Below are 110602 nucleotides of genomic sequence, written 5' to 3'. Positions count from 1 at the left end.
AACACCCCCAAGTCCTTCTCCTCAGGGCTGCTCTCGATCCATTCTCTGCCCATCTGATCAAGCCTGATGTCTGACCAAGATTCTGAGAACAGAACAAAGAAGACCTAGCCTCCACCAAGGAAAATCACTAGTAATTTGACTGCAGCAGTTCATTCCTTGAAGGGACTCTGTCTATATCAGATGATGCTAAGCAGCATTTAGCAATGCATCAATTCAAACATATTTTCCAACATGACTTGCTTCCTTGGAGCAGTCAATCTCTATATCTCTGCTTTGATATTACTTATTAAAGGTATTTAGGGGCAAAACCATCCCCGGGTATTACCGCCTTCCTTGTTTCCCCAACTACCATCCTGTACTAGTCATTCTCACCTAAATGCATTGGCATGCTGCTCCTCCAATTGTTCCAGTCTACATGATTGTGCAAACATGTTGGTGAACAGATCAGTGAATAAGTTAATTCAGAAAAATATACTTATTTTTCTTTCAAGTTGGATCAGTTCTCCAATCCAGCCCATAGCTGACACAAGGGAATTTGTCATGTGCTACAATATGGAGTCTGGAACAGCCCCCTGGGATGACAGTGTGGAGGAGGTAGCCATACAGCCTTAATACAGAGTGGCCTTACCTCCTCCCTGTATCCTGTCAGAGAGGTGTGCTGGAGGTGGTTCCATGACAGCCAAAGGTAATCTAAATACTAGAAGATATGCCTCTACACTCCCACCTCTCTTTGCTCACACATTCCTGTTGTTGGGGTCTCTGCTGAGCCATTTCAGCTTGCTACATCAATTGGCTTCTTCTGTATGGTTGACACTGTGAACCAGCTCAGTGCGGAGCTTACAATTGCCAGAAAAGTGCAAGAAGGGATGGAGAGAGTGGGATCATGGCAGTGGTTGTATCAGCTCTGGAGCCACTGCACCAAAATCTGAGCCCTTCCTTAAACAAAGGGCAGTGCTCTTCACCCAGCCTTAGAAACTTCAGCCATCCCTTTAATTACTCCATCTCAAATTTCTTCCTTGTTACGTATCTATCAGACAAGCATAAGACTCTCTCCAACTAATTCTGAAATATCTGGGCCCAGACACAATCCTGGTGTACCTCTTCGTTTTCTCACAAATCTGGCCCTTTCTCTCTGCTTATCTATTTTCAGCCACTCGCCAGTTAGTGTGCCAGGAACGGATGCGTCAAGACAGCATGTTAATGCTTTGGAAAGATGTTGCACAAGCTCACTTTGTCACCGACAAAAGACACCCCAAGGAACTCAGGCCCCACCTGTTCCACATTTGACACCATGTTTCACATTTGTCATGGCTGTAGTTTTGGCAATGCCCATTGTGTAACAAAGTGACCTCTATGCTTAGAGATGGCAGTGACTCCAAGCATGAAACCTAAGCCCTGCCATGTCCTAGTGAAGTCAAACACTGGGAGAGCACTGTGGAGGGTGCTGGGACCACAGCCCCAGGGCTCCCCATAGTTTTGACACTCATGAGACCCACAGGTCTCTATGTTCACTAGGAGAACATGAAGTGCAAAAGCAGAAAAGGGCACAGTTTCTCCTGCCTTCTGCGCACAAGTGGGGCTTAACTCTCTCCTTGGGTTCCTTGCTGCCTACAGAGTGCCTCAGTGACTGTGACTCCAGGGAAGCTCTCTCAATTTACACCCTCTGATAATGTGGCCAATTACGACAGTGAATACATATGCATGGGAAATGGCATATTTCAGGGCTACTCCCTAACTTTTTAATGCCCTGCTAGTGATCTTCTCATAACATACTCCTAGCCCACTTTCCTTAGGAAAAAAACATATGTGAAATAATGTTGTGTATGTGTCTGTCTAAGACTTCTATTACCCCATCACAGAATCACGGAATCACAGAGTTTCAGAGTTGGAAGGGACCTCTAGAGATCATCTAGTCCAACTCCCCTGCTAAAGCAGGATTGCCTAGAGCACATTACTCAGGACCGCATCCAGGCGGGTCTTGAAAATCTCCAGAGAAGGGGACTCCACAACCTCCCTGGGCAGCCTGTGCCAGTGCTCTGTCACCCTCACCGTAAAGAAGTGTTTCCGTGTATTTGAACTGAACTTCCTGTGTTCTAACTTGTGCCCATTGCTCCTTGTCCTGTCACTGGGAACCACTGAAAAGAGCCTGGCTCCTCCTTCAACCCACCCTTTAGATACTTGTAAGCATTAATAAGGTCTCCCCTCAGCCTTCTCTTCTCCAGGCTAAAAAGTCCCAGCTCTTTCAGCCTTTCCTCATAAGGGAGATGCTCCAATCCCTTAATCGTCCTAGTTGCCCTTCGCTGGACTTGCTCCAGCAGTTCCCTGTCCCTCTTGAACTGGGGACCCCAAAACCGGACACAGTATTCCAGTTGTGGCCTCACCAGTGCAGAGTAGAGGCGGAGAATGACCTCCTTCGACCTATTGGCCACACTCTTCCCTATGCAGTCCAGCATTCCATTGGCCTTTTTGGCAACAAGGGCACATTGCTTGCTCACGGATAATTTATTGTTTACTAGGACCCTCAGATCCTTCTCCTCAGAACTACTTCCCAGCAGGTCCACCCCTAACCTACACTGGTTTAAACCTATCTATATCTCAAACAAATCCCAGAACTACTTCAAAGCTTGCATGAAAACATTAGATTGGGCAGAGGGACAGATCTCATCCTGGTGTCACTCAGCAAAGTAAGTTTTGCTCTTCTGAAACACTGTAAAACCCATAAGGAGGGACAGGTATGGGTACATCTGCACCTCTCCTTCCAAGGTACCATTCTCAGCCATCCAACACAAATGTGTCAGAAATAACAGTTCACAGGATTAGTTTTTCAGGCTGAATGTTGTTATAACTCTTTTTGATAAATTAGTGGTGGGTTTGACTCACAGTAGTCCTGCCCCATGCAAAAAGAGTGAAGATTACAAAAGGCTGCATAAACACTATGCAGCTCTGCCTGGCACTGGGCATGCTGCAGGTGCTGAGCAGCAGGAAGAGGGCAGCCAGGGATGCCGCCAAAGAGAAGGAAGGCAAGGACACCAACTCCCTTGTCCTCATCTAGCCCTGTGGCTCATGTGTTGTCACTTTCCGATGAGTCTACAGTGCCACGTCCCACCGGCAGGGCTGGGCAGTGCCTCTGTCCTGCCCCATAGGGTTCTGTCCTGCCTTTGTGGCTGTCCCCACAACGCAGGGCTGTACCGGAGCCTGCCTCTGCCCACAGACTGAGAAGCAGCAGGCACTCAGGCTGTTTCTCCTCTGTTTCTGCAGCTCCCAGGCGGCGAAGGAGTAGGTCAGCATGCTTCTTGGGTAAGCCCTGCCTGGCAGTGCAGCCTGGGGAACCCATGCTCACGTCACAGGGGGACGCTCCAGGCGCAGCTGTACCATGTGGAACCACCACTCCTCACCTGAGAAGAGGTGCCCCCATGGCTGCGGGCAGCTCTTGCATGGGCAGAGCTGGCAGAGCTGCTTTGCCCAGCTGTGTCCAGCCAACACCTGCACAGCCCCATCCTCACTACTGCTGCTGCTCTCCACTTGGCTGCTGGGCGGTACCCAGCTGCTTTGGGGCAGCTTGGAAGTGCTCCCCAGGCTGGCAGATGAGGGAAAAGGCAGCTTGGGTCTCACACAGCTCTTTCTCTGCCCCTTCCCCGTGCACAGGCTGCCAGAAGGAGTGGAGGGAGCACAGGTGACCCAGCTGCCCTCCATCAAGCTCCTGCTTGAAGGAGCTGAGTGGCTGCAATGCTGTGAGTGTCCTTCATGTCCAACTCTGCCCCCAGAGGCTGCTCCAGCCCACCATCAGGAGCATTGCTTCTGACCTTCTCCTCTTCCCCTTGCCCAAGCAAAGACACTACATACCAGCAGCCTGGAGAATCTGGTTGAAAGACAGTTTCCTTTCCCAAAAGGCCATTTGACTCTTCCTGAAGTTAAAGCCAGCTAGCCAGCTTTTTTGTTGGTAGTAGGGACAGTGGGGAATCTGGACCTCTGGATAAAATGAAGCCCTACACCAAAATAACAGTAGACATAGCCATAATGCATGACAGTCATTGCCTGGAACAGCTTCTAGTCTAAAATAAGAGCGTGTTTGTATTTATGTGTGGAAACAAATAGTTCCTCCATGTGTCGTCTTCTTCCTCCCCATGAGATCAGGCAGTTCTAGTTTTATCACAGATTAAAATGAAGGATTAGCTAGAATGGCTTCTTGTTAAAATACCTGCAGCTGATCTCTGCCTGAGGGTAGCAGGTTTAAAATAAGGTATCAGATGGCTTATGATGAGTCACTGCAAGATCCATGGCAGATCTGTTTGTCAGAGCATCAGGATACTTAAAGAGAAGCTGCACGCACTTACGTTTATATTAGTAGGTAACTACCTGTCTCTGCAGATCTGAACTAAACACACTACTTCTGAAACACATCAGCTGTACAGAAGAAAAAGAAAAACATGTGCACTAGCTCCACATATCATGCAGGTCACAACGGGTCAATTTTGCCTTTAAATTACTGTGTTCTGCTTACAAAACACCTGGTATGCAATCTGATTTCCACACGAACAACCATCAGGATTGCTGTAAGATGTCTCTTTCTTAAAAAGTCCTCTATATTAATTCTTCTCCCTCAGGCCTGGCATATGCTGTCAGGAATAATGTGGTTAAACCAAGTAATTTTTGTTTTATCTTTGACAACAAGTTTTTAAAAGTTCCTGAAAACCACAGGATCATGTTGATAGAAGAGGCGCAAGCAGAGAGCACACGTGCAGTTATGAGGGCAGTGAAGAACAGCTGCAGGTTGGACAGCAGGTGGTAACCTTTGCAACTGACTTCAGTGCAGCCAGAAAAGCAACTGCCTGTATTGTTCTGACTGCAGCTTCGGTGACTTATTCAGAGCAACAGTGTACGCCAGTGTCTGGGTGTCAAGCTGGGAAATAGTAATATGACAATGGATGCACTAATTGTCTGATTTGCTGAAGTCCAGAACTCTTAGTCACAATCCTCACCCACCTAAACTCCGCTCATGGGTCCAATTAGACCCAGCAGTCTTCAGAATTATTACTGTGAAAATAATTTGGTTTTGAGTTGAGTGTGGAATTGAGAAAAAATAGTGTTTTGGGTTGACAAGAAACTGAAATATTTCTCTTTTCTCACCCGAAAAAAAATTTCTGTGTCAGGCCAAACAAAATGTTTTGTCTTGTTTGCAGGGTTATTTCCCTTCTTCCACTTCTTTATTGTTTATTTGTAATTAAAATTAGGTAAATTTGGTTTCAGTGTATCATTTACAAGTGCAAACAACAATGATGATGTTGTCACCAGTAGGCTAGTCAGTCTTGCAAAATCACTCTGTGGCAAAAGGACCCAAGGAAAAGCAGAGCAAAACAGGTCCTTAGGCAAAGACCCAACCTTGGGATAGGAATTCTGATCTCTCATGAGAAACCTTTGCTTTGAACCACATTTCCAAAGCAGAGTTCACTGCCTGCAGGTCAGAATGACTCACGCCCTTCAGGGCATATCCTGCACAATTCCTGTACGCTTTCACGGGTGCAGTCACAGCAGCAATCTGTTATCATTTATACAATTGGAATTTAGCAATCTGGAATTCCATCTAAAGCAACAAAACACAGCATGTGAGCCTTATGGGTAAATACATTTTAACTCATGTAAATGAAATTGGCCAGAGCTTTATCCCTATGGAGGGAATACACAGTTCTTTCTCTCTAATCCTTCTAGCTCTGGAGCCAATGCTAAATTACATTTTTAAGGGAGTGAGTGAAGCCACTCTTAGGTAGGAGTGGGAGCCTGCCTCATCACTTCTCAAACACAGTGACAGTCATGGTGGGACCCTGATTTGGCGATCCATAAACAGTATGCTAACCTAAATAGCGATATTTGGGGACGACTCCTGCATGCTTTGGCCGTGAGGATTTTATTTGGTTCTGGTTAGGGACTATCAGTACTGCTGGGGCTGAAGGGAAGGAAGGGCAGGGTTCCTGATGAAACTGCAGCAGGGGCTGCTCTGTTGTTCTTGATAAGAAGCATGACAGCTGTGCCCACAACATCTGGTTTTCATTGAACCCTAGTGAGAGTTCCTTGCTGAGTCTCTTCCACCCCATATGTGGTGGTTTAATTGATGGAGCCTGAGAAGGTTTTAGGTCCAGCATGGAATGCCGCCTTTCACTGTGATATGTGACTCCAGATACAGTAAGGGCTGGGCTGCTTAGAGTCATCTTTTAAAAGCATTTCTTCTCAATATTGAATTTTGTGTATATTGCCCTCTGTTGGCTCGAGTGCATGATAAAGCTCCTTTTCTAGGTGAAAGCTAACAAGAATCTCCTTCTGAATGAGTGGCGGGGTTTGTGGGTTTTGGAAAATGCAGGATCAAGTTAGCTGTAGCCTTCCGTGTGCATGGATGCATAGTTCATATCCCCTCATAGTTCTGCATTTAAGAATGCAGGGCACAGCTCTTTAATCAAGGAGGAAGGGGGTCTGCAGACTGGCTGTCTCAGCCATTGTGGACTGCACATAAGAAGAGAGTTTTAAGGAGTGACCAGAGGGGATAGTGGTTTGGTGAGCCAGGATAAAGAGGATGTTGCACACTCAGGAAACAGCACAAAAAGCAATACAGAAATGCCTGTGGGATAACTGGGCAAGTGCGAGATAAGTTAGTCTTAAAGTCTTTCAGCTCTGGCACACAATTGCCAGAAATGCTTTGGTAAAAAGACTCTCAAGGCTTTATTTACAATTCTAAAGCAAAAGAAAGATGGCAACCCACACCATCAAAGCTACTTCTGCACACAACACTGCCAGAAAAACATGCCTTTCCACTTCCTCTCAGTTGGACCCTTACTACCTAAGGCATATGACTGACCCATCTGCTCAGACCAAAAAGCATCCTGCCCAGTTATCTTGTCTCTGACAGCACACGGAAGCAATGCCTAAGGAAACAGTCCGAACCTGAAGTAGGAAATGTGCGTTGTCTGGTTCTTAGCACTTACACGCTGCTCCTGCACAGAGCCAGACCTGGTATTTTCCTGAACTCTTAGAAGGCCCAGGCATGAAAGCCCCCATCTTGGGCATACCAGGGCACATGCTAGTGATGTGACATGAGAGTGGTGATGCCAGTAGGGGACAGACTTTCTCTGGAGTGTGAAAATCATGACAAAACAGAACCTCCAACCTGAGGAAGTAGAGAGTGCAATTGATAACAACAGATCTGTGGAAAGAAGTGATGTGGGCAGACCATGGGTTAGAGAGATCATTTAACCTTCTGCAATATGCCTCTCTTAGAGAGGCTGAGATGTAAAGACCCAGGATTTCAGATCTGGAACTCTGTGGACCCCTCCTTGCTGTTGGCTAGGATGGCAGACATCAGACTGGCATTTCCCTGATCCAGTACAGCAGCACATTTCATAGCGGTGGTGGAGAACACCCTTTTTGTTACGGCAGTTAAAACTAGACTGGAAAACGTGTTGTTCTGTAAGCCATAGAGCAACATGACACTTAGTTTCTTCTAGATTTGTGTCTTACTGCTTCTACCTGAAATAAGCCCCACGCCTCCTCTCACTTGCCATCTATCGTGAAAGATGCACCCTGGAGAAGAAACTGCCTGTGCTGCAGCCAGCCTGGAGCTGCTACAGGACGCCTTGGCCAGCCTGTTCATCTGTGCTGTCTGTCTGGCTAGCGTGCACAGAGCAACTGACCCCTTGCTGCTGCCAAAGAGCTGAACTCTGCTTAACTCTCCCTCAGCGCAGTCCCTATCATGGGTCTCTCTCATCTACCTGGCAGCCAGAGCACGCAAACCTCTAGGAACTTAATTAACTTTCAAATTCTGTGCACTTCTTTCAACGGTGACTGCACTTGGCCAACATGTCATGAATTTATTAGAGGGAGGAAGAAGAGACCTGATGAATGCATGGATAGGTAAGGCAAGATAAAAACTAATTTCCTGAGGAAGCCAAAGGAAAACAAGCTGAAAGGAAAAAAGAAAAGTTGACTGTAGGGAACAAATCTGACAAGTGACCTTGAAAGGCCTCTTCCACGTTCAGTTTCTGAGGATGAACAGTCTGGCAGAAGCTCTGTGTGTGTGTGCGTGTCCACATCAGGGAAATTAGAGAGGATCAGGAGCTGTAAGCAGCATTTTTAGTGGATCAGTAAAAGTATCACCAATATACCATCCCCTGCATTTCAGATACAGTGTATCTGTGACATTCCTGGATTGGATAGCCTTCATCCTCAACATCTCTCTGAGTTGTCTGGAGTTTCACAATACCAGGAACTACGCAGTTAAATCCTGTGCATGCCTTGGAACATTAAACTTAAGTTTCTGGAAAACTAAGTGTTAAGTATCAAGGGGCAAGAAAACTAGATTAAGCCCAACTCCTGGACAGCATAAACACACAGGAACATGGATTGCAGAGACTATAAACACACCTCTTCTTGTGAAATACTGCTCTTACACAGAGGAGTGGCTCAAAATTTGCAAAAAACACCTTTGCTCAGAACTGAAAGTAGAAACCTAAATGATCAAGACTGGAAACTATTTGCTTTGTATGAAGACTTTTTATCTGAGCTCTCAGAGTAGAACCATTCAAAAGCCAAATGTATGTGTGTTGTTCTTTGGAACAAAAAAATAATCACGACATGAAAAGTTCGAGATGGTTAAACGTTTCCTCCAGAGGCTGGGGATTAGAAGTCTGGACAAGTAGCAAAGGAGGGGAAAAAAAAGAGTAAAATAAAAGAAGAAACTCTAAAGTGACCTGACAAGGGAAACTTAAATCTTATTTTTAAGGGGTTAGGTTGTACTAAAGCTTGAAAAATTAAATCCATAGCTGTCTCCAGAGGACTATATCTCACTAAGCAAGCTTCAAGTAAGTTTATCATGTATCCAACACCTAGACATTGGACCTTAGGGACCACTAGGATAATATTTCCTCTGGATTAGCAAGAAAGCTAGCAAGTGACATTTGTATGAGACTAAGTTTAAGGGGTTTTCTTATTACAAAATGATAAATGAAGAATGAGCATACTGGGAAGGAAAGTTCTTGCAGTTTGTAAATCTAACACATCCCCACTATTTCTTTAAAAACACACTGTTATCTCCTAAATTAGTTTTATTTGGTGACATCAGTAATTTGATGTTTTTACATCTACGATCTTCCCAGTGAGGATCAACATGTTCTTTATGAGCAATATTTTTAATCTCATAATCCCCTTTATAAGGAACGCTTTTAATTTGAGGGACCATGAGCACTGGCATCGAGACAATATAATATATATGGAAAAAATTCAAGAACAAAACTATAGGAAACACAGGATGGATCTGGCACAATTACAGTGCTTTCCTTCTTCTGGGATTCTTCACTACTAGCCAATAAAGCCCAGGATATGTTGGAATGCTATTAATTAACTCACCTCGCTATGCCTTGCCATGACAACTGATATGCCCCTGGGTTTCAGGGAAATCTTATGAATCATATGAGATGCAATACTTAGCCAGAGCTGGGTGAACTAAGGACAACTTTTAATATGTTAACTTTGAAATCTGAAATCCAACAGCGAATTGAGTTTTGTACAGAAGGCACAAAATAAAACTCAGACATCTATACAAATGCCCATGCTGGAGTTTTGTAGGATAAAGCACTTTTCATTTATGTATTTCATACTTTTTGTGTCTGTCTAAAATACACTGGTGTGAGGAACAGACCACAGGTCCCCACAGCAAAATGCCTACAGTCCGTGGATGGGCTACAGTAATCTAGCATTACCCCATGCTGCCCATAAAGCACATCAGTGACAATTGTGTTTTCCAGTTCTACGGAAAATGTGCACCTATGTGCTACTCTGTGCCTGTACAGATGCATATGTAGGAGGTGTAATGAAGAAAAGGCATACATAGCAAAATTAAATGGGGAAAGTGAAGTGAGGGGAATTACCTAAACAGCTTACAGATGGTAACTAAATTAGTTGAAAGCTGAAGGATTTTTTTTTTCAACACAGAGCTCAACAGCATTGTAAAACTTCCATTATTGTAACCCAGAAGCTCATGAGAAATAGTAATTACCAAAGCTGAACTCCTGGGCTCTCGTATTTTCTTACCCATGGGCCGGCCAGACCAGCCCCAAATCCTTCCTTCCCCCAGTGCTTTCCAGACTCCTGGAAAGTACAGCTTGGGAGGGTGAAGAAATAGTCTTCACCCCATGTTCCCTTCCACCTCTCAGGTCTCCTGTTGCCCCTCATACATCTTGTTTTGAACACCATCACCTTCCTGTTCTGACACAGTCTCTTCCAGGCACCCCGTACACTTTCCCACTGTTACTTCACTGTGTTTCACAGCCAGCAATCCCTCAGACTGTCTCTGTGCTAAGCCAGCTAGGACAGCACCTGGAATGCACGCTGCTCCAGAGCTCAGGCTGCCTGCAAGTCACATCCACTCGTCAGAAGCATTTTGGAAAGCTCCTCAGGAAAAGATATCTTGCCTGTTATCATTCCACCCAGAACTGATGGCATAGGTGGAATACGAGGTGAGGTCTAGGCAGCAAGCAAGGGCAGACTTAAGGGTCTCTTAACTGTGACGGAAACGCAGCCACAGCCCCAATGATGAGCCTTCACTCTCTGCATCCTGCTTATCATTGGCTCCCAGCTGACTGTCATATAAGTTAACATTTTTTTCTTACAACTGTGTCTGTTGTATACATTCTTCCAGTTTCCACCCCAGCCACACTGCCACAGATAGTTCTGGGAAGACCAAATAGGGTGAAGGGGCAAGTGCACTAAATCAAACTGAAGTACAGCATCTGCTCGGGTTCCTGATGAGTCTAAAGCTGACTCATCATCCTCCCTACCCAGTGGACTACTTCCTCTATTATTACCAACCACGATGTAAATAAAACAAATTAGTACAAGAACAGAACTCATGGAAGAATCCTCCACATTTTATCCCTTAGATTTAAAACCAGGAGGGACTTCCATAAGCATCTAGTTGGCCCTTTGGTATAATACACACCAAAGACCCCCATTCATTGATCCCTGCATCAAGACCAGCTTTATCACCAGTAAGCAGAAGGATTACTTCATCCCCATAAACAATATGAACTCATCCTTCTTACCTATTCAGCACTGGGAAGACTTCAGCTGAGGTACTGTACCCAGCTTTGGGCATGGCTCTTCAAGTAAAACATAGGCTGACTGAGTAGCTTTGATACAAAAACGGAATGGTTTTCTTGCAATAACAGCAATTCAGTCCTGGAATAGATTCCCCAGGAAGACGATAATGCACATCACTGAAGATATTAGTGATAGGAATAATAGGGGTACAAATTATTTGGCTTGTGGCAGGAGGATAGACTGAAAGAGGTTCCTTCAGCACAATTTGCTATGAACTTATAAGTCTGTTTAAGCTGGAGCATTTGTTTCACAAAGGCATCTACTCCTGACATAAAGACTAGTAATAATGAGGAAGCATCGAGTCATAAATCCTAAAGTAAGTGAATCAACTGGTTAAGTGCTATACCACTAAAATTTTATGCTTGATTTCAGGTCTGAGTTCATCTAGCTTAAATGCCTCTCTTTGTGCTTCCACTCTGCTATGCTTCTCATGTGCTTTGGTTAAAATTAAGTGGAAATAAATACACAAGTGCTGCTATCGACAAAAGGAGGAGTATTTGCCCTGATATGAAGAACAAGGCTAGTGTTGTCCAGGACAGTTCAAAAACTGAATGAAAAAGATTTTTGCTGTAAAGTGTTGTGCAAAATCTTCATTTTTTTCTAAGGAAATAGCCATTGTCTGAGATATTTGTAACAAATTGTTGGAAATGGAAATTTCCCTTTTGAATGTGTTTGAAATGAGTAACATCCTTTAAGTCAAATGTCACCTGAACAACACTGCTTCAGCTGAGGTACTCATTCATTAATCTCTCTTTGCTTTTTTTGACAAAAAAAACTGAAAACAAAGGGCAATTATTTTTGAGCAAAGTAAAAAGAATCTGATGATCACATGCAGAATCCTTTTCTTTTGGAGCAGAGGGATGAGGAAGAGGGGGAATTCCTGATTTATGATCAAATATAGACTCATTCAAGTGTAAAGGAGACCCCTTCTTGAAAACACTTAAGCTGGTGCTTAACTTTATTATTGTGGCAAAATTAAGCACGTGCTTGAGTGGTTGCAGAGTCAGAACCATAAAATGTCATAGTCTTTATAGCTATGAGTCTGCTTTCTGCCTGCTGCATCTCATAAACATTAAGAGGTGGAATTCTGTCCCCATTGGGGTCAATGGTAAAACTCTCATTGACTTCAGCAGAACCAGGATTTTGCACAAGAAATCTCTATCATTGTCACTGAGGCCCACAAGATGATATCATCAGAAAGAGGCCATCTGTGGACACTTCTATATTTAATCTTCCTATGTTTTCCTTACTCCAATTAAAATTAACCCGAAGGGAAAACACATCATTGGCTCTTTGGATAGGGATACTGCATTTCAGATTGTTTGTCAGAAATTAAGCAGAAATGAAATACACAAATTCTAGTGCACCATACATACTGAACATACACAGATAGAACATACCAATGCGTAGATGTGGCACTTAAGGACATGGTTTAATAGTGGACTTGGCAGTGTTAGGTTTACAGTGGGACTCAATGATCTTAAAGGTCTTTTCCAACCCAAATGATTCTATGATTCTATGAAAATACACAACATGCTGTTCTGTGCTCCTCACAGCAAAATCCCCTCTTAAAGGGCTGATCACTTAAGGAAAAAAAAGGTAACGTAGCACCATTATGGTACATTTTATATCTTCCAATGCTTCTTAGATCAGCCTTGCTTAGGACACGGGTAAACTGGTATTTTTTCCATAAGTAGCAACCCTCAAGTCTTGAGTCAGGCACTGAAAGTCTATGTAGATGGTTGCTTTGTTACATCACCAGCTGCAGCTGAGCTTGGGTACTGTATTCCTGCCTTGAGGGCTTGTGCAGGTCTGCACATGCAGATTTTATATATAACACCCCAGCTGCTGAGGAGCACTGAGGCACAAGATGGCAGAGGTCAGTTTACCACCAGCTGGATATACTCATTCAGCTAAGTGAATGAGAGTACAAGGCCATCAAACAAGATCACTTTCATGGAAGCGAGCAGTTCTGATCTGAATAAGCCAAGGGAGAAAACAGTATACCCTTTGCTCTATAACGTCTAGTTGAAAGAAAGCTCTGCTTCTCTATGAAGAGATCTGCTTCTTTTCAGATCCTTAAATTTTTCTTTCTACATCTGAAACAATGAAAACCTTCAGCTAATTTTCTTCATTGGTTTAAATGAGCCGCAAATTGATGCATTTACTTAGGTCAGTATTGAATTAGATACATTACAAAATACAAATCAAGCTCTCCACAGAGACTCCTGTTTTCATTTTTGAGAAGTCTCATGTTCAAGGATAACAAGAGCACCCAGTATTTACCAGCATGATCATGTGTCGTATTGAAAACACCCTTCTCTTGCGCAGATGTCCCTGTCACTGCTGATCAAAAAGGCATTCAAGAATCACCTTGATCTGTGTCCCAAGATTAATTTCATCCAGAAGAGTTAAGCCAGACTTTCACTTTGCATATTGGATTTTGCTTTGCTTCGTCTCACTTCTTCCTTCCAATGTAAACTTTTAAGCCCAGGGTTTATTACCTACATACCTCAATCACTTACTATGTGATGGCACATTAGAACAACATCACCTCTGTCCCCCACTGAGCAGCATAGTCCAATCACTTAAAATGTTTCTCTGAAAGTCATCCTATCAGATTGTTGAACTTGATTTTAGCTAATAAAAAGCCTTAGGGAGTTTTATACGTAGTTCGTTTTTACAAGGTCTAGGAAAATATCCCGTATACATTTTTTTTTCCCTTGAAATCCACCCATATTCTTTTTTCCTGAGAGCAAGATGCAATCCCTGATGGAGAGATTACAAAGCTCAGGGTTGCTTTGGTTTCTTGATTCCTCAAGACAGAAATTAATCTATTACATTTTAACAATTCCATTTGATATAGAAAAGCAGTGTTGGTTATTTTGTTTGAATTTTTTTCACAATGATGTAAAAAATCTGTGTAGAATTTGATGAAACTTTGAAGAAATCAAGCCCCAAGGCTTTTTCAACATGCAGTCTCGTTATATACCAAAGGCCCATATAAAGCTTATTGAAGACAACGGAAACGCCTTTTTTGACTTCAAAATCAGGCTTAGCATGGTACTTTTCAGTCATAATGAATTTGTTTTACACTAAGAGAACAAACAGGAAGAAATAAAACTAAGTTACCATGAAACAGTATGGTGGGTGTTGCTCCAACGTCACAGAGTGTATTCTGTCTATATCTGGTTAAGAACATCTGGCCACAGCTTGAGAGGAAAAAAAAAAGTAAATCTCAATTTCTTGCTTTTTCAATTACATTAAAAAGGGTTTTTACCAATGCAAGCAAAGAAAAAAATGTTGTTCATTTCTTCATCTACACTTATTCTACAAAAATGTTGTCCATTTCTTCTACACTTTACCATATATTTAACTTGAGAACACTCCACAGTTGTCTTTCCTCTTGTTCTGTCTACCCACCTGCTTTGCTTCTCTCTCACCCAACTTCTCTTCATGCAACTTCCTCTACCATTCTCTTCCTATTCTGCTTTTCTCTGCAAGTGCCATGCTCATTTCCACCCTTATTTATATTCCCTCACTAAAAAAATCCCTTCTTCTACCTGACTCTAGAATTGTATTTCTTAAAACTGCTCTAAGGGAAAGAAAAAACAAACCCCACCCAAACAAAAGAAAAAAGGAGAAACACAGAAATACCACACACTCCAGCTTCTCTTTGCAACTAGATCACCCTGCTGCCTCAAATACCACTCTTTCTCCTTGTGCATGCTTCTAACATGCAGGTGAGGGGAATCTCCAGGGTCCCACTGTAATGCCATAAACCTCATCACACTGTAACAAATGGGATACAAGAAATTGTGCAAGGAAACATCACAGCTCAGGAAAAGGCTGTAGAACTAGACCTTGGGCAGCATTTGTTTTACAATTTAATTTTAAAAGAAACTACCATGCAATACAAGGGTTTTGGTGTTTGTGCCTTGTGGTTTTCTAAACCCAGCATCAGCTGGTTATCGCTGACAGACAAAATTATCTGATCTTGGCGCTGCTTGTGGCTCGATCACTACAAAGCTGAGGTGTTTTCATTTGGACTCTGTCAGGCTGAGACAGGCTCTGCTGTCCTTTCAGGCCCTGACAAAGAGCCAGTTTTAGCCCAAACATTGTGGCACACTTAACTGCAATAAATGCTACTTTTCTCATATATTTTAGGTCTTACATTCTTTTGTATCATTCTCATCTTTTAATCTTTGATCTACTTTTTCATAGGTGTCTAAAACTATTCTCCATTTGTAGGCATATGTGACTAGATTAAAAAAATAAATTCTCAGTGAAATAGATGGAGATTGCCAGGTACTTAGTACTCAAGCAATATCAGACTGTTTATTTATATGACTTCAGACTTTAACACTTGGCTTATGCTTATGTGAAGAGCTGCTGAAACCACTAAAGAATTGTTGCTCTGATCAGGTAGTCATAAATACATTTTTCTTTATGACTGTCATTAATAGAAAATATTACTGTGATAAAAAGTAGAATAAGGATAGTAACAAGAGTGTAATGTTCTAGCGATGTTTTGTAAATTCATTGCTTTAGGGCAGCATTTTATGTTTCACAGGGTACTTTCTTTTTCCATTTTCTGTTAAAACAAAGGCAGGGCACAGTATGGAGACAGCAAAATATTTTCTGCTGCTTTCTAACAGATTATGAAAAAATAAAAATTTTAGTGTTCAGTAGGATCAGCAGACATTAAGTATTTATTCTTAGTATTTTGCCACAAAAAAAACCCTAAAAGCTTAGTTACCTATTATTTATTTCTGCATTACCCCTATGACTCTGGGTGGACAGCCATTTCAGTTCTATGTAATGGAGCTGTAGCACAGCAAAGAGCATGCCAGCAAACAACACATGCATGCATCTGCCCTGCATCTTATATTCAACTGCTGTTAGTTGCTACAGAGTGGCATTGCCCTTTTTTTCTGAAAGACAAACAACTATCCCTGCTCCTCAAACAACTTTTGAAATAAACAATCTCTGCCAATCCCACACACTTTTATTGAGTTTTACAAATATAGGCAGAAATTAAACGCCTATTTAGAGAAAGTACAGAGATAGTTCAAAAAACGAACAAGACTGCTGCCTCTAGTTCTGCATGTTAGTTTCTACCCAGATGGACAGCAGGACCTGTAAGCAGCTGGGGATGGGACTGCTTTACCTCTATCATGGATATCAGAACAAATAGCCTAGAGGAACCTCCATTCAGAACTGGATGCTGCTCTGATACAAACTTTAGTTAAACTACAGCCCATTAAGATAATTTGTGATACCTCTTGGATATGATGCTGTTTGGTTCTTCTTTAGAGTGGCCGGGAAAAAACGTAATGACAGAGGGGAGCCAGGTGCTGGCCATACAGTGTAACTTTTCCACTATGATTTTCTATTTCCAGTCACTTGCCTGAGGCTGCAGCTACAGCAGTATTGTCCCCACGCCTCCTGCATGGCTCAGCAACAGTGCTGCTGACCCAAGAGGAAGATTATGTTTCAAAACACCTTGCTAACCGAGGCTGTCTTAAGGCTGGGCTTAGCTAAAGGGTGGTGCAGAGGAAAAGTGACAGCTCAGATGGTCATAAATGGGGCGGTCCACCACAATCTTCAACTGTCCCCTAAATATTGTAAACAGGAACATGAAGTCCCCTTACTCCTGCTCACAACTTCCTAAAGGACCAGGTATGAAAGAAGTGAGATCTTTCTGTAAGGGCACAACTTTCTTGACTCCCTCAGGGCTCAAGAACCTGTGGCCATGACCCACCTGGGCCCCCGCTTTCCTCAGCACCATTAACTTTGCTGGGAGACCTGCCTCACTCAGCCCACCCTGCGCAGGGCCTGCAGGCCACCATGTCCCACTGGCCCTGCTGTGAAGAAGTGGGCAAACTCTGAGGCAGTGGGTGGGGTTGGCAATGGCCCCACCGGGGTGCCGAGGCCTGTGGGGCAGCCCCGGCCCTCGGAGGGTCAGCTACACCCCCTGATCTGTGAGGGCCCATGGCCCTGAGAGCTTACCTAGCACGGCAGGTGGAGGCCGTTGCGCGGCCATTGCACCCTGAAGGGACACTGGGGGCCTCGGCACAGCACGGCACCGCCACAGGTGCCAGCAGGGCGGGAAGGCCTCGCCGGGCGGGGAGGCCGCCTCACACCTCCTCACGCCTCGGCCTGGGCCCGGCGGGACAGCGCCTCCCCCGCGCCTGCAGGGGGCGCCCCGCCCGCCCCTCCCCGCCACGCGCGGCCGGCAACCGGGGGTGGGTGGTGGTGCAGTGCGCATGCGCGCTCAGAGCCGCGGGCTGTGGCGGCGGCGCGTGCGCGCTCAGAGCCGGCGGGGCGGAGCTCCTGCTCACCCTGGTAACAGTACCGCTGCGGGGCCGCGCCCTGCAGAGGCCTTCCCACCTCCCCTTCTCCCCCATCCTCCCCCCCCCGGCCTCTGCCGCCGCCATGCAGGGCGAGGACGCCCGGTACCTCAAGAGGTAACCGAGGAGGCTGGCCAGGGTGTGGGGTCGGCGTGGAGGCGGCTGTTGTTGTGGGGTGGAGACGCGGCAGGTTGTGGTGGGGGCTGGGCGTGGGGCTGTGAGGCACGGCAGGTTGTCCTGAGGGGTGGCGCAGCGTCGGGTGGGGCGCTGTGAGGTGTGCGAGGTTGTGGGGTGGGAGACTGAGGTGCTGCGGGCTGTTGAGGGGGGTTGGATGGGAGGTTATGGGGTGGGGGCGTTCAAGGGAGCTGAGGCTGTGGGGGCTGAGTGGGAGGTTGTGGAGTAAGGGGGCAAGAAGGGGCTGTGGGGAGATGATGGAGTGTGGGGCTGAAGTGTTGCAGATTGTGGTGGGGGCTGGCTTGGGGATGAATGGATGGGTGGGTGGGGAGATGAGAATGGAGAGCGTTTTGAGAAGGGAGATTGTGAGGTGAGTGGAGGCACTGGGTTTGAGGAGTGACTGTTTTGGGGAAATGGCTGGAGCTTGTGTGGGGAGGAAGGTGGGTGGGAGGATTTGGGGTGTGTGGTTTGGGAATAGGTTCATTTGGGGCAGGCTGAGGGGTGGTTGCCTAGCCTGGTGGACAGGACACTGGCAGGCTGGGTTAGGGATGAGTGGAGGTTATAAGGTGGGTTTAGAACAGGCTCAGAGATAGGGTGGGTGGCATGCTGGTGGTAACTGGTTGAGGGAAGGTGGCAGTTTGGAGGGACGCACTGGTTTGGGGATGGCTGTGGTGGCATTTTGTGGTGTACATTTGGGATGAAGCACTGAGGTAACAGCAAGTGGAGAGGAGAATGGATGCCATTAGGAGATGAGAGGGGAGGGTTGTGTGGGTATTAGGAGTTGGGATGGGACAGGTGGTTGCTTTGGGGAATAAGCATGCTGGGCAGGGTATATTAGACAGTAAAGGAAGGTTCTGGGTGCAACTGGAAGAGATGAGCTGATTTGGAGGAGATGTTAGAACATGGCAGATTAGGGGGGACAGGTAATGAGTTAAGACAAATGGAATGGTTTGAGAGTTGGGATGGTAAACTGAGGGTGAGAGGATGAGCATTGTGAGGAATGAGCTGTAGTATGAGTCCATGTAAAAGCAGATGAGGAGGAAGGATGGGATGAGAAGGTAGGGGATAAAAGAGTGAGATGGAGATTGCTGGAGAGGGTGTGAACAGGTTGTGTTGAGCAGTGGGAGGGTAGGTTGTGGTTGGAGAAGAGGCAGCAGAGTATGATTCGAGGCTTAAAGATGATAAGGTGACCGAATGGGTGGCAGAAATAAAAATTAGCTAGGGATGGGTTGTGGAGGGGGAGCATGGCTAGATGTTAGCAGCATGGGTAAGAAAGGATAGTGGGTGGAGAGATGATCCTGAGAAGTAACCATGATGTATAAAGTGGGTGATTTGGGTTTGATGTTAAGGATGTGATGATGAATGGTGTCTATATCTGTCGATTTGGCAGTGAGACCATTCAGCCTAAAGAATAGGGTCCGAGTAGGCAACTATTGGATCTCCATCAGTTGTTTCAGAGTAAAAGTGATAGCAATCCCAAAAGATGTCAGGCCATCTAGGCCTCTGTTAAGATTTGGTGTGTGAACAGTGTCACTTTCTCCTACCATGCAGGTGATTTTATTCATCACATCTTGAATCCTGTGGAATTCCTGGTCTCTCTTGCTCCCTTTTTTTTTTTTTATTTTATTTTTTTTTTATTTTTTCCAAGTTCCTTTCCATCTTATTAGGATTTGCAGGACTTGCTGTTTAGGCTGTCTGGGTTATGTCCCCCCTCATCCCCCATGCCACATATTAAGACCCATAGTAGGAAACAGTAGGGGAAAAAAAACCTCTTGATAATCTTTGAACACTAGTTGTGTGATATAAATATGATAACAGGTAAAAATGAAATGGCTGCCTGTAATTAAATGAATATCTGTAACTAGAGCAGTGTCTGTTTTTATCCTTGCGTGTTCTGTTTGTGCCATCTTATGTGATCTTGGAGGAATCTTCTTTATTTTGTAGTCATCCCTGCAACAAGGCTAGTTTTCTTTTTTTTTAGGGAGCACAAACCAAAAAACATCTGTGCTGTTTAACATGACTAGGCTTGTGTGCAAGTCTGGTATTCTTCTGATCCCTGTTTCCCTTTGTCATCCTCCATGAGCAGTCCCCCTCCCACGAAACCTGACTTGTTAGGATTTGTTACTGGATTTTCAGCCTTATCCATGTGCACAATTTGTGCCACTTGTAATTAGGATAGTTTGGTTTTGCTTTTTCCCCCGAAGGAATTAGTTAATAAAGGGTATTCACACACCAGCTTTGGTTATGTGAGCTCAGCTAGCACAGCTTTTATCCATAGAAAAGGCCTTCCTGTTTCAGCCCTTTAATAGAGCAGGATTCTTGCTGACAAAGCAGGCAGTGAAGTGAAAGGATGAGCTGATTTCTGTGAGAGCTCCTCAGTGCATTGCTGCTTATACCAGTTATGGAAATGTCTGTAGTTTTAAATGTTTTATGAAATGACTAGATGCTTACAAACTCAAGATTGATAGAAAATCAATAGAGTAGATGTTTGTTGATTTGGGAGGGGGAGGGGGGATTTTTCTCTCTAAATAAAGATATTTTTTTTTTTGTGATGCTGTCAATCTGAATGTGGTGGCTTACAAATGGAAAACAACTTTAGTGGCTGGGTAGTGCATTTTAGTGTAGGTCTTCAAGCAGTTCACAAAGAAAGATATTTTCAGAGAAGGAACTTGAATGTGAATTGATTTGTGACTCTTAGCTAGGAAATAGCTTAAGTCGGGAGGATGTTTATCAGTGTGACAGGGCAGAAAATCTCTGTGTCTGTAAGTTCTTTGGCTTACCCATCTGTCCCTCTTATGGAAAAAAATAAATATGGGAAATGCTAAAACTGTTTAAGCAGTCTTAGGCTGTGGATTTGCTGGTCACTAAGCTCATCAGTAGTTTACTGCTGCCAAAAGGAGGAGGTCTCACTCCTTCCTCTTATCCCCGCTCATAGATAGGAAGTGTTATTCCCTTTCTATAGAGCACTTTGATTCCGTAACACATTGAAAAACTCCCTTTGCCCAAAATGTGAAGAGTTTTCTGTTGGATTGCCGGAAGCGGCTGTGAAAGGGTTTGACAAGCCCTCATGCTGAACCAAGAGGTGACTGCCAGGAGCAGGGAAAACATGGGAAGACCTAATCCTTCTCGCAATGATGAGCTGTTAGTTCAGCTTAGTTCTTGTAAAACGATACTGAACTGCTTCAGGCCCACTTATTCTCTACTCATCCTTTTCTTTATACCTGAAAATATTACTAAGCTGTCACTTATAGGAGCTTTGACTGTCAGCTTTGAATATCACAATTTGCAGTTGGGATCTCCTGGTAGGTCTAAATATGTGGGAAATACAATTAGGGTGAGGAGTGAGAGCTGGTTTCTTTTGAAATAGATTTGACATAAGCTTTCTGCCCTGCAAGGCTGGACTTTGTGAGCACAAAGAACGGACTGTAATGAAGCATCTGCTTCAAAGTACTTTTAAAGGAACAAAACCAAGTATCTTCAAAAATCTTAAGTGATAAATGGAGTTCTGCTACAATCTCATCAAGGAAGATGTTGCTCTTTAGCAGTGAGCTATCTTTGTTTGCCCTGTAGTTTTATGTTCTTGTAGGATGGTAGTTGAACTAGGCTCTTCATTTCCCACAGCAGACCTTTCTGTGGGCTTTTTTGGGGCAACTGTATCTCAAGAAAAAGGTATTTTTTTGTAGTTGTACTCTGCCAAAGGGAAAGCAGCTGCCATAGTAGCTAGGTAGATAGAGGCACATTTTTCAAACATGTTCTGAATTTTCTGAGAGTGGTTACACTGAAGGCTGCATCAGGATTTGCTAACATTTCCAGCTCTGTGAGGCTGAAGTACTTTTCCCTGGTCTGATTGACCCAATACCATAGCTAGCTGCTATCTCATTTATGCAGCTACAACTGCTGGTGAAGCCACCTGTAAGTCTGTTTATTGACGTGATCTGTCTAAAAAAAAAAAAAAAAAAAAAAAAAAAAAAAACCCAAACAAAACCAAACCCAACACCCAAACAAACCCCCCAAACAAACAAAAAACCCCCACACGCACCAAAACCCAAGCCCACATTAGGGAGTTATTTTTAATCTGCAGTGTTTTAGCAGCCTGGAATATGGCATGACTGTACGTACTCTGTTGGCAGTACCAAGGGGAAAAGAGGCAAGCGTCAGCTTTACCACTGAAAACAGAAATGTGCAGCTGTGTTCTCTGGATGTGGTTCTGCCATCACTTGAAAACAGAAATGAGATATATTTTCATGGCCTTTTTTAAATCCATGGCCTATCCTCATGGCCCTTGTATCTCTGTGTGGACACGGAGTTGCTGGCACAAAGGAGGAGAGAGCAGGACAGGCCCTTTTGGCAGTGACATAACCAGAGTGCTTTCTTGGAGAACGCTTTTCTGAAATATCTGTAGCTGTAGTGAAGCAGGTAGATATGCTTGATTTATACCTGTTGATGGCAGCTGTTGATCTGGTAATCCTCTGAGCCTGGCAACAAACACAATGAGGTGAACAGTAGCAAAGAGGTTTTTGCTTCTGGAGAGAATAGTTAATTTGTAATTAACTCTTGGTAGAATTTTAACTCTTAAGATTTAGCCAAGAGAGTCTTTGAGGAAAAACTTCCATTTGTAAATGACCGCATTAAATTGATGCTGTCAGCAGAAGATTTCTCACTACCAGCAATGTAACAGGAAATCAACTGGGAAATTCACCATCTCTGTGAAATGCATCTTTTTCCTGATTGTAGTTCCTTAAGAGAGTTGGGAGAGTTAAAAATCTTCTTTACTTGACTTGTGTGACTAAGGCTTGACCAATGGGTTGGTTGTTTTTATATGTACTAGAGGTAATAGTCAAGAAAATGCCACTAGCACTAAGCTTTGGTATGGCTGTGTGAAATGAAATATGATGTGGAAGTAGGGCAATGGTTGGATTTAGGGTCTGAAGAGAACAGAAGACAGATCATTGTTACTGACGTATGTTCTGGTATGTTTTCTGAGCTTTTCATTTGACCTGTAATTAATTTTTTTTTCTTCATGGCAGGAAGGTAAAAGGAGGCAACATAGATGTGCATCCATCTGAGAAAGCCCTCATTGTCCACTATGAAGTGGAAGCAACGATTTTGGGAGAGCTGGGAGACCCCATGCTGGGGGAGCGCAAGGAATGTCAGAAAATGTAAGGTCATAGCAAGTTTTCATAGCTCTTTCTGTTTTTCATACAGCCATAAATTCAATAACCCAAAGTATCAACAGCCTGTTAGAATTAATATGTTCTAATCTTTACAAAACTTAGTGCTAGATTAGTGGAAGGTTTAGAAGCCAGGAAGTAACATGTGCCTTGGAAAGTTAACATCTAAAACACATGTTGTGAACTGCTTTTCATCCATGTACTTTAAGGTCTTTTGTAAAGAAAAGTGATTCTTCCCATTTTACGTGATGTGAACTTGAGGTAGAGAAAAGTAAAGTGATTGGTTCCTACTCAAATGATGATTAATGTTGGAGCAAGTAATACTATTGAACCTTATGAGTCTTATGGTCTAGCTGTTGGATCTCCTGTTGGTTGATCTGTCACCCCTGCTAGTGATTTCACTACAGTATCTGTATTTCAGTTTTGCCTGATATTTTTTCTTTAAGTGCATTAAAACATTCCACATTGGAAAAGCCCAGAGAACCATCATAACTTTAGTTTCCAAGCTGCAGGTTTGGACCTTTCCTAGGTTTGTTTTTTCTCTATACCAAATTCTTTTTGAAAATTTGAGTTGAAGTGGCTACCTGTGTGAGTGCATGCAAGAAGAATAATTGAGAAAGCAAAAGAGAATCCTTCAATTCTCTCAAATTTTTGAAGATATCAGAAACGTGCATCTGTTTTCAGATGAATCAGCATAATGTGCATCTGCAATGTGGTGGAATTCCTTTTTGATCTATTCTATTGTTAATGCCCACAGAGGTTTCTTACTGCTCATTGCTTGTGGACCTGGCTGCAGGTCTGCCAGAGTTAGGGGAGACTCCGGACACTGTATCTGCAGGCACTGCAAGAGAATCTTCCTGTATATTAAACACCCATAGCTGTTTCTCATTTTGGATTTTTTGTGTATGTGGTACTCCTTTACAGTCCTGTGTGCTTTTCTGGGTTGTATTGCAAATAAATTACTGGGAGCTGTGTCTAAGATGGTTATAAAGGATCTGTTCATACAGCTGCATTTAGTGTTGCTGCTTGTCAGCTGATGAACAGTTATGCTCTGTCAAATCTGTTTGACAGTTACATGCCATTTGGAGTTGTAGAAAGCCACTGCTTTGATGTTACCTTTGTAAGCCATGGTGGGGGTATCAGGATCACTTCTGCTTCAAGAAGTTAATGACTATGTAAACATAAATCAAAGGACTAAAGACACAAAACTGTAAAATCTGAAGAGACTTATCTGTGTTGCAGCATTCGGCTAAAGAGTCTTAATGCAAATACAGACATTGCTTCCCTGGCTCGAAAGGTGGTTGAAGAATGCAAGCTCATTCACCCCTCCAAACTTGCAGAAGTAGAACAGCTGTTGTACTATCTGCAGAACCGCAGAGATGCCTCAGCGGGAAAAGGTAAACAAAGGAATAAAGTAGCTCAGAACTGGGGTGCTTCAGCATTGAAACAGCTACTGTGTGAGGTTTTTCTAGCTGAGGTCCTAACTTGCTGGATGTACAAGTTCTCTGGAGATAATGAGAGTGGGGAAGATGTATAGTTAAATCACACTTGGAAAAAATTAGTGTCTTGGACCAAGACTGGGGGGCATTATCTTTTTAACAACCAAAGGTTTGGGGGTTTTTTGTTAGTTAAACTTAGTATTGATGCTTCTTACTGGCTGCCTTCTGATTTAGCAGGACTTGAGAGGTACAGATTCTGTTATTTAGTGCAGCCTTTTCATATTGCATCTGCACTTGTAGTGACATCAAAAGACTATATGAGGATCTTCCTAGAAAGATCTCTGTTATCACCTGTTGCAAGGGTAGGTAGTGTTCCCAGGCTGAATTTGCACTGTCTGTAAACCTGGAGCGAGGAGTTTCAGAGTCTGACAAGCTTTGGTACAGTGTAGCAGACAGTTTGGGGTAATTCTCTCGTCTTGTCGTCTTAAGTTCCTGGTGAACAAGTTACTGAGAACAATAATTCTCTGATGCCAAGGCATTTTGGCAGTCCTGTTTATATCTTAAGTTCATATTAAACTTTCTGCTCAGGGGACAATATCATATTTAATACCTGATCCTGATTCTTGCGATCATGAAACTGTAAGCTCAAGTTGGATTCTTATTTTAATGGGATGAGTTTAAAACAAAGATTAAGGGGGCGGATGACCTTATTGCTCTCTACAACTACCTGAAAGGAGGTTGTAGCAAGGTAGGGGTCAGTCTCTTCTCTCAAGTAACAGGCAATAGGACAAGAGGAAATAGCTTCAAGTTGCACCAGGGGAGGTTCAAGTTGGATATTAGGAAAAATTTCATCACTGAAAGGGTTATCAAGCATTGGAACAGTCTGCCTAGGGAAGTAGATGAGTCGCCATCCCTGGAGGTATTTAAAAGACTGCAGATGTAGTGCTGAGGGACATGGTTTAGTGGTAACTTTGCAGTGCTAGGTTAACAGTTGGACTTGGTGATCTTAAAGGTCTCTTCCAACCAAAACCATTCTACAATTAATGTTAGTTATATGCTTTGATTGTAACTGCTTTGGGTGTTTTACCCTGTTTTATTCTGTATGTGTGTCTTGGTGTATCACAGGGAAGCTTTGCCACAGTGTACAAGCATAATCAAAACTGCTGAGGTATCTCACTGTGGAAGTGAGTTTTGTCAGTCTGGGCTTGCACTAAGGTTTATTACCCTCTGTTTCCCCAGCTGACTAGACTGTAACTGATTGTTTAGACTGAGGAGTCAAAAGGCATCTGAGGGTTTATTTTGCTCCCTCTGGGCTGTTCAGCTACAGATACCTGACATACCATAGCTGTGTTAGTCTGACAGGTCAGCTGGACACAAAAGGACTTTGACCTTGATATAACCAGAATGTTTGCTATGAGAATACTGGATATGTTTTTCATCTGTGAATATGCATAACTTAACTGCAACCATGTCTTTTTCTTTACAGAAAAGAAAGAGAAATCTAGTAAGCCAAAAGATCCACCCCCATTTGAAGGAATGGAGGTAAATATTGGTGCTAGAAGAGAAATGCAAAACCCATTTACTTCTTAAGTAAGCAGTTATATAAGGGAAGGGAGGGAGAGGAAATGCTGAATTCTGGGGTTTTTTTGCTTCTTGTTTTTTAAACAAAGAACTTGGTTTGGAAATATTGCACAATGGAATAAAAATCATCTCCATAAAGGGTAAAATATTTGACTTGCATACTTCCCCCTCCAACTATAGCACACAGCAGGACAGCAAGTGAGGTCTGGAACATCGGACAGGACGCAGGGAGTCATGTCTGAGCATCCTTTGTTTTTTGTAATTAAATCTTCTCAGATTTCCTGGTGTTCATTGGCAGTGACTCTGGATGTGTTGATTTTTTTTCCTTGTATTTTATTTTTTCCTAAGATCATAATCAAAGCTGTGCGCTCTTTTGTCTTGCAATTGAATAATGTTCTGATTGATTTTCTTGAATTGACATCTCTCTCTCTCTCTCTCTCTCTCTGTGAAACCCCTGCTTATGACTGCTTTCAGATTGATGAAGTTGCCAATATCAATGACATGGATGAATATATTGAGTTACTGTATGAGGACATTCCTGACAAAGTGCGTGGCTCTGCCCTCATCCTGCAGCTGGCTAGGAATCCTGATAATTTGGAAGAGCTGCTTATCAATGGTAATTTTAAAACCCAAGTGTAACTTCTCTTAATGTTGTGCTGTTTATTTGTGGTACTTTCTTCTCAATGGAAAAGTAGTTCACCTTTAATTTGGGATTTTCTCTAGTTTACTAGGCTTTGCTTCTCGAGACATAATAAGCTGGCTGTCAAAGCCCAGTTGGATCTCTCTACAAATGTGTGCTTCTTAGACTGTTCTTAGGTGGGCCTAACACAGAAAGCTTCCTGGCCTTGATAGACTTCAGCTGTTTTTTTTTTTTTTTTTTCTGATCCTAGTTATTTTGATGCTAAAGTAACTTCAGTTGGCATTGCTGCTGGAGACAAGAGAATGTAAAGCTGTATCCTGAAGATCAGGACACTTGCTCTGAAAATGGGATTTGCAGGCTGACATAAGTGTAGATGTTCAGTTTCCAAGAGAATTAATAAATCAAATGTGGATGCATCACCAAAGTATTCCACTAGCACACCATACTCTTTTAGCTTATGGATCCATTTTGAAATCTTAATCAGAATGCATGATAGGACATTCACATTGCTGTCATTTTGTGTCTGCGCCAGGTGCATTTTGAGAGCTACATGAGTGTGGAATAGCGTGTGTTTTTAAATACATATGTGTACATATATATACATTCTCTTCTGGGTGAAAAAAGGACCTGATACTTTGTAAAGGTGTCAGACAAACAAAAGATAAGGGCAATCCAAACCAGACCTCCAAAGTAATGGTAGGTTTATGTCTTGTTAATTTAGTAATTTTTTTTTTTCCTTGCCCACCTTTGTATCTTTTACTGAGCCCTTATACCCCCACATTCCTTGAGTAACTGATGACTTCAATGTATAAGGTACCCATCCTGTAATGTCAGCAAGTAAGATTATTGTAAGAATCTGAATGGGAGGGGAATGGTAAGCCATCAAATAATGGCTTGTCCCCATGTGTTGTTGCAGATATTCTAGTGCTTGAAATTACCATAGAATCATAGAATCAGTGAGGTTGGAAGGGACCTTTAAGATCATCAAGTCCAACCATTAACCTACCCTGATAAAAACACCACCACTCCTAAACCATGTCCCTAAGCACCTCATCTACCCTTTTCTTAAACACCTCCATGGATGGTGAATCCACCACCTCTCTGGGCAGCTTATTCCAACGTTTAATAACCCTTTCAGTGAAAAAATGCTTCCTAATATCCAATCTAAACCTGCCCTGACATAACTTGAACCCGTTTCCTCTTGTCCTATCACTTGTCGCCAGGGAGAAGAGGTCAGCTCCCATCTCTCTAAAACCTCCTTTCAGGTAGTTGTAGAGGGTGATAAGGTCTGCCCTCAGCCTCCTCTTCTCCAGGCTAAACAACCCCAGAACCCTCAGTCGTTCCTCATAAGGTTTGTCCTCCAGACCCTTCACCAGCTTTGTAGCCCTTCTCTGGACACGCTCCAACACCTCAATGTCCTTCTTGTAGTGAGGGGCCCAAAACTGAACACAGTACTCGAGGTGAGGCCTCACCAGTGCCGAGTACAGGGGGATGATTACTTCCCTAGTCCGGCTCACCACACTATTCCTGATGCAGGCCAGGATGGTGTTGGCCTTCTTGGCTGCCTGGACACACTGCTGGCTCATGCTCAGCCGGCTGTCCACCAACACCCCCAGGTCCTTTTCTGCCAGGCAGCTTTCGAGCCACTCCGCCCCCAGTCTGTAGCGCTGCATGGGGTTGTTGTGACCCAAGTGCAGGACCCAACACTTGGCCTTGTTGAACCTCATACCATTGGCCTCAGCCCATCTGTCCAGCCTGTCCAGATCCGTCTGCAGAGGCAATCTACCCTCAAGCAGATCAACACGCCCCCCTAGTTTAGTGTCGTCTGCGAACTTACTGAGGGTGCATTCAATCCCCTCATCCAGATCATTGATAAAGATATTAAAGAGAACGGGCCCCAGCACCCTGCCCCCCCCCCCCCCCCCCCCCCTCCTCCGGGGGACACCACTCGTGACTGGAGACCAACTGGATTTAACTCCATTTACCACCACTCTCTGGACACGGCCATCCAGCCAATTTTTTACCCAGCAAAGAGTATACCTGTCCAGGCCATGAGCAGCCAGTTTCTCCAGGAGAATGCTATGGGAAACGGTGTCAAAAGCCTTGCAAAAATCCAGGTAGATAACATCCACAGCTTTTCCCTCGTCCACCAAGTGGGTCACCTTGTCATAGAAGGAGATCAGGTTTGACAGGCATGACCTGCCTTTCACAAACCCATGCTGACTGGGCCTGATCACCCTGTTCTCTTGCATGTACCGTGTGATGGCACTGAGGATGATCTGCTCCATGACCTTCCCAGGCACCGATGTCAGACTGACTGGCCTGTAGTTCCCTGGATCCTCCTTCCGGCCCTTCTTATGGATGGGTGTCACATTTGCCAACCTCCAGTCAGCTGGGACCTCCCCGGTTATCCAGGACTGTTCATAAATGATGCACAGTGGGCCAGTGAGCACTTCCGCCAGCTCCCTCAGCACCCTTGGATGGATCCCATCCGGCCCCATAGATTTGTGCACCTCCAGGTGCTGAAGCAGGTCCCTCACCATTTCCCTCTGGATTACAGGGGCTTCATTCTGCTCCCCATCCCTGTATTCTAGCTCAGGGGTCGGGGAATTCAAGGAACAACTGGTCCTACTGCTGAAGACTGAGGCAAAGACGGCATTAAGTACCTCAGCCTTTTCCTCATCCTTGGTTACTATGTTACCAGCCCCATCTACTAGAGGACAGATATTATCCTTGGTCCTCTTTTTATCGCTAATATATTTATAGAAACTTTTTTTGTTGTCCTTGACAACAGAAGCCAGGTTTAGCTCTAGCTGAGCTTTGGCCCTTCTGATTTTTTCCCTACATCGCTTCACTACCTCTTTGTAGTCCTCCTGGGTGGCCTGCCCTTCCTTCCAAAGGCCGTATATCCTCTTTTTTTTCCCTAAGCTGCAATACTAGCTCCCTGCTTAGCCAGGCCGGTCTTTTTCCCCGACAGCTTGTCTTACGGCACACGGGGACAGCCTGCTCCTGCACCTTTAGGACTTCTGTCTTGAAAGACATCCAGGCTTCCTGGGCTCCTTTGCCCTGGAGGACTGCCTCCCAGGGGACTTTGTCAACCAGGCTCCTGAAGAGCCCAAAGTCCGCTTTCCGGAAGTCCAAGGTGGCAGTTCTGCTGACCCCCTTCCTTGCTTCTCCCAGAATTGAGAACTCTATCATTTCGTGGTCACTGTTGCCAAGACGGCCTCCGACCATCACATCCCCCACAAGACCTTCCCTGTTTACAAACAACAGATCCAGCAGGGCACCTTCCCTAGTTGGCTCTTTCACTAGTTGTGTTAAGAAGTTATCCCCAGTACCTTCCAGGAACTTTCTAGACTGTTCCCTCCCTGCTGTATTGTATTCCCAGCAGATGTCCGGCAAATTGAAGTCTCCCACGAGGACTAGAGCTCGCGATCTTGAGACTTCTCCCAGCCGTTTATAGAATATTTCATCTGCCTCCTCATCCTGGTTGGGTGGTCTATAACAGACTCCTACTACAATATCTGCCTTGTTAGCCCTCCCCCTGATCCTTACCCATAAACACTCAATCCCATTATCACCATCATTTAGTTCAAGACATTCATAACACTCCCTGACATACAGGGCCACCCCCCCGCCTCTCCTCGCTTGCCTATCCTTCCTGAAGAGTCTATAGCCATCCATGGCAGCACTATAGCTATGCGAGTCATCCCACCATGTTTCTGTGATGGCAACTACATTGTAGTTACCCTGGTGTACAATGGCTTCCAGCTCCTCCTGTTTGTTGCCCATGCTACGTGCATTAGTGTATAAGCACTTCAGCTGGGCTATTGGTCCTTTCTCCTTTTTACTGGAGGGAGCTGCAGTTCTGCCATCCCCAGACATCTTCCTAAGAAGCCCGGTTGCGCCCCCTGTCTTTTCCAAGTCTAGTGCCAGCACCCCACTTTCAGGCTTTTTGCTAGCAACCTTGGATCTATCCCCATCCCCCTTCAAACCTAGTTTAAAGCCCTGTCAACGAGCCCCGCCAACTCCTGCCCTAAAACCCTTTTCCCCCTCTGAGACAGGCTTTTGCCGTCTGTTGCCAGAAGGCCTGGTGTCCTGAAAAGCAGCCCATGATCAAAGAACCCAAAATCCTGCCGACGACACCAGTCTCTGAGCCAGGCATTGATCAGCTGATATTTCCTGTTAATCTTCCCATCCATCTGTGCAATTGTTGGGATAGAAGCAAACACTACTTGTGCTCCTGATCCCCTAACTAGCCGTCCCAGGGCCCTGAAGTCTCTCTTCATCGCCCTTAGGATCCTTCCTGGAATTTCATCATTACCTAACTGAAAGATCAATAAAGGGTAGTAGTCAGTAGGCCTGACTAGGCTAGGGAGTTTCCTCCAGATATCCTTAACTCTGGCCCCAGGAAGACAGCAGACCTCCCTACAGATTGGGTCCGGTCTACATATGGGACCGTCCACTCCCTTCAGAATCGAGTCCCCTACTACAAGGACCCGTCTTGCTTTTCTCACCAGTTGCTGCTTTTCTCATTCTGATCATGTAATGTGGTGTGCCCGAAGAGGTACTAGATAGGGGAAAGTGAATGGAAAAGATAAGTGATTTGGAGAGGAAAAGCAAGCTGAAGTATGACAAGAAGAAAAATAAACCAAATTATTAAATAATAAAAAGTTGCTACGGGGAAAAATAAATAGAAGTGGATGAAAAACGATAGTTGTCAAGGTAGAATTTAAAGGGGATTTGGAAGTGAAAGTGGTGATGTTCTAGGTAGGGGCCACAGTGTAATACAGAACATACAGCTGGCAGAGGCCAGAGGATCTTAAGGTTAGTGGTAGTTTTAAGATGACTTTAGTGTTTGGTTGCAGTTTCCTTGCATGTTGCCACCTCTTAGGGTTTGTGATTGCATGACCATCTCCAAACAGAACTTGTGACCAGCGTTACATGTTCAAGTGAGATATCGCTGAAAATCTTCTATTAGAAAACTGATAGGTGTAGAATAAGATGTATTCAAATTCTGAGTCTCACAAGACAACAGGAGGGAGGTGAAATGCTGGTAATTATCTTCATCTTGTTTCACTTCAGAAACTGCTCTGGGTGCATTGGCTAGAGTGCTGAGGGAAGACTGGAAGCAAAGCGTGGAACTTGCTACCAATATAATTTATGTTTTCTTCTGCTTTTCTAGGTGAGTGCAGAGTCCTTGTGTATAGGGACATAAGAAACATCTCTGCTTAGTAGCTTTTCATTTGTTTTCTGGACTGCACTACAAAACCTCACTGAATCACAAAAAAAATTTGCAGAGATGGAAACACACCTGTTATAAATGACAAAATTGAGGCACAAAAAATCCCCCCACAGTGAGGTTGTGTGTAGTAGTGCTAGGAATAAACTAGTAAGGATTCTGACCCATAGCTTATAGGCTGAGCTGCCAACTTTTATTTTCCCTCAGCATTCCTACAGGAAGAAGCAGTATTCAAAACTGAAGCGAGTGCTTGCTCTTACTTAGATATGTCAGTGTTGCATACCCTGCTTAGAAATAATTTTAATGGAATTTGCATCACAACTTGATTTTAGACTTCTGTTATATTTATTATGAGTAGAGGGTCCTCTGAAGCACTTAGAATACGAAAAGCGGGGCTGATTAGAAAATATTTTCCTTTATGCGTGAAAATTGGAATGTGTTTTTATTTTGACTTGGAACAACACACTGTTGCTTGTCTCATTACAATTATGAAAAAAATATTCATGCTTTCAGGAATTGTTTTTGTTTTGAAATAATTTTCCAATAGAGAAGTGTTATAAACACAGATTGGGCACAGATTAAATACCTTTTTTTAATACTTCATGTGGTGCAGTGTTGGGACATTGCTACCATAGAAGTCAAAACAGATTTGGGGTTGTTTGCATTTATGATTTTCCTCACAGGTGCTTTTTTCTTCAATGTAGTTTTTCTCAATTTCATGGAATAATCACACACTACAAAATTGGAGCACTGTGTATGAATATCATAGACCATGAGCTGAAGAGGCATGAGCTTTGGCAGGAAGAACTTGCTAAAAAGAAGAAAGCTGATATCCTTTTGATATGCTGGGGCAGCTTGATGACTTCTGACTTGTCTTGATAGCTGTTGTTGAGTTATACGAGCTGAGCATACAGCAACTTCTGTGAAAGCAGTAGAATTTACTAGAAAGTGCAAAATATAATTGCAGATATGAAAAAGACCAAAAGTGGGAGGTTTGGGCTGCTGAAGAGATTAAGCTGAAGTTACTAAACCAACACAAGGAAAGAAAAGAAGTTATCAGCAGTATGTCTTGGGAACATTTTTGCTGTCTATTAGGATGTAATACATCCAAGACTAGGAGGAAGAAAAGTAGGTGCTGTAGATTACACATGTAGCAAGCTGTTGCTGAAGTAGTGTCTTTTGACTGGCTACTCCATAGATTTCTTGCTTTTTACTAGTGATTGAATGACACCTTTGAGGACAGTAGTCATGTAGACTGTATAACTTTTATCTGAACTCCTTAACTTCTGCAATCTACTTGATGAAGATCCTGAAAATCAAACCCTGAAAAAGGACTATGAGAAAACTTACAAGAAATATCAAGGGCTGGTGGTCAAGCAGGAACAACTACTCAGAGGTACCAAATCTGAACAGTGAATTATTTCTTTGTCCGTGAATGTGGGTAGAGGGTTTTATTGGATGCTTGTTATAACCAGGATGTCTTAAACATATTGAATGCATAGATGTATATGGAAGAGCATTGCCAAAGAATAGGCAGAACGTGAGTACCTTAAAAATTGTTAGCATGCTGTCAAACAATCTGATTAAGTGATCTGTCAGTCTTAGATGAAAAATAACAAAAGGGAACCACTTAACTTTTCTTTGCTCATGATGTTGTTTGGGAGGAGTTGAGTTTCTTGTTTATTTTTTAACTTAGGCTAACTTGGCTTGTATCTAACTCAAGTTGAATAGCTTTCACTCTATCTCGGGTTTTGTACTAAAATACACTTAACGTTAGGTTGAAATGATCTGAGTGGCAAAGCTTTCCTGGGAAGGCTTTTTAATGGTTCCTGTTGGAACTGAAAGAAAAAAAAAAGCTTCTAGTGATCATAATTTATTTGTTTACAAAGTCACTGTTAGAATTAATCTTAATGCTTTTTAAACAGGAATAAAAAGCATTTATGGTCAGTTTCCTTCAAAATGCATTGGGAAGGGAGTGGAATGCTTCTGAAAGCTTTGCCTTAAGCACTTGATGTGTATATAGAGACTTGTTTAGTTCTATTGTCTTTGATCTGTTGGTATGATTTGTATTGGACTTTGTTAGTTGCACTTTACCTGCTCCTAAATCTTGCTGAGGATACTCGCACTGAGCTGAAGATGAGAAACAAGAACATTGTCCACATGTTAGTGAAAGCACTGGACCGTGATAATTTTGAGCTGCTTATCCTGGTTGTATCTTTCTTGAAGAAACTCAGCATTTTTATGGAGAACAAAAATGATATGGTAAGGCTCATAGCACTCTACTGCAATATTGGAAATGTGTGGACTCTGAAAACTTTGTGTGGTTGGATGGAAGGGGGAGACATGTCTGTCCCCACCCTAAATATCTGTAGCACTGATTATCATCTTTCATTGCTAGTAAAATGGGCAAAAGAAAAGAAGTACAACATCCAGCCATAACATACTGCAAAAATTTTTTAAGAACTGTCATCCCAAACAGTGAAGCTACCTCAAAATGTGATACATGAAATTCTGAATTTTTAAGTCAGCACCTCAAAGTCTTGTCATACCCCCACTTCTGGAGGTACCCATGGCCATTCCCCAAGACTAGACTCTGTTGACAACACATTATTGTCTCTGCCATGTATTGTCTTGGAAAGTGTAGTAGTTATCCTTTCACAGTTTGCTGGACTAGTTTACTTATTTCCTAGGTCAACTTGGTCTTCAAAGGAACCTCACAACTGTTCCTTCATGCTGCCAGTACTCCTAAGAACTGGAGGCAGTGTTATTCTTCATAAGCTTTTTTAGGTGAAGTCTCAAACTTCTGAAATTGTAGCGTTGTTTTGGGGTTTTTTTTTTTGTGACTTTAACCTCTAGCCAAGTATCTCCTTTACTGATTTCCCAATGGCTTTTAGTAGATACATGTCGTCTTCTGTGCCTTTATGCCAGTTTGTTAAATTTTTTATTTTGATAAATTTTTCTTATCCAAGAGGTAATCTGAGATTAATGTTACACTTAAATTGTGAGATGAAAAGATCTGTGTAAATGCTATAGAAAATTAATTGCATCTTTATTACTGGAACTGTCATTCACATGCATATGCACTGAACAGTGCAGGCAAGAATTATCTCCCTTATTTATATCTGGGTATCCTATTTCTTAACAAAAATCAGACACCAAGCATGTATTTTTGGGGGAATGTAGACTGTTTATCAGGTGATTGGCCATTGATTTAGTTTATACTTGTGTAGTGCCCTGAAGGACTTTATTAGGAAAATAAGGATTAGCTCTCCAGCCCACTGATTTGCTGGCATACTTTCCACATTCCATTTGATTTAGTGGAAAGACAAATGAAACAAAACTGTTGAATTTATCTTATTGCAGAGTGTTTCAACAGTTTTGAAAATACTTTTGAAAAGGTTTGTATGCTTCAGGTCAGATGTCCGTTTGAGCATTCCTTATTGATAATAAAGATGATACTTTTTTCTCCACGGTGTTATTAAGGAAAGCTACCACTGAAGGAGAAGGTGTTCTAGTATTTATATCGGGCCATAACACAAACGTCAAAGGCAGAATGAACCAAGATTAGTTGTACAATGCCTGATTCTAAGTAAAACTGAATAACCCATGTATATTTATAGCACATTCTTTCCTTTCGTATTCAAGTGCCATATTAAATTCAAAGCAGTGAAGTAGGAGTTTTTGCAATATGATTGTTTTTGATCAAGGGTGTCCAGTCAGTTGTTTGATTATTGCACTATGCTGTGCGGGGGGAGATATAGTTTCTTTTCTTCATGTTCATTTGGTGTGTATTTATAACTGGAAGGCTAGTTATATGCATGCAAAAGTTTGAAGAACGCAGAGCAATTTTATGTGCCTCCTTCTGGCCAAAGAAGGTTCTGGGAAACAAAAAATGAATATCTTTAAAAGATTACATCAAATAAAAGCAGAGAAATCTTTTTTAAAAGACGATAAAAACTTTCTGAAGTCTTGCCAATCAATGCTCAGATGTCTTTTCTGGCTGGTAAAGTGAACACGATCTCAGGAACTGATATACCACTTCTCAGTTCCTGGATTCCACTTCTTAATTTGAAAGTGATACATGTTTCAAGATTACTTTCATGCTTTTATTAAATTAATGTTCAGGACAGCATGCCTCTTCTGAGAGCACATGCAAAGTTCTTTCTAGGGGTTCATTTGAAATTCATAATGAAAGGTCTCAAATTCTTTTTGGATGCCAATTTTCTGTCTTTTTTTGGTTGGGTATCTCTTTGACTCTAATGTCAGTTGCTCTAGGATTGCTTGTGTTTAAGTTTAAACGAGTTCCCCGCCCCCCAATCTAGTCTTGCAAGTGATGTCTTGACCACATTCTTGCAGTATTCCAACTGTGAGGAATATTTCCAAGACATCTGAACTGTTCAGTTCAAAAACTTTTTTTAATGAACATTACCCAGTAAACCAATCTAGAAGACTTCAACCACAAAGACACAAGCAAAGCTGCTTCAGATAAAAATGCATTGACAGTCACTGTTATGAGTACAAATTGGATATGTAGTCACATACATTTGTGTGTGAATATATAACACACTGAGAGGGCTTTTATATTGCAGGCAAAGCTAAGTTTGGATAGATTATGGATTTTTCTTTTTCTTGATACACAGGTTGAAATGGATATTGTTGAAAAACTTGTCAAAATGGTACCCTGTGAACATGAAGACCTGCTGAACATCACTCTTCGACTCTTACTAAATCTCTCCTTTGACACAGGCCTGAGAAATAAAATGGTACAAGTTGGTCTTCTTCCCAAACTCACTGCATTGCTAGGTATGTTTTCCTTTATTCTAACATAGACATTTCAGCAGAGACAGTGAAGCTGTTTTGCATCATGATATAGTGTGTCTGAACGTTGCTATGTCACTTTTCTCTTTGCCAAAGAACTTCCTCGCTACTCCCAAATTCTTGTCATTCAAATCATCTTTTTAGATGCAGGTTTAAATAGAAGTTCCTATGTTCTCTTAAAGTATTGAATGAGTCTTCTGGTCTTTAAAAATAACTTTGATAGCTACCTGAGAACCATGTGATTACAAAAAAAAAAAATTACAAGCATCACCCTGACACATGGGTGATGCTTGTAATTTTGGGGGAGCACCTAGGAAAAACAGGCAGCACAGAGCTTAGCTGATGGAGATACCAGCTAACTTTTTCTTTTAATGAAGCTTGATATACCTCCTGCCTCTTTTGTGCCTTAATCGTGTGGACAGAGAGATCACAGATTTCCCAGCTTTGTCAGCTTTAATTCTAGGCAGTACTGATTTTTAGATTTTCAGCTTAACAGTCTGTAACTTGTGTTAATATCATGTGAGTATTTCAGATAGAACTGAAACTTTTTGTTGTCCATAGGGGAAAGCCATGGCGACAATAAGGAGTTTGGAAAAAGCGGAGGATTGTCCAATTTGATCATTGTTGTACACTGGAGTTCTCAGGAAGGAGTTTTTATTGCTCCTTGTGTGTTCTTTTGTTGATACTATCTAGAGGCCGCTCTAATAGATATATTAAATATTTAGCAGGATTTGGCCATAAGAATTGCCGAGTGCTCATTTTTAAGTGAAAGATTAAAATCTTGTATTGTGGAGCCTTAAATGCACAAAACACTGATGCAAGACACTGTTAAAGCTTTCTGAGATAGTTGGGTTTGGGATGTACTAAATCCAGTGCAGCCGATGTATCCAGATGTGATTGGAACAAGTGAATCTATGAGCTTTCTTCCCTAGAGTTGTACAGTCTCTTAGGATTGTTTGCCTTCTCAATTTTGTATTCAACCTCAACATGGCCTTATTGCTGTTCAGCATACAAGTTAATACCATGAAAACTTACACTGCTTTGGAAGCCTTAATCCTGTTGGTGATTAATATAACAGCTACCTGATATATCCTGAAATACCTCAGATCTTTTTATGCTTTCTGCCCCACAACCATGTTTGCACTTGATATCCTCCTTTGGGCTGAGCCAGGAGGAAAAAGAAAAATGGCATTTGGAATTCCTCTTCTTTATACTTTTTTTTTCCTCAAGACAATGTTACTTGGCAGTGAAGTAAACTGAGAAGTGGAAGCTGGTCAGGAAATAAATTTTCTCTTGTTTGAGAGAGGATCTGGCTAGGTAGTCTGGTTCAGCTTGGATTGCAAGCTTTTTGGAGCAGGAACCTGTTTGTTTGCACAGCAGCTAGTGCTGTGGTCTAATGCTAGTGCTTCTGGGTGCTTGTCACCCCAAGCAGTGGCACGACACAAATCACTGAGATGTCCCTGCTCCCAGAAATTCCCAATTAAATATTAGAGTCAGACTAAACTCATGAGTTAAAATACCTGCTTTCTAGTGTCTAATTCTAATGTGGAGAGGAGAATTTCTTTTCAAATGACATTGTCGTGGACTTGTAAGTAGGCCTGTATGGAGGGGTATTTGGCTCAGAAGAACTTGCTGCTAAAAGTGCAGTCTGTTCCTGAAATGGCTGTTAGGGTAATCTACAGCAAGTTCTACTAGTACTTCCAGAAGCTTCACTGTCTGGTTGGCTCCACAGGTTCTTCTTTCCAAGGTCCACCCCCTGTTTTTGATGGGGTGGGGTGGTGGCATGTGCTGTTTGCCCTAGCTCCTCCCTGTAGAATTGCTTGATACTTATTTTGCTGTGTGATGATTAGAAAATCTAGGTAGAAATGTTGTCTATTACTTGCTTCTTAAGCCAGCTCTGTGGTTCACGAGACTCTTGATGTGGTGGTTCAAATAATTCTCAAATATGTTACTTTGTGTATCCTGCCTCAGGGAAGCCTGCAAGCTTAATAATAAAATAATCATGTGCCAGGTGCCCCTTTTATACAGCTTACTTGGGTATTAAACACACATTATTCAAGTCAGTACCCTTCGGCTTACATTTGCAGGTCACCTTAAAGTACTAACACACCTCAACAGCTGTTGACAAGTTAGCATACAGTTCCTAATGCCAAGAGGTCAAGTTTGTTGACTCAGCCTACTGAAATTTAACATTTGTGCATGCTGTGCTTTTGAGTCTTTAGCACTAGATTTGAGATGAGTATAAATTAGCTGTAATAGGTGTTTAAGGGAACAGTTGAGATTGCAAAAAATTAAAGGACAGGATTTGTCAGGCAGCAGTTTAGGGCTGAGCACTGAGGTGGCAGCAGTCTGCAGTTCTGTAAGATGTAGTGATTTCCCAAGGGACACTTAGTGGCTTGGGAGCGGGAAGGCTCTAAAATGTAGGTGGAGGCTAGAAGCGGAGGGGATGGACTGGCTTCAAATGAGATATCAGGAATGGACGAAGTATGGCATGGATATTCTTTCCCTTTCGCTCCAGAGGGTTGAGGCTGCTGTTGAAAGCATGGACATGGGAAATTCTGCTTAGTCTTGGTTTCCATTTTAATTAGCCTTTTCTTTGTAATAGTGCCAATGCCTGCTTCCCCGTGTAGCTTTGCCAGTCAACACCACTTGCTAGTTTACGCGGCTTCTCTTCACAAGTCTGAAGTATTGTATATGACAAGACTCCTCTTGCTCCCTCCAGGCACCCAAGTTAATCAACTACAGCTGATCTTTGTTATTCTCTGAATCTCAAAGAACTGGGTGCAGTTGAGGGAAATTTGGCTTCAGACTTGAGATCAGAAGCTGGAGCAGAGCTGTGGAGGCCTATGAGATACAGTGTGCTGTATTTAGGTTTTCCCATACACAAGCTGCTTGAAGAAGTACAAAAAGAGATTTTGTTGATTTGTGTAACTTCAGTTCTTTAAGAAAACCTTGTAATTGTTGAGTCACCAGGGCCTTGCGGAGAGCGTTTTTTGTACTAATGGCTGCGCTTTAATACTTAGAAATTATATTTATAGAGTGATCTTTTCTACATTTTCTGTGTGAATGCTTTATGTGCCAGTATATGTGAAGTATGGTTTCAGTGGATTAAGGTGTGAATTCATGTGAATTCACCAAGTGATTTAAACTAGACTTTTGCCTGAAATGTGGAAATCACAGATTCAGAGCCCTCTAATCATCACCTCGGAAGGAGAGACCAAAGCAGAGTGCTATAGACTATTCTGTGGAGGTTTGCTTCACACTTATAGTGCTCTCGTTTTGCTTTGCATGGCATAATTCAAGTGAAGTGGGGTAGAGGACTGACTTGCTCCAAATAAAGTAGAGCTTGGTGGTTAGTGTATTTGCTTGTGGAAAGTATTCTCACTGAAAGGGGGAAACGTAGAGCTGAACTTTAAGAAAGCAGTTTCACATCCCTCCTTTATCCCTGGGAATGCTCTTCCCCTGTTGGGCAGAAGGAATGTGTTACCCTTTTTCATAGTTCTTCCTCTGGATGTGTGATTGGTTTCTAAAGTAAATGCCCTGGCAGTAAACAGAAGAAAACATTGTCTACAAGGAAGAATAAAAAAACCTCCCTTCTTGTTTGGACCAAATCCACTTTGTTTTTCAGTTAACTGGCCAAACCAAATACAGCATTTTTAGTACAGCTCTCTTAAATATATTCACAGTTTGTGATTCACATTCTTCTAATAAGGGTGCTATTTTGTGCTGTGTCTGAGTGGTTTCTTAGCCTTTGTGAAGTGAGACAAATAGTTCTCCATTCTCCGTGTGAACAGCAGGCAGTTTGTACAGCAGAACCAGCTGAGTGCTGCTGTGTGTGTTGTGGCAGGCTCCAAACTTTTCTTGGTGGACCCCTGTTCAGAAGGGGCTTCTGGCAGTATGCGGGTGTGGCAGGCAGTACTGGGGTTTCTGTATCTACCCATGAGTGAGTTATTCCTCTCAAAGGGCTATAAATGATAGGGAACAGTGCAAAAGCTGTTACAGTGGGAACTGTGTTGCTGCTCAAAGGGTAAAAGGAATAGGTCTGGCTGCATGCAGGGGGCAAATGTTTTTTCTATGACATATGCGTTCATGCTGTTGAGGTGTTGGACAGTTCTTAGGTGTACTGAATGTATATTGTCTTGAAATGCCTTTTTTTTTTTTTATTCACTTCCCACTGCAAGCCATACTTAAAGAATGAAAATCCGTTATGCTTGGAAGTCAGACTAAAGTATCTCTTGTTGGTTGCTCAAAATTACTGCCCAATTTTAAAAATCGAGGGCTGATTGAACACAGGTATTGGTGAGCTGAAAAGTGGGCGGGTCACAAAAAAGTACCGGTTGCAAATCGTGCCCAAATGGGACATGGAGTGCAGAAGGGTTGTGCATGTGGCTCTGAAAGTGTTACACAGTGCCAAGGTGTTCAACCTCAAAAAGATTTTAGGTGATGATGAACATCTGGGGTTGTGTTTTCCAGTACAGATTACAGTTAGTGAAAGAAAATTGGCTTTGTGGATTTGTATTCAGCCAAGTAGATAAGCATTTGTTATACAACACTGAAATAAAGTGTGATCAGTCCCAAGTAGCAGTAATATAGTTTTGCCAGTCATGGTATGTATTGAGCCTATATGCCATATTAATGTGAGCATCCTGGTCTGAAGTTCTTAATTTCTCAGTGTTCCAAGACTTAGTATCAGTACACTGAGAAGTAGTAGCCACCTGATCTTACATAGAAGCCTAAGGGCTGTGCAATAGTTTGCAAACTCCAAAGTAGGTCAAACTTTTCTATTATGAGTTCTTGAGCTAGAGATAGTCACAGCAGAGGGTAACTTTGACAGTCTGATGTAGTCCTCACTGAAGTGTGTCTTCACTAGGTTCGTTGATAGAATATTTGAGAGTTTTAGTATCTAAAATATTTTCTGGAAACTGCTGAAATTCCTCTGATATTTCTCCATTCTTTACAAGTTTGGTTTAATGAGCAATCAAAGAATTGCCAAACAGTTGTATGTTGGGTTTCTTAACAATCAAATCTTGATATGGTATGCAGCCAAGCTGGATTATATGTTGACTGCTGTTTAAAAACCCAAGAAGTACTTTGCTCTCTAATTAACGGAGTGCTGTGGGTTTTTAATGTTCTATTCCTTTTATGAAAGTTTCTTTTAAGAAGGCTTAAAGGAGATGTGTTCTCTTTATGAGTTCACTTGGCCTTTTTGTAATGAACTTATTATGGAGCTTCACACATCTGTTGAAAACTGGAGCTTCTTATAGGCTACTGCAGTGTTTTTTCTGACTTTAATAGGCCTCGTTTATCCTATAAAGAAACATACATTTTCTTACCTGATCAAGTGAGCAAACAATAGGGGTCAGATGTGGCAAAGACCCTAACAAAAAGCACATGTCCAGCCATCAGGGTGAGGTAAAGTCATATCGGGATTGCTTGAAGTTATTAATGGCAGTAAAATTTATGCTTCCTCCTGTTTTCCCAATTAAATTGAGAAACCTTTTTTTCCGAAGGTGGCTCTGCAGCAGCTGGTTCCAATACTTGTTGTGTGAATATTGCCTGGGGTGTCTCCATTCCTTTATAGTAGGGGCTGGCTGAAGCACATTAAGTAACAGTTCAACTACAGGGACCAATCTGTTGGAAAGCAGTAATTATTAAGGGATTTATTTTAATGGTATGGGTTTTTTTACCATTTGTGGTGAGTATTACCAAGGCTTAAAAAAAAACCCCTAACCCACAACAACAAACAAATGCCACCAAAAGAAACACAAAACAAAAATGTCTCTTAGCATTCAACTTCTAAATCCTTATTAGAAGTGCAAATAAACCTAGCATGGCTAACTGACTTAAGGAGGGTGTGGGTGCACAGTGTGTCTTAGAACCCAGCAGTTATTTAGATACCTTAACTATGGATTAGGCAGCAAACTTTAGTATTATTAAAGAAAAATTTACTTCTGATGTTGAGAAACATAGAACTCAAAGTAGAGAGACAAAAGTATCACTAATACTGTGTTTGAAGCAGAAATAGAATCCCAACTAACTTTAGGGTAAAAGCCTTCACCATATCCCTGCTTTGTTCTACTAGTAAATTGTAGTGAATTTTCAGGAAAGAATAACTGAAATTCATAACATCATGTTTTTATATAATCTTACCAGTTTTTGAAGCCTGGAGTAGAGAAGGCTCCTGAGAGACCTTATAGCAGCCTTCCAGTACCTAAAGGGCGCTTACAGGAAAGATGGGGAGGGACTCTTTAGCAGGGAATGTAGTGAGAGGATGAGGGGTAATGTCTAGAGGGTAGATTTAGATTAGATAATAGGAAGAAATTCTTTACAGTGAGGGTGGTGAGACACTGGAACAGGTTGCCCAGAGAAACTGTGGAGGTCCCATCCCTGGAAGTGATCAAGGCCAGGTTGGATGGGGCTTTGAGCAACCTAGTCTAGTGGAAGGTGTCCCTGCCCATGGCATGGGGGTTGGAACTAGGTGATCTTTAAGGACGCTTCCAACTCTAACCATTCTACAATTCTATTGTCTTAAGATTTTTCTGACTCCTTTAATACTGTCCAGAGTTGGAAACAGTGTTTTTCCACTTTGTAGCTATTACAGGTGGATCCTTTCTAATCTCACTCAGCCTTTGACTGTTCAGGTAAGTGAAAGCTCATTGCTGTGGCACACTGCTCAAAGTGCACATGTGTATTTAGCTGTGTTACTAGCTTTTTTTTAATGAAGAGGATAACTTTGGTGTAACACAAGAAACTAACTTTACGAGTGTTGACTGAAAATAGAAATGCTTATGTCAGCGGCAAGGACAGGAGTGGAGAGATGGCAACAATCTAAAGATAAGGGGACTGAGTTGTTGGAAATTCACTAAACTCATGAATGGGAAGTATCCCCCAAACCAGTATTTCTACTGTGGAGCTTACATTATGTGTCTACGTAATTGAATTCTTTTAATTGTTTATTTGCATATTGCAAGAGCAAATTAATACTTAAAATAAAAAGTATATCTAGTCTTCTGCATGAACTGTTGACATCCGAAAGCTTTACTGGGCATAACTTGGATGCCTAAAGCATGACAGAACAGAAACAACCAGCTCTAGTTTCTTGGAAAATCTCCATAAAGAAAGGGTGGGACACTGATGCTAGTCTTCCTATTCTGTGGTAAAATTGTCATAAAGCCTGTGTTAGGCCCAAGGTAGAAGAAAGAGGAGCACCTTTTCCAGACCCTTTGTGAAACCTGCAGGCAGAGGGATGGTCTCAAAGGGTCATGTGGAAAAATTTGGAGATGTAGTTCCATAGATCCTGAGGCTTTTACAAGTTCAGACATAAGGGGGAAGCTTACAATCTGCTTTCCCTTTTGGAAGTTTTAAGGCACAAGTTTCTGCTGTTTATCTAAGAGTTTCTCAGATGTTCTTCTCCAGTGCAGGAGACCAACTGCAGATTCCCCATGTCTGCAGTTGCGAAGGTGAGAAATCCTTTATCAGTTGATAGTATTATCTTCAGACCCTTTGAGTTGATGGGGGAACAGATATGCTAACATAAAAATTTATTGCACTATAGTAAGTATAGTGCTGTTATATCTCTATACAATCAATTTCTATTCCTTTGGTCTCTGACATACAGATGCTTTGCAGGATGGGTTATAATTTTACATATGCGAGTAGTCTCATTGCGTAAAGCAAAACTTTCTTTGTGAGGCTGAGGCCTCAAATGTTGTTTTATTCCTTTTGGAAAAGCTATCAGATCTGTGAGAAACTTGTAGATCATCAGTGAATGACCTTTTAAATAACAAAACTGTAATATGTTCACAGTAAGAAGAATACAATTTAATTGTTTACCTTTTTTTCAAGACACTGCCAGTAAGAGTATGCTGGTACTTGCACAGAAATGGTATCTCTTGAGTAATACGAAGCTTAATTCTTGTAATCTGTAAGACTCAAAATCTCAACCAATATTTAACTCCACTTTTTGGGCTTAGTAGATTTGAATGTCAGGTTTGTACTTCAGCACCTTCGAAACACGGGTAAAAACAGTTTACATTTCAATGCAGTGAATCATCCCTTTCTCAAAGTGAGAGGTAGCATCCTGCATTGTGGTTTTTTCCTCCTTTGAGCAGGAGCGTTTTAAAATATAGCTGCACCATCCATTCAGAACTGAGGCTGCTTTGCTGTGGGGCTGTGTACCCGCAGAGCCAGGAACATGGAAAACCTACACCTTTTTCCTTTCTCACTGAATTCCAAACAAGAAGATTGGAAGGGTGTTTTTAGAGCAGAGAAGTCAATATTTTCTAGTAATTGTAATTGGAGCAGTTGATGTAGTTTAATGAAATATAGTGCAGATATGGCAAAAAATTATGCACGTTCTATAAACTAATAATATATTTTATATTGCATTTCATATATTTCATAATATATGAAATGCAATACAATTAAATTTATGTAGCTTGGTTGAGACTTCTAAAGGAACAGCTTTGCATGGAATTTTTTCCACCTACTCTGGAAATAGGTGTTTTTTAGTTTGATTGAAACTAAGAACCACCTCTTCTAATTTCCAGTTTCTTGTAGTAACAGTAATTAATGTTTTTTCTGTCTCTTGCTTTCTTCCTTGGTCATAGCCTGACCCAAAACGTATTTTGTGGAGAAAAGAGTCGCTTTATCTTCTTCCTTCAGGCATGATTCTATTGCCTCATGTTTCCTCTCTAATGTGAACTTCTAATTGATTTATCTCTGGGTTGTGCAGTATATGCAATATTGTAACCAATCAGCTTCCGATTTTTGTGTATGAGTTCAAGTATGAATGGTTGTAGGACATCCTAAATAACAAAAATGGTTGTTCTTCTGTAGGAAGATCAAGCCTCAAAAAAGGACTAAATTTAGCAGTATGTTGTCTACCCAGTGGCTATGCTTTGTTGTCTTTTATGAGTAGCAATACTGCAGTGAGGTGTTTACTGTATATTTTTCTGTCAGTCTTGGATAGAGTTCCAGGCAAAGAAATTGAGCCTGGGGCTCCAGATGTGGAGCTTCATTTTTGCCTCTGGCTATAACATTAAATAACTCAACCTAAATCGGTCATTTATTAGTCCTTTAGCTTAGGATTCATTGTTGTAATTCCTTCTGTGTTTTCTAGAAAATAAATTGTAGCCACATTTTAGATGTGGCATGTACTTAGTTCTTTGGAGGAAGAAAAAAAAAAAAAACCAACCAACCAAAAAACAAAAACAAAACCCAAGCAAAAACCCAACCCCCCAAAAACCTCAACCATAGCAAAATCAGGGTTTTAAGTTAGGCTTATGGTATGAAGCCAGTTTCAAATAACATAAAGGTGGCACAAGAGGGGTTATTAGTATGTAAATAATGTCATAATGTATTATTTACAAAACCTGGTCTCCTTGAGTATGAGCAGATTTGAAAATTCTTTCAGGTTCTTGATAAAATAAACTGATATATCCAATATGATTTATATTTACGTGTGTAAATCAAACCGGTGTGTGTCTCAACCACACATGGAATAACTTAGTCCAACTGTTTCAGAGCTGTTTGCAAGGAATAACATGGTATAGAGGTAAGCAGAGATATGTTTCTATCACTTTTTTCCTAAGATCACTGCTAATTATAATGCATTGAATAAACTCTTGATTTCAATGTTTTCTGACAGCAGTATGAGTGTATAGATCTGATACTCAGCTTGTGATGTTCTTATCCATCTAGATTTATTACTTGCCCGATTCTACAGCAGATTTGACTTGAGAGTATCAGAGTTTGAAACTGAAATGAAGATTCACTCTGCCATTTTAATAGGTATTTACCTTTGTGTTTTGATTTAGTGTAGTTAATGTTTTGCACATGAGTTGGATAGGGTATAGTTCATATCTAAGGTGGAGACATTGATGATTCTGTTAGAAATTATGGCTACTTGAATTACTGATAGTGTTATATTTGAATAATTTAGTCCATAATTTATATTCTCATTTTTACTTCAGCATTTGAAAGCTGAACGCTGCTGCTGCAACTCAGATTGGCATTTTGGTTTTACAGCTTTAGAGTTTTTCTTTTCTTATCAGGGAGCTAGTGGAGGATTTTTTCATTTTAAGCTCTGCTACTAGTACCATTTAGATCTTTAACCTTAGTAAGAATGAGACGTGGAATTCAGGCGTTGGTCCACAGAACTGGCACATGGCTTTTTATTAATGTTCAAAGGCTAAAAATCTGAAGCCATTTTGAACTCAGAACCCATCATGTATTTATTTCCCTCTCTAATTTGCAGAAAACTAGTTGTGAAAACAGCCCGAGGGACCTGATATTTTTCCATCCCAGCTGCTCCAGCTGAACTACAGCTGCAAAAAAAATCTAAGTATTGTTTCTATAAACTGTTGAGTGTATTTTATAACACAATAATTCCCACAAAAATCAGTAACTGCAGTTAATGACCGGTTTGTTAAGGCATTAACTACGCTCAGCTGGGAATGACCAATTTCTCTGGAATGGCTGTATAAGAACTAAGGATAATTCAGTAACACTTTCAAATAATTATTTGGTTAATTAATGGTAAATTCTTGTGGAAATCCTATCAAAGTAGCCATGACCCCCACATTTAATATCCAGTGAGTTCATTATGATTCATGTTTTATTGCTATAAATACCAGAAGAATCATAATGACTAGGCCATTATTTTCCAGGGCTGCCCTTACTGCTTTAGGCCATTTGGCTATTCCACCTTCAGTCATAAAAAGCTTGATGCTCAAAACTACCAGCATTTGTAGGCCACAACTTTCTGGCAACCCACCAAAACTTTGGTGATTTTTATGAACACGTTTGGCAGAGATATGTTTTTTCTTTCCTTTCTCTTGCTTTTTCTAGTTAAGGGAATAATTGATGCCTACTGTACCAAGTCATAAGGATAAGTCTTTCTTGCAGTGTCTGCGTTTTCATGTGTGGCCTTCAGTAGTGGTCAAAAATAGCAGAAAAGGTATTGTTTCCATACTTTGGAAAGCTGTTCTCCAGCCAGGTACTGGGCAGAGTTTGACATTTTTACAGCCACATCTCTAAACAATGATTGACTTAGGGCTTTATTTGTTAGCATTGAGATGAGTATAAAAAAATAATAATAACAAAAATGTAAGCTTGGTACTGACATATTCAAGTAATAGTCAATAACTGCCAGTTTGTCTTTTTGGGAGTGGAGTCCCTATGTAAAAGGATGGCATTTGGCTTGGTGCATTTTTCAAACAGTTTGTCCCTTCTTACCCTTTTATACAATCTTCAGCCTGCAAGATGATGCTTAGTGTTTAAAATGCTGTAGCTGTTGAATCTGTTCTCTTCCTGATCTTTGACAAACTAGTTATGCATGGTTTCCAGTCAACTTTCCAATAGGCTGTATGCTTCCTAATTGAGCTCAAGATTAACAATTGCATTAAATCATACTGGCTGTGCTTAGAAACAACCACCTGCTCTTGATTTTCCTGAAGCATTTGATTCTTTGGATCATGAGTTGCCACTGTTTTGCATAAGAACTGAAAAAAATTCAGGAGGTTCTGCTGTGTTCTCCACTGAAGTGCTTTCATAGGGAAAGTGGGATAGTGAAACTAACAGAGATCAACCTGAAGTTTGTTTCTTTCTGGGAAATTAAAGTGAAATTAAATGTAAATTGCATACACCATTAAATACTTGAAAGCTGGTTTATTTACACACTGTCTTCTTTTAGCTTTAGTTCTGTAGTTTTTCATCTTCGAGTTAGTAGAATTCAGGGTGGTTTTTTTTTTTCCTGTTTGTTCACAATTGAAAAAATGCTTCCTTGCTGAGCCTGTGTAGTAAGTGCCTATGACTTAAATGCTCTAAATCTTTCTCTGTTCCCATGTTGACAGTAGGACAGGGGAATTCAGGGAAAATGGGTCAGTTAACTTCACAGCAAGAAGGAATTTAAATTCAGATCTTTTTGAAACTATTTTTGAAGCTGTCTCTGCATGTTGTGTGTCATGAAATCTGCCTTATGGAACATACTTCAGGAGAATGTATGTATGTAAGTGCCAGTCATTAAAAGCCAATTCTTTAAGAGTTCATTCAGATAAAACAAATTGATTTGAGTTCTAGATACTCTTCACACTTTAGGTTGAGTATCTAGGTCTTTTTCATGATTTTTTGGTAGTTGAGAAACTGACGCAGTGCTGTCATTCGGCACTGATACCCAGGGTGTTGTTTAGGCATCAGAAGGGTTATTGTGACAGGCTGGACCTGTGAAAAAAGGGAGAGAAAATAACACAAAGAGTTTCTTCTCAAAAAACAGGCGGCCTTTGCTGCTATAGTAGGCTATTTTATTTGAAAATAAGCTACTAATATTGCCAAATACCAGGAAACTGCTATTGCTACCAAATGTAAGACTGTATCTTAGCTGATGCTTTATCATAGCACAAGTGAAGCTTGCAAAAATAAGGAGGGAAAAACCCCATGAAGGACAGAGGTTAAACAGATATAAAGTAAGGAACGTTCTTGTTGACTGCTTACCAGTTCATACCTGCTGAAGGTACGAAGGTCCAACTACAATCTAGTTTGGTTTTCCTGTTGCTGTTCTGGGGAGCCAACTTTCCTCCCTTTTATACTGGCTTACCTTTTACTTCACATAGTGTTTCCTGCATTATTCAGCAAAGTGTAATTGTAATTTGAGTCTTAAATTTGAGTCTTGATGTTCGAGTCTTAGGGAGGCATGGAAAGAAGCGTTAAGAGCAGTCTAAACAGCTCTTTTTTTTTTTTCCTAGCCCCATGAAATTTGAAGGCATAATTTACTCTTAAAAATTTTATATTTGCTTATGAGAAGCCTTTAGCTGGTTGTATGGGAATTTTTTTTCGTGTAACTGTTGAATTTATAATGTTACCACAAGTGAATAGGTAGGTAAGCTGACCAGTCACAAGAGAAGCCCAAAAGATAATGAACACTTCATTTTGCTTAAAACAGTGTGTGCTTTAGCAACTATAGTGTTGTCTGTGCTTTTATTTTAGTAATAGCCAGAGTAGCTTTCAAATTTGGGCATTATACTTTCTCCAGCTAAGTGTGTTGGAAGGTTGTGATACAAGTCATGTTTTTTCAAACAGGTAAGAATACAGAAGGATTTGAAAGGTCAGCTATGTTTTTAGGTTTGGCATGGGAAAGAATATTTCACTGTCATGTGGCAACTGCCAGAAGTTTTCATGGGTCTTTTTGGTAATTCAATGTTGAAAAAAGGCATGAATGTACATTGTCAGGATAAAGGCATCATATCCTTGCTGCTTAAAGGAAATTCCAGCTCCCAATGATGTATGCAGAAGAAAAATGTAACTGTATTTGTTGCTGTTTGAGGTCTTGATGTTTTGCCAAAGTGTTAAACAGATATGTTCTAACTTAGCTAACATAGAAATGGGAGGTAGGATATTTCTGATCAGTTGTATGAGAACTGTGAATTAATTCTGAGTTGGTGACCTTATTACATCCTGGTCTAGCTAATATACACGTTCAGATGAATATTTTATCCCATATATAGTCAGTATCCTGCTAATGCAGGGCTATAGGAGAGCTCAAGGGAATGCTCATTCCAGATTTTAGCAGTGAGTCAGGATCAAATTCATCTGTGTTGTTCTTAAACATTTGTACGTTTGTCTAAGTTGGTTTTCTAGAACCTTTCAGTTAAATACTTCACAGCCTACTCACATTAACTGCCCAAAATTTTCCTGAGAATCTCTTTCTCTTTGGTAAGTATTAATGTGAAAGTATACTAATGTTGTTTTTGAGATGTAAGAAATGCTAAAGATACCCACAGGATAATATTATCATTTAGGATAATAAAACAATCAGTATGTGACTTACTTGAAAGGTAATGTATTCCGTCTACAGCACTTTACTGGTAGTTCTTATTTTTCTCTCTGGCATCAGTACATTGTTTATAATTTCACTTTGAGACAAGCTTGTTCAGGAATATCCACAGCTAAATCGGCATTACATTTGATATTTAATTTCCTAGCTGGAAGCTGACGAAGGCTTTCTCTGGGTGGCCTGTCATTATTAAGTGTTCCTTTCTCAAAATACATTCCTTGTAAATTGGGGTTAAGGAAGTGTTTTGAGGTGCTGGGGAGAGGGAGAGTAGTTAGCATTGCCTTTTTTCCCCTCTTTGCACAGATACGTGGTTCATTTGGATAGGTCAGACAAGACTTTTTCATTAATGTTGCATTTCTGATTTAAATTTTCCTCTATTAGCTAGGATTTCTGTGCTTTTTGTTTTCTTCTCCTTAAGTGTTGTAACACCTAAAATACGAAGCTTCTATTCATATGGATTTTTTTTCTCCTTCTAGCAAATGAAAACTACAAACAAGTTGCAATGTGTATTCTGTATCACATAAGCATGGATGATCGCTTTAAATCAATGTTTGCATACACAGACTGTATCCCACAGGTATGTGCTTTTATATGTGATGAGATGGTTAAAAAATACATCTGCCCCTCTGCACGTCTTTTCCTCATTCATAGCAGAGCTCACACTGACACCCACAGGTGAAAGTGGGAACAACCACGACGCTGCTGAGTGTAGTGAACCAACTGCTCATCGAGCAGTCTGACTGTTTTTGCTGTCTTCTAATGGTGTCCAGAAAAAGGATAGGTGACGCATTCTCTGTCAGTGCTGCTAACGCTTGAGCTGCATAAATGAATTGGTTAAAAATACAGGTGACCTGATGAATTTCTACAGAAGATCAGGAACACTTGAAAGAGATTAAAGCTTGTGTGCAGCAGGTCCTTAGGGAACCTTGTGGAAAGTATTTCCTTTGCAGTTTTAGAAGGCATTCTTTCCTGATCCCATTGGGTATCAAAATTTCAACGTCTCCAGTATTACAGGATATGAACTGGAAACCAGCCAAACAGTGTTATGTTGCTACATGACAATTCCTTTTCCAACTGCAGGCATGTACAACAGGGGAGACTTGAAGGCTGTGGAAGGCTCTTAACTTATCTTTCAGGCTACACTTTGTTGCATAACACTTTGTCTTCAGTCATAGTCTTTGATCCAAGCACAGACACAATATCATGGGGTTTTGGTTTTTGTGTGTTTTGTTGTTTGTTTCTTTTTTTAACAAGTACCAAATCCTCTTTTATTGATCTTTTTCTCAGTCCCGATGAGGCTGGAGTTGAGAAAGCCTGCATTGCATAAGTGTAAAAGTTCTCCGGTACCTTTTTCAGAATTGCACCACGATATCTTCTTTCTTGCCAAGCATGTTTTTAACATAAAATATGTCCAGAATGGGAAGTTGCCGTGGAAAATTTTCAGAATATTTCTGGTCGCTATCTCATGACAAAAATGGTGATGTTTTTCCAAATACAGGAGGATTTTGGAGAATAGAGGGGGGAGAACTGGTGGGAATAACTAGTATGTGTTACAAAATGGTCTTGTAAACATCCTGCTGACTGCCTTTTCTGCCACAAGAAGCAACTATGTATTAGGACGTTTGTGTGATATAAGGGACCTGCTTTGTTCTGAGCAGTTACTGGCCAAACCAGAATTCATGCACTGTGGTTTAGGGCTCACTTATGACGTGCTTTCAGGGAATCTTGGCATGGCTCTTAGACCCCTAGTGCCAAAGGTAAAGAGCTGTGGAAACTTCAGTGATATCATACTCCACTTTGAATATTGTTGTTCTGATAGGCAGTGACTGCTTAAACTAGTGCTCACAGAGCTGTATCCAAAGACTAGTGGAGCAGGAAACAAGTCCACTGCCTTCATTGAACTTTGGCTAAAACTACAAAATTTGAAGGACACCTGTGGCTATTGATGCTTTGGTGGTCAATGTAATTATTCACAGATCACATTTGCAAACTGTTCAAAAGGGACAAGCTGGATGACCAGAGCGCTTAAATTTTATTAATGAATTTTCAAAATTAGGGTAGTTATTAAGGAAGACTGAGATAGCAGAAAACATGGGGAAGTAGATAAGGCATCAGGAGAAGAAAAACAGCCTTTTTAAGAGGACTCCCTGCTGTCTGATTCTGCCCTGGAAAACCCAATTCTCTTTTCAATACTAGTATGTGCCCTTCAGTGGGTTTGTTTCCTTTTGAGGAAAGGTGTATGTCTAAGCTGGCAAATGCTCAATAATGAATGTTTAGCTGTTGTAGATAGTGATTGGAAAATCCATCCACCGTTGTCATTTTGAACAGGCAAAGTGCTTGACAAGGGCTTGCGCATGCTGTCCCAGGTAAACATCCTTGTGGATTGCAAGAGTTAGTGGGTGCTATTCTAGTAACAGTTAAAAGTGAGTATTAACAGTTCATTCTTGTTTAGACCTCAGCAATGCGTGTTTTGTTTAAATAGGTGCAAATGCCATCCAGATGCTTATAAAAGCCTTTATTGGTAATAACCTGGCCAATCAAAGGGCATGGTTAGGCAGTGATGTCATGGTGATATTTAATATTTTACCGCAGAGCAGTGTGCAAGGTTCTCTGCAGCTACCCACATGTTTTCTACCGCGGTTGTCCTGTTTGGCCCCTCTTTGATCTATAAGCTTCTTTTCAGCTTAATGCTGGTAAACGTCCTCTCTTGACAGCACCCTTTGCTCCTGTCCGCCATTATCTGCTGAAGTTCAGAAACCAGAGCATCACTTCAAACAGCAGAGTTAGGGAGTAGCCGGTCAGGAGAGATTCCTGAGGCATGCAGTTCTGGCATAATCATTCAAAGATGTTTGAGCTGGGCTTGGGGAGGGGGTTGGACAGAGGTGTATGTGAACAGAGAGCTGTGGGGGTTGGCCTCTGGTCACTGGTAAATAAGTGAAGGCAGGTGCCAGAGAGTCTAGACACAGTGATTTCAGTCCTGGTCTGTGGTATCTGATACTCAATATGGGACTTGTCTGATTGAACACTACTGCCTCTTCATTGCACATGCTGCAGTCTTTTTACTGCCTTCCTGTTAAATCAGTAAAAGATGACAATGGACATAGTAAAAGCAGAACAAATTTAATTTTAATATTTCCTATTTGGCAGCAATTACTCTTCCTTTTGAAGTGGCACGAGAAGCAATCAAATTAAATGAAGACATAATGGGAAACATGGAGCTTGTACGAAACTATTATTTTAAAATTTGAACGGCTTTAATTGAAACTGGATATATTTTTTTCTTTTTATAGAGAAGTAGTTCAGTAATTAACAGTGTAATCCCATCTTGTTAAACATCTAATTTCCACAGATTTTGTATTGTGTAAGTAATGAGAATGTTTCCCTTCAAATAATTTGAAGGGCTTTAAAAATCTGTTTTTAAAGGTTTTGTAACAGAAGAATTGCAGGGGGTGATTTTTGAATGCTCATGTACTACTTGTTAAGTGGCAACTTTTTTCTCTGGTTAATTCACTCTTCTGTGACTGTCAGGCCTACAGATTTAATAAACTAGTGATTTTATAAGTTCTTAAAACAATCTAGCGAAATCTGTTTCTACCTTTTTAAGAAAGGGAGGAAGAAATCAATGATAGCTTTTAAACCAGAACATGAAAGTCCCAGAAAAAAAAAAAAGATTAATAACTTGTGTAGTAACATAATTTATTCTGTTTTATTTTATTTGGGTCCATTTGGAACGACAGCCTGCTATCTGATAATAGATAAACATACCGAATTACTGTAGTAAAATACCTTGGAGTGAAATTCCTGCAATTCTACTTTTTCTTTTTTTTCCTCGAAGTGGTTTGTTCACCCGTTTTCCCTAGTTTTTAGTGCATTACAAACTGTCTTTCCACCAGGGGGCAAGCACACAAATACTTAATGATTAGTTGTTGCTTTCTTTTCCCTCACCCTCTTTTGACGCAAACTGAGCTATGTTTTTTTTTGTACCTTGTGTCCCGCTTATCTTTAGGTTCAGTTGTTTCTAGTTCTGGTAATCTCAGTCTTGTCATCATGCTGTTTTGCTTTATAATCTTGATGTGTCTTATGAACTGAGCAGGTTTTAGGAGGAAATATGGTGATGACCTCCAGTCCCTCAATAAGTAAGCCATAACTTGTCTGCCATGGATGGAAGCAGAGAAAAAGGAATGGATGTATTTGAGTCATGTTTGATTACTTAATATGCCATTTCAAAAAATGTTCATATTGAACAAAATGAGGCTAGATAGCCTGTGATGTAATGGACAATACAGGTGCCAGGTATATAAAACAATGGCAATCCGTAGATTATTTGCCTAAGGAATCATCTTGGAATTCACTACTAAACTTACTAAACAGTTGTGACGCAGTTAAGGCAATTGTCTACTTATGTTAACCCAGGTTGTTCTGTCCCATTTCCAAAAGAATAGGACTCCTGGTCTTTGTTATTTTGCAGTGTTCAGCTCTAGCAATGGAAGCTGTAATGATAAACTACGTTGCTGCAGATACAGCTAATTTACCTGTCAAGGAGTAATTTTAAAGCAAAATAGTACTAGAATTATTCTGCAAATAAGTATCTGTTTAGAGTCATAATTTTATTAAACAACTAGGTATTAATCTGACTTTCTGTGGAACTAAGTTGGGGGGTGGGGGGGCTGGTTCCTATATTAAGTCTACCTAAACTTTCAAAACAAATTTATCCATCCATTCACAACTTTAAAAAAACAGTAAAAATAAAAATTTCAGTGTTAGCAATAAAATGTAACTGACCCAACTTAATTTAAGGTCATGAATGACTGCTTGTTTTGGCACTCTGTAAACATTGTTATCCCCAAATAACGGAACTGTACATCTTGTGCCCTTGACCTTTAAAACTTTACTGTTCCTGTAGAAATGCTGAATATTAATTTTAAAAAAAATGCTGCTGTAGTTTACATCGTAACATTACTCTTCTAATGCATTGGAAAGATGAATGAGTTAAGTGTGCTTGTGTTTCTTGGCAGTTAATGAAGATGCTTTTCGAATGTCCTGATGAGAGAGTTGACCTGGAACTTATTTCTTTCTGTATTAACCTTGCTGCTAACAAAAGAAATGTACAACTTATCTGTGAAGGTAAGCATACTGAGATTTTACTGTTTTCTTGGAGATGACAACACTTTATATATATAATTTTTATATATACTTACATATATAAATTGTGTACATTTGAGTTAGTTATGAATGTATATGTATTTTTAAAAAATAAAATGCACCTGTTTGGGTAATGATTGCAAGCAAATGGTCCCAAAATCGGTCTTGGTGACAGGAGTGACACTGAGTAGCCATGCATGCCCACATCTCTCATGTGCATGTAGTTCTGTAAAACACACTGATGGACATTATTGTGGGAAGCTGTAGCTGTATGGAGAGATCATGATTTAGTTCTACCTGGTGTCTAAAATCCATTTTCAGCTAGTCAGTGTTTCACCTGCCAAATTAATAGCACAATGTTGTTGTTTAGTTGCATCTTTACTTTTTTTTTTTTTTTTCAGTTTAGCTTCTTTGGGGTTCTATTATCTTGTTATATGGTATAGATGGGTTCTGCATTTCGTTCAGTAGCTCTCCAGATTGCTTTTAAAGCTTTGTTATTTTCATATGGACAGTTTTAAGGGGAATGTTATTATTCAGTAGCTCTAATTTTCACTTGTGCTCAAAATTTTCATCATGAACTACTGCAATAAATTACTGGACTTCAAAAGGGACAATTGAAATCAATGGATTCTGTGGCCAGCAATTCCACTTTAAAATTCTGTGCAGAGCTCTGCGGAAGGGGGAGCGGGGAGATCCAATTTTATATTAAAGGTACAAATGAAATTCAAGCTAGTAGCACATATTAGATAGGCAAGGCGATACTTTGGAAACAAAATGATAATTGTGGGACTTGCCCTGTGCGATCAAGTACTTCAGATCTGTTTATGTGTATTCCCATGTAATAATCTCCATGACTGGTAAACAATCTTTTAAAACCATAACAATGTATTTATTCTGTGGAGTGAGAAGTCTCTGAGCTAGTACCAACAGCTGTGCTGCATCTCCACTAACTGCACTTGATGCTAAGATAATGATTTGGATCTAGAACCTTTCTTGGTCTGAATAAATAACTAAGCACACCTGAAGCATTTATTTATCTAAATTTTTAAGTGTCCCACTAGTACATATGGTCATAGCATTTGTTTTGGAGAAGCTATAGAATTTATACAAAGCAGGTCTCTTCTTTTCAACTTAAACTTGGAAGAAGTAGTTCCTGTCTAGATTCTTCACTTTTTCCTTTTAAACTTTTAAAAGTTAAAGCTGTTTTTGTGTGTGCGCATGGTGGTGGTGTTTGATGGACCAATACTTTCCTCATTTTTTTTAATTGGAGGATTTCCTAAGTGTTTGTTTCCTTTCAGGCAATGGTTTGAAAATGCTAATGAAGCGGTCTTTGAAATTTAAGGACCCATTGTTAATGAAGATGATCAGGAATATTTCACAACATGATGGGCCAACTAAAAGCCTGTTTATTGTAAGTACTAATGTGATCTCTGGTGCTTCCTACTGGAAAAGACTGGCTTTGGAGAGCTGCTGTGTTTTGTCTTTACAGGGTGTCCAGTTTGTTTTCTTAGCTGCCATGGGTTGATTTATGTTTTGTTTTATAAGGCTATCTCAGTTGGTAGATCAGGGTTTGGATCCCTCACTACAGGGAAAACAGATTTTAAGCTGTGTCCAAGAAGTCCCTGTTCCAAACCAAACATGCTAAAAGAAGCAAACAAAAACAACAAAAAAACCCAAACAAACAAACAAAACCCCCAAACAAACAAAAAAAACCCTACTCCTGGGTTGCACATGTAGCAGTTAAAGGTTATCCGAAAACTCTGCTTTTAGAGCTAGAGGGCAAAATAATGTATTTTTTTTCCACTGTGCCAAGTGTTTTGTATAAGTATAAATTTCGAATACTTAATATTCAGTTAAGCATGTAAAGCTGCCCTTTCAAAAGAATGGGGGGAAACACAACATCCTAATTGTGGAAATTTTAAATGTACTGTTAAAATGAGGATTGAGTATCAAATTGACTTAAGGCGGTATGGAATTAGTAAGTAGAATCCACGATTCCTCTGTTCATATCCCCAGAAAATCTTGTAGCTATTTTTTAAAATCTTCAGGAAGAGGACTCCATTACTATCATTAACGCAGTATGGTGTTCGCTATCTTTTCCCTTATTTTTTAACATCTTTCTCAATCTATGTGTGTAGTAGCTACTTTTGGAACATCTGAACCAAATGATCTAGATTTCTTGAAAGAGAAAGGATGGAGAGGAAGAATGCTGAAATATTTTCTTGGATTATTCTTCAGCTGGAATTGAAACTGCCTTATTAGCCCTCATTTCAAGAGAAAAGTCTCCTTAGTGTTCTTTTGAGAACTAGTTTTGATTTGACCAAATTGTGAGTTCTTCAGAACCTCAGATTATTCAGCTGTAATGTTTGTTGCTGTATCTTCTTTAGGATTATGTTGGTGATTTAGCAGCTCAAATATCAAATGATGAAGAAGAGGAATTTGTGATTGAATGCCTGGGAACGCTTGCAAATTTGACATTACCAGATCTGGACTGGGAACTTGTGCTAAAAGAGTACAAACTGGTTCCATACCTCAAGGATAAACTAAAACCAGGTCTGTGGAAAATTTGGTTAGTTTTTCAAAGTAGAGTCTCTCAAAGAATACTTAGAGTGCTCTTTTAGAGTAGAGTCTTTACCTTTATACTTTTGTGATTTTTTTGGGGGGGAAACGTAGCACTGAAGAACAGAATTCTATCTACAGTTAAATGTACAACTGCCACAAGACTAAGAATTTCTAAGAGGTAATAACTTCTGCCTTCTGACTTACCAGGTTCTGCAGAAGATGACCTTGTTTTAGAAGTGGTGATAATGATTGGAACAGTTTCTATGGATGACTCTTGCGCTGCTCTGCTGGCTAAATCTGGAATCATCCCTGCACTCATTGAGCTTCTAAATGGTATATTGCCATCTTTGACTTCAGGTGTTGTTTTTCAAAGAAGTTTAGTTGACGTAGTTATGCTGTAACTGAATGCACCATTCATTTTCTCTTGCAAGGCAGGGGTAGGTGTTTTGTATATTGAAAGGAGGAGCAATCACTCTGTTCTTGATAGACCACTAGTCAGTATCTCTCGAATAGATTTGATTTTTCCCGCACCTCTATAACTCTTGCTGCAGTCTGTGTTCTTTCTACTTGACTGGAGCAGGAAGGAAACACTCATTTTTGTGTTGTCAGGAGGTGAAATCTCACGCATACCACGGAACTGTCTAGCTGACATAAAAGAGCTGGGTTTTCTCTAAGTATCAAGAGTTTCTAGTGTGAGATCTGAAAATGTGGGTGTTTTTTTTTTTTTCTTGCAGCTCAACAGGAAGATGATGAGTTTGTCTGCCAGATCATCTATGTGTTTTATCAGATGGTCTTCCACCAAGCCACCAGAGATGTCATTATCAAGGAAACCCGTATCTTTTTGAAGATTAAACATCTAGAATTACAGCACTTAATTTGCCATCACTGTTGTTCAGCCTGTATTTCTCTTGCATAAACCTCCTGATATCAGAGGTTTCTTTGTAAATGGTTTATTTCAGCTGAAGAAAAAAAATCTAAGCAGCCTAGGTGTGTAGAGGGACAGCAAGTTAATAGTAAAGATTAAAAGTTAGTTTGCTTTGAAACAGGGAGGGAGGTAAGAAGGAAGGGGAATCGCTGGACCAGATGACCTATTAGTTCCTATCCAGTCTGAATTACTGTATGAATTTGTTTTGCAAGTCAGTCAAAACATAGTCCACAGAAAAACATACATAGAGCATAGACAAACTTCTTGCACTGCAGCATTATCCATATAGGTTGCATAGTCTGGTTAGGTGTATTAAAATACTTTAATAGCATTCTTTCTTATATCAGTGTAGACAATATAAATAATGCCTGCTCTGTATTTTTCAACAGCCTAAGCCCTTGTAGGGATAGCAACTTAGTGATTACTTTGCTAACAGTATAAGGACTACTTCTTAATGTCCTTTCTCTTTTAAGCTCTGTGGAATATCTGAGAAGCCATTTAGGATGTTGTTCTTTGTCTCCTATTTGGACTCCTAGGTGGCTAGCTTTAAAAATAATAATAATAATAATTGCATCTCTTTTTATATCTGTAATAATAAAGCACCAATGTTTGAACAATGCTTTTCTCACTCAAATTGAACAGGACTAGTATTAATGCTGTCATTTGCGCAATAGCTTATCTTCAATATTTTTGAGAAAAAATACAGTGGAAGCCTTTTTTTAGAACAAGAAAAGTCCCTAAAGATTACGAAAGTAACAGTCTCAAAAGATTAAACCATCATACAATATCTATGCCTTTTGGGCTAACATGTTAGGTGTGTGGATTTCCTGTAATTGATCAGAATGTATTTTCTTTGTAAGGGGCGTGTAACTTTTCTTCTGCAATTTTTAAGAATATTTGTGTATCTTAAAATGTGATTTAAAAAAAAAAAAAGTGATTGGGGGAAGACTGCTGAACTTCACATGTGATGAAAAATTCCTGACTACGGTTCTTAATGAAATTTGCAGTTGGAGGAACCCAGGGCAAAACCAGCAAAACAGCTTTTATCCTTAACAGTTTCTTTCCAGAGGCTCCAGCATATCTTATAGACCTGATGCATGACAAAAATGCTGAGATTCGCAAAGTTTGTGACAACACTCTGGATATTATAGCGGTAGGTCTGATTATTTTTTTTTTATTACCTGTCCTTCAAGAACCTCTTTACATGAGATAATTCTAAAATAACTAAATAGCCATAACTTGCAAATTGAGAATATTTTTCATGTGCAACTTTCTAATCACATAGGTAAAAAAATCAGTTTTCATGGGACAATGACAATCATTAATCTAGGCTGTGTACCAAGCTTCCAAAAAGTGCATGTATACTTTGAAAATTCATACTAGTTAGCTTTATGCTACAGACCGTTTTAAAGAGTGCTTTTATCCTTAAATAAATTAATCACATTACATAAGTATGTCAAGCTTTTTAGTTCTCCAAACAAATGGCTCTCATTACCCAGCAGCTTTTATTCAGCTTTTCTACATCGCCTGATGCCAATATTTGTTTCAAAAAGAAAATGTAGGCAGTCATTCTGAAGCTGGTTGTTTTCTGCTTGGGGAACAGTCAGTATAATATTGAACTTCTTAATATTGTCTTCAACTCTTGCATAGGTTTCCTTTAGCTACGTGACTTATTGTGATCAATGGATACTTGGACAAACTAAACTTTTGGGGCAGTTGTTTTGTATTAAACTGCTAAATTGGAAAAAAGAAAGAATAATAAATTATGAAGTGCTGTTGCTTTATCAGCTTTTACAGCATGTATAATCTGCTTCTGGGGATCCTTGACCCTAGAAGCATTAATACTTTCTAGGATGTTCTTCATTGAAGTAAAGAAGCTGTGAAACTGATTCCACTTAAAAGTTGCATTTCACTGTTAAAATTCCTCCTGCTCTGTTTATTGAATTGACTTCAATTGACAAAAAGAAATTTCAGCATTTTGTAGTGTCTTAGGAGTGTACAGACTGTGCATTCCTTTGGATGTAGAGTCGCTATTGTGAAATTAAATCTTATTGACAAAGAGAACTTAACTATGAGTCGAGTAGTATCCTTGACTACCTTAATGCTTTTCCTATCATCTACTTAGTCTTTTCTTTAGTTGAATTACACATATTGTAACTTGTTCTCTGAAAGGTTTAATATAGTGTAAGACGTAACTTACGCAGCACAATACTATAGTCTGTTCTTTCTGTTGTACTCATTAATAATGCCTTCTAATTTAATATTGATCTAAAAAAAAGTAAAATGACATTTTTTTTTTTAAATTCTTTTATCTGGCTCTGGTTTTGCTTCATGGAGATATGAAATGAAAATCATGCTCCACTAGTTAGTGGCAGAGTTGCCATTGACATTCATTAAGGGCAAGATTTCAACTAGGGTGAATTTGCACTTAGTACTTACTTGTGATGGTCATTATGTTCACCTTACTAAGATCAATTATTTCCAGGGACATCTCCAGTGGAAACAGGAGAAAGACTTTTTTTATCTTCTGTGTGAGGGCAGACAATCTGAATACTTCCAATGCTTGTTTTATCTTTGGGCCAGTGCAATTTCCAAGTGTCTTAGGCGTTGATTTGTTAATAGGGGGGAGCTTTACGACATGGTATATAGTAGTATCTAGGTACTGAAATATTATGTTAGTAATATTATTAAGCAACATTTATTTTATAGAATCTGAAAGAATAAATACATTAAGACATAGCTTCATATTCAATATTAACAACTAGTAAAAAGTACTTGGCTTTTTTTTTTCCTTCATAAGAAGAGGTAATCTTTATGCTAACCTAAATAAGGAGTGCTATGATAATGGATGGGAAAGGCTTCTCAACTTGCAAGAAGCACTGGACAGGAATTCTAGGGCCTTGAGGAAGAATAAAGGAAGGAAATTGTGTTACTGTTGTTATTGGGAGTAGGGGAGAAGTTATCAAACACGTACTAAGAGTAGTTGGTGTGGTGGTAAATTATTTTTTTCTTTGGTTGTGGAGCAGTGCCACACTTGGAATGGTGTTCACTGGTAAGTTAGGAGAGTTCCCTTTTCTGAGAAAGTCTTTTTTAGCTTTATTATTTAGCTGTTGGGTTATAAGTTGCAAAAACCATGACTAACACCATCCTGCTGTGGGGAACAGGAAGCACAATATGCCCTCTTTTCTGGAAGACAGAACCACTGATTGATTGCTTTCTTGCCAATGTTGTAAGCTGGTTGTACTTTGTCTCCCAGTACCAAAAATCATAAGCAAAAAAGGCAACATATTCTAGATAGTGATGGGAGAAAGTATGAAACAGTAAGTTATCAGAACCTCCGATCTTGATAAGTGTTTTGTCATTCAGTTTAAGGGATATGGTAAAGCAGCCTGTAAACACTGAGGTGTTTGGTTGTGTGGCAGTTTTATACAACCAGTGCCTTCTGAGCTGTCTGAACAGACATAGTCTCTAAGATTGGTGAATCTTCTTATCTGTGCTAAATCCACAAGAAGAAAAACTTAAGTTTTCAGTCTTCTTGTTCCATACATGCTGACAGGATTAGTTCGTCTGATGATGAAAATCAGGAACTAAATGTTGGAGAATAGAGATTTGAAAGTAATTTCTTCTCAGGGAGACAAATGCTTCTTTCACTCATCAATAAGCTCTATGTAGTGTGATTGAAATAACACTGAAGAAAATCAGATGCCTTATAAGCCTTAGGGGAGATATGCTTTCTGTAGTAAAGTAATTGTCACAGAAATTATGGAAATGTTACACTAGTGATGATTTGTTTAATATAGCTTGGCTGGACTCTGCCATTGATGAACTGAAACAGATGTGCTGCTTTACCATAGTATGTACTAGGGAGTTTCAGCTTTGCACTGGTAGATGCAAGATATCCCTTTTGTCAAAAAGAAAGTCTCTGATAATTTAGGAATACTTCAGTCTCATGTCATGTGCTGATTCTTGACACCAAGCAGCTAGTTTAGTGTACTTGTACACCTAAAGTGGGACAGGTCTCATGGCTCAGCTGAAAGCCTGGAATCAACAGCTGGTGTAGGAGTCTCAAGCAAATTAAGTTCTCTTTTCCTCTGCCTCGGAAGCCTGGACACCTGCAACTCAAAGCTTGTGGAAAGAAATGTCAGCTTACTCAAGATGGTTTTACTCTGTTCACCTCAAACAATATTATCAAGAGCTGAGGGGGTTATTAATCTCAAGTTTCTCTTTTGTTTTCTGCTCCTAGCTCAGTCTTATTTCAGTTAACTGATTTTTCCTCATTTATTCAAAGGTATTTAATTAACCATAACCAGATCTTTGGACTGTGTAGTCCGAGCCTTCCTCCTCCCCCCTTTCCCCCTGTTTTCCCATTCGGTGTTTTTACAGCTTTGAATCCAGGCCTGCTGTATGTACATCTTGTTTCTCTTATGATCTAGAGTGGATCATTATGCTTCCTGCAGAAGCAAAATCTCTTCTAGATAGTTACAGCATTGTCCATGAGATTTAGGAAGGGCCTCATGCCTAAGGTGTTTTTCCAGCTCTCATTCTTTGCCCCAAGTATTTTTAATGAATGCCAAATAGCATTTGCCTCATATGGAAAGCTGTGTTAATGAACGGCTTGCATCTTTCCATGTTAGCAAAGTGCCCTGACACAAATCCTCCATGTTGGGAATGCTGGAATTTCACATAAGCAGCAGGAATGTGCTGTGAACCCTCAGTGCTTTGGGATTTGGGGCCAGCTGTGCAAGATGTTGGCCAGCTCTCTTACAATCAAGAAGAGCAGACCACAGGGATTTGGTGTGGGCTTTATTTATATAGGCAGCATACTCTGAAAATAGATAACCTTTGACTCCTGGTTGGTGTCCTCTTTCCATGAAGAGTGCTGTAGTCACACCAGGAAAAAAGGTTCTCCCTTTACTTGTCAAGACTCCCCCTTTCTGTGGTGTCTCTTGTTCCCCTGTTATCCTCTAATGATCACGAATACAGAGAAGTGGGCAGAAGAGGAGCTAGGGTGTGGGCTGCAGGCTGAACTGCTGACATATGTTTTTACTGATTGACTTCTGCATTGCTAAATTTGCAGTCAGTCTGCTTTGGTGCTGGTAGCTTTTTGTGGCAGCATGCACCCAGCAGGAAAGGCTCTACCTGAACTAGAAGAATAACCACGCTGCAGGCAGCATTAGGTAAGGCAGGCGTGTCCCATGGTGGTTATGTCTTCACGTAAACCTGTCTTGGATAGATTTCCTTCTCGCATTGATGCTTGCTCTTTGGAGTTGTAAGACTAGGAAGGTGAGCCAAACCACTTAACTCTCTTGCTTTCATAATAGTTTGCTAACAAGGTAAAAAAACCCAAACAAACAAACAACTTTTTTCTCTTCAGCTGTAGACAATATAGGAACCCTGTAGACAGTGTGCATTTTAGATAGGCATCTAAATTTAGGGGGCAAGAATGTTTACTCTTTTCTCTTCCTTGACATTAGTTTCATATCAGAGGTTTCTGTTGGCTTCCCACCAGAATATGTTTAGTGATAAACCTGATTGTGAAGAAGTGACTTTGGGTTGGACAGGTGTAAGTTGTAGAAGGATTTTTTTTGCCTGTGAATGAATGGAGCTCCAGTGGTACTTACCCTAAAGGTAGGTGTTGTAGACACCTGTGGAAAGGGATCCATAACATCTGTTCCTCTCCTTGGTTTATAGAGGCACATAGTTCAAATTACATGCCTAACTTCTGGATAGCTAGACAAGATAAATCTTGTCTTTCTTAATAAATGGTTAATTTAGCCTTTCATGTAAACTGTGTATTTTAGGGATGGTTAGATAATAAAGAATGTAACGTATCACCAAGTACAGCCTTGAATATAATGAGCATTCTACTTACTGTATAGCAGTTTTAGTTTAGTATGAGGAATCGCATCAAATGAACCCTATTACAGACCCAATTAAAGGGCAACCACATTAAAGTGAAAAGGAAAATCTGTTTTTCATCAGCTGTGAGAGAACACAAAGCAGATCTGTGTAGCTCTATGTTATCCTATAGTGTGTTAATCAGATACAAGGTGTGACGGAAGCCAGTGACAAAGGGGACCCCTGATAGGGAACAGACACGCTCTGATAATAGGCCAGTTAACGCTTCATAATATTTCAATGGTTCAGTAGTAAACAAAGTTGGAAGTAGAACTTCAAAAAGGATGGCACATTCCTTGCAGAGTTGAACCATACATCTTCTATGACACTCTTGGATTTATGGAAACCGAATGTTAAAAACAGTGATGTCAGGGAGCTCCAAAGAGAATAAAATCAACCTTCAGGATTCCTCCTTTTATGTTTCTGAACATGCAATATTGGGGGTTGGGGGGGTTAGAGGATAGGCACGTTCTGTCCACCGCCACCTCATTCTCCCCCTCCACCGCTTTTCTAGTAGCCTAACATTTAGAAGGACTGTAGGGCACAAAGCTATATTTGTATCTCCGTGATATTTAGTCTTCTGGTTTTATTTTTGCAGGAATTCTTTAGTAAAGGTGTGCTTCATGTGTTTAAAAAACCAAAACCAAAAAAAACACACAAAATTGGAAAAAAAAAGTTTTTAATAGCTTAATATAATTACTGGAATAATTGCTGTGTTTGAGGGAATTGTTTTGCTCTAAACTTCTTTAATTTGGTTTCTTTGTGCCTTTTGGCTGTAGTCCTGCATTTATAGCTTTTCTTCCATTCTGATGTTATTCCATTAATCATTTACCCAGTTGTGTTTCTGCACATTTCTGTGGAAAATCTACAGACATATTCCTGATCTAGCAGTACTTAAATGAACTTTATTGTGCTGAGGTTATGTAAATCGTTCTAGATTTGCAAATCATCCTTTTCTAGGATTGCTGCCAGAATGAAACTCTTGACAAAACTGATCATTGATCTGGTTCTGCTATGGTCGCTTCTTTGTTCTTGTTGCTCATTCATAGTGAAATGAGAGATACAAATGTAACAAAGTAGCCAAACTGCTTTAACAGATAACTTGTGATTTTTAAGTAATGTGCAGATATGCTCGGTTTTATAGCTGCTAATTTGCCATTCAGTTGCTAATCCTGTTTTCCAAAATGTAGATGAATGATTGAAACTGGGAGTTTTAAGCCTCTTAATTAGGATGGGAAGTGTAGAAATCACAGGAATATTCTGCCCTGTTGTCAATGTCTAAAGGAAAAAAAAAATCAGTTAGGATCTGGGAAATGTTTACTGATTTTATTTTTTTTTAGAAGGATATAAGAAGTCTTTGTGACGGACATTCAGCATGTTCAGACAGTGGTGTGGAATGGAACAGTGATGTTGGGCAAGTGGGATTCATTTGAGGTTGTAACTTTGGGAAGATTAAAACGTTTTCAAAGTGTGTTTATGGTAAATGTGAATTAGGTAGTTTAGCTGCTGGCCTTTCTGCTTTTGAGAACTTTTAAAGGTAAGCAAGGTAATGTAAGAGATTAAGCTTTCCCACAGATTAGTCTAATTTGCTATTTGTTAAATTTGTTTCTTTTCCCCCACTTCTTTGCAATTATGATTTCTGGGAATAGTTTTCTTCAGACTGCAGTATGATTTCTGGCAGTTACAAGGTGTTTCTCTAAAGCTCGCAAGTAATTCACAACTGCTGGAGGCTGACATAATAGATAGCCCACAGTTTTTAGCTCTGGCAGATGCAGCAAAGGAGATGGTTTCCAAGACGCTGGTCAGGTGTCATCATTGAAAGTCATGCCCTTTCATTTTTTTTATGGGTCATTTTATAAATCTCAGAGATGAGCTTGCTTTTTCCAGGGAAACTCTTGTTTCGCACTGTTATTTCTGGCATTTCATTTAAATCGAGAGTGGAAGTGAGGGGAAAAGATTAAGAGGCAGAAATAGCATGTGATGTTCTTTTTCCAAACAGTATGAGGCATAGCTCTGTGTGTGTTGTTTTTTGGTGTTTTGGTTTTGTTTTTTCCTTTTACCCTAAGGTTGTTGCATTAGTGTACGGCTGACAGAAACATGGAATTTTGCTTGAGGCCACTAGGCACTGAGAATATCTGAAGATCCCCCAGGCAATACCTGCACTGGATATGGAAGTTATGTATGAGACCAGGTTTTGAACAAGACCACTTGTGCGCTAGGATGATGTGGAGGGGAATTATAAAGGTCTAGTATTTAGTGTTGATCAGAAGTGGAATCGGAGAAATTTAGAGTAATGCCACAGACTGATCAGATCCCCAAATCTGCAGGTACTTGCATGAATGTCCCATCATAACACAGTTTACATTCTGCTTTTAAGCCAAAAGAAACAAACTTGCTATTTCTCCAAGTAAAACAAAGTTTAAATAACCACTGTCATAGAATAAGGGTTTGTGGTTGCACAATACGACATGATTCCCCATGAAATCTTGGAATCTGTAGATACTTGTTAGCAGTCTCAGAGAAGCCTCTGCCAGAATGACAGGGCCAGCTGGTTTTTGTGTTATCGACCAGTCAGAAGGGTGGAAAAAGCACAGGGTAGAGACTGTGTTACCTACGTCAGGTTAATAGCAGTGAAGACAAGGTAGGTTGAAAATTAAGTCAGGTTAAAAGCTCAAGTTCAGTCTGTAGGGGTTTCAGAATTTAACCTCAGCTGCCAAACCATCTTACTCTCTTCACTGCTGTTTTTTGACCTCCGTTTATAGACAGATCTACTTTTGCATGTCTAGCTGAAGCAGGTTAAGAAATTGCCACTTTTGCAGCCAAGGCATTGTCAATAATCGTGTGAATACTCTTCATCCCCTTCAGGGCTAAGTAAAATAGATTTTAAAAACCTTAAACTATTCCAGCTAGATCTCTGAGGAAAGTGTCTCTAGATCATGTGTTAACCAACATGAGAGTTAAGAAATTATTTTCAATTTTTCTCTCCTTTGGAGTTAGGTTGGAAGACAGTGAAGTGGGACCTGTTTCACAAGGATATTTCTTCTCATAAGTAGAAACACTTTGGTTATGAATGTTATTCTTGTTCACAATCTTTTGATTAAAAAAGTACTACCCATGGTGCATTATTTGTGAATCTTCCCAAATTGATAAAATCTGCAGATTTCATGTGTTGATGAGTTTCCTATAGTTACCTGTGCCCTGTCTTTCCAGTAATACTGAGAAACTTGAGTATTATCCACGGGTCTGCGTTCGCTCGGTGGTAATCAACAGCCCACATAGTCTGGTCTGTTTAGAAGAGCCTTCTAAACAGCTGATTGCAGTGACCATAGGCTATATCACTTCCTTCTGATGCTCCTTTGTATTGAATATCATATCACTTGAGTGCAATTAGGCTGTAATCCAGATTAAAATTTCATGGCTATGTTTTGTGTCCATAGTGGCCAGAAGCTATATCCTGTTTTCCTCAGCTTCCTGGAGAAGCTCCTCTCTGATTTAGTTTTGTATCTTGGATTCACATATCCTCTTTATTACAAATGTTGTGTACTATTTTTGTGAGTATTCAATATTAAACATAGAAAGCCATTATAAAATTTGTCAAGAAGTTGAAAATTACATCCTGTCTTACTGTAGCTTATGAAACAAACAAACAAAAAAGACTTATTGGTTTTATCACAACCTTTTTTGTTGTATTTTCGAGTAACTAGTTGTCCTAGTGAATACTCATCTAATGAGGAAGTACAGGGTATTTAGCCAGTGTTGGTAATTAATTACTGAGATCCCCCTAAAAACCTGACAGTAATTGGCTCTTCTTGATAAGCCATGTGAGGAGACTGTGATGACAGAACTTCCTTGTTCAAATCAGGAATTTTTTCTGGATGGTGTAAAGTCACAAACCAAGAAGGGAAGATTGTACTGCTGCATGTACAAAACCAGAATAATACCTAGCACTTGCAAAATCATTCCCTTGTTTGCTGAAAGTACTCTGCAAACTGAGTAGAGGATTTAAGTCGCCGAGCCCTGAAACTTAAATCGTTTGCTGACGTTAAATTCCTCTGCCATTTTCTGTTAAACCAAACAGCTTTGTCTATACTTCATCCTAAAATATTGTTTGGTTATTTTCAACAGGAATATGATGAGGAATGGGCTAAAAAAATCCAGAGTGAGAAATTTCGATGGCACAACTCTCAGTGGCTGGAGATGGTGGAGAGTCGGCAGATGGATGACAGTGAGCAGTATCTGTATGGTGATGATCGTATTGAGCCCTACATCCATGAAGGGGATATTCTGGAAAGACCTGACCTCTACTACAATGCAGGTAAAACAGCATATATAGTATTCAGGACTGGGATTACTACCTCTGTGCCAGTGGGACGGTTACCCTTTTATGTCACTGGGAGCAGTGTGGATGCATGCTAGCCAGGGATGGGCTTGTCCTTGTTAGGATGTTAATGATGGATTGAATACTGTATATCCATGATTTTATGAAGTGTTACAGAACATCAGAAATATGAGTAGACCTGTCTCAGGGACCTAATGGTCCATGATGACTGATTTGAATAAAGGTGCCCCAGCCTTGTTCTTCATACCTGTGTCCATAGCTTGTTTGCTTTGCAAACACAAACCTTTTCTCATCCCTGTTAAATTCACAGCTATGGGATTTGATGCTGAATTTTGTTCTGCCTCGTGTGTTAGTTCTGTAGCGGAATTTTTATTGCATATCTTGATGAAAGACTTCAGTTGAGCCACATCACTTGTAGGTTCCTTAGCAGAGGCCATCATTCTGTGACTTTCAGCCAATCAGTTTGTATGGTTTTTGCTGTCGTATATCTAGGGAAGCATGTGAATCTCTTCTGTAAATACTTTTTTTTTAGTTTCTCATATGAAAAAGTTTTATTACTTGACAACTTGAAGTTAGTTTAAAAAAAAAAAAACAACACCCAAAGTTATTCTTAAGAAGAGTCATGTTCTTATTTGAGATTAACCTGAATATATTTTCTGAAGAAAAAGAGACATTTCTCATCATTTTGCTTAACCTATTAGTAGTACATAATGGCATAGTTCTGGGGGATCTCAAGTGGAATCTGCTCTGTCTCTCTCCTTCCATAAAGATTTTGCAGTTACTAAGAAAACAGAAGCTGCCATACTGGATTAAGACACTGATGTATCTAGTCCAATATTGCCTGCTGTTTCAGAGGAAGGTTCAGAAAACTTTGCAGGAGACAATTGTGAAATAACTTGCACACTGGATAAATGTCTTCTAGTTATAAAGAGTTATGGAGTTGGCTTGTGCTCTCAAACTTGTGGTTTTACATACTTTTCAAACTCCTGGATGACTGTGTGCGCATGTATATATATTTTTTTGTTTTAATTGCTGGGTTTAAGTCTGTGGTTTTTTATTTTCCACACAAGTGTCCAGTCCTTTGCTGTGAAGCATGAGTCACAAAACTGACTCTGGATGAATTTGCAGGAATAGTAATAAGAGAAACAAAACCACTAAAACCCATAAGCTTTACTTGTAGTTGCTATGAGAAAATAATTGTGCAAGATCTCAGTAGCTCTTCAAAAATTATTCTCAAAAGATAGCAGAACTTAAGGATCCTTTTTCTCCTACTTTTGATTACATATGTCAGCCATAGCAACTTGCCTTTTTAGTGGTATGTTTGTCCCTTTTGAATCCTGTAGGTTTATCTTGCTCTACTAGACCTGCAAGGTTAGCAGTGTGAGCTATGTGTTAGATGGTACCACGGTCTTTTATTACGTCAAGTCTCCTTTGTGCTTCCTAAGTTAAAGATGTGCCAGCACGCCTATTGTAGTCTTCCCTTTACAGGTCTTAATAATAAATCTTTGCTTATTTTGTAGGGCTGTTGTTTGTTGTTTTTTTTCCCCCAATAGTGTGAGCTAGAGATGGAGTGGCACCAGTAACACTGAATTTCCTGGCTTTTAATCATTTATGTTACAGGCTTAATGTTATTTGAACAAAGATTTTTGTGTTGGATTTGACATTTGAGCAGGAAGTAGAGGCAGATTTCCAATGATATGTTCTGCAGATGTTTGAAAAGTGCTTTTGTTTTTAAAGGTATAACAGTAGGTGATTATATTCAAAATACAGATTCACTTCTCGGGTTCCTTCTGACAAGTGCCAGTAATGGCATGCTTCTGCAGTCTGCTAGATTTATACTTTTGAGATGTGGCCAGAGAGGACATAATGTTCCTTTGAAAAGGCTATGGATTATTGTACCAATTGGAGTAGGCATTTGGGTTTCTGAAGGACAGAGCATTACTTAGTCAAAAAATAACAAAAATACAAATCTTTGTGCAGTCAGAAATTAAATGCTTGTATTTCAATTTAATAGTTTTAGAAATGACCTGCACTGATGGATGACACTCAAGACAAGTCCCCCCTCAACCATAATAGTTCTTGAGTTCACTGATGGCAAGATGAGTTCCTTATTCCGATGATATACCAACATCTCTCTTGCATAGTAATTTAAACCTACATGAAAAACTTGCTCGAATCTCTGAAGTTACCTTCATGAGTTTGGCGTCTCTCTTGCTCTGAAAGTACATAACCCTAATTTATGTTGAAATGTACATAACAACAGATGTCCTTTAACTGTGTAATCATATTATATGCAGCTGATGCTATCCATGTGCTTTCATTTTCCTATAAATTCATGTCAGCCATAACTCTGAGTGTTATGGTTTGAATGTTAGCACTCTTGATTGAAGACACTTTAAGTAGTGGTAGCTCTAGCCTCAGAGTTAAAATAGAATGCTTTCTTTATTAACATAAAGATAGATGTTATTTTTAAGTCTCTCTGCTTTCAAATAAGTTTTAACCAAACCCGACTGTTTAAAATACATAATCACTTAAATGGATTGGAAGTGGTGCAGGTATAAAAGTGCTGATGTTCCCCCTCATTTCTTTTCTGAATACAGAATAGGCGGTGAGGTAGGAAAACTTGGTACAAGTGTTAATAATAGCCACTTCAACTTTCCTTCCTCTTCTTTGGTCATTTTACATCCATATGATATCACAGAACACTCATGTCTCACTGAACATGCTGAAAGACAGTAATATCGATCTGTGCCAGATTACTTGCTTGTCAAGTAATACTCTTTCACATACTGTATACACATGTATACAATTAGAATATAGCTGTGTACAGCTATCTTATGCTGTGAAAATGTAGTCTGATCATGACTAGCATTTTTCATTTACAATCTGTTACGTTGTATTCAGTCACTTTCCCATGAGGTATTATCTTCTAAATGAATCTCTGTAGCACCTCATCAAATGTCTGTTCAAAATCTAACTGTGTCAATTCTATTCCTTTTATCATTTGTCACTATATTATCTTCAAAAAACATCAGGTAAATTCATAAAGCACAGGGAGATTTGTTTGAATGCCTGAGTCGTCATCTCTGAGCCCTTGTGTCTGTAAGTAACTTTCCACTGCTTCCTGCACAGGCAGTTTTAGTAGTTTTGAAACCACAGAGGTTAAGCTGAGTGGCCTGTGACTCCCTGGATCTTATCTCTCTCTCTTTAAAGTGGAATGGCATTTGTAACTTCCTAGTCATTAGGAATCCCTCTCTCTTTTGTTAAACTATTAAAGTATCAGTCTGAATGTACCTGTTTCTTCCCTGCTTTTATTGGGATGCTTTCTGCACTGCAAGTCTGGGATCGTTTTCATACAGTAATGGAAATAAACTGAAGTAGGGTCTGTTTTAATGAAATGGCTTGCTTTATCTGATTAGGGCCTAATACTAATTACCAAGTAAGAAATACTTACCCTTAATATTAACAAGAAATGTGGTTTGTGAATGGGAACAGGAAAGAGTTAAGCTGGGCTCTTGTTCAACTGGGGTCAGTTCACTGACTTTACTTCAAAGACACTCTGGATTTACACTGATGTAACAGAGGGGAAAATGTTAGCCCCTGATTTTCTTCTCTTCCTTGTAAAGCAAGGAGAGACTGTGAAGCCTTTAAGGAATACTACTGGCTTTACAAATATCTGCATCTTCATACGCAAGTGCTTTAATATATAGGAAGCAAAAGAAAACTGTAACCCATGTTCTTGAGAGGCTATCATGTAAAAAGACCACCCTTTTTGGAAATAGCTAGAAGACATTAAAATATGGGGGAGATAAATAGATTTGAAGCTGCTTTCCTGTTTTTCTTAAACAATTTTAAGAGATACAGTGGTGAAGGGTAGAGTCTGAACAATTAAGACCTTTGCTGCTTTTCTACTTTTATGCTCCTGGCCCAGATTAATGTTTGATCCTTCTCGTTACTTTTTCTCTGGGCTCACTTTCATGATGGGACAGATAAGATGGGTCCTTATATAACCTTTACAGACCTCAGGAAGAAGGGGTAAAAGAATATTTCTTAGGTACAGGGTTTTTTCAGGGCAGTAGGCTGAGCTACTTGGAGTCCTAGTGAGGTTTTTGTGTAATTAAAGTTGCTAGCTTTCAGTATTATTTCAGTACTATTTTTGCTTGATATTCCTCCCAGAAATATTGTTGCTAATGAATTCCTAAGACAAACCAGTACGGGTCGTGTTGCCCACTTCCCCTGAGTTCATGCTTCTTCATACAGTCACTGTATCTTTCTTGTTTTTGTAGATGGCCTAATAGCCCCTGATGGAGCGGTGAGTCCGGATTTCTTCAGTGATTACCATCTTCAGAATGGAGACATCGTTGGGCAGCACCCCTTCTCTAGCAGGTAAATTGCTGATTGTAAAGAATGCGTATAATCCAGCAATGGCTATTCCAGTTCCCTTATAGGGCTTCATTTGTGGTGTTCAACAATTTTTGCTCTCATAGCAGTGGGAATGGTTTACACTGAAAAAGCAGTTCTAGTCTGCCTTCTGAATTACATGTTTCTTTTAATGTATTAACATGTATGTTGTAATACATCATAGCTTTCCAAAAGCTGTCAAATAGGAAAAGTAAAACTAGAATACACAACTCACTACATGTTACAGCAGTTACTCAAATACTATTCAGACGTTGTTGTTGAGAAATGCCTAAAGAAAGGCTTAAACTGCTGATTACCTAGAAGACTTTTGTTTCCGATATTCTTAAATTGTTATAAATAAGTCTCTCAGCTGCCAAAACTATATCTGTGGGTTTGTTCTTTGTTTTGTGGTTTTGTTGGTTTGTTTGCTGTTTTTCTTTCCCTTAACCTAAAGTCTTCCCAAGGTATTCTCAGTTAGATTACTGATGGTGCTTTGAAAATTTGCTTGATGAGCAAAAGATGCCGGCTTGACTTTTGGGAGTTGTTTCTCTGAGTTCCCCCTCTGGTCAATGATGTCTCCTTCTCTGAATGTTAGCAAGCTGTTCCAGTTTGAATTTCTGAGTAGACTTCTCCCATGAATTCAAAATATAAAAGACTCATTTCAAAGAATGAAATCTTCATAGATCCTGTAGTGTTTAGAAAATGTCTTTTATAGAGCATGAATTATGCATACTCATTAGCAGGAAATATTTCAAACACTTTACAGTCAAGGTACAGCATTCACTTTAACAGGATGCTATCTGGACATGCCCAGCCCTGTGGTTGAAGTTGTTTCTTTCCGAAGGAAGAATGTTATTTTTACCACTTACAACTTAGTCACAGTTTGTAAAATATGAGTAATTCACAGTGTTTACAGCTGAAGCAAAAAAGATTTTTCTCCCTTACGTTTGGCTTCTTGTAATTGTTAGAGGGCAGTGGACAGTTAGACTTGTTTGTTTATTCTACCTGTGATGCACCAGAAAGCTGAACATTCAGCAAGGGTGGAATGGTGGTAACATTTTTAAGAACAAATCAAAGTAACTAAAATGCTCAGATCAGGAAAAAAAGGTAGGACTTAAGAGATGGATCCTCTTGAAAAAGGGAAGTGTTTATAAGGATCAAGTTCAGACTAGTGTGTAACCCTTTCCATGGATCCTATGTTTGGGGAGGGGATTTTGGTGCTGATTGTTTCCAAATGCGCAGTCTTTGTTTCAGAGCATTCAGGTGATAGAGAAACTGAGGGAATGAGCTATATGGGGTCTTACTATGTGACTTACCATTTTCAACTTTAAAATACACACCACCCAAGAGATGACAGATTTCTGTATTAACCAGCACATTGTATTGGTATGTGGTTCCAACAGTCTTCATACCCCCCTGGAGGTGGGGGGGAAAGGTGTGTAGGATGTAGCTTGCAGGCTCCTTTGTTTCCAGTAAACTTAGATGTAGCCCCAGTCAAGATGCTCTTGTTTTGCCAGAAAGCTTTCAGCTGGGGCAAAAAAAAAAAAATCCAGTGTCCTTAGGTAAAAGTTAAAGTAGATCACTCAGCCTCAAATTTCAGTCCTTTATCAGGGAGCTATGTTATTAAGCTGATTTTTCATCTGATTGTATTCCAACTAAAATGAGTAGCAAAATACATCTGGTGTATACCTAGTTAAGTATTTGTAGAATTTTGGAGGCTCACCTCAAGAAAGAAAACGGAGAAAAACTGCAGTTTGGTTAACAACAAACTTGGTAATTGCCTGTTGATGATAGCATCTGTAAATATTCATATTTCTTATTACAATTCTGTTTCCTAGGAAGACTTTTTCCAATATGATTGCTCCATGGATTTATCTGCAGTCCAGACACACAGTCTAATTGGAAACAGTGTGGACTGCTGCAAATGTTCTGTCCTATTTGTAACAGAGCAGGACTGAATTGTTTGATAGAATAGATACTGGCAGTCGAATGGCGAATCCTAGTTTTCAGATGTGTGTCATTATCGTTTTGAACTTCTTGGCGCCAGAAGCCAGGATTTCCTGATGCTTAGAGCTAATGTAAAATGCATTAGTGCTCCAAGGCATGAGCCATGGAATTGCCAGTCCCATGAGTTTGGAGAGTCAGACCCTCCCTTTTCCCAAATTTGAATTGGTGTTGGAAGGTAAAACCATACGTGCTGGATAGCCTAATTAAAAATAATAGCAGCAAGTCAAGGCTCTTTTTATGTGTTATATAGTGTACATTTCATCCATACCAAAACATAATTCTAGGGTATTTTTATGCTTACAGTTAAAGCTAACAAGAACCTTATGTCAAGGATTTATTTTTAACCAGTTCCAGCTTTTAATAAATCAAGATTTTTGTTATAAAACCGGTTCATTTTTCTATTATTAATATTTGAATATGTTTTCAGAAACTTTTTTTAAAGAAAGTTGAGTTATGATTTGCATAGATAACTAGCAAGTCAGTTAACAGTAACATTTTTTTGTGAGTTCAAAGAGAGATGGCTGAATAATGAGTAGGTGCATATTTTTGGTCTTTTCATTTGTTATACATTTATTTATTGTGCCTGTGTCTTCTGGTCTTGGCCTTTTATATTAGGCTTTTTAATTCTGTAATAGAAACAGTTTGCTAAGCAATGGGATGAGTTCTGAAGGAGTCTTTTCCGTTATTAATACCATCCTGTGAAATTTGAGATAGGTGACAACCATGAGCTGACTTCTTGCTACTCAACTTTGAATAATCTAATCCTTTCTCCTCCTTTCTGCATTCCTATGAGGAACACTTAGGGTATGTTACCTTTTTAATTTCTCTGAGGCTATTTCCTGTCCTTGCACTGTGCTCAGACTGGATCAGGACTTCCCCGTGTCTTCAGGAGAGCCTAACAAGTCAACCAGAAAGACTCACCTTTTTAGTGTCTGCATGTCACTGAGAAGCTGAGCTAGTGTTGAACTAGTGTTGGTGCCCCCAGTGCATGACCAGGGCTTAAGTGTGTTCTGATCACCAGTCTCAGGTTTTGGAGCCAGAGAAATGGGGCTATGAGCAGAGGTTTTCAAGGACCACAACCAAACTCAAGTCGCCTTGAACATTTTCACCGTAAGCAATATTTAATAATATCTGTGCAAGGGAGCTCAGCCCACACCAGCTGCTGTACATCAGATTGTTATACCAGTTATACTGCGTTGAGCAGATAGTGAAAACCATGTGCTTCCTTGGCTGCAGGATGCTAGTTCTAACAGAGGTCCAGGGCAGCCTCTGCTAGCCATTGCAGCTCCAGTGTGTTACTTTTGGGATAATTCAGGGGAGCTGGAGCAGCAAGTGTGCAGTCTGAAGTGGCTGACTTTCCTATAACCCAACAGGGATATCACAGCCATGTCCTGTGGAGTCCCTGTCCCAGGAGGCACTGGACCTGCATACCTAGATCTGCTGCACAGTCTTAGGTGGGTAGAGAAGTCCTTTTTTGAAGTCAAGTAAAACAGGAGTTTAAAAAAGTTAAGGTATTTATAGGCACCTGCACTCACTGGGTTAGCGCATAGGGTTCCCTCTCCCCTGCCCCCCCATATTTTTTTAAGAGGAAAACATGAATTAGTAGTATTAGCAGTAAGAACATCTATAGATCTGGAGAATTAGGTGGAGTATCTCAGGGGCTGCATTTTTCAGAGACATTAGCTTTCCTTCACAGGGTTTCTTGGACTTTCCTTTGAAACCTAGAATACTGATTGCTGTCAAGAGTTGAGAGTGGTACCTTGCATGATCAATTCCTGCATCATGAAGTACAGAACAACTTTGAAGGGCAACTTTGAAGGGAATTGTAAAAGTATCTAGCCCTAAATTCAGTTTGTAGATTTGCTTGCATGCTTGCTTTTCTGGACATGTCCTGAAGCAAGCAGGGATAATTGTTGTTTCTAGTACTTGTCAGCATTAAGGAGAAGCAGCACATAAGTGAAGACCTGGAAAGTTGGCATTTTTTCTAATACTACCACCCTCACTTTAGGGACCCAAGGCATTGCTAGATATAGAAATGCTTTATTTCTGGTAATCTAGCTTGTGTGTTTTGCAGCTTTAGTTTACAGCTCTTATTTCTGAACTCTACTTTTAGTGGAGTTGTACTGTTGTGTATGATGTCTATAAATAGAATTATTTCAGAATATAATGTACACAGAAGTGGTGATAAAATACATAAACAGCATCTCTTGTTTTCCTCAAAGGTTTGGAGCAGAATGCAAACAGATCATAAGGTATGTTTTCCATTCAGCAGAAAATGCATGGCTGAGGAGGTTGTTTTGACAGCTTGTATCCAGATTTTTTTCATTGGCTAGGAAGAGACTCTTGCGATTAGATTACCAGCTTTGAATCATCTTACTGTCTTTCAGAAGCAGATGAGCATTAGGCATAGATTTGAAATTTTCATCTGTTATTAAAATCTGTATTTGAGGCTCCTGGTTCTGATAACTCTTAATATAGAGTGAAAGTTTTATGATTGTAGCAAACAAAAAATCCCTCACCTTTGGCAAATGTGATGACAGCTTTGTGTCTGAGCTGCAAGGGATAAAGACCAGCTGAAAACATCTTCAAGAATCTATGGTCATTTATCAAATTTTAATCACCTTCTAGAGACTAATTACTTGCTTAAGACAAACATAATAGCAATGACTAAATATAATAGACATATCCACAGTATTTTTCTTACCCTTTGGGGAAGAGACCGCTTTTTAACCTTTCCCAGCTATAACCAGAAAACGGTACAAACTTCAAGTGCGAAAGCCAATTTTTTGTTAATATCTTCATCAGAGTTCCCAAATCCTCTCTGTCTGTACTTTTGGAAAGATTAATAGTCAGGAATGCTGGACCTAGCCAACTTTTTTTTTTTTTTTTTTTTTTTTGTCTTCGCAAGGAAGCTTTCTCCAGCATAGAATCCTTTAACCTCATTATAAAATGTAGCAGAGCTGCCATTGCGCAATCTTCGTTTTCACTAAGACAAGGCGTTTCTGTGCGTGTGCTCTTCCCGGTGTGTGTGCTCACATCTCCTCTCAACAGAGATCTGATTGAAGGTTTTTCCCAGGAAGCGGTGAGGTTTGGCATGTCAAAAAAAACAACCCAGTTTTATGGGGTGACTGTCTGTCTCTGTTCTTGGTGGAACATCTTTCCTCTTGCCTGGATTTACAGCCTAAAACTATAACTGCATTTCTTCCTTTTGCCATGGCAGGTCATTGTGATATTTTGTGAGCTAAGTATATATATGGAGCCAGGATGGGTCTGCATCGACTTCAGTTAAGCTGCGTCTGTTGGCAAGTATGGGCACGCGTAACCAAGCTGTTTTGTCTTGAGTTGACACAAACTGCCATGATGTGGGCTACAGTAGCTTAATACACGGCTGTAGGTGCTGGTGGGAGCACAGGGAAGACCATTACTGTGACTTAAGTTATCTCTAGCTAAGCTACCCACGTGTAATGTCTGCATGGGCTAAAAGTCTACATTGAATGGCAAGAATAGTCATATCCACAGGTGGTTTTTTTTTTTTTTTGCTTGGGTACCCTGATGAAAATCAGATGTGAATTTTAATGTGGGAAAGACCTAGGTCTGTAGCCTTCCATTCCTTTTGGCTCCTGCAGTGTTGCGTGAACTCCCAGTCGTGTCACAGCTGAATAGCCCCTGTTCAGGTCAGGTACAGGAACTGCATTAGGTGCTGGCAAATACGCGCTTTGCGATTGTTTATCAATGTAGAATATGAGTTACAGGTACAACCATTTAAAAACATTTTGATAATGTGCATGGTTTATTTAGATGTTTGAACTTTCCCTTCCCAGCCTTTCGGCAGCTAAGTGCCATCTTGCAGGCTACATCTGAAGGTGGAAAAACTAATACATTAGTAGACAGTGAAAGTGAGCTGCCTCAGGCAACCCTTTACAACCATCAGTGGCAGAAGAAACTTTGTTTCATGGTTCTTGGAAAGATTAGCTTAGGTAGAAAACATGCTCTGATGTGGGGTCTGTGCTACAGTAGAATTGAAAGTATCCATGTCTCATTTTCCTCATCATTTGGATAGAGGCAGTAATGTTTTCCTGTCTTACAGGTAGACATATAGGAAGTATAAAATCTTTTAATTAATGAAAAGAAAAGCTAATAGAGTGTAAATTATTATTACAGTATGATTCTACTTTCAAACATTTTACCATAGTGATATTTCTTACAGTTCTGTGTGTTACTTTTTCTTTTCCATATTTAAACTTTATTTCAAAACCAAACAAAAACCTTTTTTGCCTTTGCAATATGTTCAGCAGAGTTGTACTCAATTTCTAGCATTTGGATGCTATTTAATTTGCATTTCCCAAGAGAATTGAATTAGGTTTTATTAGTAAATTGGGCCTATAACCTTGTAGGCAGGTTTTATTAGTTTATCACACATCAGTATTAGCAAATTGTAAATCCCACTGAAACGAATTTGAAAAGGCCTTAAAGAGAAGCCCAGAACCAATGAAGTTTCTGGAGACAAACAAGGGGGTTTTTGTTGTTGTTTTGTTTTAATCCCACAAAAATGTTGTTAGTGGTAGTAGAGTCATGTCTTTTTTTTTTTCTTTTTTTTTTTAATGATATTCTGTTGTCCCAACTGCCTACATGTTTAGTTTTCAAGAAGTTTAGTTCAAGAAGTGAATACAGTCAGGATTTTACTAAATTTCTGATACATGGTTTGGCATAACAAAGGTAAAGCACACTTCTCAATTGGACAATACAGCATTTACTGACTATTTGTGGGAAACAGGCAGGTAATTTTATATTTGCTCATCAGTGCCTGTTCAAGTGGTACATGTGCTTGGAATTAAGATCTTGCATCTAAAAGATAGTAATAAGGAAGAAGGAACGGCTGTCTTTTGGAGGGTCTTGTTCAAAATCTGGGATGAGCTTATTGGAAGACTTCACTTGATTTCTTCAGATCCTGGATCATGACCTAAATCAAAATTCACTGTATAGTTGTTTTCCTTCACAACTTAAATGTGGGAGTGGTGCTTCCAGAACATGAGTACTTCATCTCTAAGAGCTTTTGAATGCGAGCTTGAATTTCTTCATGTCTAGTTTATAATAATTTGTTTGTAGAAATTAAATACTGCAACCTGATCATATTATAATCCAGTTTAGATGTCACTAATGTGTATTTGAACAAACTATGCTGTTATGTGGACGGTTATTGTTGCATTTTTGAAGACCAAGAGTCTGATTATTCAAGAGGAAGATTTTTCTCTGACCCATATTCATCAATGAGATTTTCTGAGGGTTTGAAGGTCTGTGCATGCTGCACCACTAAAGGATTAGGGCCCAGCACGGCCTGTAATTTGGGACTATCCAGATGAGGACAATATTCTTCATATACAGTATTCTTTATATTGCAACTTTTTAATGTGCTTGGGTGCTTATTTATTATTATTCCGTTCTTAGACTGTATCAGGAAAAGCTTCCAAGCAGCTCTCCTTGTATCCCCTAACATGCAGCAGATGTCCACAGTGCAACACGCAGCCCTCGCCCTAGAGGAGCTGGTAGTCAAAATGGGCAGGGAACCAAAGATGAGAAGAGAATTTACTCATCCAAAGTTGGGTGCCAGACCCTGGAGTAGAGCAGCGCTCTCCTGACTGCTCTCACAGTGCCCCAGTGACCAGACCACACCACCTCTCCAAGGTGTGTGGTCCATAATCATGAAGGATCATGTTGCACTTGTTTCATTTACTGTAAGAGCTGTTTAATTGCTCTGAACAATTACACTAGTATGCTAAGAGATGAAATAGCTTGCTTGGGAATATTTTAAAGGTGCAATTTTTTCAGCATGTTGCAGATCCCGTTTGGGAGGAGAGTTGGCATTGAGGTTTTAATGCACTTCAGCTCTCTTGGAATATAGGATACTTGGGCCTCTTTCACTCGCCGTCACTTCTTTTACATTTTTTTTAGTTGCTTTTTATTTTACTATATTCCACCTGCAGTTGGCCTCATTTAACCGACATGGTTTAGGTGGCTATTAAGAATTTTAAAAGAATACCAAAATGCTGTAGCAGTTAGCTCAAGTCCTATGGAATGTCTTAGCAAAAAATACCCCAAACCTGGGTCTGTCTCTTCTGAAATGTAACATTAATTAATTCCCACGTTCTGTCTGCTGCTCTTAGTCCCTCCAGATGTGCTACTAGGAATAGACTGGCTCCCTGGTTACAAGCCATCTGGGCTCTGTAAACTGATTTGCACTTATATTAAACAATAAGTGAACAGAATGCGGAAGAGTTATTAAAGCAAATGTACATTGCTTATAAATCTCAAAGTAAAATATTAAAATGTAGTAAACGGGAATGGAATGTGCAAATGAAGACCTGCTTGTTTTTAATGAGTTTAGCTGTGACCTTCTCGATTTCAACCAAAAGAAAAGAATTTTATTTTTCTCTTAAAAAAAAAAAAAGAGAAAAAAAGAAAAAGAAAAAGAAACTATAAAACTGCTTACAGAAGTATCTGAGACAAAAACAAGGAAATATAATGTTCTAAACTTGACTGGTCCAAACCACTCAAGCTGCTGTGACAGCTCATAAAACTGAGAGTAGTTTTTAACTGGACTCTGTTTTACATTGCCAGAGTGAATTTTCCTTGCAGGAAGTAGCCAGAAGGTTTATTTAGTTTCCAGACTGCTGCTTTGATCTTTCCATTCTGTCACTTCTCAGGTTACATAGCCCTTTTTCACTGCAGTAAATCTGCAACAGTTAATGAGAATAAAATTTCCTCCTTCTCACTGATCGCATGCTGTTAAATGCCAAACCACAGCCAGCAGCATATTTGCAGAATTCAGCTGCACTGTACAAAAACAGCACAATCAGTTTAATCTTGTTGGTTTTGTAATTCATTTTATTGAGTTTTCCTTTTTCAAGTGACCTATTTTATCAAGACAAGTGGTTGCAAGGCCAGACCTGGAAGAAAGATTTAAAACTGTAATAAAGTGAAGGGTGTTTTGTATGCTATGTATAAGCATGCTCACTGGATTCAAAATTAAACCTTACAATGAGTAGTTTTAAAGTCTTGTGTGTCAGTGGGATATTTCTTATGGTTATTATATGAACTGAACAAGTGCTGCAAACAAGTCTCTAGTATAAAAATTAATGTGACATATCAAATTAACTTCTTTACCAAATAGTTAAAATTGTTTTGATTCTAAAATTTGACTCTCCGAATCTGTGTTTATCAGCTTCAGCCATTCGAGTATGACTGAACCACCCTTTTGTTTTCCCTCTGGAAAACTGGAAGATGTTTTTTTTAACCACAAGATTTAAAAAAATAATAAATAAGTTTACAGAGTTTATTTGCCTTTTGAGTTTTGAGCTTTTAAGTTTTATTTTTTCCAAGACTCCCTGCCCAACCTTTGGCCTGGAAGCACTTTATTTTTAGTTCATTTAATTAAAGTTGAAATTTTTGCATAATACTACTACTCCAAGGTATAGATCTCCAAGAAAACGTTGCACATCTGTATTTGTATTTGGCTTGTTCCCTAATATATCCAGTGTTTAGCCCTAAGAAAGGAAGTGGTAAGAGACATCGAGATATACTTCCTTCTTGATTTACACTAGTCATCACTGTTTTGGGATAGATTTTGACAAGGCTTCACTAGGGCTCTGTGGTGATATTTAAAAGTGGTTGTAATCTGGACAATCATCTATGGTGGTAAAAAATATTTAAAGTTTATTCATCAGTAATAATGCTCCAACTGCATTTGCTGTGTGCTCTAGTGAACACTGCAAATCCCCTAGTAATGTTAACTTTCAGAAAAGACTTTGAAAGCTTTTATTGGCTGCAGCTGTAAGTTAAAGCAGAACAGATTTTTTTTTTTTTTTTTTTTCCTCTCCCTCCCTCCTTCCCTCCGGCATCTGGATTATCATCCACTTTGAGTTGCCCAGTTCTTGGTGCTGCCCCCTGGAGACAGCACAACTATCTGTCAGTAACCTCTTGGCATGGCTCTTCTGGGTATTTGTGCACAAGAGGGAACGTTTTTCCCCATTTTTATGGAAGTGCAGAGCTGAGTGGCAGTGCTCGTACTTGAGGAACTTGTATAAATATTTAAAGGAATAATTCTTCAACTATGAGCGCTTCAATGCAGGGCACTGAAAACTCTCATTTTCACTTCAGCTGTTTATCTCAGAGTACGTTTTCACAGTGACCCTGCTTGGTAACCTGGCACAGGAAACCAGAAACACTTCCTTTCTGTAAACGGGAAGGCCAGTCAGCAGCCTGTGGAAGACACGGACCAGATCCTGAGCTGATCTAGTCAGTGACACCAGTCACCTCTAAGATGTTGCCACTTCAGGCACTTATTCTGCTCAGGCTGTTGGCTGAAGGTTCTGTACCCAACATGACACTGACATTGCTGAAGCTTGGTAAGAGAGATGCTTGAAACCTTCCCAAGCCAGGCGTATTACTAGTTAAGATTAAGGCAATGTACTATTCAATTTTATGGAGTTGACACAAATACTTTGGACTGTGCAAGGAGAGAGGGGGAGGGAAGGACATATTTGCTTTTTATTGCCTGCTCCTCAGGGCTTTTTTTAATTTGTTTTCATTCTTAATTAATTTTTAAGAAATGGATATATCTAATCAGTGGGTTTGGCCGGTTGTTGAGCCAACAGCACAGGAGATGTTTCTGTCCGACTTTATAATGGAAAGTCGGAACTCCTGGTTTCTGTTCCAGCTCTGACTGTGCACTTGACCTTTTAACGAAGCCTGTGCAGAATAACTGAGAAACTCCCCGTCCTCGTGGTGGAGCTGTGAGCCTGGGTGAGGGAATGCTAATGAAGTTATCCTGATGCCCTTCAAAGAAACAAGACAGCTATATGAAACAACTTGAGTTCTTGAGTCGCTGTGTTGCCCCTGGCTGTATTCTGGATTTGTTGCCTCTAGCAGATGAGAAATGTTCTTTTTTTCCAATTTGAGGGGTGTTACAGAATAAACAGAGGTCTCTTCTATCTACGTCAGTCTAATTTGAGTTTTCTCATTGCTGTAGTTTGTCACTTGCTGTCTTTAATGTCTGGGGTGTTTTTGTTCTTTCAATACTTCGATGGGAACCTGAGGTCATGGAGAAAAGGAGCAACTTGCCCGGGATCACACAGCAGGTAACTGACAGAGCAAGAAACTGAGCCCGAGTCCCAGGCTGCTTTCACAGAGCTGGGATGGCAAGCTCTACGGCTTTCAAGCAAGGCTCTTGCTGAATTTGGCTAAGCAAGGTCATTTGGTTTTAGTTCAGTGCTTTCTTACTATTCAGTTGGGATTTTTTTTTTTTTTTTTTTTTAAATGCAGCCTCCCCACCAGTGAATTTTGGCATGCTTATTGCTTGGTGCATAGCTGGAGCCTGACACAGAAGATGCAGTGCTCATTTCTCCACAATTGTCAGATTTGCATTTGTTTATAATTAAATGGCAGAAACAGCAGTATTGTGCTGAGATTCAACTGGGCATGAAGTCCAGGAGCAACTGGAAACTTTAAGTCATTAAGTGTACTGAAGAAAGCTGGATCGCATGGAAGGAGATACATGATCATATCCATAAAAGCTGTATCATGATGCACAAGGGAGCTAAAGTATTATTGCACAGGTTCATTTTGACATTTTCTGTCTTTTGAGCAGATACAGTATTACTATTTAAGGAACATTGAATATTAATGTTAACATAGAGATGGACTTGGTGTATGATGCAGTGTTGCACAGTCACTGTCCCTGCCACAAAACTGCCCTCCCACTTGAGCTTGAGGGATAGAAAGCATGGGAAAAAAGCTTTGCAGATAGGGGAGAAAAAGTTGGGACTGAGAGAGGCAGAATTTAAGAGACTTGTGGTTTATAGTTTAACGTCATTACCAGTAGTGGGAGAATCTACAGTTACAGGACATTATATAAAGAAACATTGTTTTTTCTAAGGCTTCTCAGTTGTATGCTGTTTCTCCATAGCCCATGGTTTGTGCTCTTACTCTGCAGGACAGAAAATTTATGGTCAGCGAAGCAAAACCAGAGGTAGCTGGCACGTAGAAGTAAACAGGATCATCTCAGTTGCTAGAGACTAAGCAAGGGAAAAATCAACCAGCCTTGTGTCACGTTCTGACACCCTCCACTCTTTCATGACTGGTGTTCTGAAAATGGTATCCCGTCCAGTGTTTAGCTGACAGTATCAGCAGAAAGGCCAAAGAGTCCATGGGTTTCACAGGCTTTGAACCTTGGTTAAAGTGTGGCCATTAGCTGGTACGTGCGAAGGATTAACTAAATATTTCTTACCTGAAGATAATTATAGAAGCTGTTAGATAGCTGATAGATAATTATAGAAGGCTGTTTTTTCTATGGAATTCAGAAACATTTCCCATCTCCTGTGTTTGGATGCACGCCGTGCCTGAATCCTCAGTGTACAATGGGTCAAGGCCTGGATGCCCCTAGCTCCCCCTCCCTTTCTGTACCCTGGTCTCTGTACAGAGGAAACCTGCGGAGGGAGGGAACTGCCGCATTTGCTAACCAGTCTCCTAATTGGGCCAGCAGGACTGCAGCTTCTGCTGCATCCCTTATGTGATTATACTGCCCTGCACTGCATTCGTTGTCTCAGACCTACGGTCTAGCACCTTTCATCAACACTTAAAAAAAAAACAAAAGCAAAAAACAAACAAACAAAAACCTAAAAACCAACCAACCAAAAAAAAAAAAAACACTCTGAGGAGAGAAAATTGCAGACTCTGACGCTGGCAAACTCCTGTGTCACTTGTTGGCAAGTTTTATAAAACTGCATCTCAGTTGTACAGGTTATAATGCTGTGCTTGTCTCAAGATTAGAGACTGGTGTGCCACTTCTATGGCTTAGGTACCTCCTGAGGGAAAAATGCAGCCTTCAGTATTCATCTGAACATAACTTGTTTTGCCTGTTATACACAGGAACTTGATACAGTATTATAGATTACAGGGGTTTATGGCATGAGAGTTTGAGACAATATAGGATGGTATCTGTACCATATGTTATCAACAGTGTTGTCACACATGAGTAGATTCACAGAAGGGAAACATTAGGACTTCAAGGATGCCCTGCATGAAATTCTGAATGCCTGCCTGGGGTGAGGTGAGGGATGTTTTAAGAGTGAAGATGGTGTTTTTTAGAAACAATAATATAAGGTGCATAAAGGGAGGAAGTACAGAGGAAACGGAGGGGTTGTTGTGAACTTGCGATGTGAACCCCAGCCAGCAGCTAGAACCACGCAGCTGCTCGCTCACCCCCCCAGTTTGGATGGGGGAGAGAATCAGAAGAGTAAAAGTGAGGAAAAACTCATGGGTTGAGATAAAGACAGTTTGATAGGTAAAGCAAAAGCCACGTGCGCAAGCAAAGCAAAACAAGGAATTCATTCACTACTTCCCATTGGCAGGCAGGTGTTCGGCCATCTCCAGGAAAGCAGGTCTCCATCACACATAACGATTACTTGGGAAGACAAATGCCATAATGCTTTCTTCTTCTTCCCCAGCTTTATATACTGAGCATGACATCATACGGTATGGAATATCCTTTTGGTCAGTTGGGCCCAGCTGTCCCAGCTGTGTCTCCTCCCAACTTTTTGTGCCCTCCCAGCCTGCTCGCTGGTGGGGTGGTATGAGGAGCAGAAAAGGCCTTGAGAGCTTCACAACAACTAAAAACACCAGTGTACTATCAAACTATTTCTCATCCCAAATCCAAAGCAGCTATTAAAGTTAACCGAACTGTGCTGATGTCAGGCTTCTGAAGGATGCTCAGAAACCTTCTGGTTTAAACCCCATTTTCTGATACTCAGGCGCAGCTTTGCAGAGCTGCAGGTGTGATCAGTGACAGCAAGAAGAGGTGCCACATGTATAAACAGAGGCTGCATATTTATGCCTGCAAATAAACCCTCCCAGCAGCTCACTTGAGCACGTGGAGAACTTTGGATGGGATTCCTTCATTAGGATTTGGTAGGGTTGCTGATGAGTTGAGCGCTGTAGTGTTTGCTTGGTCTTGCCAAGGTCAGAGGGCCTGGTGATTAATAAATGTATAGTTTTTCTCTTAATAAAATAGATTTTATTTTTAATAAAATGATAAAACTTGTATCCCTAGTAAGTAGCTGAGGACCTTTCAGACATGAGGTGGGTATAAGCCTTGTTGATGCAGAGTAAGGAGAGAGGATTGGCAGGGTTTTAGAAAAGTTTAGGATGAAAAGAAACATAGCTGAAATCGTGGCTGTGGTGGGAGCACCGTGTCTGCTTAGTTTGAGTTTCCTTTTCAGTGGGCAGTGATTTCAGGGTGCTTTAAGTTTGAGTTACCAATTATGAAACTAATACAAAGAAAAGGATGACATTTGGGCCCTAAAGTGTAAGCTCCTAAACTGATATTTCACCCTCTGGTGAAGACTTTTCCTGGACCACCTTTGCCTGCACAGGCAGACATAGTCTTTTACAGTACAGTCTGGCACAACTCCTGCCATACTGCTTCATGCCTCTTTCGTGCCTGTGCAAGCCTGTTTCTCAAGCAGTGTTTCTTGCTGGGATTGCTCTGAGATCCATGCATCCTACCAGGCGATTTCCAGCTGGACTTCAAGGGGTTAGTTTTGACCAAGAATTTCCCCAGTGACCCGGGACTTGCCTTTCTGAGGCCCTGCTTATGCCGGAGGAATTAGTACTCATTTTAGAGCAACTTGTCAGCACCAGCACTGGTAACAGTGTGAACGCTAGCGTGGACAGGCTCAGGTGTCTATCGCATCAGGAAAACTTAAAGAAAGCAGCCTTGCTCCTTGGTGAGTCTGCACTCGGGTGCTAATTACCTTAGCTCAGACTAAGCTCGAGAGCCTCTCTGCCTGTACCGTGCGCTCACGAGCAGCAAAGATACCTGAATGGGAACGCCAGCAGAGGGTTGCTGGCAGAGTGCTCCCTCTCTGAGGCTGCCAAGTCTTCCAGACATACCACAAAGCCTATCTAGTCTCCGAGGCTCTGTGTGCAGGAGGCAGTTAAGGAAAGTAAGTATTTTGTGGACACAGTGGGATGCGGGTTGGCATTTCCTGCTGTGAGGGGGGGACACGATTGGTCTTTACATTTTAAATTATGTCAGGGCACCTAGGATCCTAGATGGCCCTATTAATTTGGATGTCATGAATCAGAGTAAGTATCAATAAGCAGAGCTGTTAAGAAATCTCTCCTCACTCATGCACATCAGGAACATTTTCCTCTTCGGCATGTGTTCTTCAGTTCCCCAGCAGTACAAGCAAATTGGAAAGTTCAGCTGTCATTTGGGGAAGGTCATAGATCACACTAGCAGCCTGAATAATCCAAGAGGTTTTAAGTATCATAGCATTTAGTTTAAAGTGAAATTTGCTCTGACAAGGGCTGGCAGACCAATAGGAAAAAGAAATATTTGTGCTTGGAGAAGTGCATGTGTAGAGACCGCGAGTATAACTGATGGCTGGAAGTGATTTCAGTCTAAAAAAAACAAATCATTAAGAGAGTGCATAGGGGTAAAATACACAGTTCATATTTTAAAGGGTCTCAAAATGAACCAGTAACTGAGGTTAGCAGTACATAGTAATTAGCTGTGCTGTTCACTGTTTAACTCCATCAGCTCCAGGCATGGTGGTAAACTTTGCACAAGGAAGCAGTTGTGCTTTGACGACGTGGTTAGCAAGCACCAATTTCTCTGTGTGCATGCATGCATTTTTTTTGAGACAAAACTGCCTTAACTTGCAGATTAAGGCAACGGCATAAGTTGTTTATCAGAGGAGTTCATCATGGTGGTGTGTGATCTGTATCCACTATACAACTACAGGGATTGCATGCACTTCTGGTTACCTAGTTGAACAGGGCTGACTAACAGGAGGAAAAATACCAATTTGGGGATGAGTATTGTTGCCTCAATGGCATCATTATGTGTCCCTAACTTTTTGGGAAGACAGGCTGATGCTTGCTTTGCTTAGCACTGGGTTTCCCCTGTTGCTGCTGTACAAATCAGGCCGACAACACGCTTTTCCTAGGAGCAAGTTTTGAAGTTGATTGCTGGTACAAATCTAAGAACACGTGGCACGAATCATGATCCCAGGCCAGCTGTTACCCAACAAGTGTTTACAGCCGAAAAGCTACCATCTTTCCTGGCTCTGCCCTTCTGCTGTTCTTGGCAGAAGTGGCACGAATTCATCAGAACTTGGTTTTCAAACCCCTGTCTCCACCTCCATAGGTTATGCTTGCAGAGTCACTGCCCTTGGCCTGCCAGCCTCATGAGTAAGCCAGACTCCAGTCTCCAGACGTTTTGTTTGCTGTTTTGTTGCCCTACCCCTCCGTTACCTCCTGGGCTCAATAGCCTTTCCTTCAACTAAGAGGACAAGCTTTTTGCTACGGGCTGCCAGCGCAAACAATCAAATAGGCAAAGCTGGTATGTTTCAAGAGCAGTAACATGTAAAAATGAAGCCAACTTTTTTTTTCTGAAGCATGGACAAGCCTTCATTTACTTAAGAGAAATATTTAGATAGGAGAGAGTGGTGATTTGATCAAGGTGTGTTAATGTGATTTTTCTGTTCCTTTCTTTTTATTTTTTTAACTGTCCAAAGCAGTTATCAGCTGATCCATCTCTTCCAGTTTTCTACAGGACACTAACATATGTCTAAACCATTTGGAAATAAGTGATACTCCTCAAAGTTTAAACTCTAGGGATCTTTACCTAATTACTTACACATTTATAAAAAAAATATGAAAAAATGATTTGCTAAGAATGTGATTGAAACCATATTTTCCCTGCTCTCGTTATCAATTTAAATACATTTAAAAGTTCTTTGAATAAGGATTACTAAAACTGGAAGTAGCTGGGAAAGCTTTGCCTGCAGTGCTAGAGACCCATTGCCACCTCGTGGCCTAGTGTCGTTATTACACATCACCCCCAAAACCCCCAGTGTTATTTTAGTTTGATAGTATATAATGGCAGTAATAATAATATAACCAAAAGAAGATCTTGAAGCGCTGCAGCATCAAGAGAAGCCACATGTACATTTAAGAAGAAAGTCCTGCTTTAGGGCACATCTCGGGGTGCTGTATTTATTGTGCCCCTCTCTGCCACAGTAAACCTGAGGGTGGCTACTGTTGTCTCCCCTGTAAGCCAAGGCATGGCCCTTGCTAGCTTGGCTTGCCATCAGCAGCCTCTCTGCAGACAGGACTCACAGCCTACAGGACTCACAGCCTGCTTGCTCACCTACAACGTCTTTCCAGAATGAAGTTTTCAGTACTTAACAGAAAGGCAAAAAGCCCCTATTCTACCATACTAGTAATAAAACCAGATTATCCACAACTAATGTTCATATAGTCACAGCAAAAAACACTGAAAGATAAACTCAGGAAAGCCTTTTCTATCAAAAAATATTTTCATTATAAATCAATTGTAGATGCTTTAAGGATCTTTGGAACAAAACAATGGAATTCCTGAGTTCAAAGGTAGCCTTAAAGGATCCCGCTTCTTCCAGTGTGGCATCACTGGCAACTGGGAACTTGCAGTAGCACAACAAAACTAGACTCTGCACTTCCAAATCCCACTACACCTTCTTTAAGTATGTTATTAACTCCTAATACTAACAGTACTGAAAGAACTCTTTTAAAGAATCGGCATTGTTTTACAGTAGTTACTGAACTTGGTTTTCTTCTGAACTGCCAAACAGATTGGTTGGCTTCCTGCTAGGTCCTTGTTGGCTTGTTCGGAAGAGCTTTGTGGCCTGTATTCAGAAAGCTATACCTAATGGCAGTCCGTGTGAGGGCTGTCTGTCTAATCCCTTTGCGTACTGTGAATCAGTAACACTGGTAGAAGTGGGGACCGTCCTCTGACTAAGGTGAGTGCAGGGTTTCGTGTTTCTGGAGACAAGAGTTAGATACAGACAAAGTAACAGGCTTTCTCTTAATCCCTTCTTTCAGGTGTCACTTAAAGCTTCACGCCTGCTAATGAGAAGGCTGTTGTTTGCCAGGTACAAAGGAGGGACATGGAGAAGGTGCCTCAGAGGTCACCAGCTCATTTCATAATGGGCTTAGAAAAGAGTAATAGAGCTTTGGAGGGGATACAGGAAGGAACGGGTGGCCAGAGGAAGGTGTGGAGCCAGAGGTGTGTGTTTGCGTAGCTTTGCACCACTACAGGGTACACCACTGCTACTCTGCTTCTCTTTGCTGTGCTGAAGGGACTGATCAGCCTTTAAGGTCAGACTGAGTATGTACGAGTTATGAGACGGGGCATTGCTGATTCAAATACAGACAGGCAGACGTGGAAACAGCAAAGCACTTTCAGGGTGCTGCATTTCTCAAGAATTCTTCAGGTGAAGCAGAACTATTTTCTCTGCAGTTTGGCTTGTTGACTGTGTCCCCTCCCTCTCAGAGGACAAATCTCAGCCTCAGACCTTTCACCTTCACGTGATTATCAGAATATCCCACTAGTGAGCTAGTTTCCTGAGAAACCAGGCACCAAGGATCCTTCTCTAGCACCCCACGGAGGCACAATCCAAGGAAAGGATCTTTGCTGGGACAGAGTGATGGACATGGTCCCCCACCACTTCAGCAGAGCCCTTTCAGTCCAAGCGATTCAGCAGTGCCAGCTTTTTGCTGAGCCAGGGCCTGGGGCCCACCCATTGTACATCTTCTGGATGGGTCATTCTTTCCCAGCCTTGACTGTTGCATAACCCATGTTCCATATGTATAATTGGCAGTAATGAGCTTCAGCTTTTCCCCACTCCAAAAGCACTTTGGTTCTTTGTGTTTTGACAGTCTTCAGAGGGGAAGTTCAACTCCTTTCAATGCATCTTTAGTCAGACAATAAATCAGAATCCTTTTCCATTTGTCCTTCTACTGAAGTGGAAGTTTAAAAGTGACATAACCATGAGTAGGCAGTAATCCAGTATCTTGGGCAATTTTCATTTTTCCTCTACCTCCCGCATGAGAGTTATTGTTGAGCATGAAATATGTGCCACTTTTCCTGACAGTTCTTGTGCTTTAGTATCTAATTCATTGCTGTGGGACTTTTTAGGTGTAAAAGATGCTGTTCTGTATGAAAAATGAATTATTCTGTCTCATTAGTACATAGACTTTCAGTATATGATGAATTCTTTCTGCCAGATATTCTCACTTTCTCGTTTCTAGCTGGTATTTCCCCAGGGGCTTCAGAAATGTACTGGAGGAAGGAAATCAGATTATTGAGATGTGCTGTGTAGGGCAGGGTTACCAGTGGGCTTTGCAAGAAGCATGCTTGAAGCCTTTCCTGAAAGACATGTTAATTTTAACGTACAGATAGAGAAATTGAGTCACAGAAGTGCTCTGCCAGTGAATCCATAAAAGGATAAAAGAGAAGACTTCTGTCTCTTCTGGGATTTCTATTTGTCCTGAAAGCCTTTCCTCAACAGGAGTTGTGTTGATTTCTCTGCAGCATTTCTTTTCCCATCAGGAGAAGAGGAGAGAGAGCAGTGCTGGCTAGAAGGGGAAGATGGCTTGCAAAGTTGCCTCACAAAATTATCTCCATGGCGAGAAGAGTTGGAGACACCGGCACTAGTGTGCCTTCCCTACCACACAAAACCCTACAGTTTCTCTCTCCTCTGTTTTTTTTGTAGCATTGGAGTTGATGGATTTGGTCAATCGCCAGGGGTTCCTGCCCGCCCAGCGACTGCGTATGGATACCGCCCGGATGAACCTTACTACTACAGCTATGGAGCACGATAAAACAGCCCGGTCTGCTGTCGTGGATGCTGCCACCTGCCCTGGAGGGATCAGTGTGTGTGTGGCTGTGGCCGGCAGTAAATCTGTCCCTTGGTAATGCATGATTGGACCACGATGGGTCCATCGTTATGTATCCTTTGGCGTGTGTAGCTCCAGATAAGCCTAGCCTTTCTGGCTCCAGTGTTTTAGTTGACAGTGTTTACTCTTTGGTTGCTCTTTGTTATCATTTTTGTACAGTATTTGCTCTGTGACTTGAAAGCAAGAATTGGAAAGCTACTGGACTGGAAAGTGTCACATTATGTATATTAAGCTACTAATTTAATTTCTATTAAATATAAAAACCTGTGTGGTCAGCAGTGGTGAATGTGTTTCTAACCAACGTTTCGTTTGGTTTACAAGGCATTTAAGAAGAATGGTTCATGCAAAGGGTGTTCAACATGGACTGATTCGGTCTAAGGCTTAAGTAAGCTGAACACTGTTAAGTCCCTGACACATAGTTACCTCCTGGCACTGCCCTGACACATAGTTTCCAGAGTCCAGTCCTGGATCTGAAGACTTTAGTAATGGAAAGATGGCACAGATTCACTCTCTTGGAGCTTCAAACGTTTACAAGCTGGTTTAAATGCTTGAAAACACTTAAAATTAGAAACTACGCTACAACAGAATACCTTTATCATAGTGTTCAAATAGAGTTCTGTGAGCTGAGAGAAGACAGCCACATCCTGAGGACTAGCAAGAGAAAAAAAGCACTGTAACTTGGTTCAGAGTCCAGACGCAGAGCCTTCTCCACAACTTCCCTATCCTAAAATACAAATGTATCCTGTCCTGCGTGGTCACGGGGTTTAGGTTGGATCTAAGCACAGATCACTGACTGAGCAGCAGAGACAGGCCAAGATACCTTCACTTCGGACTTGCGGTGATTGCATTAAGCCATGTTTTGAAGCATGCTATGTGCAGAGTTTAGGCAAAAAGTATTCTTAAGTTGTGTACTCCTACCCATAACAGACAGAAGAAAGCGTATGGAAACGCCCTCTCTGCCACAGACATCGAGACAGCAGTTGAAATTCCAACGTTTTAAAATAAAAGCTACCCCCACCTCATGATAATTTTTTTTTTAATGGCTATTGATTTGCTATTTAATTGTTCCTTACCTCTTTTCTGCCTCATTTCTGGCTTAAACAGAAAATAGACTTACATCAGGGGCTGATAGTACCAAAACAGTAGCCGGTAATCCCGTAAGACTGGTGTATGTGTTAGGAAGGTGATCTTCAAAAGCACGGCGTTGTTTAGGAAGTTGACAGACGATTAGTTTTACACTTCAAAAATATTTTTTAAATCAAGATTGTTTTTAAGGCTTGCTTTATCTTTTAAAAGCGTGCAGGTACTTTTTATATGCACTGTTACTCACTATGTTTCAAACTGCATGACTGGAAGCGATTCTAAAATTAGCCATGGTATTTCTTACCAATTTTCAGCCTCCTCCCTGTGCTGGCTTCACTTACTGGAGGTAGGTGGAAGAACAGCATTGCCAAGATTAACTAATAGTTTTTAAAATCATTTTCTATACAATTTTTAACTAATTTTTATGCAGTTTCTTAGAAAATATGAGATCTTACCAGAAACACTGCAGAAAACTTGAATTAAACTAATGGGTTTCCAGTGTCGTACCTTTCTAGATTCTTTCCATTGGTCTGAGCCCACACTTTATCTGCCCAGCGGTTGTGCCACATTTAGTCAAAAGCTTTCAGATATTTTTATAGTTGTAGCTGTGAGAGAAATTACCCAAACTGCATATTAAGACACAGGCTTTTCTTTTCAGACTGGCACTCGCTCATCAGGCTTTTCCAGAATATTAGTGTGAAGTTATTTAAAGCAGTTGCCCTTCTCATGGAATGTGTTTTTGGGGAAAAAAAATATGAAGTGGGTCCTTGGAGTATATGCAAACAATCAATGAAACTGAAGGAGCTTTTAATTGGAAGCTTCAGGTTAACGAGGAACTACAGTCGAGCTTCAGCAAAGGGGTGGGTGTCTGTAATTGTAATACAGTTGTGACCATGCTGAGAATAAATGGCAGTGGAAAAATCTCTGGCTGCATTTTTAGTATTCAGTGTTAGGAGTTTATGAGAAAAGAATAAAAGATCAAGTATTTGTAGCTTTGCCTGGCAGCAGCTAAGAGAAGAACATCATTTATCTGCAAGCAGAGCTTGGTAAAAATTACTCAGCACTTAGTAGCCTGAGGATAGAGCCTGCTAGCCAAGATGAAAACCAGCTGTGCCACAATACTCTCGAAGGCAGGAGAGGGGCTGATTTTCCCTTTAATTACGGTTCCTGAGCCAGAAAGGGGGGAAAAAAAAAGATATGAGCACATAGAGTTTTCAATCTATATCACATTTCCTGTGGGAGGGAAGAGGGAGACTGGAGAGTCTGACCTTTAGGGTAACTTTTTAATTATCTATATTTATGGATTCAGTCCCCGAGTACTGTATCCTGCATAAAATGGAGCAAGGAGGGATCTGCTTTCTTTTAGCAACTTCTACAACTTTTGTCCTTTCCTCCTTTTCCTGGTTTCTCTCCCTGACTTTGTATAGGTCTTCCTTTCTTTCCCTACAGCAGCAAGCCCTAACCATCCCAGGAGTAATCTCTTCCCCAGTTTGCTGCTAATTAATTAATGAGTTTGGTTAGGCAGGTGTTTTAGATATAATTAGGCTGTAAAGTTAATAGCACAATGAAATAAGCATAGGCTGAGAAGTTCATACGTCTGTTAGCTATTATTCAGGCTTTCTGCAGATGTATGGTATCATTTCAGTGAGCAATCTACCTAATGCAGCAGCCTAAGATCTTGTTTTAAATTATTAGTTGTACCACACTAGTATTTAGGAGCTTACTAAGACAACAGAGGGTGGGGAAAAACAAAAGTAAAACAATATCCTTGGCCTAGAGAGCTTATGAAGGACCTGATTCAAAGTCTTTTAAATATCGGTGTGTGTGTGGAGCTGTCTGGTAATAGTTTAGCATGTGCATTTCATTCCAAAATAAGGCTGCCATGATTCTGTTTAATTTAATCCACTCTGGATTAAATGAAACAGGAACAAGATGTATCTTCTTCTGGAATAAGCAGGACAAGTTCTGTTTAGATACAAGAGATTTCAAGCCCCTCTGGCAGGTTCTTTAATGGAATTCCTGTAATACGTACACCACTGGTAAGCTCAGCTGTCCACTCTTCATGGGAGAAGGCTGAGAATAGCTACAACCTTCATTCCTTCCGTGACCATCCTCAAGAAAAATACAACACAGTGAAGCTGGCTTACTGGTGCAACTTATGTTGCAGCTGTCAGCCCTTAATGTTGTAGTGATCTGCTCATTTTCTACTTTATGAGGTGAAGGAGAGAGCTCTGAAGCAACAAGAGAGGTACCAGAGGTGCCTGCCCGCGCGGGCGGTGGATGACAGTGCTGCATTGCATGCAGTTCGCAGGCAGAAGGTGACGTTTGCAACCAGTCAGTCTAGAAAACTGAATGAGAACGCAGGACTTTTCTGGAGTTGGTATGTTGGGGTCCCTGCCCCCATAAAAAGAGAAATCCACTTCTGTTTATTAAGAAACTGAGTACTTGAGAAATATCTGTAGCGGCAAAAAGCTACTGTAATGCAGTTGTAACTAACATGACTATGCGGCAGGAGGACATCACTGGAAAAGACATCTGCTGCAGTTCAGGTGGGTGCTGGGAGCACCACCCCAGCCCTGTTTCTTCCCTCTGCCTTTTCCAAAGGCCCCGTGACCTGCAAGAGGAAGAGCTGGAGAACATTTCTACAGCACACATAGTGACTGCACCAGAGCCTGCTGGACGACACTCCCCAGTTCTCCTTTAAGACCCTATGGGCTCCACTCCATAGATGTGCTTTTTACTCCATCCTCTTCTACAGTTACTAGCTGTTTGTCTCTCCACTGTGCCAATCTTTTCTTGCCCAATCGACTTAAATAACCAGTTACAAACCTACTGAGGCACTTGCTGACAGCTCTGTAATCCTGCTAGTTCCTTGTCTACTCTTTCTTCTCCTGCCCTTGAAGGAGGAGGAAGGGGGTTCACAGCTACTTCATTAGGTCCCGAGTTATTCTCTGGCTGTGCTTAGGAAAGGCAAATTGCTAAGTTTGAAGGACAGAAGCCCAGCTCGTGTGTTTCTACAGCAGCTAGCACAATAGGGCCCTGAGCAGGGTGCGCGCCTCAGTACCTCTTCAGTTTGTTCAAAACAATGGACTCATGGAGGAAAAGCAGACAAAGGGAAGGAGTGGTTCTCCACAGAGGCACTCCAGCAAAGTAAATGTACTGTAAATGATGCACAGCAGCCAAAGTTTGGTTTTTTTTTTTCCCCCCCCCGAGAACCACAGGAATTACACCACAGCCTGAAGCTGGAGTCAAGTGCTGTGAGTAGAAATCAGTTGTTGCTTATTAGGAATGTTTTGCCTTTACCTGCAGTTGTTCAGGTCTTCCAGTCTTCTGCCTTTCCCCTGCCACAAACACACGCACACACAGAGGACATAAAAATCCACGCTTAGGCCCTTGAGTTCCTTACCTAAAGATGGTGAGGAATGTCCACACTTCCCCTTATTTTGCACTTTGGGGCCAGGGTCTTTTGGTATGACTGTTCCATTTGGGCCAAAGACTTTGTATCTTTTCTACCTTTGAAAGGGGGAAGTGGCATATCTGAATTTCATTTTAGTTTCTGTTCCTGTGTGCATCATGTTACCCCATAACCTGTGACATACTTTGCCTCACACGCTATGTATGACCCCTTCAGCTTTCCTGCACCCTCCTCCTCCTGTCATCTTTCTGCTTTATTTAAAAAGACACAGATCATCCAGCTGCCAATATTTCCCCTCTGCCAGAGGAGTGGACTCCTCCTAGCGCTCTGCCCCTTTGTTAACCCTGACATGCCAGTTTATGGACCTCCCAGTGTACAGTTGTAGAACAAAGCCTTCCTCTTTTCTTGCCTAAACAGATCGTGAAACTCAACAGAATTTGGGTGTGGATCTGAGGGAGATCCTTTTTTCTGTCCAGATACCCGTGGCCTTCTTGTGCTGAAGGGACTCCAGCATAAATGTGCCACTGGCCAGCAGATCTGTGTCTCTGGGGGTATCTGCACTGTCCACGCTCTGGGCATCAGCTGGAAGGCTTTGCTAGAAAGCGGGGGAAAAACATATTGGTAAAGAATACACTTTACAAAGTTTATGCCAGATTTGACAGCAGAAAATTTAATGCAGGTGAGGTTTAGTTACTAAAGAAAGCTGAGGAGTTAGCACAGCTTAGACCACCTTTGTTAAACACGCTGCCATTGCCATTAAACCTTTGTCTAGACAAGGCCACGGGTCTGGGGTGTGCTGCTGGTCCTGCTCACTCTAAGCATTAGGTTCAAAATGATTGAGCAAACCACATCCTAATGCCCTGGCGCTGTGTGAAACTGGAATAACATTGGCGATATGAAAATAGTGTGTGAAAAGCCCAGACCTCCCACTGCACGATAGTAATTCCTTTCAACGTTCATTCCGCTGTCCAAAATACTCACGCGAAATCTCTCCCCGGAGTCACTTTACCCTGCAGCACAGAGAGCAATTAGTTTTAATGGCATTAAATAGATCTCCTTACGATGCACGAGTTACACCACCAAAGCAAAGGCGCGGGGCTCGGGGCGATGGCGCAGGGAGATGTGTTAGACAGACCACCTGCCTCGCGGACGCCATTTGCACCCATTATTGAGGCCGGTCGGGAAGGTATTGCTCGATCCCAGCGGGGTGGGGGCTGCGTGGGGAAACTGTGGAAGGAAATCAGCTCGCTAAATGCAGCCGGGGGAGAGGAGGCCGCTTGCCGTTGGAAGGAGGGAGACACCTATTCCCCAAGCGCCCGAGACCCACCAGTCGCAGGCAGCACGGCTCATTTCCACATAGCAAAGGAGGTTGAGGCAGTGGCTGCGATTCAGTTGCTGCCACGATTTCTGAGGGAATGAGGGTGAAGGGCTTGGGAACGCTGGTGGACATGGGCAGGGAGCCGGGGGGGGAGGGGATCGCTGCCGGTACAGAAGTACCGCGGGAAAGGGCAATGGCAGCCTGAGGGGAGACTCGCCCGCAACCAAAATGGCCGCCGCCGCTTCTCGGGCCGCGCCCCCGCGCAAGATGGCCGCTCCGCTCCGCCCCGCCCGCCGCCAGGGGGCGCGCTAGGCGGGTGGTGGCGGCGCTCCGCCCGTCCGACTCGATGGTGATCCGCTGCCGGAAGCGCCAGTCGGCGGCCGCGCTGAGAGGGAGGGAGCGGCCGGCGGGGACGAGGCGGCACCACCTCCCCCCTCTCCCGGTCCGGCGGGGAGCAGGTGGGGAGGGGGCGGGCGGGGCGGGTAGGCGGGGGCCGACAGGCGCCGATGGCGGAGGCAGGTAGCGGAAGGTGGCAGGGGCTAATGGTGGAGGCCGTTAATGAGGGGCTGGGGGGGCGGCGGTGAATGGGGGTGACCAGGGCTCCGCTCCCCCACCCGCCCCAGGGCGCTGGTGGTCCCGGGGACCCGGTGTCGGTGTCCCGGCGGTGGCCGGCCTGGCGCTGGCCGGAGCACGGGCACTCCGCCCCCGCCTAGGCCGGGCGGGCGGCTCGGGCTGGAGCCGGTGGCTCAGGCCTGGCTCGGGGCAGAGTGCCGCCGGCCCGGCTGTCCCTCCGTGCGGGGATTTGTGACTCGCAGGTAGGGGCAAAAACTCGGGGAGGGAGGGAACACAAACCAAATACCGCATTAGTGACTGTCGTTGTTTTGAGCGCGCTGTAGGCAGCGGGGTTGTTCCGGGCGGGTGGTGTCACGCTGGTGTTTCTCGGGGAGCCCTCCCTGCTAAAGGGCCTGCGCTGTCCCCACGCCGGGGGCCCGGGGTTCAGCGGTCCTTCGGAAGGCACGACAAAATCACGCTTCCTTTGCCAGGGAGGCTGTTGCCTCTGGATCGCCCAGCTGTCTGCCTTGGCGGCACTGCTTGCGCAAGGTGCCCGCTGGATGTTGGCAGGTGCCGCGCTGGGAAACCTCTGCTTTTAGGAGCAAAGCTCCATAACATCTGCAGCGGCTTCCCGGGGGCTCCGCTGGCGTGGGAGGCACAGGCAGGGTGAGGGGAAAGCCGGGAACTGCCTGGCTCTTAGCTGTGGAGTGACAGGGCTTAGTGTACGTGTTTCAGGTAGATGCCTCATATGCAGAGTGCTGTCATTCCATAAAGAAGCTAAATTGAAATTCCAACTCTTAACATAGTTTATGGTAGCAAACCCAAATCGATGTTAACTGCCAGGCCCTCTGTCCTTCCCTGCTGGGCTCTGCTCCATCTCAAGGTGCACTGTGTGTTACATCTAATGTTTGTGTTTACAATTTATTGAAAATAAGATATCAAAGGGTTATAATGCGGGTAATGCTTTTAACCCACAAAGCATACGTGGTCCATGCACGCTGTAGTGTGACTGACAATTTATTTTAGCATTGGAAGAATTTCTCCATGGGTTTTAGCCACACCTAAGCACCTATGCTTTTGCCTGCAGGAGTTTCAATAGCCAGTGTGTTTTGGAATGCTTTGGAAAAGAAAAGAAGCCAAGCGATAGTTTTGCGAAGCTGACGTGTTCCTGAAAAGCGTGGCTGGTGGTTCCACAGGCTGCTGTTGCTGCTTGGTTGTTCGAAGCCGCTCTCTTGAAGGTGTCTGGCGTTTGATACCGAGGGGTGCTGGGCTCCTCCTGAGATGCGGTTACCTGGAGTGGGGGATGCTTGTTTGGAGCTGGCTGTCGTACAGTGGCACTCGAGTAGATCACAGTTATTTGAATGACTCTGATGTTACACTATTTCTGAACTGTGGGCGTCCCCGAAGCCAGATTTGTAAGCGATGAATATATCCGTATGTGTTTGGAGGAATGCGAGCCACTAGATCAGTTCAGGTACTTTCAGCTGTCCTGTGCAAAAATCTGACTGAGAAATAATTCCAGGAGAACTAGCAACCAAAGCAAAGCTGAAAAGAGCAGAGAATGCAGGTAAATGCCCAGCCACAAAGGGATTCTCCAGTTGCAAAAAATGTGTGGGAGCAGGCAATGTTTTTCCCTGCTTTTTCTGAAAAATGAGGTTTTGCTCTCTCCTTCTCTCAATACTAAAGATCGTTTGCTAACTTCTGTGTACAGACCGGTATTCAGGGTCTCACCCGTAGCCTGTGATGGCAAAGCCTGATTACAGAGCATGTGCTCGGTCAGTGTTTTCTGAAAGCGCCTCTGCAATCAGCGTGTTTGTTTTACCGGTTCTGTATGCGAGGAAGCAGCACAAAAATCTGTGTCAGCCTCTTCCTGACAGAGGCTGTGGGCGGAAGGAAGGGTTGGCAGGCAGATGGATTATTTATCAGATGGAGAGAAGGTAATGGGGGAAAGCATGCTGCTGGAGGAGGCTACCTGACTGTAGGTTCACTCTATGGCTTGGAGCATTGAGGAATGGCTGCTTTTAAGAAGGCTGGGGGCTCCTTGTGCTTTAAGGCAGTGGCAATCACAGTTCCTAACTGCTGACTGGGCTGAGTAGGTGTCTGCATGGCTGGGGGTATCGGTGGATCCTGGTTTTGGTGGACTCTCAGCTTGGTAGCCAGGTCAAGAGCTAGTTGTGGATGCCATACTGTCTATTCCTCTGTGGCAGAGCTGGTGATGTCTAGTGGCGATGCTGGCACAGACGCTTGTGCAGTCCTAGGTCCACAGCTAGAGAACTGCTCACCTGTTGATCTGAACCCTTTTGTGGACACTCGATTTCTTTTCCAATGGATGGGGATTTTATTCTTGTCTTTAAACTGAAGGAGAGGACGCTGGCAGGAGGAGGTTCTTCATGGCTGTCTCATGCTTTTCAGAAAATGCTCTGAAGGTGAACTCGACAGTGCCTGCCAGAACGGAATCTGTCTGAAAAAATCTTCCTTTGCCCAAAGGCCTGTTTGTCAACAAGAGGGAACCTCTACAGCGGCTGAACTCTGCAAGTGATGGGCTCGGAGAACAGCGCTTTAAAGAGCTGCGCACTAGAAGAGCCGCCATTCACACTGCCAACTGGACACACAATTTATTCGGCCGTGCTACAAGATGGCAAACTTGCTTCAGTCTTTGTGTACAAGCGAGAGAATGAAGATAAGGTTAATAAAGCTGCCAAGGTATGGTAGAGAGTGTGCCTGGGACAGACTTGTGAGAGCTATGCCTCTTTTTTTTTTTTTCTTGGAGGGACGGGAATCAGTTAATGAGGGTCAAACCGTTGGGAGGTAAAGGCTGGAGAAAAGGTCGAAGTGGACCGTGGCTGCAAACAGCTGCCGTGCAGTGGGGGGAGAAGGGGGTCGGCAGCTGCGAAGCTCATCGTGCGCCGCACAACGCGAGCAGCAGTGGGAAGTGGGGTTTGGACAGTAATACCTGCATTACTTTGCAGAGTACCGGTCTCGTCCTGCAGATCCAAGTCAGAGAGTCTTTCTTAGGTGGACCCTAGCCAAAATACTGTGTTTATTCTGTGTAAGACTTTATGTAGATATATTATAATGGGTTCTGCAACGAGTGAGCGAGTGTTCTGAGTGCATGGTGAGGAGCAGAGCTGGGCTATCTAAATGCAAGCAGAAAATGTGGCTAAAAGCACAAGGCCAAGCTCTGCAGCCAAAAGAGATGCCCTGGATGAGATTTAACAGATGTCTTTGTTTCTGGAAGCACCTGAAAACCTTGCGCCACCCTTGCCTTCTGCGCTTCCTCTCTTGTACTGTGGAAGTGAATGGGATCCACCTGGTTACAGAACGTGTGAAGCCTTTGGAGATGGTCCTGGAGACGCTCTCTTCTGCAGAAATCTGTGCAGGGATCTACGATGTGTTGCTGGCGCTCATCTTCCTCCATGACAGGGTAGGTACCATCAGCAGCAGTTGTCACGCTTTGGTGCGAGCCAGATGAAACGTGACAAGAGAGCGTTGTACCTGGGCTTGCCTGGATGACTGTCTCATTCCTGGTTCTCCACAAAAAGACAGACCCACGCCCGAGTTCTTTTAGGCTGAAAATGCTCAAATCATTGGCTGCTTTGTAGGAGGAAGTGTAATTGGAAATGCTGTGGGTTTTGGAAGTAAGGCAGCCATTCCCAGTTCATGAATTGACATCTGCTTGCAGTGCTTCTTACTTTAGGGATAATGGGGTTGCTTGGCCTTGGCATTTATTTACAGCTGTTGCCACATGTCAGAGATCGGTGTCACCGCTCCCCTGTTTTGGCACTGTGTGTTTGTCCAGGACTGCAGTTAAATCCCAGCTCAGAGTGTAGCTTTTGGGCTTTGTGTTAATAGTTGGAGGTCTTCTCTGGATTTACAATTGTATTGCACGGGCTGTGACAATTAGAGCTTTGTCTGCTCTAAAACCCCAGTCCGTCTGCCAAATACCTGCTAGTCACCTTCAAAATCCTGAATGACCTTTAGAATTGTGTGCTTTTTGGCTCTTTTCCTCAGCTCCTTGCAGCACCTAATTAGCGCTGATTAAGATTTTACATCCTCATCTATCCCCAAGTATGTTATCCTTTTTTTTCTTTTTTTTTTTATGTTTTAGGGAAACCTAACGCATAACAATGTCTGTTTATCATCTGTGTTTGTAAGTGAGGATGGGCACTGGAAGCTGGGAGGAATGGAAACAGTCTGTAAATTCAGTGAAGCTACCCCAGAGGTAAGAGCCAAGCAAAGCGCACCCTCTGGTGCCTGGGAGAGGGCTCCTGGCCTGCTGAAACTGGCCGCCTTACCGATGCGAGGGCCCAAGTCCTTCCAGTTACTCGCATTTACTGTTAAGCGTGTTGGCTCACTTCCAGCTCTGACCTGAATCTTTGCTCTAAGGACACCCTAACTATAAACTACAACATCTAGACAAACAGAAACTAGTTTCCCGTTAGCCAAAAAGCAGCTGCTTTTCTAAGGGAGACTGCTGGCTGGAGGGTAGGTCAAGACTGAGGAGAGAGAAATCTTTGTTCCTCTGGACTGTTAAACACAAACTAAAAAAAAAAAAAAAAAAAAAAAAAGCTTTCGTGTGAAGCAGGAAGATCCGTGTTGAAACGAGTCAATAAGAAAAATTAATTTAAATTACTCTTTAGCTTTTGCTGCTGTTATCTTCACTGGTTGTTACTGGTCTTAGCAGAAAAAATCCTGATTTCTGCTGCATGCTGTGCAGAGTCATTGCTGCAGCCTGGCACTGTGTTGTAAATGTATATTGAGTTTTTGCCCAGAGGATCTACAAATCCTTCACAACTGAGTGTCCCTGGCATGTATCACCTTTCAGAAGGGATCAGGCAGACACACAACTGGTGCACAACAATGCAAGGAGCATGGCAGTAAAACCTGGCTGCTAAAGCTCATGAAATCCTTTCCCCATCCAGATGGATCATGTGGGACAATAAGACTGAGGACTAACGGGATGAGCTGGCTGTGATGCCCTGAAGTTGCTTTCTGTCAACTTGGTGCTTCCCCCCTTATCCATTCGTGCTTCCCCTCTGGGCAGAGAAAAGCGCAGCCTGCCCTGGGCGGCAGCTGAAGGGGCAGGGGCGGACTTCCTGCCACCCACTCAGCCCTGGCCCGCAGGGAGAGCCTGCTCCTGCTGCTTGGCACAGATAAGTGGTCGAGGCAGCTCATGTGTCCCCTCTTCTTCCAGTTCCTCTGTCACGTCAAGTCGGTACGAGATCAGTCGTGTATCCCTTGCGAGGAGATGGTGAGTAACATCACTTGCTGGTGGAACTTCTTGCTGGCAACAAATAAAAGTGCAATGGTTGGGAAATAGTTTTCCTTCACATGTTTTATTTCCTTATGCCTGAATGGGAAGAAGTGGCTGTTGGATAATACCTGAAGTTTACTCTCTTCCTTTCCCTGCCACTTTGCTCCCATCCCTGGTTTGGGTACGGTGTTGGACACAGGGAAGTGAAATTCTGAATGAGGAGTGGTAGGACAGCAGGTTGTTGTAATATTTTTCAAACCCTTTGTGTGGCAGCTTTAATGCTTCTAAATCATCAAAGCTTTGTAAAAATTACAGAGTAGTTGCTGAGATTGCCCAGATCACTGTGGTCACACGGTTGCGTAACTCTCACATACAACAGCTTTTTTTTTTTTAACTTGTTAGTCACCTCCTGTCTATTAAGAATCCTGTGAGTTGCTTATCTTAAAGGAGTGCTTGCTTTCTCTCTAATTAACACCTGTTTCCATAGAAATGCTGAAAGTTGTTGACTTGCGATTGCTGCATGCATTCATGGGGGAGTTGTTTCATCATGATGTAGTTACTCCTGTGGGTTATAAATTCCCCGGTGGTGTTTTTTTTGGCATAATACTCTACTTGTAGTGCAGTTTTGGTGCTATAAAAAGAATTTGAGAGTCTATATGGTGGGGGAGGAATAGAGATTTGTGGAGACTGTCAAGTATTTCATAAGCTCCTGCTTTGCCAATCGTTTGGTTTTTTTTGGCTTTTTCAGTCTGCAGATTTCAAAATTCTGCCCAACAGCTATGGGCATGCGAGGGATGCCTACGCGTTTGGAACAATGGTTGAAAACCTCCTGACAGTCCTAAATGATCAGGGTGAGGAATGACACGTGTTTAGTTTGCTATTGACTGGCCCCTGTAGCTTATTCCTTTCCTGTGTCAACTGAGCCATTTGCTTTTTGTTGCAGCTGACAGATGTGCTACAGGTTCAGTGGCCATCGTTGTTCTCCGTGTTGGTTAGGTTAAAATACAGCCTTCAGCTTCTCCTGTATTCCCCTCTTCCTGCATCTGAACACAGACAGATGTGGCTGGAGGTCACCAGCCTGCAAAACAAAGCACTCCCAAATCGGCTCTGCGGCAGTCAGAGGTTCACTTGGTCTCTGACCCACCAGACGCTTCATCAAGGGTTGTGGACGTGGGCGCATGGATGTGTACCACAGCGCAGCAGGAGCTGCTGCCTTCTAGCAGAGAGGGAGCAGGAAGCTTCCTGGAGAACAGTAGCACTCCCTGGTGCCCCAATAGCCAAGAAGCCTAGGGAGAGAAATGGAAATGCTGTTTTCCCTTTCCATTAGGGACATATATGAGCAGTTTTATTATCAAGTAGAGCTTCTAAAATAAGGTTTTTGGGAGGGAGGAGGACTCCTGAACAGAGCTTCTTCAGTGTTGAGCGAGAAATCTAACTGTAGGTGCTCTGGCTTCCAGTTTCAGCAGACATTCTCTCCAGCTTTCAGCAAACCTTGCACAGTACACTGCTGAATCCAGATCCAAAGTGTCGTCCATCACTGTCCAGCTTATTGTCTCATGAGTTCTTCAGGTAAGGAAAGGAATATCCTGCCCCTCTTGGTATGTCTCGATAGTGCTTGTTTCTTTGTTGCAAATGTGTTAATTTTGCAAAGGGGTGTTCCTTATCAGATGGGAAGTGCAGATTTAATCCCTGCCTCTTACAGGGATCTTTGACAAAGAGACTCCTTAAATTAAGAAACCATTATCAGCATCCCAAATGAGGTGCTGAGCTAGCAGTGGCGACAGAAGCGTGTCCCTTAGTCACACCGTCAGTTGGATCTCCCCAGGCTCATGGGAGGTGGTGGGAAATGCTCTAGAAAATAAAATCATTAGCGATGCTGCTGGAGCAAAGCAGGCTCCGAGATAATCCACAGAGAGCTGTGTCTGCTGTCACCCAAGTGCTTCTCTGGGTGGCACTTCCTTCTGATCATTGGCCCAGGAAGGTGGTCAGAGGTGGCTGATGCCACGTTGCCCAGGTCTTCCTGTGAATTGCTGACGTAGAGTGCAGCGCTGTGCAGGCACAACTGTTGGGTCAGACCGCTACGCCGGCATTCTTGGTCCACTGGCGTTTGTCTTGTGTTCCTCTGTCTAGTTCTGTCTGCTAAATGAAGGATGGGGATTTGCAGTCTCCTAGTTGTGTGTGGTTTAAGCATCAATAAGGATCATGGTTTACAGCCTGTGTTTTGTGCTTAGGAATGATTTTCTGGAAGTTGTGAACTTTCTGAAGACCTTAACACTAAAGTCCGAGGAAGAAAAAACTGAATTTTTCAAGTAAGTGAAGGAACTGTAATCTGGAAGCTTCTTATTTCATAAATACTTCTGCCAAATGGGACCAGGTGGGGGGGATCTGGAAAGGCTGGTGGCCAGAGAGGTAGTTCCTCAGGTGCCAGATTTTGATTGCTTTGGCAGAACTTTGTTTGCTCTGTAATATTTTGGGTACTCCAGCCAAAGTAATAATCACATCAAACATGAAACTATTTACTCCCTCCTTTCCCAGTTTGTTGTGAATGGTTTGATGTTTGGGAGGAGTGGTACCTGCCAGGCTCTGCATCATTCTGATACTTGCCAGCCTCCAGAGTGACGCTGTGCACAGCTGTATGGAGAGCAGGGTTTTTACCTGCTACAGACCAATTGCTGTCACTGGAGAATTGGTCAGAAACCGGACTGTAGTGACATGCATCACTTCAGGTGTGCTTTTCTGAATCCCGTCTGCTTGGTAGCAGCTGGGCTGAACTCCTGCAGGGCCAAGAACAGAAGCCTTCCCAGAAGTACAGGGATATGAAAAGGAAAGCATTTTTCCATTGTCCATGTTCTAATGGAGTTAATGCACTTTGTGGGGCAGAACGCTGATGTTATTAGCAGAAGTTAAATTATTCAGGTTCTCTTCCACCCACTTTAGCAGCACTGTCTTGTCTCCCACTGCACCGTGGCTAAGCAGGAATCATTTGAAAAGCCCGTTCATGTGCTGAAGCATTGCAGTAGAGGAGGGAATGTGGCCTAACAGCTCATCTCCTCAAGCTCTGGTGAACAGCTCCTCACTGGAGCTGTCGCAGGGCCCTGTTGCTTTACACAAAGGCTATGTGCTCACCCACTTTCAAAATACTCTAAAATATCAGAGAGCTTCTTTTAATGTGCTGGAAAGAAAGAATCTTCCCCTTGCCTCATTCTGAGAAGTAGCTTTTAGATGTGACTTTGCAAAAAAGGGAAGTCTAGCACCAGGCACCTCTTGAGGCTGAAAATTTTTTCCATTTAGGCAGATCTTCTAAATTGCTAATGAGAGAGTTTTCAATAAGACATTTTGGATTAATTAATCTCATGGTGCCAGCCCAGTCTGGGTAAAGCTGTTGTTTGTAATGGATGTCTCAGCTGCAGTAGTGCAGCATCTGCAGGAAATCCTATTGTCGTGGTCCCCAAGAATTTTTCTGTGAGGTAGCTTCTGTGTAGTCACGGCATTATCTGTGCCTGAAAAAGGGAGAAGCTGAGTTTTTATTTCTTTTTCCATATAGAAGAGCCTCGGTGTTCTTCCAGAGCTATTTTCCTGCCTGTTTTATACTTCTGTGGTCACCATCAGTTGTAACACTAGTTTGATTTCACTAGTTTGAGACTAAGTGAAGGAAATAAGAGGAGAAAGAGGATCTTAGCAGGAGCATTCAGAGTGGTTCCCACTATCTCTAACAGCAGTGTTTGCTGACGGAGGGAGTGAATGCTTTGCTTAAAGATATGGCAGTGTTGCCCCTTTATCAGGCAGTGGGGCTTTCACAGCATGAGCACTACTGCTCTTAGTCTCCTCCAAGCCTAAAAAAAAAAGCAGTAACTGCTACTGATATTTTAAAAATGAAAATCCTACAAGGAAGAGCAGTTGCACAAAATCAAACTCTGTGACTTAATAAACCAAACCCATACTTTTTTGGCCACCTCTAAAATGTATTCAATGGAAGTGGTTTCAAAATGGGATTCCTTTTTTGCCAGGAAAACTTGCCATGTGTGGTGGGTAGAACAGCCTTTTCTCAAGCAGTAGGAAAACTCTTGTGATGCACGAGGTTGTGGGGTGAGAGGACAACTGTCTCCTGCAGTTTAACGCTGTAGCACTTCATGGGAGATACCAGCTCTGAGGCAGTTTGATGCCATAGCAGTACACAGCTGCTCAGAGAGGGAAGCCTTCATGAGCCAACTGCAGGTGCAGTGGTGCTTCTGGATGTGCGTGTGATGGGCTGTGATGTGGGTATGGGGTTTTACAGGATGTGTCTCTGGCTCCTGCTTTGTGTTATTTTTGCCTGAAAGCCTCAGGCAAGAGCAGAGCCTTGTCCTTCTAGGTTAGCGTACACACAGAGTGAGAGGCTGCAATGGGACTTTGTCTCTAGGAGATGAAGCAGACATAAAAAGGGGGGAAAGCGTTATTAAGGGCAGCAGTTGTAAATGTGTGGAAGACTGCCTTGATACTATTTGCTGTCTCCTGGAACACAGATTCCTGCTGGACAGGGTAGCCGGCTTGTCAGAGGAGCTGATAGCGTCACGGCTGGTGCCTCTTCTTCTCAATCAGCTCGTATTTGCAGAACCTGTAGCTGTCAAGAGTTTTCTTCCTCATCTGCTGGGTCCAAAGAAAGGTGACCTTTAAATACTTTCTCTTCAGAATTATTACTGACAAGTTTGGAATGAATTCAGAGTCGTCGTTCCATTGAATCAAGGGAATAGTGGTGTTTGTTTAACCAGAACAAATACTGTAACGTACAGAACTGGAAAGGACAGTTATGTGTGCCTCCCCATGTGCAGTACTCCCGATGCTCTGCTGATGTTGGGAAAAGAATTAGGAATTGTTCAGGCTCTTTCCCAGATTTACGTGTCACCCCACCCGCCCACCCGAGGCTTTCTCCGTGGCCCACTGCACATCCCTCTTCTCACCTTTCCCCTACCCTCCCTGACGTTTTTTCTTCTGCCAGTGCCCTCATTCTCCTGTAAGGGTGCTCAGTCTCTTCTCCTTTCCCCTGTAAGGGGTGTTCAGCATGTCTTGCTGGATCCCTAGCTATCTCCGTCCCTACTCTTTGCCTCCCCTTTCTTAGGTTTTCCCAGGTAGCTACTGGTGTTTCAGCCAAGCAATACCTGTGACTGTTTGACCTTCTGTGTTCAGAGCCGCTGTCATCGAGCAATGGACACTGGCACTGCTGCCTCTCCTCCTTCCCCTCTCTGACATCCCAAGCGAGCTGTGTTGGCAGCTGACAAAGAATCAGACCTGGCAGTAGGGTGACACTGTAGATCTCAGCTGTTATGGTTTCTCAGTGAGTAGCTTTTGGGTGAGCTGTCTCTCCTTATTGAAGCAGCTTTTTCTCATCTTCACCTCTCCTCTCCAGAGCAAACTGGAGAAAGCCAGACCAGCTGCCTTCTGTCGCCAGCCTTGTTCCAGATGCACGTCATTCCTGTGCTGCTGAAGCTATTTGAGGTTCACGAGGAGCACGTTCGAATGGTGTTGCTGTCTCACATTCATGCCTACGCAGAACTGTTCTCTCG

At 41.6% G+C, this 110602-nt stretch overlaps 2 protein-coding genes across 2 annotated transcripts in view; both read left to right on the top strand.

Annotated features, from left to right (window-relative positions):
• Nucleotides 1-17574: 17574 nt before the first annotated feature.
• On the top strand, nt 17575-93715 carry KIFAP3 (kinesin associated protein 3). Its single transcript, XM_082484711.1, has 20 exons — nt 17575-17609; nt 22694-22825; nt 24080-24234; nt 25763-25818; nt 26332-26473; nt 31583-31682; nt 32444-32568; nt 33037-33135; nt 33823-34001; nt 36380-36542; nt 50865-50965; nt 55404-55512; nt 56829-56941; nt 57918-58083; nt 58300-58425; nt 58827-58925; nt 60085-60170; nt 69041-69230; nt 73541-73640; nt 93257-93715. The coding sequence occupies exons 1-20, from the start codon at nt 17578-17580 to the stop codon at nt 93363-93365; spliced, it is 2382 nt and encodes a 793-aa protein (XP_082340837.1). The 5' UTR covers nt 17575-17577; the 3' UTR covers nt 93366-93715.
• A 5921-nt stretch (nt 93716-99636) lies between these two features.
• The window catches only part of SCYL3 (SCY1 like pseudokinase 3), a 16953-nt gene continuing 5987 nt past the window's right edge, over nt 99637-110602 (top strand). The window contains exons 1-10 of the mRNA XM_082484693.1: nt 99637-99714; nt 102221-102511; nt 103047-103232; nt 103917-104030; nt 105003-105059; nt 105811-105913; nt 106520-106631; nt 107294-107371; nt 109565-109704; nt 110446-110602. The exon at nt 110446-110602 is cut by the window's right edge and continues 31 nt beyond it. Of these exons, the coding sequence (XP_082340819.1) occupies nt 102347-102511; nt 103047-103232; nt 103917-104030; nt 105003-105059; nt 105811-105913; nt 106520-106631; nt 107294-107371; nt 109565-109704; nt 110446-110602 (1112 nt within the window). The 5' untranslated portion in view covers nt 99637-99714; nt 102221-102346. The remainder of the gene's footprint in view (nt 99715-102220; nt 102512-103046; nt 103233-103916; nt 104031-105002; nt 105060-105810; nt 105914-106519; nt 106632-107293; nt 107372-109564; nt 109705-110445) is intronic.

Source organism: Vanellus vanellus (genome assembly GCF_965231255.1).
Source record: "Vanellus vanellus genome assembly, chromosome: 5".
Taxonomy (NCBI): Eukaryota; Metazoa; Chordata; class Aves; order Charadriiformes; family Charadriidae; genus Vanellus; species Vanellus vanellus.
Note: the sequence above shows the minus strand (reverse complement) of the source record. Positions and strands in the feature narration are given on the sequence as shown.

What these genes read in the sequence shown, in the direction of transcription:
- KIFAP3 (XM_082484711.1), top strand. Translation starts at nt 17,578, where the DNA reads ATGCAGGGCGAGGACGCCCGGTACCTCAAGAG. An exon ending in TGCTAAAAAGAAGAAAGCTG is followed by an intron (nt 32,569 to 33,036) that starts ATATCCTTTTGA and finishes TCTGCAATCTAC; the next exon opens with TTGATGAAGATCCTGAAAAT. An exon ending in ACACTCTGGATATTATAGCG is followed by an intron (nt 60,171 to 69,040) that starts GTAGGTCTGATT and finishes TATTTTCAACAG; the next exon opens with GAATATGATGAGGAATGGGC.